Source organism: Melozone crissalis, unplaced genomic scaffold, assembly GCF_028551555.1.
Source record: "Melozone crissalis strain CALT ecotype California unplaced genomic scaffold, PUWL_Pcris_2 ptg000132l_1, whole genome shotgun sequence".
Taxonomy (NCBI): domain Eukaryota; kingdom Metazoa; phylum Chordata; class Aves; order Passeriformes; family Passerellidae; genus Melozone; species Melozone crissalis.
The window spans coordinates 5275805-5412551 of NW_026535905.1; the positions used below are offsets into that span (position 1 = coordinate 5275805).

General features: G+C 43.9%; 1 protein-coding gene across 1 annotated transcript; it reads right to left on the reverse strand.

Annotated features, from left to right (window-relative positions):
* Positions 1–3317: 3317 nt before the first annotated feature.
* Positions 3318–52282, reverse strand: DDRGK1 (DDRGK domain containing 1). Its single transcript, XM_054293316.1, has 9 exons — positions 52168–52282; positions 41599–41766; positions 28884–28990; positions 26595–26696; positions 13190–13312; positions 10422–10460; positions 7382–7438; positions 6666–6714; positions 3318–4835 (listed from the first exon to the last, which is right to left on the reverse strand). The coding sequence occupies exons 1-9, from the start codon at positions 52253–52255 to the stop codon at positions 4663–4665; spliced, it is 906 nt and encodes a 301-aa protein (XP_054149291.1). The 5' UTR covers positions 52256–52282; the 3' UTR covers positions 3318–4662.
* Between the last annotated feature and the right edge of the window lie 84465 nt (positions 52283–136747).

Here is a 136747-nt window from a genome sequence, read left to right on the forward strand (position 1 = left end):
CTCAGCCTCGTTTCTCAGGGTTACAGCCAAGAGCTGCAGCTTTGCATCCATCCCATCACCTTCCCTTCCCATTCCATCCCATGGATCCCTTCCCTTCCCTTCCCTTCCCTTCCCTTCCCTTCCCTTCCCTTCCCATCCCATCCCATGGATCCCATCCCATCCCATCCCATCCCATCCCATCCCATGGATCCCATCCCATCCCATCCCATCCCATCCCATCCCATCCCATCCCATCCCATCCCATGGATCCCATCCCATCCCATCCCATCCCATCCCATCCCATCCCATCCCACCCCATGGATCCCAGGTGTGGGGTTTTATCCCAGTTCCCCCAACACCAGGCCCAGGCAGCAGCTGATGTCACTCCTTGTTCCACCTTGTCCCCAGGGATAGAAAATGTTTGAAGGATGCAGAGAGATCATAAATGTTCTTCATAAAATGTTCCTCTGTCTCCAGGGCAGGAAGGAGATATTTCCTCCCTCCTTTGTTTTACTTTTTCTTTTGTATCAAAGAAGATGAAAGGAATTCAAGTGCCATCCCTGCAGTGCTGCAGGCACAAGACTTCCCTGGGTATCAGGTTTTTTATTTTTCAGGGATCCCTGCAGCCACAGATTGGTATTAATGATCTGGATTTGCTTTTGGGGTTAAAAAGAAAGAAATCTGTGAATGCAGAACGTGGCTGTTCCTGTGCAAAGGGGAATATTGCAGCTTTGTAATTCACTGCCATCTTGTGATATTTAACATTTTCCTCAAATGATGAACATGAATTAGAACAGAACCCCAAACAAGAAAAAAACCCCCAAATCTGTTCCTAGTATCCATAGTTACAGAGGAAACTCTGAGACCCTGAGGGTGATGAGTAGTTCTTTTCTATCACAAAGAAATAAAATGAAAAGTTGTGACATTTTGTTGCTTTTAAGTTTATTTTTTAACCTGTAAACTCTTTGCACAAACTCCATTCTTCCATCAGACAAGAAGGTGGAGTTTTCCTTGATGAGGTCTCACCTTGTGTGCTCTGTAGACAAACGTTTTCAATCTCTTTTTAAATTTTTTTTGCCCTTTGCCTTTGGGTGGAATGGCAAAATTAGGTCAAGTTTGCTCCAATGAGCTCATTGTAATAATAATAATAGTAATTATAGCAATAATAGAATGAATTTAATTACTATATTTATTAGCATATATAAAATTGTTATATAAATATAATACAACAATAATTTTATCATTGCATTTATTAGTATATATAGAATTATTATTGTTATTATTATTATTATTATTACTACTACTATGAGCTCATTGGAGCAAACTTGTCCTAATTTTGCCATTCCACTCAAAGGCAAAGGGCAGGGGAAAAAAAAGATATTGGAATAACAATAATAATAGTAATAGTAATAATAATAATAATAATTTTATTATTATCATTATTATTACAAGCTCATTGGTGCAAACTTGTCCTAATTTTGCCATTCCACTAAAAGGCAAAGGGCAGGGGGAAAGAAAAGATACAGGAAATTATTATTATTATTATTATTATTATTATTATTATTATTATCATCATCATCATCATCATTATTATTATCATTATCATTATTATTATTCCTCCTTCCATGTACAATCAGAGTACCTGGGAGTCCTGTGCTACTTCCGAGGGAAAACATGAGGAAAATGCTGCATAAAGCATGGAAAAGTTTAACAGAAAATGGGGGTTTTTTTGGAAAGTCAGATAATAGGGGGAAGTTCAGCCTTTTTAAAACTGATGAAAGTAGATTGGACAAATCAGCAAAAAGCAAAATATGACCCCATCCTGTCTCTTGCTAAGGGGGGCAGTGGGAGGAGCTGCCCTTGCCCATGGCTGATTTTGATGAGTGATTTGCACATGGATCATCCCAAAGTGGGGAGCCCAAAATGTGCTGGCCAGAATTTTGCCGTATTTACCATTTTTCCCAGTGTTTTGCTGCCCTGTATTTGGTGCTGACTGTGCCAGGCTGGCAGGGCTTGGCCCCAGCCGAGTCCCACACAAGCACAGGCTCATCCCAGGGAATGGAATAAGGAGGGAATTGGGGGTAAAGTGAGAAAAGCCATTGCTTGATAGCACTGAATGATGGAATGGTTTGGAAGAGACCTTAAATCCCATCCAGTGCCACCCCAACCATGGGCAGGGACACCTCCCACTGTCCCAGGTTGCTCCAAGCCCCATCCAACCTGGCCTTGGGCACTGCCAGGGATCCAGGGGCAGCCCCAGCTGCTCTGGGCACCCTGTGCCAGAGGGTGCACCCTCACAGGGCAGGATTTCTCCCCAGTATCCCAAACTCTGTCAGTTTAGGTCCATTCCCTGTGTTGTGTCCCTCCATCCCTTGTCCCCAGTCCCTCTCCAGCTCTCCTGGAGCCTCAGGCTCTGGAAGGCTCGAGGGAGATGAAGTTTAGCACCCAATCCTGGGGTTTATTAGGAGAGGAGAGCACCCCCAGATTGTTCCACCTCTCCCCCAGCACCCTCAGCCACCAATCCTCACCAGGGACATTGGGGACAACTCCCAAGTGAGCCAGGACACCCAGGGATGTCCCTGTTCCAGGGCCAGCAGGGAGGGAACAACTCTCTTCCCATCTGGTGTCTCTTTGGGATATATTGAACTTGTGCTTTGAATTCAGCCAGTGAAGTCATTTTGGGGACACAGCCCTGAATTTGTTCCTCCTCCACTTCCACAGACACAGACTGAAAGAGCAGTTTAGATCTGAACTGCCTCATTTATAACCCATCCAAATGGCCTGAAGCAATTGTGGTCCAGACTTTCAGCTGGGACTGCTGGGACTTTGGATATGAATTCCTAGAAAACACCAAAACTTTCCTTTACTAGAAAACAGAGCTGCAGTTTTTAGTGGTGGCTGTTCCCCAGGGTCAGAGCACCAACACCCAGCTGCCCTCACCTCCTGCAGCCACTCAGGAATCTCACAGAGGTGCAACAATTCCTTCAAGGCACACCAGAGCTTGTTCCACAGGAGTTTTCAGCAGAGATAGAAACCCCACTCGTGTTTTTTGTTATCTACATTATTTTCTCCTGGCTCATGTAAATCCTCACAATTCACATGCAGCAGAGCACCCCCAAAATAAGGGAAAAGTGAGTTTTCCTGAGTGCTGGGGGGAAAAAACAGGAATGGAAATGGTGGGAGAGGATGAGGAGGGCAGAGCAGCTGCTGGCAGAGCTCAGAGTCATGTCCTGCCCATTTCTAACAAACCTTTCAAACCTCTGCAATTCTTTCAATATTGTCAATTTTATTTCAAGAATAGTTTAAGACAGAACCAAAAAAAATGGCAAACCCAAATATTTTTAAAAATTTAATATGCAATCCTTAAGAAAGAGGCTTTACAAGCCTCAAATGTTAAATAACCTCTTTGCTGGCTGTGGTTGCAGAGCACTCAGGATGTGCTGATCTTTCACAGCACGTGATGCTGGTGGAACTCCACTCTCCTGCACTCTGACACCCAGCAGCAGTGCAGAGATGAAAAGGAAATGTTTCCTTCCATTGTTTTATTGCTGTCTCATCCCACTGATAAGGTGGCTTTTAGTCTGCTCAAGTTACCTCTAAATTTGGCAGGGACAAAACCTCTTGTCCTCCCCAGTTACTGTTCATCCACATAAATGCTGCTGATTTCAGAAAGGAGAATGAATGATTGAAGAAATAAATATTTTTATGCAGGAAATACACTGACCCATACAATTAATGCATTAATAATCATTAACTTGGAACATTAATTGCATGACTCAGAGTGTCTGAAGTTTTTATTTAAAACCCCCAGACCTGCAGCACACAGAGGCCAAGGGGTGGGGGTGTCTGAGGCCTTCTGAGCTGGCTCTGACTTCAAAGGATGAATCACCAGGATCTGGTTGGTATCAGCAGCACTGGCCTGCACAATAAATAAATAAATGAGCCCACTCAGCCCTTCCCTGGAGGGGTTTCTGTCTCTTGGCCACAGGGAAATGATGCAGCTTGTCTGCAAGCAAACTTTTCATGTTACATAAACCAAGGAAAACATATTTATATAGCAAAGGGTTCCTGAAATAGCCCCTGGAATTTTGAACAGAGCAGTCATTCTTTCCAGGGTTTCAGGATATATTTCAGCAAGAACAAAGACACACTTTTAGTATTTTTTTTTTTAATCTTTCCTTCCAATCTGGTTACAGCAGCCAATGCTGTGTCCATCACAAAGTTAAACAGCTCCACAGTGCAGAGCAAGCCTGGAGAATCCTGAATGCAAACAAACCTGTGTCCATCACAAAGTTAAACAGCTCCACAGTGCAGAGCAAGCCTGGAGAATCCTGAATGCAAACAACCCCAAATAATTTGATACAGACATCAGAATCTGCAAACAACAATAAATTTGTTTATAGCAACATGAGACTGGCTGCCAGGGGATAAATTACTGATCTTGTTGGCTACAGGTGCACCAGTGTTTGAGCTCCTGGCCAGCCTCTTGTACAATCAATTTTTTACCATTTAAAAGCAGCTCTAACAGAAGGAAAAGCAAAACTTTTTAGTTTGCAGCTGGTGCTTCAGAAGAGCATCATCCTACCTTCAGGCACCACCAACGGCCCTGGGAGCTTCTCATTTGCCTTTAATTATGTGCTTTACTCATTAAGAGCTTCAACTCCTGCAGTGTGTGTGTGTGTCTCAGGCCAGGGTGGGAGCCACAGCTCTGCTGTCAGGCTGCAGGTTGATGAGGGAGTTGCTGGCCTGGGCCAGCTCTGCAATGGACACTCGGCCTCGCTGCTTGATGTACTGCGCCACGGCTGCCATCTCCTCTGCTGTGATGTAGATGAACTTTCCCCTGTCATCAATCACACCTGCAGGGCAAACACAGCACTGAGAGGCTCCCCTCACCTCCCCAGGCATCACTCACTGCTTTGGGAAGGGAACATCCCATCCAGCCGCCTAGGCCAGGCAGGATTTATCTCCTGGCCACTGCTGGGAGCTGGAGCAGCAGCCCAGAGCCCTGGGAAAGCTCCTTTTGCTCAAAGGAAAAGTTCTGGCACTGAGAACAGCTGGCTGGGAGCTCCACAGCAGCTGCTGCAGGGATCCTGAGCTGGATGGGACCCACCAGGATCACTGATCAGCTCCTGGTCCTGCACAGACACCCAACAATCCCTGGGCATCCCTGGGAGTGGTGTCCAAACTCTCCTGGAGCTCTGGCAGATTTGGGGCAGTGCCCATTGCCTGGGGAGCCTGGGCAGTGCCAGCACCCTCTGGGGGAAGAACCTTTCCTATCTCCATAAATCCCCCTGACCCAGCTCCAGCCATTCCCTGGGTCCTGTCCCTGTCACACAGGGCAGAGATCAGAGCTGCCCCTGGGTTGGAAGCTGCAGAATTTGATGAATCTCCTCTCAAGCCAAGTGCCCTGAGCTGATCCTCACATGGATTCCTCTCCAGACCCTTCCCCATCCTAACCCTGCTTGTTTTGGTGCTCATGTTCCCAGCTCAGAGCTGGTGGAGAAAGGCAGAGCAGGAAGGTCCTTGTGGGGCCCAGCTCAGCCTTTCCAGCTTCCCCTCTGAAGGGAATGCAGCTCAGCTCCCATATTCCTGTGGCTCCACCCAGACTGAGAACAGAACTCTGGTTTGATGTATTCCACTGAGAAAGAGCCTCCCTGCCTTTGGACAGCACACATCCTTCTCCCAGCATTCCAAGCATCTTTAAGGCATTTGAAAGGGTTTCCGCATTGCTGAGAAATTTTTAGGGCATTTGAAAGGGTTTCCACAGATTGGAAACCACCCCAAATCATCCCAGTAATTCTCTCAAATTCACATTTCAGAAGGCCCCATTTGCAGCTGGTTGCTCAGCAACCCCAAAAGGCCTTCAGCAGATGGGTAAATAAATAAAATATAAATATAAATCTAGCTATCAAGTCCTACTAGATCCTTAGAACTAGATCCTTATAAATAGATTAAACTAGATAGATTAAAATAGATTAAATTTATAAAACTAGATCCTACTAGATCCTTATAAATAAAATATAAAATATAAAACCCATTTGCAGCTGGCTGCTCAGCAACCCCAAAAGGCCTTCAGCAGATGGGTAAATAAATAAAATATAAATATAAATCTAGCTATCAGGTCCTACTAGGTCCTTAGAACTAGATCCTTATAAATAGATTAAACTAGAAAAACTTAAATATATAGATTAAAATTATTACATTTAAATTATTAAAATTAAAAGTATATAGATTAAAATTATAAATTATAAAACTAGATAGATTAAAATAAATTAAATTTAGAGAACTATATCCTTATAAATAGATTAAACTAGATAGATTAAACTTATAGATTAAAGTATAAATACGTTAAATATATATTCAAATTATTAATTTTGAAGTATTAAAATTAAAATATATACATATTAAAATTATAAATATATTAAACTAGATTAAACTTTTAAAACTAGATCCTACTAGATCCTTATAAATAAAATATAAGATATAAAAACCCATCTGCAGCTGGCTGCTCAGCAACCCCAAAAGGCCTTCAACAGATGGGTAAATAAATAAAATATAAATATCTAGCTATCAAGTCCTACTAGCTCCTCAGAACAGGAATGGCACTGGAATTCTGTCTCTGCCACAGGGAAGCATTTTCTGCACCAGCAGCTACAGGAAGATCCCCTTTGTGCTTTGGCTGTCACCTGTCAGGGTGCCATCTGCCATCAGGTCCTGGATTCTGTTAACTGCATCCTGTGCAGAAGAGAAAAAGGAGCAAAAAATATTTCACACGTTCAGATCAACTCCAGAGGTTTACCTTGGAATCCCTCAGGGTTAAGGAATTCTGTACTCCCACACAGAGAGATGGAATCAGCCCTTTGGTCTTAAAGGGGTGATTCTTTATTTTTTTTTTTGGATTTTGGGATGTTCCAATTAAATTCCCTATCTCTTAAAAGAGACTTTTATTGCCATTATTTGGCTGTTTCAAGGAGCAGGGGTTACGGGAATCTTCCCATGGAAAGGCCGTGCAGTGCCATGAAGTTCCATGAAGCACTGAGGTCCTTCTCCAAGGTCCTTGCTCAAAAATTCCATGTTTTTTGTATATTTTCCTGCTCCTTTTAGGAGCAAACCTCTCCTAGCAACCCAAAGCAACAACCTGTTGAATTTATGGCTGGGTTTACTCAACAGTTACTCCAAGCATGCAGTTCCACTGCACCTTAACCAAGGTTTGTAGATGTCTACCTCTCTTTCTTGTTGTTACATGACTGCAGAAGGCAATTATAATTTAGATTTTAACTAGATAAATTCCTGTAAGTAACCCACTGCACACTCAAATGGAGTTTTGGTTTAAGAGGGAGGCAGGGGCCCAGCAAAAATTAGCACTTCCACCCCAAAAGTAATTTTTTTATCTTTTTTTTACCTGTGTCCTTAAACCCAGATGTGAAGCCATGTCCTCCAGCTGGATAACTTTTGTTTTCTGTGGAGACAAACAAGAGTTAAGCTGATGAATGAGCAAGCTGGGATTTTTTATTTTTTTCCATTCCAATAAAAAAATGCATTAACCAGACGAAGCAGAACCTGTTCCTTTGAGTAACTTTTCCTAGTAAGCACTTTCCTGTGATGAAAAACTCTGAGGTTACCTAAAGCAGGGAGCTCTGTGAAAAAACTGAGTGCTCTGACCCACTTAGGGCAAGGCTAAACCCATCTGCCAGCCTTGATTGATCCTGGACTTTTCCTCACACTGGGATGAGCACAAGGACTCTGCTCCTCCACCTCCTGAGTTTCTCAGCTGCTACCTTGAATTTCCAGAGTGTTTTATCAACATCCCTTTCTTCTTTCAGGGATGTTTCAAAGCACCTTTTAAAACACCACTGGTGTGTATCAGCACTTACATAAAACCCAGGCAAGACTGGCAGCCTGAAGTGCTTTAGTTCTGTTTTACTGATGCCATGTGTATTAATGCCATAATAATCTTCCTAAGCAAGCCAACACCTTATTAAAATTGTCAGTGCTGGAACTGCACATTGTCATTTTGCTTTCTGACAGATTCTTCCTGCAGCTTTTCTCAGTCAAGGCACAGCCACTACTGCTCCCATCTGGTTTTGTTCTTCTCTGTAGCTCCAGAGAAAACACCTGCAGGGCTTGTCTGGAGCTACCTGGTTCCTGTTTTCTTCTCTGCCAAAGTTTTAGGAACTCATCTGTTTAGCTGCAAAAGGATGCAGTGCTTGTAAGGAGCTTGGGAAAGACAAAAGTGTTGGAAAGCTCAGTTAATATTCAGGTTTACATTCCTAAAATCCATGTATGTACAGCCACAGGAGCTGCACCTCCAGGAACAAATTAAAATACTTCAAACAATAAAATCCTTTGTTTCTGGTCTTGAGAGCATACTGGGAGGCCACTGAAGAAATCAAGAGAGGCTGAAATAGATGAATCTTGTTCATTAATGAAACCAGACCCAAAAGGAAGGCACACACAGATTTAGCAGCTGTGAAGTTCGATGCAGCCAAGCTAGAGAACTGAATACCATGGACTGAACACACGGAACTGGAACCAGTCCATGGAATTCAGTTCTCAGAGCTGGGAACTGCCAACATTCGTCACATCTTCTTTTAAAGGGACTGGGGGGGTTGGTGCAAAGCCACATCAACAGGAGAAACAGCACTTAAACCTTCCCTTAAAGATATTCCCCTTCAATGATCAAGTTTAGTGGAAGCTTTCCAAGACAGATCCTGCTGGGAATGAGAGCCCAAGGGGGTGGGATGAGGGTGCGCCCCCACACTCTGGAATACAACAACATGAGGTCCCAAGGGAATAAAACACTTCTCCACATGCATCATGTTCTACAGACAGGCTTAGCAACAAAAAAAAAAAAAATCCATATTTTCCTGAATTAATTTCATTTTAGGGGTGATGCTGCTGCTGTCCTTAGCAAGAGGCTGCATTTTGCTCCAAACACCCTTAAAAATAAAGCACAGGGTAAGCTATCACCAGTCAATGATACCAGCATAAGAAATTATTCAGCAGAAGAGCTAAATTCAATTTTACTTTTAAAAAAAATGCCAATTCCTCTTAATTTATACGTTTTTTTCCTGACAGCTACGAGCAGCTCAGCACTGCTTCCTGTCAATGGTTTCTGTGAACAGAACAGAAATACATAATCTATACACTAAGCACAATCTCAAGATTAAAGAAAAATACCTAAAACTTGAGAAAGAAAGCAATGCCCCATTTCTGCAGCTCAGCTCTGCAGAGGAAATCAGGTGTCGAATATTCAGACTTGGGTTTCCAGCCCAAGTTTAATTTCTCTGACGTCAAGATGAAGTGACTGATAGAGAATTTTGTGCTGAAACACTCAGCTGGGAGTTTGTGACTAATCTGGTCCATCCACCACAACCCCAGGGGCAATGGGCAGAGCCTGTGTCATGCCCTGGAAAGCTCCCAGTGCTTGTGGAAGATCCCAAGGGACGCTGGAATTTCCTTTTTTTAGCTACAGAAGTGAAGGAGAAGCAGAGAGCAGCCCAGCAGAGCTTTGCAGGACTCAGCTCTGAGCTCCTGTCCAGAACTTCCAAAGGACTCCCCAAGGAGAATTATCCATGAGGTAAATCTCGAACTCCAGGAGATAAATCTGCTGTAAATTCAGGGTTTTGCTGGGATAATGGACGTACAAAATGTGAGATTTTGGGATATAAATTGGTCAGCAGCTCACTGAGTATCAAGTGATACTAGTAGCAAGTGATTTGTTTGCTGGAGAAGCCTTTCACACAGGTCACACATCCTGATACTTCAGATTCCAGTAAAAGAACAAAGGGATTAATTAGGAAAAAAGATTTGCATGCCAGTGTTGGAGTGAGAGGAGAAAAATGCATCCGACCTTTGATACAGCAATTTGCCCTCAGATCAAAAGCACAAATGAGCACAGGCAAGGTTTTAAACACCCAGCCATACAATGGGAGGGAAGGGAGACTGACACACCCTGGTTAAAACAAGGCAGCTGCTTCTTAAAGTGCTCTCCTGAACACAGAAAAAACATGTAGGATAGAAAAAAACTGCAGGAAGCACCAGAAAAGTTGGGATTGAGCTTTCCAGTTCCAGTGTTGAAGGCTCCAAACCACCCTCCAGGTACAGCAGCTCTCCTTCCTGTTTTTAAACTGTTTTTAAATCAGTGGCTGATGCTCACAAACAAAAAAGCCTGAATGCCCCAAAAAATCCCAATCCACAGCAAATATTGCTTCTATAAACTCTGAGGGAGATCCACCAGGCCGCATCCTGCCCCAAAAGCCAGGACCCAGCTGGAATTAAATTATTTTAGATAGTTGTGTTTGTGCTGGTTCAGTAAATAACACTTACTGAAGGGATCACTTTTGTTACTTGTTGAATATTTAAATAAATGAAAGAGGAAGTAAAGATTGTGACAGAAGGTATTTCATACCATCTAAGGAGAAAAACCAAAGGCACCTTACCTTAACATATTCCAGGAATTCCATGAGAAAGCTGCGAGACTGAAGACAGCAAGGAAAACAATTTTAATTTTGAATTCATGAGTTTTAAATGCATCAAAAACTTGCTGGGTATAAACACTGCAGAAGTGTTCAGATGGCATAATTCCTAAGTTTTAGCTACACACACCGAGATATTGAACTGGGAAGAAAAATAATCTAGATTTAATCTTCACAAGCGATTTCTGACAGGTATTTTTTGAGAAAGAATGTGGCTCAGGTACAATTTAAGTATTTCATGAGCATTAAATGCATCAAAAACATGCTGAAGATAAATACTATAAAAGTGTTTGAATTGCATAATTCCCAAGTTTTAACTACACACACTGAGATGTTGAACAGGGAAGAAAAATAATCTAGATTTAATTTTTACAAGGGGCTTAGGTACAATTTAAGTACTTCATGAGCATTAAATGCATCAAAAACTTGCTGAGGAAAAATACTATAGTAGTCTTTAGATTGCATAATTCTTTAGTTCTAACTACACACGCTGAGATATTGAACTGGGAGGTAAAATAATCTAGATTGAATCTTCACAAGGGGTATTTTTGAGACAGAATGTGGCTCAGATACAATTTAAGTATTTCATGAGCATTAAATGCATCAAAAACTTGCTGAGGATAAATACTATAACAGTGTTCAGATTGCATAATTCTTTAGTTTTAACTACATACACTGAGATATTGAACTGGGAAGAAAAATAATCTAGATTTAATTTTCACAGGGGATTTCTGACAAGTATTTTTGAGACAATATGGCTCAGGTACAATTTAAGTATTTCATGAGCATTAAATGCATCAAAAACTTCTGAGTATAAATACTACAAAAGTGTTCAAATTGCATAATTCCTAAATTTTAACTACACACACTGAGATATTGAACTGAGAAGAAAAATAATCCAGATTTAATCTTCACAAGGGATTTCTGACAGGTATTTTTTGAGAAAGAATGTAGCTCAGGTACAATTTAAATATTTCCCAAAAGGTTATCATCCAATTTTTTATTCTTCACATCATAAATACCCTGAAATAACCACATCTGGGTGAGTTTAAGCATCATTAAATCACACACCCAGGACATTCTGTGCAGAGGAAAACCCAGAGTGACTCAGGAGCTGCAGCTGGCCCAGGGCAGCACAGCTGCACAGCACCTGGGGAGGCTCAAGCATTTCAGAGCCATGCACCTGAAATGCAGTGAGCAGAGGCAATGCAAACACTGTGCACTGCAGCTAAAAGGAGATCAGGTTGCTCTGGAACCCCAGGAATCAATCAGCCTTAATTAACTGGTGAGCTCTGGAGGCAGGAGGTGATTTTCAGCAGAGCCAGCTTTGCCAACAGGACACTGAAATGCTTCAGAACCTCAGCCACCACCAGGCCAGGCTGACTGCTTCATTTCCTTCTCATTTCTGCTGCCTCCAAATAACTCTGTACTCTGTTATTATTTCTGAATGTGACTTTTAAATCACCTGCAATTCAAGTTCTAGCTCCCCTAACACCCCTACCAAAATTATCTCAGGTTAAGATGCAGGCATCTCAAACTCTTTTAGGTGAGGAACCTAAAACCTTCTCTGTTCTGACATGGAGGGAGATGAATTTCTCCTTGACAGGCAGCTGTAGGAACATGGACAATCACCACCTTCCAGTTTGAAGGGTGTTTAAAGTGGAACTCAGCAATATTTAGGGATAATCTCATCTCCTAACAGGACAGGGACAGATTTTTGAAGGAATTGTCAATAAAAGTGTGTATTTTTTGCTGTTCACTGCAATTCCCCATCAGCAGACAGAACTTTTGCTGTTAATCCTGGTGTGATGGAGGAATTTTTCTTGATGGAAGGGATCCATCAAGGGAACCTGTAATGAGTCAGTGGTGCTTGACACTGGGCACAATCTGCTGTGCTCAAAGCCACTCTCAGTCACACTAAAGCAAATCCATTTAATTCCAGAGTCTCTTCAGCAGAGCAGCAAATGCACACATGGCCCTGAAATAAATCCTTCCCCAGAAATGCATTGGACAGCTCAAATTGGCAGCTGCAACCCAAGAGCAACTGCAGGATGTGATAGCAAATAAATTGTGTCTAACAGGTTTTCAGCAGACAAAACAAGAATTCTGCCTCCCACAACAGCAAAACTTCTTCGGGTTTGCTGTGATTTTATATCAAATATCACATTTCAGCCACCATCCCCAGCAGCTCTGCAGGCAGCCACAGGAGCAGCAGTGTGGGTTTGTCCTGAATATTCCCTTATCAGAAGCCTTTAGAGACAAGAGCTTGGTTTTTAATTTGATTTCACAGCAGCTCTCTTGGTGTAGAAAATCAAGCCAAACCCAAATAATTGCCCCCAAGGTCTGTGGGCACTTTTAAACTCCAAATTCAGCTTTACTTTTAAACTCCAAATTCAGCTTCGCTGGCTCAGTCTCTATGGGTAAGGCAGAGCTGCTGACAGTGAGGGATAATCTGAATTCCAGGATGAGTTTTATTTCAGTTCTTAGACACAGGGAGGACAGAACTCATTTCCAGCAAGTTCTCTCAGAACTCAAATACCCTGTAGGAGTCTGCTATGAGGAACAGCAGCATTCCCCAGGAAATATTCCAGGGTTAACCTGTGCCACAGACACAATTTAGCTGTCACAAGCAAAAACCTTTGGCTGACTCCTACTTTTAATTTCATTTTACACAAGATAGAATGCAGCAAGTCTAACAGGAGAGGGGGAACTGCAGAACCAGCCTGACATACCTGCTCCTCTGTCATTGACTCTTCAACCCCTTCCTCTTCAACCACAAAACTCTCCTTCAGCTTCAGGTACTCTTCATATTCTCTCTTCTCCTCCTCTTCCTTTGCCTTCCTTTTTTCCTCTTCCTGGGCAGAAAAGATGACAAGTGGTCAAGTTTGCTCTTTCCCAAACCAGGTTTGAAGTGAAGCAGCATCTCCTTCCTCTGCAGCCAGCACAGAAAAAGTTTTAAAAATGAGTTTAAGATGTCCCTTGATGGCACAACCAATTTCAGAAGCCACCCTTGAGGCAGTGACCACCTCACAGCCAGGGCTGGTTCTCAGCAGAGCTGACAGAAAACCTCTTAAATAGCAACCTGCCTGCTTCATTTGCATCAATCTGCTCTGCTCACAGGAAGTCCCTGCCCCTCCCTGCACTCTGATGCCACATTCACAGTTTTGGTTGAAGCAGAACCGGCCCCAGGTCCGCTCTGCCACTGCAGGACACTGGGAGTGCTCACAAGGATTACACTGGTGGAGAGTTTCAGGGAAAATCAAGTTTTTAAGGAAAATCTTGTGAAAACTTTCTTCCTACATGGACAACATATAAAATTAAATAATATCTAAATTATCATATTAAGTGTTTTAGGCACAAGGGTGATTGTATTAACAAAAGGAGTTTTTCACTTTTACTTTTTGTTTGTTAAACAAAAGCCTTAGGTTTTCAGTTATCTGCAATAAAAAAACTTCATGGCCTGCCCTGAAATAAATAATAAAGCCTTAAAGGCCACAAGAAAGCTGAATCTCTCTGCACTTTGATGCCACATTCACATTTTTGGTTCCTGGCCCCAGGTCTGCTCTGCCACTGCAGGACACTGGGAGAGCTCACAAGGATTACACTGGTGGAGAGTTTCAGGTAAAATCAAGTTTTCAAGGAAAATCTTGTGAAAACTTTCTTCCTACATGGAAAAGATATAAAATTAAATAATATCTAAATTATTTAATATAAAGTGTTTCAGGCACAGGAGGCAAGGCATGATTGTATTAACAAAGTAAAGGTTTTACTTTTACTTTACTTTTTGTTTGTTAAACAAAAGCCTCGGGCTTTTAGTTATCTGAAATAAAAAAAAACTTCATGGCCTACCCTGAAATAAATATTAAAGCTTTAAAGCCCACAATAAAGCTGCCCTTCCCTGCACTTTGATGCCACATTCACATTTTTGGTTCCTGGTCCCAGGTCTGCCATTCCAGGACATTGGGAGTGCTCACAAGGATTACACTGGTGGAGAGAAGCTGTGAAAGTTTCAGGTAAAATCAACTTTTCAAGGAAAATCTTATGAAAACTTCCTTCCTACATGGATAATATATAAAATTAAATAATATCTAAATTATTATATTAAGTGTTTTAGGCACAAGAGGTGACTGTATTAACAAAAGGAGTTTTTTACTTTTATTTTTTGTTTGTTAAACACAAGTCTTAGGTTTTCAGTTATCTGCAATAAAAAAAACTTCACGGCCTGCCCTGAAATAAATATTAAAGCTTTAAAGCCCACAACAAAGCTGCCCCTCCCTGCATTTTGATGCCACATTCACATTTTTGGTTCCTGGCCCCAGGTCTGCTCTGCCACTGCAGGACATTGGGAGTGCTCACAAGGATTACACTGGTGGAGAGAAGCTGTGAAAGTTTCAGGTAAAATCAACTTTTCAAGGAAAATCTTATGACAACTTCCTTCCTACATGGATAATATAGAAAATGAAATAATATATAAATTATTACATAAAGGATTTTAGGCACAGGAGGTGATTGTATTAACAATCTGTATAAAGCTTTAAAGTCCACTGGGAGTGCTCACAAGGAACACTGGATTACACTGGTGGAGAGAAGCTCTAAAAGTCTCAAGTAAAATCAAGTTTTTAAGGAAAACCTCTTTCTTATGAAAACTTTCTTCCTACATGGATAATATAAAATTAAATAATATCTAAATTATTATATAAAGTGTTTTAGGCATAGGAGGTGATTGTAGTAACAAAAGGAGTTTTTTACTTTTACTTTTTGTCTGTTAAACAAAAGCCTTAGGTTTTCAGTTATCTGCAAAAAAAAAAAACTCCATGGCCTGCCCTGAAATAAATATTAAAACTTTAAAGCCCACAATAAAGGCCTCCACTTTGATGCAAGTTTACATTTTTGGTTCCTGGCCCTAGGTCTGCTCTGCCAATGCAGGACACTGGGAGTAAAAGTTTCAGGTAAAATCAAATTTTCAAGGAAAATCTCTTTCTTATGAAAAATTTCTTCCTACATGGATAATCTATAAAATTAAATAATATAAATTACTATATAAAGTGTTTTAGGCACTCCTTTTGTATTAACAAAAGGTGTTTTTTATATGCTGGTTTGGTAAACAAAAGCTTCAGGTTTTTAGGCAATAAAAAAACTTCATGGCCTACCCTGAAATAAATATTAAAACCTTCAAGCCCACAATAAAAGTTTTTTGGAGTTTTCTGGCCCAGAAAACTCCAAGCCCAGCATCAGTGCCACGGTGATGCCTGGGTCTGTGGAATTCACACCTTCACAAATCAAAATTGTGATTAATTGTGAATGTGACAGACTGCTCAGAAAATGTTCCAAATAAGAACTGGTTTTTACTGGGAGCTCCTAAATGTGCAGTTATCCATTATTTTAATTTAAAAATGGTTTTGTTCTTCGACAAGAGAAGGCTGGAGTAATGCTGGAGGTTGGATTTGATGATCTCAGAGGCCTTTTCCCATCTCAAAGGTTCCGTGGCTCCCACAGAACAGAAAGGTTTCCCTGCAGGAAATGTTGCACAGAGGAATTTCTGTTTGTGCAGCACCTGGTACAGAGAGGTTCCCAAAGGATCTGCCTCTGGCTCCATCACATTCCAGAGGCTGATTAAATAAAACAAACTCAGGAGTTCTTCAGATTTCACTGGCAATCCCAGGGCACTCCTCCAGCACCAGCAGAGAAATGGAGTTTTTAAAGAACAATGATATTGATTTCTAAATGCTTGTCATGGTACATCTTGGACATTGATACGGGAATTGCTTCCTTAAGGAGCTGGAATGTAAATATTTGTTCCATAAAAAAAAAACCAAAAAACAAATAGGAACAGGTCATTCAGTATATAGAAAATATATCCATATTAATAAAATATGTCTTTTGGTAAAAAAAACAAAGAGTATTTGGTCCTGCTTTTATTTAAATGTATAAAAAAATAAATAAATAGAATTAGTATGTGAAAACATATAAAATAGTTTTATTTTATATAAATATATATAAATATATAGATATAAAATACATATAAATATAAATAAATTTTCTAAATGCTTGCCATACTATATCTTGGACATTGATACGGGAATTGCTTCCTTAAGGAGCTGGAATGTAAATATTTGTTCCATAAAAAAAACCCCAAAAAACAAATAGGAACAGGTCATTCAGTATATAGAAAATATATCCATATTAATAAAATATGTCTTTTGGTAAAAAAACAAAGAGTATTTGGTCCTGTTTTTATTTAAATATATTAAAAATTATTATATTATATACATAGAATTACTATATAAAACATATAGTTTTATTTTTATATAAATATATAAATATAAAATATATAGATATAAAAATACATATAAATACAAATAAGTAAATTTTCTAAATGCTTGCCATGCTACATCTTGGACATTGATATGGGAATTGCTTCCTTAAGGAGCTGGAATGTAAATATTTGCTCCATTAAAAAAAAAAAAAAAAAAGAAGTAGGAACAGGTAATTCAGTATATAGAAAATATATCCATATTAAAAAAGATGTCTTTTCGTAAAAAACAAAGTATTTGGTCCTGTTTTTATTTAAATATATTAAAAATTATTATATTATATACACAGAATTAATATATAAAACATATAGATTTATTTTTATATAAATATATAAATATATAAATATAAAAATATAAAGATATAAAACTTAATATAAATATAAATAAATAAATTTTCTAAATGCTTGCCATGCTGTATCTTTGACATTCATATGGGAATTGCTTCCTTAAGGAGCTGGAATGTAAATATTTGTTCCATTAAAAAAAATAAAAAAAAAAGAGACAGGAACAGGTTGTTCAGTAGATAGAAAATATATCCATATTAAAAAGATGTCTTTTGGTAAAAAACAAAGTATTTGGTCCTGTTTTTATTTAAATATATTAAAAAAATTATTCTATTATATAAATAGAATTAATATATATAAAACATATAGAATAGTTTTATTTTTATATAAATATATAAAAATATATAGATATAAAATAGGTATAAATATAAGTAAATAAATTTTCTAAATGCTTGCCATGCTGTATCTTTGACATTGATATGGTAATTGCTTTCTTAAAGAGCTGGAATGTAAATATTTGTTCCATTAATAAAAACAACAGGGAGAGACAGGAACAGGTAATTCAGTATACAGAAAATATATCCATATTAAAAAAAAAAGTTTTTGGGTAAAAAACAAAGTATTTGGTCCTGTTTTTATTTAAATATATAAAAAATTTATTATATTACATAAATAGAATTAATGTATAAAGATATAAAATCATTTTAGTTTTATATAAATACATAAAAAGATATAAATATATAAAAATAAAACTAATATATAAAACATATAAAATAGTTTTAATACAAATATATAAAATATATAAAAATAGAATATATAAAACATAAATAGTTTTATTTCTATAAAATATAAAAATATATAGATATAAAAATTTATATAAATAGAATTACTATATAAAACATATAAAATAGTTTCATTTTTATCTAAATATATATAAATATAAAAATATATAAAATATATAAAAATAGAATATATAAAACATATAAAATAGTTTTATATTTATATAAATATATAAAAATATTAAAATTATAGCTATAAAATATATACATATATAAAAATAGAATTAATATATTATAGTTTTATTTTAATGAACAAATTAAATTTTTATATTTTAATTTTAATTTTATTATAAAATTTTAATATTTAATATAGTCTATATTTATTCTAATATAAAAACATAAATAGTTTTATTTTTATATAAATATATAAAAGTATATAAAATATATATAAAAATAGAAATAGATATAAAAATAAATATATAAATGGTAAAAAAAAATTATATCAAATTCCCAGAAAGTCAGCAGAAAGAATCCTGCCAACATCCAAGAATGCAAAAAACAGGACTGAAAGGATCTTGGTGTAAGTGCAAAGCCAAATCCATTTTTTAAAACTGCTATCTCATGAAAAATCTACAGATCTGAGGAAACTCTTGAGAAAAAACCAGATCATTTTTGGGTCATTCATCACCACAACAATTAATCCAACAGCAGATTTTTTCCCTTACATGCACTCCAGATGCCAAGAACAACAAAACCATATTTCATCTGGAAGCAACAGCAATTGTTCTTTTCTTGTAAGTGCATTAAATTTAATCGTGATCCTGGAAAGGCAAGAATAATGTTCTTCCCCTGGTTTATTAGAGAGGTTGTAATTCGGCAGGATTTGAAATGAGGAAAAAGCAAAAAAAAAAACAATCACAAAGCCTCAAAATTGCTTTGGTAAATAATTTCTAGTGGTTCTGAAAAAAAAAAAAATAAAAGAAAATATCAGAAGACACCGAGAGCAACAAAAACTAAAACACATTTTCCTGCTTCTGGAAGGTCTGAAAAATGAGCAAAGCTCCTTCCTGTGCTCCTTCCCCACCTGAAAAACAGCACCTTGCAGTGTTTGGAAATATCCCAGCAGGTTCCTATCAGCACTTCCATTCCCAACAAGGCAGAAGAGCAGAACTCAGCCACCAGCCCCTCTTTTGCCAACTTGATTTTGTTTTCCAGATGCTGAATTTTGCTCAGCAGAGCATTTCCATGTGCTCGGAGCCACTGCTCTGGCAGCCTTCAAAGCTTCCTGGTGCTTGTAGCTTTCTCCAGAACATTAAATATTTCCAGCTGCCTTTTTTTTCCATCTAAAAATTAAAAATTCATGAAGATCCTCACATGCTTTACAACCTAAATTCACCTATGATTCAATCTGTAGGAAAAAAAAAAAGGATTTATCCAAATTGCAGCTTGGATAAACTGGATAAACTCCTCAGAGCAAGAGGAGAGATGAGTTTGCACAAATGCCCAGGGAGAAGCAAGGTGGAGATTGAGCAGGGGAACCCTGGCACTGTCAGGATGGCTGGGAGTATTTATTTATATTTATTTAGAATATTTCTATTTATTTTAGAAGATTTATTTATATTTATTTAGAATATTCATATTTATTCAGAAGATTTATATATATTTATTGAGACTATTCATATTTATTGAGAATATTTATATTTATTTAGAACATTTATATTTATTTAGAATATTTTTTGTTTGATCATCTCTCTAACCCTCTTCTCTCTCACGTGCTCATGGAGCAGCTGTGTGGGAGCTGCAGGGTCAAATTTAGGTAGCAAAATTCCCACTAAATTCAAGTGTGTCCATACAAATAACCCAGAAACACGCCCAGCCCCTCAGGGTCTCCTCACAAACTGAGCTCAGAATTTCCTGCCAGGCACACAGAGGGAACTGGGCCTCAAATTCAACTTTCAAACCCCACGTTTGGGCACTCAGGTTCCTCCTGAGCTCAAATCCACCCTTCAAACCCCACATTTTGGACACTCAGGTCCCTTCTGAGCTCAAACCCCACATTTGGGCACTCAGGTTCCTCCTGAGCTCAAATCCACCCTTCAAACCCCACATTAGGGCACTCAGGTTCTTTCTGAGGTCAAACCCCACATTTTGTCACTGAGGTTCCTCCTGAGCTCAAATTCACCCTTCAAATCCCACATTTTGGGCACTCAGGTCCCTTCTAAGCTCAAATTCACCTTTCAAACCCCACATTTGAGCACTCAGGTTCCTTTTGACCTCAAACCCTACATTTTTGGCACTCAGGTCCCTTCTGAGCTCAAACCCCACATTTTTGCACTCAGGTTCCTCTTTAGCTCAAACCCCCCTTTCAAGCCCCACATTTGGAAACTCAGGTTCCTCCTGAGCTCAAATCCACCCTTCCAATCCCACATTTTGGGCACTCAGGTCCCTTCTGAGCTCAAACCCACTTTTCAAACCCCAAATTTTTGGCACTCAGGTTCCTTCTGTGCTCAAACCCCACATTTGGGCACTCAGGTCCCTTCTAAGCTCACACTCACCTTTCAAACCCCACATTTTGGGCACTCAGGTTCCTCCTGAGCTCAAATTCACCTTTCAAACCCCACATTTGAGCACTCAGGTTCCTTTTGACCTCAAACCCCACATTTTTGCACTCAGGTTCCTCTTTAGCTCAAACCCCCCTTTCAAACCTCACATTTTGGCCCTGAGGTTCCTTCTGAGCTCAACCTCCCTTTCAAACCCCACATTTTTGGCACTCAGGTCCCGTTTGAGCTCGTGGCTCAGGGCAGAGTGGCTGGGCCACCCCCCAGCCATGGGTGGGGTGCTGGGGAAATCCCAGCAGATGGAAATGTGGTAAGTGCAGATGCTCATCTTCAGCTGCTTTTATTTTTTTGTTTTTTTTTTTTGTTTTTTTTTTTTTTTTTTTGGGTCTCTCTCCTCCCCCATCTAAATGTTGACCAGACTGGGGGCTTGAACAGTGTAAAGATTTCTTTTTGATTAGTTTATTCCACTGCATGTGAAGAACAAACTAATCCCACTTTTACCACATTTTTATTGAACAAACAAATAAATAAATAAATGAGTCACTCAAAACCTTTGTTTTCTGCTCTTTTTCACACCCAGTCCCCTCAAGGACCTGGATGTGCTGTGAGGCTCCTTTCACCCTCTGTCTGCCCCTTGATAATCACAAGGATTATTTCCAACACATCTTTTACCAGGTGAAAACCAGAGCATCCCAGAAACTGTCTTAAGCTCCCAGCTGGAAGCAAACATTGATTTTTGGGATCACAGATTGCTCAAGATGATCCTTGGGTGAAGAAAACTTCACTGGTACTAAGGAAAGCAGAGCAAACACTCTTCAGGCACACCTGCTCCTTGTCATTCCTTTATTTGTGGCTGTTTTCTCAATTTTTAGGATGAGGAAGAGCATCCTGAGTGTTTAGAGGGCCATGGATCAAAGAATCCCTCCTTGTACAACTTCCAGTTTTTGCATTGTCAGGGCAGGTTCTGCAGAAATAATCCCAGGGATTATTTCCAAAAAGTGAAACCCACAGCATCCTAAAACCTCTCTTAAACTCTCAGCTGGAAGCACACATTGATTTTTTGGGATCACAGATTGCTCAGGATTCTCCTTGGGTGGAGAAAACCTCACTGGTGGTAATGAAGGCAGAGCAAACACGGGACACACTTCAAGCACCACCTGCTCCCTGTCATTCCTTTATTTGTGGCTGCTTTCTCAATTTTTAGGATGAAGAAAAGCATCCTGAGTGTTTAGAGGGCCATGGATCAAAGAATCCATCCTTGTACAGAATTCAGTTTTTGTATTGTCAGGGCAGGTTCTGCAGGGAGCCAAAAGTGACTTTTGAGAATAATTTGGCACAGAGCAGATGAATCTGTAGGATTCCTGCCCCCCTCACTGCTTAGAAACAATGAGTGTCCTAAAACCCTCAAAATCTGAGAAGAATGAGGGTTTTTTTGCAAGGTTTTCAACTTGTCCTCCCTTATGAGAAATTAATTTTGAGGGAAGTATGCACACTTGAAAACTGATGCTTAAATTGCAGTAATGGAGTGGTTCTCCATCAGCCTCCAGAAATGCACTGGTAATGTAGAAAAATGGATATAAATATCAAAGAGACAATGAATGAAGAGCTCTGCTGACACACACACACAAATCTTGCTGTTCACATAATAAAACAACTAAAATTTGGTGCCTCTTCTTCCATGATCAAAGAGTCAAAACTTTGGGGTCAAACCTTCCAGAGGATCCTTGTGATCCTGGCTGACCCTCATTTCTACAGCTCTGAAGATCCAAACCTTTTCTATTCAGGCACTTAAATGCAAATTTTACCAAAATCTAAGTGCATTTAGGCACTTAATTTCAAATTTACCAAAACCTAAGTGCATTTAGGCACTTAAATACAAATTTTACCAAAATCTAAGTGCATTTAGGCACTTAAATGCAAATTTACCAAAATCTAAGAGCATTTAGGCACTTAAATGCAGATTTACCAAAATGTAAGAGCATTTAGGCACTTAAATACACATTTTACCAAATCTAAGTGCATTTAGGCACTTTAATGCAAATTTACCAAAATCTAAGTGCATTTAGGCATTTAAAGGCAAATTTACCAAAATCTAAGAGCATTTAGGCACTTTAATGCAGATTTACCAAAATCTAAGTGCATTTAGGCACTTAAACGCAAATTTACCAAAATCTGAGAGCATTTAGGCACTTTAATGCAGATTTACCAAAATCTAAGTGCATTTAGGCGCTTAAATGCAAATTTTACCAAAATCTAAGTGCATTTAGGCACTTAATTTCAAATTTACCAGAATTTCTGTGCACAGGCAAAGGAAAAAGAGCTTTTTTTTTGTGTGAGCAATCTGCCAGTTTTTGTCTGAAGACTCTGTTTTGCAACATCAGAGGAAATTCACTCTCATTGATAAGCTGTCAGCTGGTAAACCAGCTCACCACCAAAAAACTCCAAGAGTGAGAGGGAAATCCCCAGGGTAAAGCAGAGCTGAAGCAAATGCCAATTATGAAGGAGCCTCCTCAGGCCTGCAGCCAATCAGCTCAGCAGAACACTGGAAAGGAAACTTGAATTTAAAAATACATGATCTGGTTTGCAACACTCACTCAAGCCAAGGGGCAACCACATTTTATTTAGAAGTGCACACAAATCTATTGAAATAGAAGCAGAGGGTATTTTTCTCAAGGCTAGGCAAGATTTTAGCCCCCATAACTCCCTCAAGTCACAGTTCCTACCTGTCAGCACAATTTTAGTAGCAGTTCTTAGGAAAAACACTGGAAAAAAAAAGGGTTTAAGTGGAATTTAGGTACCAAAGCTGGCTCTGCTTGTTTGGGGACTTGCCTCTGCAGAAATACTCTGGGAGAGGAAAGGGAAAAGCAGGAACCTGACAACTGCAACATTTCTCAGGCAAATTTCAGTGATAAACTGAATTTTTTGTGCTTTGTAGGACTATATAAACTACAGCAATGTCAGTGACCAAAATGCCTCTAAAAAACCAGCTCCACCCTGGTTTTTATCTCCTATCAGCCACAATTTAGGTGCCCAAGCTGGCTGTGCTTAGTTGGGGATTTTCCTCCGCAGAAATACTCTGGGAGAGGAAAGGGAATAGGAGGTACCTGACAACTGCAACATTTCTCAGGCAAATTTCAGTGATAAACTGAATTTTTTGTGCTTTGTGGGACTATATAAACTACAGCAATGTCAATGACCAAAATGTCTCCAAAAAACCCAGATCCACCCTAGTTTTTATCTCCTATCAGCCACAATTTAGGTACCAAAGCTGGCTCTGCTTGTTTGGGGACTTGCCTCTGCAGAAATACTCTGGGAGAGGAAAGGGAAAAGCAGGAACCTGACAACTGCAACATTTCTCAGGCAAATTTCAGTGATAAACTGAATTTTTTGTGCCTTGTGGGTTTATATAAACTACAGCAAGGTCAGTGACCAAAATGTCTCCAAATGTCTCCAAAAAAACCAGATCCACCCTGGTTTTTACCTGCTATCAGTCACAATTTAGGTACCTAAGTTGGCTGTGCTTGTTTGGGGATTTGCCTCTGACAGTGAACCTGCAGAAATTCTCTGGGAGAGGAAAGGGAAAAGCAGGAACCTGACAACTGCAACATTTCTCAGGCAAATTTCAGTGATAAACTGAATTTTTTGTGCCTTGTGGGATTATATAAACCACAGCAATGTCAGTGACCAAAATGCCTCTAAAAAAAACCAGCTCCACCCTGGTTTTTACCTGCTATCAGCCACAATTTAGGTACCAAAGCTGGCTGTGCTTGTTTGGGGATTTGTCTCTGCAGAAATTCTCTGGGAGAGGAAAGGGAAAAGGAGGAACCTGACAACTGCAACATTTCTCAGGCAAACTTCAGTGATAAACTGAATTTTTTGTGCCTTGTGGGACTATATAAAGGACAGCAATGTCAGTGACCAAAATGCCTCTAAAAAACCAGCTCCACCCTGGTTTTTATCTGCTATCAGTCACTGCTTGAGGTATCTCAGAATTTTGCCTTTCAGATGAGGGAATGGAATCACAACATGTGCAGTCCACAAGGCCTTCCTAGTGGCAAGCCATGACATGAAGAATTCCTCCTCTAGAGGAAAATAAATGACATTTTATCCTGTGTATTCCATAAACCCAATGATCCTCTCAGAGGCTCTGCCTTTTCCATCAGGCTGTAACAAGACTGGAAAAATGAGATGTTCTGAGCCTAAGGACAGGCTCTCTTCAATTGTTCTGTTTCCTGTTAACAGGCTCCATGAAGACAAATTTAAAATTACCAGAAAACAGCTGAGCATGGACATTAAATATTGTCAGACACATTTACTCTGATCCATGCTGCAAATGTTCAGCAGTGACTGGATTATCAACTTAGAACCAAGAAAATAAAATAAATATTGAAAGCATTTTCCTCTGAGAGGCAGAATAATGTTCCTGTTGTAAGGTGGGTGGGCTTGCTGTCCTGATAAATACTGGGAAAATAAATAATTAAACCAAACTAAAATAGTTTAAAATTACAGGATTAAAGCAGGCAGGTACTGGCTAAAGTGACCAAGCTGGATTTGAGCAATTTTCAGGCATTTGAGCAATTTTCCAAGTTCTAGGAAGTACTCTGTGGATTGTTGTGCACAACATTTAAAAGAAATAAATAAACAAACAAATAAAATTAGACTTTTAGTTTGTATTCCTCTTTTTCCCAGAGCCATGTGAAACAGAAGTGCTGTAGTGCAGTCTTCATTAGGAATACTGCAAACTAAGCCAGAAAAGTTTCCTCATTCAAGCAAAAATAAATTACACAGCCCTCAAATGAACAGAAACCAAAGTAAAAGAAGGTAAATAAATATTTCTGTGTGAAGTTGAAATTTTAATTTTGTTTTCTACTGAACTTTTCAACTGTGCCTGAGGTAACCCAGCTGAATTGCTAAAGCCCAGCAGAACAGCTCAGTCCTGTGCCACAGCTTCCCTGGAGGAGCAGGTTGGCCCAGCTCAGGTAGAATTTGCTTAAAAATTCACCTTCTGTGCTGTCACCCTGCAAGGGACTGGAAGTTCCAGTGTCACTTAATGGCACTGTCCAGCCAGGGTGTCACCATTCCCATAAAGCACTGGAGTCATCTCAGCTCATTATTCAGGGTTTCAAGAACATGAAGTTCTCAGAACATTAGGAAAATATTAAAAAAATAAATTTGTACATCTGTCTTGCAAGGGAAGCTGTGGAATTATTGGTCCTCTGGAAGTTTGGTCAAGCTGTTTTACAAAATCTCAGATTTTTCTACATATTCTGATGTTGTAGTGCTGACACTGTCCCCCCTCCAATTTCTGAAATTCAAAACTTCTGCTGATGGAAAGGAACTGAGAGTTCAGAAGGACAATTTTGAGATTTTTGGGGTATAATCCTAGAGCTAAATGGAAATTCACACAAAAATCTCATGGATATAATCTGTATGTGTAATGTATGGGTTATTTTTTAAAACTGCTTTATCCTACCTTCATGTCCTTGACAGAGAAAGGAAAAATTATCTTTTCCTTTCTAAAATATTATCAGTAACACACCCCACTTACACAACCTGCTCTTGGAGCAAATGAAAATAAATCTCCACGAAGCAGAGACACAAATTTCCAAAAAAACACCAAAAAAATTCACAGTGAGAGCTGAGGGCTGCAATTTTTCATCTCAGAACTGCGCAGAACACCTCTGTCCTTTCCACCCCACAACCTGCAGCAGCACCAGAGCACGAAGTTCTCAGACAGCACTGATGGCCTGAGTACAAAAAGCAGCTCTGAAGTCCAAGATTTCCTCCCTCTCTAATGAAAAGAATTCACCAGCAGCCTTTCAGCTGAGCTGTACCTGTTTTTCTGGGTCACTCCTGCTCACATATGCACAGCTCAGGCAGCTTTCATTGGGAAGCACATGCAAATGCATAAAATTAAAATGAAATTTCACACAACACTTGCAAAATGAATTGCTGCTGCTGCCTTTCACTTTGTGCCCTGCTGGTTCCAGCTGGCAGCTCCCAGGGAACAGGGGAAGTCGTGGATCTCCATCCTTGGGAGACACTCAGAGCTGGGCTGGGCAAAGTCCTGAGCTCCAAATCCTGGATGTGGCTGGAGCAGGACAGGCCCTGTGGTCCCTGGGCACAGAACTCCCCCAGAAACCATCCCAAAAGCAAAGCTGGCTCAGGATTTCCTGAAATAAATAAATAAAATTATTCCCACCTGTTGCTCCTCCTCCTGACGAATCCTCTCCTCTTCTTTCCTCCTCTCCTCCTCTCTTTTGGACTCGAGTTTTCTCCTTTCTTCTCTCTCTGCTTCTTCAGCCTGAAATAAACATGATGCAAGCCAAACCTTACTCATTTTGAATCTACATTTTAAACTTTCACATGATGATACCATGATCATACACATTTTAGTTAGATCCATGCTGCAAATGTTCAGCAGTGACTGGATTATCAACTTAGAACCAAGAAAAAAAATTAAATATTGAAAGCATTTTTCTCTGAGAGGCAGAATAATGTTCCTGTTGTAAGGTGGGTGGGCTTGCTGTCCTGATAAATACTGGGAAAACAAATAATTAAACCAAACTAAAATAGTTTAAAATTACAGGATTAAAGCAGGCAGGTACTGGCTAAAGTGTCCAAGCTGGATTTGAGCAATTTTCAGGCATTTGAGCAATTTTCCAAGTTCTAGGAAGTACTCTGTGGATTGTTGTGCACAACATTTAAAATAAATAAATAAACAAACACATAAAATTAGACTTTTAATTTGTATTCCTCTTTTTCCCTGAATCATGTGAAATAGAAGTGCTGTAGTGCAGTCTTTATTAGGAATACTGCAAACTAAGCCAGAAACTAGTAAGAGTTTCCTCATTCAAGCAAAAATAAATTACACAGCCCTCAAGTGAACAGAAATCAAAGTAAAAGAAGGTAAATAAATATTTCAAGAAAGAGGGGGTTTCTTCCCACCTTTTAGATGCAGAAAGAAACATCAAAAATAATAAAAAGAATAATAAAAAGCCACTATCATTTCACTTCCCCTTCCTTCAGCACACTCAACATTGTGGTAAATTTAGAAATTACTCTTCTCACTTATCTAATTTATTTTTGAATGTGTTTATGAGCTAAATACAACAGTGATGTTGAGCAATTTTGTATCATGGAATTCCAGTTCTCCTCACTTGAAGTTTAGTTAGGAAGGACCTTAAAGAAGGAAGGGAAAAAAAAGGATTTGGAACACACAATGTAAAAAAAGTGCATTTAAATGTATAATTTACCTGAGCAGAATCTCTTACTGAAAAAGCTGCAATGGTCTCTTGAAATAATTTTATTTTTGTTAAGACAAAGAAATTGTTGCAAAATGAGGGAAAAATAAAGACAGTGTTGTCTTACTGTGTTTAGATTTTTTAAAGATTTTTTTTCAGGCTCCTCAGGGTATGAAAATATATTAATACAATAAAATATAAATGTTGTATTATTACATTATTTTATTAATATAATGAAATATAATTATTGAAAATATGTTAATAAAATAAAAATATTAATATATTAATATTTTATTTGAAAATATATTAAAAGGACAAGCAGAAAATATTCCAGTGGAGGATTTGGCCTTGAGAGTTTCAGAGAAAAAGCCCCATCCAAGGAATTTATCTGTCTACATGGGAAAATAAAAATCAGCATGTTTTAAAATGAAACAGGAGATTCCTTGCTCCACCAACTGATGTTCATCCAACTTCATTTAACTTTGTTCACATTTTCCACCAAAAAAAAAGGGAAAAATTAAATTTAATGAGTATGGAAAGTAATAAAATGATGAAAGCACTCAGTGAGAAAAGGTTCATAATGGAAGTATATATATAACCAGTAATTAAGTTTATTACCAACTGCTTCATCTAATAAACTGGATTTAAACCTCAGGTGACATTAAAATTCCCAACTTGGGATTTCACAAGCTTTAAAAATGTTCATACAGAACAATACAGAGTTTGAAAAAAATTTATATATAAAAAAATAGAACAATTCCAAGGAAAATGCACAAACTGCTGCCTTCAGAAGGCTGAAATGCCTCTTGCTTCCCTGGAATTAACACCACAAAGCTTTTTATCTCCCTCAGTCTAAAAAAATAATAAATATGACTAAACACAGACCAAACCAAAGCACATTTCTGCCCTCTGAGAGCGCCTGAAGCACTCCTCACACCTGCCCAGGGTGTTGCACCAGCTCCGTGGGGACTGGAATGTATTTTTTATTTTTAAGGGGAGACAGGGGTGGCATTAAGCTGGAAAGCAGTGAAAACACCCAAAAAAGAGCATTCAAGAGTTTAACTCCTCTCCTCCCCACGAGCCTGAATGGAAAGAAAATGAGACAAGAGTTTTCCACAGCCCTGTTGGGCCAGCAAAAGCTGAATTGACATTTTTAAGATAAAAGAAGCATTTAGTGATGATGGCACTGCTGTGGTTTTCCGTGTCATTCCCAGCTCTCTGCTGGAGACGTGGCAGGAAATCCTCACCTCTCTCTGTGCTCTCCTGGCTTGTTTCTCTTCTAATTTCCTCTGCTTCTTTGCTCCAATTTTCCCAGACAGCTGAAATTCTGGCACCTCCTCAGCATCCTCTTCCTCTGCAACGTCGCAGAAATGACAAATTTGAAATCAGCTGGCAAAAGTCTCTCAGAGAAAGTTCAGTGCTGCTTAGGAAAGGGGCAGGAGATGAAAAGGAGACACACACACACTTCAGACAAGAGTTTTTAGATGGAAAAAAGGGGAAAAAAAATCACAAGAGACTGCCAAAGCCACAGAGCAGAACAAGGCAAACACACACTCAAGTGAAGGCAGAAATAAAAATTTCCCTGATCCTTTGAAGGGAGGCTTTCCATAAATATTTCTTGCTTTCCAAATTAAAAAAGATTTTTCTCTGATACAGGAATTGTACCAAAATTCCCTTGATCCTTTGAAAGGGAGGCTTTTCATAAATATTTCTTGCTTTCCACAATTAAAAAGAGAGATTTTTCTCTGATACAGAAATTGTGCTAATGGTTGTCATTGTTTACCTGCTCAACACTGGCCTGCAGAGACTTCCCAGTTATCCCCAGGCTTTGCACAACAGATATTCACTGAAAAAATGGGATTCAGAGGCACCCCACTCATACACTGGTTCTGACAGAAAAAACCTTTTAGGGATGAGGGGAAAAAATGTCCTTGAAATGCAAATCTTGGGTCTGCCTGCAAGAAAATGACATGTAAATATTTGCCCGTTGTATGACAAATGGTTGTTTACAGAGGTGATTCTGAAATGGTGAAATATGAAAGGGTTTTATGCTCAAAGGGTGTGCAAATGAGGATTTCTGCTCTCTCAAAGGCTGAGGAAGAAGTTTTAAATGCAGCCATTTCCTCCCTGCTCAAAGCTGAGGAATATTTTGGCCACTTTTATTTGCTGCTCTAAATCAGTGCTGGGGACTGAGCTCAACACTCCCAGAGAAATCCTCAGCTTACTGCAGGCTCAAAATGAAAACTCTCACATATATCTTATTTTTGGGTAAAATAATTGGTGCTTTGAGCATCCCCAGTGCTGCTCTGCTGGATGCTGAGTTCAGATCCAAACTGGAGGAGATTTGTGCCAGGATGTTTTCTGTTTTCTCTCCAGAGCACCTGGTCCCTTTTTTGGGAACCCAAAAAGCTGCTGTGAAAGGATTTGGATGAATGACACTCCCACTTCTTTTTTATGAAGAATTAGGTTGGAAACATTCATGTTTTACTAATTCCAAGACACAGAATGGGGCTATAGTTAAGCTACCAAGACATCATGAGTGCTCGAGTTTGTGAAATGAAACATGAGAAAGAAAAGTTTGTGAGTGCAACATAAATGAAATTTTAAGTTCCTCTCTTCTTTTGCATGGCAAGGTTTGGGGATCAGAATCTCACATTTTTCTTTGGAAGTATTAATCACTAAAAGTTTTTAAAATTATAATAATTGGGCATTTTTAAAAGCTTTTTATTGCTTTGTGTGGTATCTGAGCTCAGCACACAAATCCTGCAGCTAAAAAAATCATGTATGAATGTTTTCTGCTGCTTTTTTGGGAAAAATAATATAAAAATAATGCTTCACCCCCACTGAGTGATGGATCTTGTGCATAAGTTCAAGAAGAAAGTGTTTGTGCTGAAATCTCTTAAATATCCCTCCTTAAATATCCCTTCCTGCACCAGGGATACTCAGACCTGCCACAGTTGCTTCTATAATTTGAATGATCCTTAAAATAACTTTATTTGTATTTTAAATACAGCATCGAGGGGAGCTCCAGTCACAATGGGTGAGCACACCCAGCACTAGCAGTTATTACTCCAAAATTAACAGCTCAGCTCTGGTAGAATTGTTTAGAAAATGACTTCCTGCAAACATCACAAGTATAAAACAGCATCTATGACACTCTTCTATGGTTAATAAGACTAAGGTTAAACTACCAAGACATCATGAGAAATAAATATATCTGAGAGCTGTGTGGGTGGCTCTCAAATAACAGCAATTTTCAGGAGATGGAATTAATATGAGCCTGGCTGCTGAGCTGGGCTTCAGGGAATTATTGGAGTCTGAGATGATCAAAAGGGTTCCCCCTTCCTGCACCAGGGATACTCAGACCTGACACAGTTGGTTCTGTAATTTAAATAACTTTATTTCTAGTTTGAATACAGCATCGAGGGGAGCTCCAGTCACAATGGGTGAGCACACCCAGCACTAGCAGTTATTACTCCAAAATTAACAGCTCAACTCTGGTAGAATTGTTTAGAAAATGACTTCCTGCAAACATCACAAGTATAAAACAGCATCTATGACACTCCTCTATGGTTAATAAGACTAAGGTTAAACTACCAAGACATCATGAGAAATAAATATATCTGAGAGCTGTGTGGGTGGCTCTCAAATAACAGCAATTTTCAGGAGATGGAATTAATATGAGCCTGGCTGCTGAGCTGGGCTTCAGGGAATTATTGGAGTCTGAGATGATCAAAAGGGTTCCCCCTTCCTGCACCAGGGATACTCAGATGCTTCTGTAATTTTAATGACGCTTAAAATAATTTTATTTCTATTTTAAATGCAGCATTGAGGGAAGCACTAGCAGTTATTACTCCAAAATTAACAGCTCAGCTCTGGTATTATTGCTAGAAAATGATTTCTTACAAACACCACAAGTATAAAACAGCATCTATGACACTGTTCTATGGTTAAACTACCAAGACATCATGAGAAATAAATGTACCTGAGAGCTGTGTGGGTGGCTCAAATACCAGCAGTTTTCAGGAGATGGAATTAATATGAGCCTGGGTGCTGAGCTGGGCTTCAGGGAATTATTGGAGTCTGAGAGGATCAAAAGGGTTCCCCCTTCCTGCACCAGGGATACTCAGACCTGACACAGTTGGTTCTATAATTTTAATGATGCTTAAAATAACTTTATTTCTGTTTTAAGTACAGCATTGAGGGGAGCACACCCAGCACTAGTTATTACTCCAAAATTAACAGCTCTGGTATTATAGTTTAGAAAATAATTTCTTGCAAACACCACAAATACAAAACACCATCTATGACAACTGTTGCACCTGAGGCTTCTCAGATTTCATCTATATTAAGATTAATTGAACCAGAAACCTAAGGAAGGCTTGCTTTAAAGCCATTTTTCCAGTCCTGGATCAAACACACCTTTGTTATTCCTTCATTTTGAAGCATCTGATGTGTCCCTTTAGGCACCACTTCCCCCAAGCTTCCTGCAGTGTGGAGTTCCACCCTCAAAAGGCAGAGATGGGGACGCAGCCACAGCCATGACTCAGCAGAGCTGCAAAGGTCACCAGGGCACCAAACCTGGCTGCAATTAAAAATTACTGAATAAACCTGAAGGTGCTGACAGCAACATAAACACACAGCCAGAGCTGTGACAACAAATTCGTTTGTTGCCACAGCTCCACCAAAAGCAGGGAGGGTGCTGCACACAGCCAGCAATTCTTAATTTCATTTAATCAAGCAGGGATTGATTCAGAAGCTTTTAACAATCATTTTTCACACACTTGTGGCTGTGACAGCACTGGGAGACTCTGTGGGGAGTGAGTCCAGAGAAATTTGGCCTCCATCTGTCCCTGAGCTTGGGAGGGATGCAGGAGGGTTCGTGAAAAGCAGTTTAGCACCCCCCAAGAGCTGGGCTTGGGCAGCCAGTGGGAAACCCCACACTCTGACAGAAAATTTCTTTTAATTTTAAGATTGAAAGAAAGCAGGTTTAAATGGAATATCGGGAATGCATTTTTCCTCTCTGAAATTTCCCAGAGCAGCTGTGGCTGTCCCAGGACCCCTGGCAGTGCCCAAGGCCAGGCTGGACAGGGCTTGGAGCCACCTGGGATCATGGAAGGTGTCCCTGCCATGGCAGGGGTGGCACTGGGTGAGCTTTAACATGAATCCAACCCAAACCTTTCTGTGATTTCAGCAGGGTCAGGAGTTCCCATGCAGAGGCAGAAAGCAGAACCAGTGTGACAAACTCTGCTTTACACAAATGTGGGGTTCTCTGCTGCCCAGCTGAGAGGTGGATTCAGGAAAATTTTGCTTTTCATTGATATTTTGAACATTCTGAGAGGCAGCACAACAGGGAAGTTATCACTCACACAGGTGTCTGAATTGCTGGAAATTTACAGATTTCTTTTTAAAAATGCTTCCCAGTACTTTTAGAAAATGTGCTGGAGTGCTGATGTTCTCTACCAGGACAGAAATTCAGCAGAATTCTGCAGTGTGTACGGAACAGACAAAACCTTCCAAAACAAACAATCAGCATTGCGTATTTCAGTTATCCCAGAATGGTTTGGATTGGAAAGGATCTTAAGGATCTTGTTCCAAAACCCCACTGCCACTCCCACCTTCCACAAGCCCCATCCAACCTGGTCTAGCTGTCCTTGTCTTGCTTCCTTTTAAATTTTGGGTGAAGCAAATGGATGCCCATCCATAAAAAGAAAAGAAAGTTATACAGGTGAAACTCCCAGAAAGTCCTTTGGGCACAGCTCCCTTATTTACTATTTATGCAGCACCTAACGAAAGGAGTAAGGGAAAGGTGAGGGGAGAAAGATGCCAGGCAAAAGCAGAAAATGTGATTAACAGCAGGTAATTAATTAATACCCAGCAGATGTGTGACAGCAGCCACTGGAAAGGTGTGGCCATTCCCCAGTAACACAACCCTGTGGTGGGATTAATTACAGCCTAATAACTACCCTTAATTTTTCTGTTTTTTTTAACTTTTAATTTAGAAACCGAAGGAGAAACCGGTTTATTAATCAGAAGCCACAACAGCAGGCAACATTAGGGCAGGAAAGTGCAGCAGACACAAAGAGCAGAGCTCTGGAGCAGAATGTGAAGTTTATTCTCAGTTAGAATTTGGCAGAAGTGAGAAACCACAAACCCCCCCTGCCCAGGCTGTGCCTGAGCAGGACCAGACACTCACTGGGGGCAAAACTGACTTTTGATTCACTGGTTGGGATATTAGTCAAAGTTCATCTGTACTAGAAAGGTTTTCCCACTGATTAAGCATTAAAATAATTTCAAGTAACCAATTAACACAGCTCCGTTTCACGAGAACAGCGTGGGACCACATCACTGCTTCTAAATTTACACATTTTCCAGAGCTTTCAGTGCTCAGAAAAAGTGCTTATTTTAAGAGATTTCAGCACAAACACTTTCTTCTTGAACTTATGCACAATATTCATCACTCAATGGGGATGGAGCATTATTTTTATATTATTTTCCCCAAAAAAGCAGCAGAAAACACTCATACACAATTTTTTTAGCTGCAGTATTTGAAAGCTAAGCTTAGATGCCACACAAAGCAATAAAAAGCATTTTAAAATGCCCGATTATTATAATTTTAAAAACTTAAAACCTTTTTTTTTGCTTTCTTTCCCAATAGTGATTAATATTTTCAAAGAGAAATGTGAGATTCTCATCTCCAAACCTTACCATGCAAAAGAAGAGAGTAACTTCTAATTTCATTTATGTTGCACTCACAAACTTTTCTTTCTCATGTTTTATTTCACAAACTCGAGCACTCAAACTGTCAAAAGCTTTTGGATTTATCATTACTGATGCTGTGGAAGTAAAAGAATTTAACCAAATGTTCACTGTGCTGGAGATTCCAACACTTGTGCTCAGCTGCAGAATGCTAAAAGCTCAGGAAAAAGTCATGCAGATGTTGAGATATTTAACTTTTGGGAGTTTTATGTTGCTGCCAGAGCCCACAGACTGGGTTCTCTACTATTATAGCTATTATTAAATAATAAACAATAAATATAAAAAATATTAAATAATAAAAGCAAAACCTGACAAAAGCAGATTACTTCTTCAAGGGAGTCCTTACTTTCTGTTTGTTAAAAATACAAACCAAAACAAAAATCCACACAAACCTCATTTTTTGGCAACACATTTTTCAACAAGCCCATAGACTGGGTTCTTTACTATTATTGCTATTATGAAATAATAAAATGTTAAACAATAAATATTAAAAAATTAACAATAAAAGTAACCTGACAAAAGCAGATTATTTCTTCGAGGGACTCCTTACTTTCTGTTTATTAAAAATACAAACCAAAACAAAAATCCACACAAAGCCTCATTTTTTGGCAACACATTTTTCAACAAGCCCATAGACTGGGTTCTCTACTATTGTTGCTATTATGAAATAATAAAATATTAAATAATAAATATTAAAAATATTAAATAATAAAAGCAACCTGACAAAAGCAGATTTTTTCTTTGAGGGAGTCCTTACATTCTGTTTGTTAAAAATCCAAACTAAAGCAAGAATCCATACAAACCTCATTTTTGGCAACACATTTTTCAACAAATCAGAGAGGTCATTTTGAAGATGTGAAAATGAAAGTTTTTCAAATTCAAACTCTTGAAAAACACATTGTGTTTTTTTCAAACACACAATGGAAATGGACTGGGCTGCTGAGGCTCTTCTAGCACATCCTTCCCTTTTCCTTCTTTTCCACCCATACCCCCAGCAGACCCAGAGGTCCCTGTTGTGTGGGACATTTTGGAAAGTAATGTTGGCATTTCTTACACTAGTCTGGTTCTTGCTCTGCCCATGATTTAGGGCATTTATAAATCACACCATGATTTAGGGCATTTATAAATCACACCATGATTCAGGGCATTTATAGTCACCAATTTCTCTCTCCCTCACACCAACAGCAGCAAAGTTTTGGCCTGACACACCCCTCCAAGTGACAGAAAACCCTCATTATTTTTAGCACAGCTGGATCAAGACAATCCAACTGTACCTGTCATTATTTCATCCTCATGAGTTTCTTGCCACTTGAGAGAAAATTATGGTTTTGATGGAAATATCAGGTGGATGGGTCACCTTCTGCTCCAAAATGCAGTGAGTGTAGATTTGAATATTGAAAATAATAATTTACTATCTCTATATTAAATTCTTTATTAAATGATTAAATTAAATTCCTTATTTCTGTATTAAATGATTCCTTATCCAAACTTACAAGTAAAATTGAGGCTAGAGAAAGGGCAATGAAGTTTTCAAGGTTTTGATCTTAGTGCCCAGGGTTTGGGGGTGTTTTCCCTCCCCCACTCCACTTTATCCCCTTCTCCCACTGCTCAGCTTGGCTTTTCTTGCCCTAAATGATTAATGCCTGAAATCCTCACCCATTTCTGCCTTGCAGCATTTTCATCCTGGCTGCAGCCAGCCCACAAAGCCACCTCAGTCTGGGTTCAGTTTAAATTAAGACACGCAGAGTTAATTAAGTCTGCTGGCTGGGCTCTCCACCTAACCACACAAATCCACAACTCTCCTTTTCCACAGGGAGAGAGAGGAGCAGGCACCCTGCTCCAATGTGCAGAGCACAGAGGTTTCCAGTTTTTAACAACACTCCCAGATTGCAGAGGGCTGCAGGAAAGGCAGGAGTGTTGTGGCTGGGATGAAATTGGGCAATTTGAGGCAATCAAAACCATTTTTCTAAAGCCAGCTTGAAAGGCCCTAGCTCAGGGGTCCCAGTCATTTTGAGAGTCGCTTTGTCACCAAGGAGAACAAAGTGAAAGATCTCCCAGCAATCTCTGGCCATCAGAGGGTACCTGGCTGGGGCTGTCCCTTGTCACAGCCCACAGGGACCCTGGCAATCAGGAACCCAGCACCTGCTGGCTTCTCCCTCTGGGAGAAAAGTCAAAATATTTGCTGCCTCACCATTGTCTGTCTGTGAAAATCTAGAACTGATTTAGTATCTACCCCAGCAAGCTGAACAATTACAACCTGAGACAAAACCAAGTGACAGAAAAGCCTCACTCTCACTATTTTTAGCACAGCTGGATCAAGAGAACCCAAGTATACCTGTCATTTTTCATCTTCATGAGTTTCTTGTCACTTGAGAGGAAATTATGTTTTTGATGGAAATATCAGGTGGATGGGTCACTTTCTGCTCCAAAATGCAGTGGATGTAGATCTGAATATTGAAAATAACAATTTACTATCTCTGTATTAAATGATTAAATGATTTCTTATTAAATAAATTCCTTATTCCTGTATTAAATGATTCCTTATCTTTATTCCTGTATTAAATGATTCCTTATTCATCTGGATAAGGAATCATTTAATACAGGAATAAGGAATTTACAAGTAAAAGAAACCATACAAGCAAAACTGAAGCTACAGAAAGGACAATGAATTTTTCAAGGTTTTGATCTCAGTGCCCAGGGTTTGGGGGTGTTTTTCCTCCCCCATTGCTCTGTGGGAGATTTGAGTGCTGGCACAAACCCAGCAGCTCAGCACAGGCAGCAGAAACCGTGGGCTACAACTTCACCCTCAAAGCTCCTTTCTCATTCTGGAATTGAAATCTGATTGTTAGATGGAAAACAGAAAACCCTCATGCTAACCACAACTCCAAAGTCTGCAAGTGCAGCTTGGGGGACATTTCCTAGAGTCAGCAGAACTGGCTCCCAACAGGCAGAAAATTCTGAGGTGGCAACAGATTTCTACCTTTGTGCACTTTGGGACTGTCACAGGGACACAGGGATGGTCAGGGCTGAGAAATCACTTGGTGAAGAAATCACTTCTTGGCAGAAGTCAGAGTGACACACAGAAGGATCAGGAAGCTTTGCCCAAAGTTCAGCACAAGCCCAGAGTGGAAATTCCACAGACGGAACAGAAATTTACCAGTAAAAATTGCAACAAATTCAAACAAAAGAAAAAAAAAATCTGCTTTGGTTGCAGATGTTCAGAAGTTTTCAAAGGCAAGAGTGGAGAAACCAGACTGGCTTGGGTTTGGTGTTTCTGTCTAAATTGCCAAATAATTTTGCTCTTCAGCCCTGGTGCTGCACTGGGTTCTCTCTCCAAGGAGTCAATGAATTCTTTAGCACAAAACCCTGCTGTGGAGAAAACTTGCTATTCCAGCTGGTTCAAATGCAAGCAGCATTTGGGAATTAGGGAAAACTGCAATTAGGGAAAACTGCTCTATACTGCAGTGACACAGAGAAAATGCAAAAAAAAAAGGGATAAATCCCAGAGTGATTCCACATGTCCACAGAGAAAGCTTTAAAAATTCAACACATCCTTTTGTAAGGGAAAAACCTTTACAAAAGACAGGTATCTTAATGCCTTACCTAAGACAAGCAGCTCAGGACCAGGCTGAAGGATTTGCAGCACAGAGGGTGGCAAATCCCAATTAATAATGGCCACTGGGCACCTCAGTGCTGGGGAATCAGGGACAGCTGCTTCTCCTCTGCCCAAATCCCTGCTCACCTCCAAAGGCTTTGCTGCTCCTGCGGTGCACCTGTGCTCAGCCACTTGGAGAAACCATCCCCAAAATATGAACAAAACCACCCACAGAAGCAAAAAAGCAAGAAGCTGGTTTAATTTGGGTAAGAAATTAGGGAAAACAAATAAAAGAAGGCATGTCATTTCAAAGGGAACTTCATGCAAAAGCAGCAGCACTTGCATCTGATTGATGTGCAGAAAGCTGCAAAAGAATTATTTATAAAGCCCAATGACACAGATTCTTCTATTGCTAAAGTGACAAAGTAAGATAAGATAAGATGAGCTAATTGCTTTGACAGCTTCACTGTCGGCCCTCAGCATTCAAACTTTTGATGTCTGGAGTTGAAAACTGAGTATTTTTAGATTCCATTTTCTTTCCAGGATGTTATCACACGAGAAGAAATAACCAAAGTTGAAAAGTTCACACCTGTCCAATCTCCATCTGTGAAACTGCTGAACATAATTAGCTGGAAAAGGACATTCACCTGCCAACGTGAGGCTTCCTCCAAACTGCAGGGCAAGAAAAGCTGAATAAAGTGCAAACAGACTCTAATGAAGGCATGACAGAGGTGTGTGCTCAGTGCTTTCACCTCCTGCACGCCACAAATCACCCTGATCTCCACTGCAAACTGCAGAACTTGGGCACAAAGCCTGAACACTTCACCCACGATCTGAAAGTAGAAAGAATCCAGGGGGTGAATCATGGTGATCTCATCTCTCCAGCAATAAAGAGAATCATGTGTCAAGCTTCACCAGAAAAGGGAATTATACTTACAGGAGGTAGAAAGATCTTATTTATCACCATATTTTTGTCTACAGCACAGAAATGTAGCTGTGAACTGTAAATGCAGCTCAGGATTTACACAACACATTGTCAACAACCTGCTGGCAAAATGCTGCAGGCTGTGGTGATCTCCAGGTGATCTCCTCTTGATCCTGAGCACCACCTGGATGGCTCCTTGGAGAGAGAACTCCATGCTTTGCAGAGACTCCATTGGGAATTAATGCTTCCCACCAATTTAAAAGGGATCAGTAATGCACTACAGCTTGTTGTTCAATGCAAGGTGTGGATTCTCTTTTCCCAAATTTACAGAATTCCCAGAATGACCAGGTTGGAAGAGACCTTCAAGATCAAGTCCAACCCAGCCCCAACACCTCAACTAAACCCTGGCACCCAGTGCCACATCCAGGGATGGAGACTCCACCACCTCCCCAGGCAGAAAATTCCAGAACTTTATCACTCTTTCTGTGAAAAACTTTTTCCTGATATCCAACCCTTGGTGCAGCTTGAGGCTGTGTCCCCTGGTTGTGTCAGTGCTGCTGGAGAAAGAGCCCAGCCCCAGCTGAGCACAGGCACCTTTCAGGAGCTGCAGAGAGTGGTAAGGTCACCTAAATTAAAGTAATTTAATTTTAATTCCCTGCATGGCTAAGAGATAAACTTCCAAAAAAGTTTTCAGGAAGGAAGTGAATAGTCTGGCACCACAAAAAGAGACCAACCCCACCTGACTGCAGCCACCTTTCAGGGAGTTGTAGAGAATGATAAACTAAGGTAATTTAAATTAAATTAACAAATTAATTAAGGTAATTTAATTTAATTCCCTGCATGGCTAAGCAGGAATACGAAAGTTTTTAGGAAGGACGTGAAGGGTCTGGCACCACAAATATCCTCCAGGTGAATCCTGCAGGATTCACCTCAGGAAGAGGCAGAGGTTTAATGTAAGGGGTATAGAGAGAAAAGAGATGAAGTAGGGAGAGAAGATATGTTGTTATTTTATTGTAAATTTTTTATACTTTCTCAGTGATTTCTCAGGGGTAGTTCCTCACAGCACTGACTCTTCTTCACAGCACAGTTAACAAACTCTAGTTCTCTTCTTAACCAGTAAACTCACTCTTTTATAACACTCATCTTTATTGGAGACAGCTGTGGCCTGCTAATGGCAGGCTTGTTCTTAATCTTTACAGAATCAAAGAATGATGAGGTTGGAAGAGACCTCTCAGATCATCCAGTCCAACCCATGCCCTCACACCTCACCCAGACTACAGCACCAAGTGCCATGGCCAGGCCTTTTTAAACACACCCAGAGATGGTGATCCCACCACCTTCCTGGGAAGAGCATCCCAGTACTTTATTATTCTTTTGGTGAAAAATTTGTTCCTAATATCCAACCTATACCTTCCTTGATGCAGCTTCAGACTGTGTCCTCTGGTTCTGAGGACAATTAATTCGTAATTGATACAACTCCAACTCCTCAAAAATAAAATTACTTTCTACACTACCTATATTTTTTTACATTTTATCCCCCAACACAGATCATGGTGAAACTGTAAATAACCCATCAGCAACTTCCTCCAGGAGGCAGCTGCACCCCTTGCCCAGCTTTAACACCTGCAGTGAAGCTTTGTTTCAATGCCTGCAAGATGAGCTTGTTATAGATAGATAATGAGATCATTGGCTCTCACAATTAAGGGATGACTATTGTGTGAACATTAAGAAAAGCTTTAGTGATGTACGGTGTTGGAGAATTTTGCTCAGAAATGGCTTATAGAGTTTTGTTCAGACATGCCATAATCATATACAGCTGATGGAAAAGTAAAAGGCAGCTGTGAGGAGCAAATTCTCAAAGCCTGTTTCTGTAAACAACAAAAGTTCTCAGGCACATTTATGTAAACAGCAGAAGTTCTCAGGTTGTTTTTTAATAACAAGTAAATATCTTGGATAAGTTGGGAAAGCAAAAGTGACAAACATGGAAGTTTTGAGAAGCATTCATATCAGGGTGAGAAAACAAATCTTGGTTTCAATAACAAACCACAGGTATTGAAAACAAAAGGAGGGGTTAATGTGTAATCTGCAGCCTATGATGAGCTCGGGTTTTGCAATACGTATGAGCTTAATTAACACGGTTATAAAATGTGCCTGGTGGATCAATAAATCGGAGTTCGATGCTGATCAAAGGATGGGTCGTCTCCCTTCACTTCTACAGTATGGTTATGTTATTGTGGTTTAGATGCCCTCTGTTCTCCCCACAGTTCCCTTTCCCCCTGTATTGATGCCATCACACACCCTGGGCTGTCCAGGACAGGTACAAAGAAGCTGCACAGGTGTCCCTGGCATGGGGCAGTGGGAATGGAAAAGCTTGGGGGTGCTGAGGGGGGTGAGGCAGGGCCAACACCTGACCCCCAATCCAGTGACAAGAAAGCAGTTTGCACTGATAAATGGCACAGAAGAGCTGAATGACAAACTTTGGGAGGGGCCAGGGCTGGCTGATGCAACCCCAGGGGTATAAAAGACTGAGCATCCACCCTGAAGGTGAACGGGTATCCATGAGGGGCACTTCCCAGCGCTGTGAATTTTTCCTTATGTACTCCTTTTGTTGTACTTTTGTTAATAAACCTTTTTAACTTTTCAAAGTGGGTGGTTGTCGCTGCCAAGCTGCAAGCACGGTTACCTTCCAGCCCCTGCTCTGCCTGCTGGGCCCTCCTCTGTGCCATCAGCCTGGTGCCCATGTTCCTGCGGCGCCGGGGCATCCCCTCTGCCCGCTGCTCCTCCTGGGCCCGCGGCCTGGCCCCTGCTGCTGCTGCTGCTGCCACATGCTGCTGCTGCTCACCCTCATCAGCTGCAAGGAAAAGAGAAAATATTCATGTTAAAGCTGACTCTCCCTTCTGCCTCTGTTTCTGAGTTAGCAAACAGCACGCACACAAAAGCGTGGTTTTCTTTCTTGTGAAAAATGGCGTTTTGCAAATAAGAAAGTGAGTATTATATGTGTTATGTTAGAAAGTTATGCTTTATTTATTATTTATTTATTTAGTTAACTTTATTATTTATTTTTAAAATAATAATAAAAAAATTAATTTTATTATTTTAAATAATAAATAATAAAAACTTTAAATAATAAAATTTTTAAAATAATTTTTAAAGTATTCATTTGCTTAATTAGTGTGTTAAATATAGCCTTAGGTTCTAACATAATGTTATAATAGAAACTATGCTATGTAAGATACTTTTTTTAAAGAGAGGACTCACACCAAGATAGCAGCCACAGGACACCTGAATCTTTTAGAGAAAAAGAATTTATTGCTCCATTATCAGAAGAAACAAACTCTTTGTTCTTATTGTCTCGTATTGTCCTAAATCCTAATTGTCCAAATTTTTTATTACTCTAATTATATTACTACTTTTATAACCATTTCATTACTATTAAACTTTAAAAATTCTAAAAGCATGCAAGTATGCATCATGTATGAGGTGTATGAATATGCAACAGGCTGTTGCTTTTAAGGGTTAATCCTCTGTTAATGTGGGCCCTTTTTTGGGATTATTTTGCATAGAAAGAGGTACCCAGACTGTCTGAAACTCTCTGTTTTTATTTTATTTTTATTATATCTCACATTATCCTAACCCTAAATGTCCAAATTTTTTTATTACTCTAATTGTATTACTATTTTTATAACTATTTTATTACTATTAAGAATTTAAAAATTTAAAAATAAGTGATTGGCGTTTTTCACATTTCTGAAGTATTTTGATTTTTTTATTTGAATTTATACTTGTGTAACGTAGATTCATCTGACCGAAACCTCAGAGGCTGAATGTTTCAGAGAGGAATATGTAAAGCATTCCACATGAAACAAACCCTGAAGAGCAAAAAGGGATGACAAATTACAGCTGAAATAAACACTTCATTCTGCCCTGCTGGTTTCAACTCCCCAAATCACAAACAAGACATGAAGGGCCACTGCAGCTCTCACTGCCATTTCTCTGCATATGCTGCAGTTACTAATTAAGATCTGGCAAATTAAGAATATCCTAATAAGAACAGCTGGGAGGATGGAACTGACCAGTGGGTTCCTTTCAGAAGTTTTCCATAGAAAACTCTCACATTTTTTTTTAGGCTTCCTGTTGCTTTTATCTATGGCAGTAATGCAAAGAAAAAACCCCAAAACCACATAATGGTAAAATGCCATCATCCTTGATACCTGCTTTGCATATTCTGTTGATAAGCCTAACTGATATTGTTACCTGCAAAGTAATAACTTTTAAGCTTTAATTCAAGCAAATATTCAAATGGTCTCATGGAAAACTGCAGAACAGCTCACTCACTCCAACTCAGGACACATTTATTTTGTGATCTGACAGATTATGGTGTGCAAGCTCTGTGCCGAGTCTCCAGCACCCCTGAGCCAAACAATGCCCTCCTAAAAAACTCCTATTAGCATATCTGCCATCAGAAAATGGGATTTGTTGTGAGTGAATCTATGCAGCACTAAAGGTGAGCCTGCAGCTCTCACTGCCATTTCTTTGCATATGCTGCAGTTACTAATTAAGATCTGGAAAATGAAGAATATCCTGACAGGAGCAGCAGGGAGGATGGAACTGACCAGTGGGTTCCTTTCAGAAGTTTTCCATAGAAAACTCTCACATTTTTTTTTAGGCTTCCTGTTGCTTTTATCTATGGCAATAATGCAAAGAAAAAACCCCAAAACCACATAATGGTAAAATGCCATCATCCTTGATACCTGCTTTGCATATTCTGTTGATAAGCCTAACTGATATTGTTACCTGCAAAGTAATAACTTTTAAGCTTTAATTCAAGCAAATATTCAAATGGTCTCATGGAAAACTGCAGAACAGCTCACTCACTCCAACTCAGGACACATTTATTTTGTGATCTGACAGATTATGGTGTGCAAGCTCTGTGCCAAGTCTCCAGCACCCCCAGAACCAAACAATGCCCCCCTAAAAAAACTCCTATTAGCATATCTGCCATCCGAAAATGGGATTTGTTGTGAGTGAATCTATGCAGCACCAAGGGTGTGCCTGCAGCTCACCTCAGCTATTTCAGCCCTCCAAGGGCTGATTTTGGGGCTGGTAAGGACAGGCTGCAGCCCCCAGCTCAGCAGGGCCACCTGGGGCAGGCTGTGGCCAGCAGAGATGTCACAGGGATGTCAGCAGGTCCCCACAGGCTATGACATTGGAACTGAGCGACTGCCCTGTCACACTGCTGTCACCCACTGCTGCCATCCACCTGTGCACACAGAACAGGGCTGGGAGAAATCACTGAGTTCAGAGATGCCAAAATGCTGTTCCAATTTGGAATTCTACAGGAAACCTTTCCCAGAAGAAGCAGAGCACATCACTTCTTGGACACTGATAAATGCCAAAAACACTCTGCAAAAAGCTTTTTATACAAATGAAGTATTTCACTTCCTAACTTCTTGAGATATGGTGCAATTCAAACCTCAGTACCCTTTCACCTGCAAGCTTCAGTAATTCCCAACATGGTGCAGACAGAACAGGGCTGGGAGAAATCACTGAGTGCAGAGATGCCAAAATGCTGCTCCAAGGCTTGGCCTGTCCTACTCACAGCTTATTTGGAATGCTACAGGAAACCTTTTCCTGAAGAAGCAGAGCACATCACTTCTTGGACACTGATAAATGCCAAAAAAAGCTTTTTATACAAATATTTCACTTCCTAACTTCTTGAGATATGGTGCAACTCAAACCTCAGCATCCTTTCACCTGCAAGCTTCAGTAATTCCCAAGATGGTCCTGCCCAGCAGCTCAGCTGTGCAGCTCCAGCACTCATTCACTCTGCTTTTGGTTCCTGTTGTCCTGTGAAACAGAGACTGCTTTGCATTTTATGAAAGAGGAATCTATTTATAAGCCATGTATTTATTTCAAACCAAAGAGCTCAACGCTCACAGAGAAAAACATGTGAACCAAGCTCTCAGCTTTTCTCCAGTGAACTCTCTACAGGAGACTCAGCAATTCCTCTCAAAGTGACCAGAGTGGAGTGGGCTCAGGATGCACCAAACCCCACCACACCTGACCCACAGCACAGCCAAACACACAGAGCAGCTGCTGGACAGTATTTGTCACATTAACAGAAGACACCAAGCCACTGTGGATTGTCATTTCGTAGGAAATTAAATGTTTTAATAAAGATTTTTTTCTTCTTTCCAGTTTTTAAAATATTTCTCCTGAGTGCAGATTCTTTTTCAGCAGCACACAGCTGGCTGAACATGAGGCAGTGGCACCTGGCTTGTGGCAGCAGGGCCAGGGCAGTGCCTGTCCCCTGTGCTGGCACTGCTGGGGCACCTCCAGTGCTGGGGGTGGTTTTTGAGCCCCTCACAACAGGACCTGGAGGGGCTGGAGAGAGTTCAGGGAAGGGAACAGAGCTGGGGAACGAGCTGGAGCACCAGGAGGGGCTGAGGGAGCTGGGAAGGGGCTCAGCCTGGAGAAAAGGAGGCTCAGGGGGACCTTGTGGCTCTGAGGGGACAGCGGGGGGGTCGGGCTCTGCGCCCAGGGACAGGGACAGGAGGAGAGGGAATGGCCTCAGGCTGGGCCAGGGGAGGGTCAGGTTGGATATTTAGGAAATTTTCTTCATGGAAAAGGCTGTCCAGCCCTGGCACAGCTGCCCAGGGCAGTGTTGGAGTCCCCATCTCTGGAAGGATTTAAAAGCCGTGTGGATGTGGCACTTGGGGATATGTCAGTGGTGGCCTTGGCAGCGCTGCGGGAATGGTTGCACTGCCTGACCTCAGAGGGCTTTTCCAACCTTTCTGACATGAGCATTCTCGAGCTTCTGTTTGCCAGGCACTCAGCTGGGCAGAGATTTGGAAAACATGAATGTTCCTCACTGCATTTCTCCCTGTCCTTCACAGGAGCAGCAGAAAATCCTCATTTCCTCTGCCGTGCTGTGCCACACCTGGACCTGCTCCCTCAGGGGTCAGGGCTGTGTCTACGTGACTCCAGACACAGCTTTTGTTCAGAATGCTGAAAGTTCAGCCGTGCTTCCCTCCCCCTGAGCTGCGGCACACAGAGGGGAGGCTTCACACAACAGAGGACACACTTAAAAATCCCTTTTCCTTCTCCTTGGGGCTGGACTGACCATCAGATCTGAGCTAAACAATGATTTGCTCTGAGTTTGTTTTTTTTTTTTTTTTTCACCTCCTCCTGCAGCAGACAGGGTGGGGTTTGGCTGCTGCACTTATCTGAGCACATCTCTTCATTTTCCTGGAGCTGCAGAGAGGTCTCAGCAGTGGCACCCCAGGCTAGTCAGATCATGCAGAGATTAGTCACACAAGCACTAATTAGCCTTGATCCAGAGCCATCTGAGTGAAAATTAATGGCCAGCATTAAAGAGGTGAGACAAGCCATCCAGAAGCTTTGCAGAATGACAGGCCAGGCTGAATTAATGAGATAAACCCCTCTAATTAACAGGTAATACAAACAAAACACTCAACAGCTGTCTGGGAAAGTGACCCGGGCTCAGTTTGTATTTGTGGTGCCCAGGGTCTGACTCAGCCCTGAAAACCCCCGAAGATTTTTGTGCTGGGCACAGCAGCTCTGCCTGGCTGCTCAGGAAGCATCAGCGCAGATTATTTCAGCTGATTTGTCAGCCAGGGCACAGCAGCAGCTCTGAGACTCTGCTTGTGTCTCCTTCCTGAAGGGAGAGAGAACACAACTGTGCTCTGCCAGCAGAAATCCCTCCTGAACTGGATGTGAAACTGCAAAAACCACCATGGAACCATTCAGAGAACAGATCAGAACCTCATTTTGCGCTCTCCAGGTAGAAATCTGCCCCTTCACAAAATTGTGCAGACTTTTGCTTACAGCAGAGATGTTTTTCTAGAGAACAGCCCCTTGTCTATCACAGCACCTTCCTGTCAGCTCCACCAGGTGACACTGGGCTGGCAGGAATGGAGGCTGCAGGGACAGGGACACAGCTCCACCTGCTGCACCCTCACACGTGGTGGCACCACCCAGCACCTTCTGCCTCCGTGCAGAACCTCTGAAATTCACACAGGGGTCAAAATTCAGCAGGTGGAGGCTTCCTGAGGAGGAGCTTTGGCCCAGCAGAGCTTATCAGAAACAGCCACGTGGAAAATCAAGAAATGGCATTTTTTTTTTGTTTTCGTTTTCAGTAGAACAAGTCCAGGCATGATCCTGCTGCAAACAACGTGACTTCTGCTCCAAGTGACCCTTCAAAGAAACCCAAGGGTACAGGATTTACCTCTCCTGACCCTCACTCCCTAAATATTTGAACATTTTTAAAAGCCAATTTCCATGAGATAACACAAAAGGAAGCTGCTGCCCCAATCCCTGCACATTAACAATTAAAGGTGAGAGCTCCCACCATTTCTTTAGGCCCATTGTCTCTGGTTTCAAGTAATTTCCAGGTGGCAACACAGATTTATTGGCACAATTGTGGCAGCTTCCATTTTCCACCTAAGAAAATGGAATAGAAAAGGAAATTCCTGCTTAAAACTAAATTTTGTAATAAATACACCACAATCCCAGTGGTTCTGAAAAATAAATTCTGTTGTATACAGAGAACAGTCATCCACAGCAGCTGAAATTCTGTGATTTATCATGACAGAAACCAAGACATTAAATTATAAATTATAGATATTAAATTATATATTGTATTAAACAACTTATTAAAGTAAAAAAGATCTTAAAACCACAGTAAAAAAATAAAAGCATGGCCAACTTGGAAGTGTCAAAAAGTTACCACTAAAAACAACTGCAACATGATTAAAGTGTCCTGGACATAAATTAACTTCAACCAATTTGCTCAAAATCAGTATTAAAGGGGTTTTTTTAAATAATTCACACTATCTAAAACAAATGCTTGGGCTAAAATTTAGAACTTTGAATGGTTAAAGAGAAAAGAAATCTTCCCAAACCCCACAGCCCCGGATTTATCCAAATCATGACAGGATTCAAGCTCAGAACTCAGAAATTATCTATTTCTCCAGGACACACATCCCTAATTTTTACCAAATGTTCATCTCTTCATTCATAGGAATCCAATGAAATTACATCAGTTTCCAAATCCTTCCAAGAGAAAGATTTAGACCAGGTCTGTGGAAGCAGAGGTGTGTGAGAAATATGTTGGAAAATTTAATTATTACCAGCAAAATCTGGTTTTACCACAGACCCCTTACCAGCACAGTACTGCACTGAGTGACTGTGTTTGTATTAAATGTATGGTGCTTTCCCCTCTTAATTAAAAATTATCAAAGCAACTCCCCCAGAAAAAAAATAATAGTTTCTATTAAAAATAATACAAAATACAAAATTCCAACCCCAAATCACCCCATATCCCCAAAATCTGTGGAGTATTGACCAGGAGTTCAGAGTCTGTCCTGACTAAATATCTTAATTTGACACCTGGCAGCCAAAAAATCTGTTTTTAGCACAGACCCCTTACTAGCACAGTATTGCACTGTGTTTGTATTAAATGTCTGCTGGTTTTCCCTCTTAATTAAAAATAATCAAAGCAACTGCCCCAGGAGAAAAATAATAGTTTCTATTAAAAAATAATACTAAATACAAAATAATACAGAATTCCAACCCCAAAACACACCATATCCCCAAAGTCTGTGGAGTATTGATCAGGAATTCAGAGTCTGTCCTGATTAAACATCTTAATTTGAAACCTGGCAGCCAAAAAATCTGCTTTTAGCACAGATCCCTTACCAGCACAGTATTGCACTGATTGTGTTTGTATTAAATATGTGCTGGTTTTCCCTTTTAATTATCAAAACAATTCCCCCAAAATAAAAATAATACAAATTCCGACCCCAAAACACCCCATATCTCCAAAATCTATGAAGTATTGACCAGGAGTTCAGAGTTTGTCCTGACTAAACATCTTAATTTAACACCTGGCAGCCAAAAATCTGCTTTTAGCACAGATCCCTTACCAGCACAGTATTGCACTGAGTGACTGTGTATTAAATGTGTGCTGGTTTTCCCTCTTAATTAAAAATTATCGAAGCAACTTCCACAAAAGAAAAATAATACAAATTCTGACCCCAAACACCCCATATCCCCAAAATCTCTGAAGTATTGACCAGGAATTCAGAGTCTGTCCTGATTAAACATCTTAATTTGAAACCTGGCAGCCAAAAAATCTGCTTTTAGCACAGATCCCTTACCAGCACAGTATTGCACTGACTGTGTTTGTATTAAATGTGTGCTGGTTTTCCCTCTAAATTATCAAAACAATTCCCCCAAAATAAAAATAATACAAATTCCGACCCCAAAACACCCCATATCGCCAAAATCTGTGAAGTATTGACCAGGAATTCAGAGTTTGTGCTGACTAAACATCTTAATTTGACACCTGGCAGCCAAAAACCTCTTTCAGAGTGAGAGCCCAGCAAGGACAGGGAGTTCTCAGCACACCTGACTCCTTCCCACAGCACCAATTCCCACCCACACAAGGTCACAGTGGGATGGCAGTGCTGGTTATGGTTGGACTCAGTGATTTTAAAGGGTTTTTTTTTCCAGCCCAGATGATTTTCTGATCTAACAGTGCTCTAGATTTAGACCAGGTCTGTGGAAGCAGAGGTGTGTGAGAAATATGTTGGAAAATTTAATTATTACCAGCAAAATCTGGTTTTACCACAGACCCCTTACCAGCACAGTACTGCACTGAGTGACTGTGTTTGTATTAAATGCGTGCTGGTTTTCCCTCTTAATTAAAAATTATCAAAGCAACTGCCACAGAAGAAAAATAATAGTTTCTATTAAAAAATCTAGCATCTAGGATCTAGCAGTGACACAGAAGTGCTGCATCATCCACTGCTCCCCACAGTGAGGTGGGAAAGGAGCAGAGGTGGGACATGGCACAGGATTGATCCCAGATGGCTCTGGAATATCTCCAGTGAGGAAAACTCTGCAGCCTCCCTCCCTGGGCAATCTTTTCCAGAAATTCTCCCTCATGTTCAGGTGGAGCTTCAGTTCCTGCCTGTTCCTGCTGTGGCATTGCTGGCTGTGAAAAACGTGTATTTTATGATTGGCTTTTTGCAAATATTAAAATGAATATTATATGTGTTATGTTAGAAAATGATGCTGGATTAATTTGCTTAAGTAGTGTGTTAAATATAGTTTTAGGTTATAACATAATGTTAAAATAGAAACTGTGCTATGTAACATACTTTTTTTAAAGAGAGGAATGAGGTATTCCCACCAAGATAGCAGCCACAGGACACCTGAATCTTTCAGAGAAAGAGAATTTATTGCTCCATTATCAGAAGAAATGAACTTCTTCCTGCCTCGCTCAGCCATGAAGAGCCGTCAGGATTAATAAGAAGAAGTTGACACTGACCAGACAGAATCCTGTGTTTGAATGGAATTTATGCATCACTAATGAGGTGTATGAATATGCAACAGGCTGTTGCTTTTAAGGGTTAATCATCTGTTAACCGGTGTCCTTATTTTGGCCAGAAAGAGGTACCTGGACCATCCATAACTCTTTGTTTTTATTGTCTCATACTGTGCTAACCCTAATTGTCCAATTTTTTTTATTACTCTCATTTTATTACTATTTTTATAACCATTTTATTACTATTAAACTTTTAAAATTCTAGAAACAAGTAATTGGCATTTTTTACAAGAGGAAGAAGTTGATGATGACCAGACAGAATCCTGTGTTTGAATGGAATTTGTGCATCATGTATGAGGTGTATGAATATGCAACAGGCTGTTGCTTTTAAGGGTTAATCCTCTGTTAATGTGGGTCCTTTCTTGGGCTTATTTTGCCCAGAAAGAGGTACCTGGACTGTCCATAACTCTTTGTTTTTATTGTCTCATATTGTCCTAACCCTAACTGTCCAAATTTTTATTACTCTAATTATATTACTATTTTTAGAACAATTTTATTACTATTAAACTTTTAAAATTCTAAAAACAAGTGACTGGCATTGTTTTTCACACTACGTAAGATACTTTTTTTTAAAGAGAGGAATGAGGAACTTGCAATGAGATAGCAGCCACAGGACACCTGAATCTTTCAGAGAAAAAGAATTTATTGCTCCATTATCAGAAGAAACGAACTTCTTCCTGCCTCACTCATTAAGAGGAAGAAGCTGACACTGACCAGCCAGAATCCTGTGTTTGAACGGAATTTATGCATCATGTATGAGGTGTGTGAATATGTAACAGGCTGTTGTTTTTAAGGGTTAATCCTCTGCTAACATGTGTCTTTATTTTGCCCAGAAAGAGGTACCTGGACCATCCATAACTCTTTGTTTTTACCGTCTCATATTGTCCTAATTCAAATTCTCAAAATTATTATTGCTCTAATTGTATTACTGTTTTTACAACCATTTTATTACTATCAAACTTTTAAAATTAAAAAAAAAAAAAAAAGTGATTGGCGTTTTTCACACCAGTGTCTGGCGGTGCTCAGGGTTCTTCTTCCCATGTGCAGGACCTGAACTGCACTGTGCTGAAATTTGGAAGGGTTTTCTCTGCCTGTCAAAGTCTCTGAAAGGGCACAACCCTCTGAGGCATCGGCCATTCCTTGTTTTGTATCATCAGCACTGTATTGAATTTCGGAAGGGTTTTCCCTGCTCTTCTCCCCTGCCTGTCAAAGTCCCTCCGAAAGGGCACAACCCTCTGAGACATCGGCCATTCCTTGTTTTGTATCATCAGCGAACTTGCTGAGGGAGCACCGACCCCATTGTCCAAACAAGCCACAAACACCAAGGACAGAACCCCGGGGGCACCACTCGTGACAGACCCCCCTACACCCTGTGCCTCATTCCCGAGCCTCCGGGACCTGTTCTCCATTCTCCCCTCATTTACAGGAACCTCAGGGCCACCTTCCCAGTCCCAGAGCCCCTGACTGAACCCTGACAGAGAACTCAGACTTCCAACCCGGCACCCCTCACCCTGGGGCCGCCTCAGACCGGGAACCGGGAACCCCCAGCAGCAGCGGCGCCCGCACCCCACAACCTCCGGGCAGCCCGGGGTTAAGACACCGGGACAGCCCCGGAATCCTCCCCAGAACCCTCCAAAATCCCCGCAGCCCCCAACATGGCGGGTCCCCCTGAGGAGCCGCCCGACGCGTGGCGCCCCCTGGTGGCTCCCAAGTAACGCGCCCCCCGCGCGCGCGTGCGGACCCGCTTGAGAGCAGGGCCGCGCCCACCGGAACGGCCCCGCGGGGGGAGGGGGGGGGGAGGGAGGCCCCGGCCAGTCCGCTCGGCGCTGTGCGACCCACCTGCCCTAGCTTGGCCGCGGAGGCGGGTGGTGAAGAAAAGAAGGACGGCGAGCAGCACGGCAACGGCGGCGAGCAGAACCGCGTCCATCCCGCAGCGCCGGCCCCGCCCACATCACCCTTGGTACGCCCCGTCTCCTTCCCCTGCAGCAAGGCCCCCCGCGCGCGGGCTGCCCCGCGGGGTGCCTGTGGCGGCGCGGCGCGGAGGGCGCGCTGCGATGGGGCAGGCGCGGCTCGGACAGCCCGCGGGAGGGGTCCTGGCTGGTCCCTGAGGCGGGCGCTGAGGGAGGGCGCGGAAAAAGGAATTAAAGGCGGGATTAAAGCAGAAGTTAAAGGGGAAATTAAAATTTATGAGGCAAAACCGGCCGTGAGCCGGTGTGGCCGCCCGGCACGGCTGCTATGAGCGGCTGGTGATGCGTCCATCCTCCGCACTGGGTGGGTGGGGCCAGCCTGGGACATCTCAGCCGTGACCCCGCTCCGGGTGCACCCCAGACAGGCCTGAGAGCTGTCAGGGTGACCCAGGCAATGATGAAACTTAAATTACATCTCTGAGTAATTTCTGTTTTCTTCTTTTAGGTCTGTGGAATTTGGGAATGGGATGAAGCTGGAGCTGCCGTGTCAGGAGTGATGTCCTGACCTGGCCTGAACTAAAAGTGCACAAAAATATGCAGAAACTTGCACTGGAGATGGAGAAGAAATTTCCTCCCTTTGCATGGTCACCCACTGTTAGATCTGAAACTTTGTCAGACTCTGCCCCAGTCCTATGAGTGAGGAGAGAAATTTTTTAAGCTTTACCCATTTTCACTTTGCGGTTGTGAAGTTCTGGCTGATCAAGCCCTTTCTTGCTTCAGAAATGCTTTCAGTGTGACTGTTTAAAGCACTTTTCGGGGAAAGTGTTTTAATAAATTGAGAATACAAATTCGAGGCTATGGGACATCTAAAGGTGATCAAAAGCACTGTTTAGCTAATTAATCATTGCTGTGAGCTCCACAGCTGCCTGTGTCCCTGTCACCAGCTCGAGATGAGTTCAGATCTGTCAGCAGATGAAAAGCAGCTTCTGTTGAGGGATCTGCTGAATTTTAGCCATGTAGAACCAACAACACAGTGGGAAGCTCTCAAAAAAGAGCTGAACTACAGACTGAGTGTTTTATGGCAAAGTTTTATTTTAGTAATAGCCTTTCAAAAGTCTTATTTTGGGAATCATTCCTAGAATCCTGGAATGGTTTCGGTTGGAAGGAACCTTAAGGATGATCTTGTTCCATTCCTTGCCATGGGCAGGGATACCTTTCACTATCCCAGGCTGCTCCAAGCCCCATCCAGCCTGACCTTGGACACTTCCAGGGATCCAGAAGCAGTCACTGCTTCTCTGGGCACCCTGTGCCAGGGCTCCTCACCCTCCCAGGAGAAAATTCCTGCCCAATATCCCATCCATCCCTGCCCTCTGGCAGTGGGAAGCCATTCCCTGTGTCCTGTCCCTCCATCCCTTATCCCCAGTACCTCTCCAGCTCTTCTGGAGCTCATTCAGGCCCTGCAAGGGGCTCTGAGATCCTTCCTGGATCCTTCCCCTCTCCAGGTGAGCACCCCCAAGCTCTCTCCAGCCCTTGGAGCAGCTCCATGGCCTCCTCTGGGCTCTCTCCAGCAGCTGCAGCTCCTCCTGCTGTTGGCCCCAGGGCTGGAGCAGCTCTGCTGGAGGGGTCTCACCTGCAGAATCCCCCCGCCCTGCTGGGGATGAGCACACAGAGGGCTCTGGCTGGGCCATGTGGAGCTTCTCCCTCACCCCAGCTCCCCCTCAGGTTCAGCTTCTCCCTCACCCCAGCTCCCCTCAGGTTCAGCTCCTCACCCACCCCCCATCTCCCCCTCAGGTTCAGCCTCTCACCCACCCCAAAACCCCTCAGGGTCAGCTCCTCACCCACCCCAACTCCCCTCAGGCTCAGCTTGTCCCTCACCCCAGCTCCCCCTCAGGTTCAGCCTCTCACCCACCCCAGCTCCCCCTCAGGTTCAGCTTCTCCCTCACCCCAACACCCCTCAGGCTCAGCTTTGGCCAAAGCACCCGTGGGCAAGCTGGAGGTTCCCAAAACCCCTTTGTTGTTTGTCACCCAGCCCTGCAGGCAGCCAGCACACACTCGTGTCAGTGCTGAGGGGTTTATCGTGTCGGTGCTGAGTTGTTCATTTCCCTGCATGGTCCCTACTGCCTTTAATAAGGAGGTGGTGGTAATGGTGGGATGTCACCTGCTCCTCCTCTCCGGGCTGCAGAGGGAGCAGAGGAGTTTTTCCTGTAGGTGTCACCAATATCCCGCGAAGAAACTGAGCTTAAACTGCCGGAGAAGGAGCGAGCGTGGGATGCTCGGGTCGGTTTGATACAACACCAGAGTCTTCTGAAATATTTGAGATCCCTCGGGTTGCGTTTCACAGAAGCCCTTCTGGATTTTCCTAATTTAAGTCTGGAAAAATCCCTCTGGTTTCCTCAATAACCGTGTAAATTCCAGAGGATTTTGAGGCTGGCTTTCTACCAGGACACTGGGAGAATGTGTGAAGGCTGTGATGAGCGGTGGGTGGTGATTGAATTTGGTGGCTGCTGCTGGAGCGTGACTGGTTCCACTCAGTCATGCAAACACTGCAAGAATATCACGGAATCATGGAATGATTTGGGTTGGGAGGGACCTTAGATACCATCTCATTCCATGAGCAGGGACACCTTCAATATCCCAGGGTGCTCCAAACCTCTCCCAATACTTCCAGGGATCCAGGGGCAGTCACAGCTTCTCTGGGCACCTGTGCCAGGGCTCACCACCCTCACATGGAACAATTCCCTCCTTAGTATTTATTCTAAATCTGCCTTCTCTTAGCTTAAAAATGTTTCTGCTTGTCCCAGCAGTTGTAAATCCTTAATCACAATAATACAGTATTTGCAGACCTAGGGAATTTTCTCACCCAGCACTGCCTGATCCCAGTACAGGCTTTTAAGGGAAAATTGGTCTTTTTTCAATTTATTGTGACAAAAGGTAAAATAGCACATTCCCCCTCAAACACCTCATTGTATAAGGAATTACATCGAATCACAGAATCATTAAGGTTAGAAAAGCCCTTTTGCATCATCAGGCCCAACTATTCTCTTACTGCCAAAACCACCACTAAACCACCCCGAAGTTCCACCTCTACACCTAAAATCCCTTGAAATGTAAATCCTTGTGGGGCTGGAGGCACATCCACGTGTGTCACTTTTTGGGGCAGACTGGAGAGCTCACCCAGCTGGCAGAGCAGCCCCGAGGCTTCCATCCAGAGATGCACCAGGTACCGGTGCCCGGTAATGAGGCTCTAATTCCCTGCGAATAAACCAAAGTGCATCCAGGAACTCGCTGTATCCCGGGGCCAACTGGCACAAAACGCCCTCTTCCACACTTGTCAGCTTGCCTCGCCTTCCAGGAGAGGGTGGCTGGATGCACACTGCCTGCTGGGAGCTGTTCCTGGACTGCTTTGAGCCGGGAATCATCTCAGAAAGTTTGTGCAGAAGGACTTTCTAAACATTTTCTCCCATGGATGTAAGTAAGAGCCGAAATAAGGGATGCAGGACTCCAGGTAGCTCTGCAAAATGCAGTTTATTGTATCCAAGGTGTTACAGCAGTCCAGGGTCGTGGATGAGAGGAATAGCAGATTTGTCTTTACAAATGGTCTGCTGGTAGATAAAACCAGCACTGGGAGATAAAAGAAACAATGGGAAGGATTCCACTGATTGATGAATGGAAAAAGATATTTGCTTTTACAAATAAACTTCGGGTTTGCTGATAAATGAAATTAGACATTTAAAGATGAAATAAACAATGAGGAAGAAAAACCCCAAAATTCCATAAAAATTAAAAGGAAGGGTTATACATTAGAGGGAAAATCTCTGGTATCAGGTGTATCAGGAAGTCTGAACCTCTCAAGTACCTCAGCCAATGGGGAAAGAGAGAAGGGAAATGCAGCCAGGAAATTGGGATAAAAAGGAGGCTACGTCCCCCAAAAATTTGAGAGACCCCAGGGCAATGCCCCATGGCCTTTCCATTTATTCAAATAAAGTTACAGGACTCCTCTGTCTCCTTTTTGGACATAAACCTCTGATGTTTGTGGATTATTTTCCTAACAGGGGTGACAGAGCTGTGCCTACAGCTGTCAGCTCCAGCTGCAGGCAGGCCTGGAGACCCTGAGTTTAGGTTATAAATGCATTCTATACTTTTCTTTTGCTTGCAATGCATTCTATACTTTGCTGAGCATCTTCATACAGTAGAACCAATCTATCCCTTAACTTTTATCTCTAGCCTATCATAACTACTGTAATTACCATATTCATGTTACTGTTCTCCAGTCACTAAAAGTCAGTACATTACAGTTTAAGCTCAAAGATGTTTTTCAGTTTCCTTGCAGTGTAAAATTCTGAAACCTTTTTTCTACTTGCAACATTTGCTGACTTGTTTGCCTGTGCTCTCTTTCTGCTTGGTAAAAACATCTTCTTGTTTGGGGTGGGTTTATCTTTTGCTCTAAGCCATAAAAACCCTTCTAACTAACACAGCCTTTGCCTTCTTGGTTACCCAGTAAGACTGACTCAGCAATTCTTTTCTTCTATATCAAAACTTGCTCACAGCTCTATTCCTTCATCAGATTCTACATTCAAAAACCTTCCTGCTAAGCACACATATCTGTGAGACTTTCTTGTCAAACTTTCATCCTTCCCAACAGATATACCTTTCAGTGCCTGGGCACACCGTATTTCCCAGCAGGGATGCAACCTTTGTGCAGCAGGATTTATTTACAGGGAGAAATGCTGCAAGGGCTGCCTTCCAGCTCCCACCCACTTGGAGATGGACCTCGGGTGTTCTTCCAAATGCTCTGGAAATGTGCTGATGAAGGGAGAGGTTCTGCATCCTCCTTTGTGCCAGTGGGACACAGCACCTTCCAGGGAGTGCTCTGGATTGCAGGATCACACTCTGGGAAGGATCTGGATCAGAGTGCCAGAGAGCTGCAGATTATTTTATAATTGCAGGGCAGTGAGCTGGTGATCCTAAATGTGGGATGAGCAGGGCCCCCCAGCACCATCCTGGAGCTCAGCACCTCCCCAAAGCCCCTGAAGAAGCATCCAAGACCTGTCTTGGTCTTTTCTGGCCCTGCTGCTTCCTTCTCACTGCTCTACTTTAGTCACTTGTTTTAGGAGAAATAAAATGGTTGCTTGTTGCTTGAGATAGCTTCCAAATCTCCCTTAAATTTAAACACAAGTAGTGGTCATAATCAAAACAGAATCTTAGTTCTTGAAAACAACGTTACAAAATCAAGAAATGCATAAAAACTTGAAGGCTTGAAATCATTGTGAGGTGATTCCCTCTGTGTTGTGTTTTATAACAGCTCATTTCTGCCCCGAAGGTTTCACTGACTGGTCTAGTTCAGCCACAGCTGCTTCTGGGCCAGGATGTCTGAGTGATGCAGGGAGTGGGACTTGATCAGATAAATGCCTTTTTTTCCTTAAAAGCTGGGGGAAAATTTGAAGCAAATAATGCCAGTAAAGATATAAATCTAAAAGAAATCCAGCCAGGCTAAGGATTTCTTTGAGCAAGTCTTCAAAAATAGTTGGAGATCAAGACTGTTGTGCTGACAGGAGATTAAAGAAAAAAATAGTGGTGAAGAGAAATCCCTACAAGTGAAATTCAGATGCTTTCCCTCCTGTGGCCACCAAACCAAAACCTTTCAAAGGCTCTTTGGGGAACAATGAAGCCACAGAGATGGGATGGATTTGGATGTCCCTGGTTAATGCCCTGAGCACAGGGTTCAGCCTTGTGGCTGTTAGGAAAATTAATTCACAAACACCAGAGGTTTATGCCCAAAAAGGAGACAGAGGAGTCCTGTAACTTTATTTGAATAAATGGAGAAGCCATGGGGCTTTCCCCTGGGATCTCTCCAATTTTTGGACGACGCAGCCTCCTTTTTATCCCAATTTCTTGGCTGCATTTCCCTTCTCTCTTTCCCCATTTCTGAGGTACTTGAGAGGTACAGACTTCCCAATACGCCTGATACCAAAGATTCCCCCCTAATGTATAACCCTCCCTTTTAATTTTTATTTGATATGGAATTCAGGGCTTTTTCTTTCTAATTGTTTTTCATCTTTCAATGTCTAATTTCATTTATCAGCAAACCCGAAGTTTATTTGTAAAAGCAAATATCTTTTTCCATTCATCAATCAGTGGAATCCTTCTCATTGTTTCTTTTATCTCCTAGTGCTGGTTTTATCTACCAGCAGACCCACAGCTTGTTTGTAAAGACAAATCTGCTGTTCCTCTCATGGCTGTGACTGTATCTGTGGCTGTCTTTTCAGCAATTCATCTGCAATCTTTTCTTCATCTCTTTTGGTTATAAACTATTCCAGTGTTTTTTGGGCATGGACACATTCCTAGAGAAGACCTGTTGTAGTTCCCATCCCTGGAGGTGTCCAAGGAATGACTCAAGTGACATTGAGTGCTCTGGGCTGGTTGACAATGCTGTGATGATCAAAAGTTGGGCTGATCTTGGAGGTGTTTTTCAAGACTTAGCTCTAGCTGCATTATCTGAGCATGGTCAAGCTTCTCCTCTGGAATTTGCTAGCTGAAAACCAAAGATAAAAATACTGGTTTTCTTCCCAAAGTCAGTCCTGGGGAGGGCAAGCACCACAGAAACAGCTGAGGTGGAAATGTTCAGAGGAAACCTTCAGAGGTTGCTGCTGTTCTGGGTGTCTCTGTCATTCAGAGCTGCTCCCCCTGCAGAGCTCTGGCATGGACACATTCCTAGAGAAGACCTGTTGTAGTTCCCATCCCTGGAGGTGTCCAAGCAATGACTGGAGGTGACCCTGAGAGCTCTGGGCTGGTTGACAAAGCTGTGATGATTAAAAGTTAGGTTGATCTTGGAGGTGTTTTCCAAGATTTAGCTCCAGCTGCCTTATCTGAGCAGGGTCCCAGCATCAGGCAAGCTTCTCCTCTGGAATATGCTAGCTGAAAATCAAAGATAAAAATACTGATTTTCTTCCCAAAACCAGTCCTGGGGAGGGCAAGCATCACAGAAACGGCTGAGGTGGAAATGTTCAGAGGTTGCTGCTGTTCTGGGTGTCTTTGTCATTCAGAGCTGCTCTCCCTGCAGAGCTCTGCTCTCCTCTCATGCCCATCGAGCTGTTTGTCTAAAGCCCTAATGAGTTTCCTGTATCTTTTCAAAATGTAAATTGTAACCAATTTACAAGTCGTTAGTTATAAAGTCAGTCACTGCAGCCCCTCTTTAATTTCACCTGTCCCTTCCCCGTGTTTCCATTAAGCCCCATTTAATTACAAATTAATCTCATTCTCGGGGCATCAGCTGCATTTGTAATAAATGTCCCTCAAAAGCTGTGACTCAGCCGACAGCGCACCAGCGGTGACCAAGACCTGGATGAACAGGATTTCCAGTCCAAATTAACAAATAACTTTTCTCCTGTCTCAAAAAAATCCACCAGCACAAGGGGGAAAGAAAACTAGAGATGCCAAAATGGAATTTGGTTTCTTTGCTGCAGGCGAAGAAAAGGGGAGCAGTTGTGACCCAGCAGTTCCCCCCTCAGGTTATCCCCAGGGGACTCACAGCTGTAATGGCTTTGCTGCCTTGAGGAGAGGCTTTAAGCTGCAAAAATCCACTTTTCCAGCCAACTCCCATAAATCCAGAGCATTTTGTTGGATTGCAGACTTCCATTGCTTAATGGGAACATTGCTCACCATTTCACATCCTGGTTTTGGCAATGGCTGCTTTTCTCTTCCTGGGTGCAGGACAGAAAAAAATCCTTTTTAATTTTGGCTTGGCTGGAGACTGAACTGTGGGGTGCCTGTTTGTGAAATTCACATTCCCTGAACAAATTCCTTCACCCAGGGTTTTTGCCTGGGAAGCTGACAGGCAGTGAGAGAGGCCTCAGAGAAAATGAAAACAATTCTTATCTCATTTGCTTCTCCTGTGTTGTGCTCATGTGCAATGTGTTTGGAGATTGTTCACCCACAGGTGATCGTTCCATTGGATTCTGCTGTGAGTTGTTTTCACTCTTTGGGCAATCAGGGCCAAGCTGTGTCGGGACTCTGGAAAGAGTCACAAATTTTCATTATTATCTTTTTAGCCTTCTGTAAGTATCCTTTCTGTATTCTTTAGTATAGTATAGTATTCTTTAATATAATATAGTATTATAAAGTAATAAATTAGCTTTCTGAGATAGAGTCAGATGCATCATTCCTTCCCTCATTGGGGCGGCCATGTGTTGTCATCTTATTGCAGGGGTTCCATGCTGCGATCTCCTTACATAAAAGTTTCATACCTTCTTGGTGTTTCTCATGGGCATTTCCTCAGAGCATTAACTCTTTCTTCTTCACAAAACAGCCACTGACCCCAGTTTCCCTCTCAACCAGCCACTCCACTCTTTTATAGCACTCTTCTTCTCACTGGTTACAGCTGTGGCTTGTTAAAGCCAGGCCTGTTCCTAATCTTTGATAATTGGCCCAGCTGCAACTCCTTAGGAGTGAGATTACTTCCTACACTATCTTGATTTTCTTATATTATATCCCTCTACAGCCGTGCATTTACAAAACCTGTTGTGTTTGGGGCAAAGCCTCCTCTCCTCTAAAGGCTTTCCCCCACTGTTCTCAGCATCCCTCTACCTCTGCCTTCCCTCTGTGCTCATGGTGGAACAGGCCAGGGAATGGATCCTGGCTTCTGACGGCCTTTTTATCAGCAGGAGATGTGTCTGTGGCAGAACAGCTTTACTGGTATAAGCCAAGGGTGGGTGTTCATCTGCCTGTGTTCATCTTCCTTCCAGACTTCTTCAGGGAGGCTGGTTTTTTAGAATGGGGTTCAGGAGGCAAGATGGAGGAATCTGAGTGTGTCCAGCCTTTCTCCTTCTTCTTGGTCTCCATCTTCTGCTGTGATGGTGGCACTTTTGGATTGGTTTAGAGTAGAAGCTCACTGTCTAACATAGGTGATAGGTATTGGGACGTTATGGTAAATAATGTGCTCGTAGTTTTTAGTATAAAAAGATAACACCGCCCCAGGGGCAGGCAGAGTGCCTCTGTCTATCCTGCTGAGCAGACCTTGGAAGGCCAGAGAAAGAATTTTATAGATAAGAAACAATAAACAACCTTGAGAATGAGAACTGAAGAGTTCTGACTCCTTCTTCAACCACCAGGCTGGGAAAAGAGACTTTCCAACACATCTCGGGTGTTGCGGTGTGATTTCATGGTTTGCCTCTTACCCCGGGTTTCTCCCTGTAGATTCCTTCCCCAGGTGTGTCAGTCACCTCTCCTTTCCACACCCCGACCCCTGCCCAGCACTGTCTGTTAATCCTGGCATTCCAGAAGGGCATTGAGTGATTGGCAGAATTCAAAAGATGCCTCCACCCCTGGGGGGACACTGGGCCACCCAGGTGTCCTTTGTCCCTTGAGACCTCCTTCTGTGTACCTGGTTGGTGGCTCCCTACCCCTTCCTTCCTCCCCCTTTCCCTGGGGTTCAAAGGAACAGCAACCACATCGTCAGGGAGTTCTGCTGGAGTTGTTGGATTCAGAGGCCTGTGGGCCAGAATAAAGCTCTGGATCCAAACCCTCCATCAGAACCGACTCCTTTCCTTCACCATCGCCTTAAAGCTTCTCCACCAAGGTAAAACTGAGCTCCCTGGACTTGTCCCAAGTGCCCAGCTGTGACATCCAGCTAGCCAAAGGTGTCTCTGAGGTGAAATCACCACAGTTGTTGCCTTTTGGTCAAGCAGCAAAGGCCAGACAAGCCCAGGCACATTCCATCCGGTTATATTAGTAATTATTCCAATACTTGGGGTCACTCTGAGCAGCAGAAACCCCGAGAGTGTCCCACACTCAGCTGGACAAGCCTGAATTTTGATGCAATTCTGCAAATTCCCATGAACCAGAACAGAAAGAATTGCATGTACAAGCAGAGATGAGTGTGGATGCAGCCTGCAGAGTCTCCTTATCTGTCTTTGGAATGCCACTGCTCCACGCTGCCAGCAGCCATCAGGAAAATTCGCTTTTCTCCTTGGACTGCGTGGAGCACACAGATAATTCTGGGAGCAGCAAGGCTGCTTTCATCTTCCTGCAGCTAATCCAAACAGATCACGTTGTTAGGGGGAGTCAGGGGAGAGCAGGAGAAGACAGAGTATCTTTATTTAAAAATAAATTAAAGAAATCCTTAAAATCAAAGCTCTTAGCAGGAGTTCAGCGGGATCAGGAGGCAGCAGTCCTTGCTGGTGCTGGATTTATTTCCTGTGTTAAATGTCTGGACTGTATTGCCTCATCTTCCCACAAATGGAGCTGCTCCTGCCTCGTGTTGGTTGGGCAGTGGGGAAAAGGCAGCAGAGCTGTCTGTGCTGTCCCTGCTCTGTGGATAACAGAAGGAACACGGAATTGTGAGGACTGTCAGGCTGGATTAGGCTCGAGGCATACGGAATCCAGTTCCTTGCTTGCTTTGCTGATCAGCACAGCAGGTTTCCAGGAATCATTTTAAAAACATTTCAGAGGAAAAAAATTGTTCATTTTGTTCCCCTTTTCCCCAAAATATTACCGTGACTGCTATCCTTCCAAAAAAATTCAGGGAGATTTCCAAGGCTGTGGGCTGCTGATGGTGGTGTAGACCCACAGTAAGTTGTAGGGACAAGTAACTGAGATTGTCACAGCAGCCTGGGCTGTGGGAACAATCTGGGGAAGAGAGCTGGGATCCCCCAGGGAAGTGGGAAAAGGTCAGAACTGGCACATGGGCTTTGCCAGAGGTACCAGGAGTCTTTTGCTGCCTCTGTGTACTTTACATCATGAAAGCCTTGGAACCTTTAGGTGTTGGACTTGGATGATCCTTGTGGGTCTCTTCCAAATCAGGATTTTCCATGGTATTCTAAAGGGAAACCAAATGTCCCTCAAAAACAGCCAGGAAAACACTTATGCAGGGATCTGTGTCCAACAGAGGTGATGCTGCTCAGAAATTACCTTTGCTCTGTGTTGCACATCCTAAAGTAGCTGAACTGGATCCCCAGGAGAGAGATACGGAACCAGTCACCCCATGAACAAGATTCACTGGATTTCATCTCCCATTGGCAACCAAATCATAGAATCACAGACTGGTTTGGCTTGGAAAGGACCTTAAAGATCATCCCAATGCACCCCCTGCCATGGAGGGACACCTTCCACCATCCCAGGGTGCTCCAAACCCCAATGTCCAACCTGGCCTTGGACATTTCCAGGGATCCAGGGGCAGCCACAGCTTCTCTGTGCCAGCAGGGCCTCACCCCTTTTACAGTCAGCAATTAAATAATTTTAATCAATCTAAATCCTTTCTCCACTGAGCCTGTGTTTGTGCTCAGGATTGCCTCCACCCCAGGGATTTAAAGGAATGCCTCCTGTAAGTGAGGAGGAGGGTGTGGATACCTTGTGAATATCTGTGGGATTTAGGAAAGTGGATTCCCAGGGCTCCCACAGGCACTTCCCATCCCACTGCTGGGCATTATCCCAACCCTAAGCCAGGGGAAGAGTGGGGAGATGAGCTCAGTGTGGCTGCTGGAGGATTTCCTGGATTATTGATGAATACATCAGGGGGATGGGGACAGGAACTGTCTTTAGTGCCATTAGTGCAGGGCTGGAGGATGAATCCATGGCCAGAGATGACTGCCCAGGTTACTTTGTCTTCTCTTTGATTTAAGCACTGTACAATTAGTCCAGAGCTTGAAAATTATGCTATTAAACATTGTGCTGTCCTTTTTAATGGATAGCTACTGGGAGAACCTACTGGAAGATTTCCAAAACTCCTGTTTCCATAGGAAGTGTGCAAAAGGAGAAGGGCTGCCTAAAATCCCACCCATTCACCCCAAATCAGCATCACCTCTCCTGCTGCATCCCTAATAATTGTCTGTGTGCTTGAAAGCCACGCGCCCTGTCCCACCTCCAAACCCTTCCAGTTCATCATTGTCCCTGTCACAGCAAGAGTTTTCTTTATTCCTGACCTAAATCTTCCTGCAGACAATATAAGCCCAAGATCATCCCCATCCCATGATGAATATTCATCATTTTCTCTCCCATAACGAAGGTCAGTGTTCTTTAATAAGAGAGAAGAAAGGCACACAGGAGGTCCATTTAATAAAAGAGGTGACTGGTGCATAAAGCAGGGAGATATTATAATTAATATCACCAGGGTGGGAATGTGCTCAGGAAAATGCTGGCAACCAGGAGGAAGGGATGCCATGAAGTTTTAGCTTTGAGAAGTTAAAAAAAGCTTTGAGTGAAGTTAATGGAAATTCTGCCTGCATAAGAAACACAGGTGGAAGGGAAAATCGGCTTATTTTAATCAAAGCAAGAGGGGAAAAAAACACCAACCCTAATTTAAATCAGTCCAAGTGATTGCAGACTTAATTCTCTCCCCTTATTAGACTCTTCAATCCTAACCCTATAGGCCTAAGAGCTCTCTTTGCACTGGAGGCACAGGAATTGGATTTGTATGCACGCTGACCTCTGAGGGATGGCGTGAATCCATCCTCTGTCTGTGGGGAGGATTCCCAATTAAATCTGCTGGGAAAGGTGATTACGTGGCCCCAGCCTTGTCTGGAAGGGGGATGGCTGGGGAGGTTCCTCTCTGGCAGTGCTCTCAGGTGCTGGATAATTGCTGTGGATGGAAAAAGGAGGAGGAGGAAGAGGAGGAGGAGGTGGTGGTGGAGGCTCTTTGCTCCTGTTCCCTCCTTTGCTTCTGTTCCTGGAGGGAAAGGAGGGATGGAGCATCCAGAAGGAAAGGCTGAGAGAATTGGGATTGCTCAGCCTGGAGAAGAGGAAGCTTTGGGGTGAGCGAATTGCAGCCTTCCAGGACCTGAAGAGGCCCCAAGAGAGGTGGAGAGGGACTTTGGACACGGGATGGAGGCACAGGACAAGGGAGAATGGCTTCAAATGGAAAGAGAATGGGTTTAGAATGGATATTAAGAAGAAATTCTTCCATGTGAAGGTGGTGGACCCAGGCACCGGGTGCCCAGAGAAGCTGTGGCTGCTCCTGAATCCATGGAAGTGTCCAAGGCCAGTTTGGATGGACTTGGAGCACCCTGGGACAGTGGAAGGTGTCCGTCCATGGCAGAGGTTGGAACAAGATGGTCTTTAAGGTCCCTTCCAACCCAAACTATCCCATGATTCTGTGATGAAATTTCAAAAGGAAGGCAGGGAAATTCAATCAGGACATGTTTACTTTATTAAAAAAACCCTAAAATTAATTCCCAAAACATCATTATGAGAAAAAAAAAGGCAAAAAAAGCACTCAAAGCTCACAGCTTTAGTTTCCTTTTCTTCCCTCCTGCAATTTTTATCTGCTCTGCAAAAAGACAGAAGCAAGGAAAGGATGCCAGGTAGGTGTTACTTTAGAAAGCCCTGATAAAAAGCCCTGATTTACCTCAATTTTAATGGGGTTCAGCCAAAATTCCTAGCAGGACATAAATGTGAACTCATTCCTTTCCTTCCCATTTCACTTTTTTTTTTTTTTTTCCATCCCAGAAATGACACAGGCAGAGAGGTTGGAAGCAGCCAATTGCCATGAATAAGTGGAGGAGAGACCCCATTTCATCCTGGCAGCCATTCCTGAGCTGGGGCCAATTCATTAGGCAGAGATCTCCTCATCCCTGAGCAGAACAGCCTGTTCTGCCTGCCCCGAGTGCCTTCTGCTCTCCCAGCATTGCAGAGGTTGCTGCTTGCAGAGGGACAGCCGTGCTGAGATATTTATATGGATTTGTGTGTGGAAAATTAAAAAAAAAATCTCATTTTGTTGCAAAATTTTTAATTTTTCACTGCTCCCATCCACCCTCTTCCCCGTCCACAGAGTGCATCTGACCCGGGAGGATTCATCCACAAAGAATTGTGGGTTTTCAGTTATATTATTTTTTCTTCTTTGGTTTGTATTTGGGGTGTTTTTAGGGATTGTTTTTCAACAGAAAAGCAAAACTGTCCCTGATAAAATAGATGGTTTGACCTGTGCTCATCCCTGTGCCTTTGCAGCCTCGGGCTGAGCAACCTCTCCAAGGTTGCTGCTTGGAGAGGGACAGCCTTGCTGAGATATTTATATGGATTTGTGTGTGGAAAAGAAAAAAAAACCCATACTTTTCACTGCTCCCATCCATCTTCTTCCCTACATGTGGAAAAGAAAAAAAAAAGGCTCATTTTGTTGCAAAATGTTATTTTTTTTACTGCTCTTATCCACCTTCTTCCCCATCCACAGAAATCATCCGACCCAGGAAGATTTATCCACAAAGAATGGTGTGTTATGCAGTTGTATTATTTTTTCTTCCTTGTTTTTTTTTTGTGTTTTTTTTAGGGATTGCTTTTCAACAGAAAAGCAAAACTGTCCCTGATAAAAAAGATGATTTGACCTGTGCTCATCCCTGTGCCTTTGCAGCCTGGGGCTGGGCAACCTCTCCAAATGTTGCTGCTTGGAGAGGGACAGCCTTGCTGAGATATTTATATGGATTCTGGTGTGTAAAATGAAAAAAAAAACCAAAAACTTTTCACTGCTCCCATCCACCTTCTTCCCTACATGTGGGAAAGAAAAAAAAAAAGGCTCATTTTGTTGCAAAATTTTTAATTTTTCACTGCTCCCATCCACCCTCTTCCCCATCCACAGAGGGCATCTGACCCGGGAGGATTCATCCACAAAGAATTGTGTGTTTGCAGTTATATTATTTTTTCTTCTTTGGTTTGTATTTGGGGTGTTTTTAGGGATTGTTTTTCAACAGAAAAGCAAAACTGTCCCTGATCAAAAAGATGATTTGACCTGTGCTCATCCCTGTGCCTTTGCAGCCTCGGGCTGAGCAACCTCTCCAAGGTTGCTGCTTGGAGAGGGACAGCCTTGCTGAGATATTTATATGGATTTGTGTGTGTAAAATTAAAAAAACCCCAATCTTTTCACTGCTCCCACCCACCCTCTTCCCCATCCACAGAGAGCATCTGACCCAAGAGGATTCATCCACAAAAAATGGTGTGTTTTGCAGTTATATTAATTTTTCTTCCTTGGTTTTTTTTTGTGTTTTTTAGGGATTGTTTTTCAACAGAAAAGCAAAACTATCCCTGAGAAAAAAGGTCATTTGACCTATCCTCATCCCTGTCCCTTTGTAGCCTGGAGAGGGACAGCTTTGGTGAGATATTTATATGGATTTGTGTGTGGGGGAAAAAAAAAAAGGCTCATTTTGTTGCAAAATTTTTAATTTTTCACTGCTCCCATGCACCTTCTTCCCCACGTGTAGAAAAGGAAAGGAAAAGGCTCATTTTGTTGCAAAAATTTTAATTTTTCAGTGCTCTTATCCACCTTCTTCCCCATCCACAGAAGTCATCCGACCTGGGAGAATTTATCCACAAAGAATGCTGGGTTTGCAGTTATATTATCTTTTCTTCTTTGGTTTGTTTTTGGGGTTTTTTTAGAGATTGCTTTTCAAAACGATCCCTGAGAAAAAAGATGGTTTGACCTGTGCTCATCCCTGTCCCTTCGCAGCCTTGGGTGGGCTCTGCAGTGCCAGCCCCAGCCCTGCCGTGTGCCCCCGGTGCCTGCAGCCAAGAGGGACCGGGAGAACCGGGCTCGGGGACATCCCCAGGGACGGATTTTGCTGCCATCCCGTGGACACTGCCCTTTGGAGCCTCTGGACCGGTCTCAAGGCGGGGACTTGATGGTCTGGCAGTGAGCTCCCCCCAAAATATGAACTGGAAACTCCAACCGAGGCAGCAGAAAAAGGGACAGGGATGACAGGGATTTCTCCCATTGCGCTGAAACACAAGGACAGCTCATGAAGGGACAGGCGCTGAAACAAAGAACTCACCAAAGGTGCTCAATCACCTTTCAGCACAAGGATGGCATTGGGATCCGGTTTCCATCTGTATTTATCCCCAGTTTCTTACAGAATTACAGACCCATGGAATCTCCTGAGATGGAAGGGACCCACAAACATCATCGAGTCAAACTCCTGGCCCTGTGTTGTCCTTTCAGGGTCCTGTCAGTGATGGAGTTGGGCTCATCCTTTCTCCCATGGCACTCCTGAATCACTCAGCCTTTCCTGACTTTTCGTTTGCCTGCAGAGAGAGGAAAAACATCCTGGGTTTAGTTTTAGTCCTTCCCAACAAGAAAGACTGAGGGGCTGGAGAGTGTCCAGGGAAAGGAACAGAGCTGGGGAAGGGTCTGGAGCACCAGGAGCAGCTGAGGGAGCTGGGAAGGGGCTCAGCCTGGAGAAAAGGGGGATCAGGAGGGACCTTGTGGCTCTGCACAACTCCCTGACAGGAGGGGACAGCCGGGGGGTTGGGCTCTGCTCCCAGGGAACAGAGTGAGAAGAAATGGCCTCAGGCTGGGCCAGGGGAAGTTTAGATTGGATATTTGGGAAAATTCTTCATGGAAAGGGTTGTCCGTCCCTGGCACAGCTGCCCAGGGAGGTGGCAGAGTCACCATCCCTGAAAGGGCTCAAAAACCCTTGAATGTGACACTTGGGGGTGGTTTAGGGGTGGCCTTGGTAGTGCTGGGGGAACTGGTTGGATTCACTGATCTTAGAGGGCTTTTCCAACCTGAGCAATTCTGGGATTTTGTGGTTCTGGGATTCCATGGTTTAGGGGTTCTCTCTATCTGCCACTAATTGCTTTCATGCATCAGGTCTTTGGTGTGAACCAGGCTGAACAGTCTGCATCAAAAGCAAACAACGCAACAGGGGAAGCAAAAAATGCAACAGGAGCTGGAGGAGAGCAGCCACTGCCACCTCCTGGTTCATGAGGTGACCCAAACAGCTCCATGATTTTGGTCCAGGTCCCTTGAATGAGCTCTTGGCTGGATCCCAGCATGGACCAGGAGCTCTCCCACCCTTGTGAGGATTTCTGGGTTCTGACTATCAGTGATCTATCCAAGGCTTGTTCTTTCCATCGAGTCCAGGTGACCCTTCCTGATACATTTCACCACCCTGAACCCCAAAATCAGCCTCAAACGTCCCGGAGGATCTGATTCCACTGCCACTGCAAGTGTCTGGGCCATCATTTTCCAGTCAGTGCTTGAGTGGCTGGTGTGGATTTAGTGTGTCAGAGCAGAGACTCCACAAAAAGCAACATTTCCTGCATGCAGCACCACATTTCAGCATCGAGGATAATTCTGTATTCCCATCTGCTTTATTTTAAGCAGCCCCAGGGATGGAAAGAGCCACCTTAAGAAAATACAGCCAGCACTCTCCTGCTCCAGCCACCCACGGGCTGACAGATTAAATCTCGTTTGCTTGTGCCAGAGTCTTGCTCACTTGTTTGTCATTATCTGGAGTTTTGTTAGGCTGTGTTAAAAAACAAAATCAGCAAAACAAAACTTTTTTTTTTACCTTTTTTTCCTTCTTCTTCTTTTTTTTTTTCCTTTTAATAAAAATAGAAGCTGTGTCAGGGATGGAGAAAAGTGCAGGCACACTCTTGGAGAGCAGCAGTGATCTGGTCCTGCCAAGGATGTGGGGATGGGAAGATCTGGGAGGCTGACAGGAGGAACTTCTGGCCATGCCTCACCTTGGGTACTCACCCATCCCCACAGCCTGGCTACAGGGCTTCCATGGCCACCTCTAATGGCATTTTTAAAAAATTCCTTCCAAAATTTGCTGTTATCTTTGGAGTTCTCTTATCATGCACATCTTCTTCCACCCACGCTGGACACCAGAACGATCTCACAGTGAATTACATCCTTCTCCATTCAAATTCAAGTGGAAGAAATCCAGTGAAGAGCTGAGCAGACACATTTTTCCACCCTACATCAGCTTTCCATGCTGGATTCACATCTCCCTTTCTTCCCCCTTTTTGTTTTTTTTTTTTTTTTTTTTTCTCCTTGCTACATATCCTGATCCAGAGAATAAATCAGATGGGCTGAACTTCATGACTTGGGAAGCCACCACTTCCCAGACCATGGAATCACAGAATCCTGGAATGGTTTGGGATGGAAGGGACCTTAAAGATCATCCAATTCCACCCCCTGTCATGGGCAGGGACACCTCCCACTATCCCAGTTTGCTCCAAGTCCTGTCCAACCTGGCCTTGGGCACTTCCAGGGATCCAGGGGCAGCCACAGCTTCTCTGGGCACCCTGTGCCAGGGTCTCACCACCCTCACAGGGAAGAATTTCTTCCCAAAATCCAAACTAAATCGACCTTCTTTCAGTGTGAAATACCAGCTTTTCATAACCTCACCATTTGCTGCAATATTTTTGACAGTTCCAAAAATATTCAGGCCAGAAGAGCCCAAATGTTCCTGCAGCTCATGCAGATCAGCCTGGACTCAGTCCTCTGGGATCTCTGAGGTCATCTGAGTGCCCATGGGAAGTGTCCCAAAGCACAGACAGTGTCCCCTCTGGGACTGCAGGAGAGGTGACAAACTGGTAGAGGAAAAGTGAAGGTCTAAGATGGATCCAAATTGTGTCTACAACCCCTAAAGGAGGGTTCCAGAGAAGATGGACTCTGGGAAGTGCACAGGGAAGGACAGGAGGTGTCAAATCCAGTGGGAGGCAAGGGAGAAATTTCCACTGTGAGAGTGGTCAGACACAGGAAAAGGGGGATCAGAGAGGCTTTGGATTCTCCATCCTTGGAGATACTCAAAATTCTGCTGGACACAACCAAGGGCAATAAATTGGTGTTAGAACAGGACTCATCTTTGGTCCAAAAGTTGAACTGGAGGCCTCAAAACCCCTCCTCCCACCTCAATTATTCTGTGGTATTTTCACACGGAACAGATGGAAGAACGTGAAATTATTCACATCCAATTTCTTGCAAAGCAAGACAGGGAAAGGGTTGTCCAGGCTGCCCAAGGCAGTGGTGGAGTCACAATAATCCCTGGAAGTGTTCCAAAAACACCTGGATATGGCACTGGAGGACGTGGATTAGTGGTGAATGTGGTGGTGGTGCTGGTGTGGCTTGGTGATCTCAGAGATCTTAACCAGATTCTGTCATTCTGTGCCTCCATGGTGAGTTCTCCCACCCAAACCTAAGCCTGGGTGACTTCTCAGGGGCATGGGGTGAGTTTCTGGCAGGGCTGGCCACATAATCCATTATCTGAATTCCAAAGGGCTGAAATTCCACCTGGATGTGCTGTAGGAAAGACAATTTCAAACAAGAGCAAGACCAGTTGTAGGACCACATAACTGCCTGTGGTACTTAAACCTCTGCAGCACAATTTTCAAGTCATCCTTTTTTACTTAAGGGAAGCAAAATTCCACAAGTAAAATCAAGTTTCCCTTTTTTACCCCTCCCAAATAAAGTGAATGAAAATGAACAGTGAACAACCTGCACAGAATTTAAGAGTTGGAGCTGTACTCATCTCTGGTTTTGTGGGAAGACCTGCAGAGTTACACTTCTATCACCAGGGAAAAGGGACAAATGCAGCCTCTGAATAGGCTCAAGTACAGAGCATCCTGTTTTTTCTCCACAGCCCATTGCAGTGTCATTACATCCACTCAAATAAATTGCCCAACAATCAGGACCTGCCTCCTATTGACCTCTGGGGACTGAAGACAATGGAAGCTCCAGTGCTTGGATCAGGCTGTAATGAGAAGATTGATGGTTTTGGGAAGACTTGCTGACTGCAGCTTGGACCAATCCACCAGGGTTTGAGGGCTGGGATTTGCTGGAGCTGCTCCTCTCCAAACGGTTTTCCCATGGAGAGGCTTTGTTGGGAGCAAACATCTTCCAGCATCCTGCTGCTCTTGGCTGGAGCAATTCCACTTGAAATAACCTCCCTGGCTGTGCTGCTGTGTGAAGAGAGATTTATTTTCATGCATAAGAATGCTGGAGGAAACTGCCAGAAAACAACTTTGATTTTTTTTTTTTAAATTTTTAATTTGTTTCCTTTTTACAATTATTTTAATAAATTTTATGAACACAGACTTATGGTTCCAGTTATACCAACAGTAAATCCTTGACTTTATGTACAGAATGGAATCATTTAGGTTGGAAAAGCCTTCCAAGATTATTGAGTCCAGCCATTAACCCAGCACTGCCAAGGCCACCACTTAAATGCATCTCTAGATGTAAAAATAAGGGGTGGTTCCACTTTGCCCATACAAAGTGGTTTTAGTGCAATTCCATTAAATCTGTGTCTGCAGTGATTTCACCTGATTTGCACCTTTCTCCATTGTCAGAAATGTCATTTTCTCACCCTGTGCCAGATGTGTGACCATGGCTCCCACACCAAGGGTGGGCGCATCCCAGCTGCAGCCAAACTTGGATGTCCCAAACCTCCCACTACTGCTGAAAATGTTCATCCCACCTGGAAAAGGCTCTGGTGAACAGCTCTGACCTTCAAGTTGACCTAAAGGGTTGGACTGAAGACCTCAGAGGTCCCTCCCAACTTCAGTCCTTCAATATTTTGTGAAGGTAATCTTGAAAATGGCAGAACACCACCGAGTTAAGAATTTAAAGAAAAAAAAAACCCATACAGACTTGCCTTTAAATCCCTTTGAACTTCTCCAAGATCAGCCAGAAACTCTGATTTGATTTGATTTTATTTCTTTTTTTCTCACTTTACAGCCTTGACTTGAACTGAACTAAAACCCATGGAACTGTTAATTGAAAACTGAGTGTCAACAGCAGTTCAGTGCAGAAAGAGTTTCAATTAAAAGCAATCTCTTCTTGCCATCCAAAGTAATATTTTCCCTCCTGGCTAAATTTTAAGTGAAGCACAAAGTGGTTGCTTGTCAATGCTTTAATGGGATCTGAGCTATTGTGTGGGAAAACTTCCTTTCACTTAGAGGCCAAGCAGCTTTTCATTTTTCAGAGCTGAAAGCAGAGGAATGAGGAGTTTTTTTTTGGTGTGATGTGGCTGATCTGCTTTTCTCTTCTGGGCTGTGTGGGTGAGGAGTGAGGTGTGATGAAGAACACTATCCAAAACTCAGGACTGGGTGGAAATCGGTGTTTCTCACTCCCTACCACCATGGATGGACCTCCATCCATCCTCTGCCACCATGGATGGAGCTCCATTCACTCCCTACCCATGGATGGACCTCCATCCACTCCCTGCCACCATGGATGAACCTCCATCCACTGTCTACCACCATGGATGGACCTCCATCCACTCCCTGCCACCATGGATGGACCTCTCTCCACTCCCTGACACCATGGATGGACTTCCATCCACTCCCTACCACCGTGGATGGACCTCCATCCACTCCCTGCCACCATGGATGGACCTCCATCCACTCCCTGCCACCACGGATGGACCTCTCTCCACTCCCTACCAACATGGATGGACCTCCATCCACTCCCTGCCATCATGGATGGATCTCCATCCACTCCTCTCCAGCTTGGTGCTCTGGTATTTATCCAGGATGGTTGAGCTGAGTGGGGACAACGTGGCCAGAAGGTCCCCAGGTGCCCTCAGGAAGCTTCAGCTGGGTTTTTTGGCCAATTGATGCTGGGTGGGACACCCAGGGACATGAATTCTGGAGGGTTCCCAGAAGAGGGGAGCAGAGGAGAAAGAGATATGGAGAGGATGATGAGGTACAAGAGAGGAGCTGGCTCTGGGGATGCCGTCAAACCTGGTCACATTTCCTGGGAAAGGGGGGCTCCTTGCAGCAGGAGGATTTTGGGTCACTTTCCCTGATGCAATCCAGGATGGAGATCATGTGAGAGTGAATTGGGTTTGGGAGGAGAAGAAACAGCCTCAAATTGTGCCAGGGCAGGTTTAAGTTGGATATTAGGGAAAAATTCTTTACAGAAATGGTTGTCCAGCCCTGGCACAGGGCAGTGATGGGGCAGTCTGTAATTAAATCATCCTCACAGCTTCCAAAGATGTGGCCTTGCACCCTGCTCTCTCCAGAGCCAGCCTGGGGGTCCTTGCATCAATCCCTTCTCCTCTTGGTCCCCAGACACTGTGAGGATGTAGCAGGGTGTCACCTTCCCAGCTGAGTGTAAAAACCTCTGATGAAGTCTGCTGGTAGTTAAAAGCATTCCCAGATTTCTTTTCTCTTTAGGGTGTCTAAAACACCCTAAAAGGAAGTGGTGAAAAGCGACAGCTGATGAATAAACTGCTCCTCATCACTGGCAAAGGGAGAAAATGCTCTGCCTGCTGTTTTAGGGCTTCCACGTAAAAAGCATTTGGGAGAAAGTTGTGGGGGCTGTGAGGTGTTCAAAAACAGGAGATCATTTTAGGAACAAACCCACTGAATGCTGCTTTGTGCACCAGCTCCCCTCCCTGCTTTGTTTTCTGATCAGCACTAAAATGCTCCTTAGCATGAAATTAAGGAGGTGAGGTTCACATCAGAGCTGCTCCCAGGCGAGCAAAAGGGATTTGAAGGTTGTGTTAGCACCTCCTTTTTCATGTTTTAACTAATTCTATTTAACCATTAACTGTGTGCACGCTCTGCTCTGTATTTCCTGGCCAGATGTGCTCAGCATGCTCAGATCTGCTGTGGCTCTGGGCTTGCACACTCGTGTTTGTGTGGGGACAGCCCCAAACACTGGGGATAATCAGGACAAATGAGGCTACACCAGTCCTGGGAGCACCAATATTGGCCAAAAGAGCTGCTTTTATCACTGTGGGAGCATTTCTGGTGTGCACAGGGCAGCCAGTGCTGGGGAAAGTCAGAATTGCTGTGCTATAAATGTGTAATCTGCTATTGTTTTCCCCCTTTTAAGTGAAAGGAAATCACTTGGGATTGGAAAGATGTGGGAGCTTGGGCTGAAACTTGCACCCAGTGCACATCTTGTTGCTTTTTGTTTTGCAAACAACAAAGTGTGAAGGAAGAGTGAAAGAATTTCTGATACTGGGGAAATGTGACAGCAAGCATTATTATCTGGAACTTCTTACTATTTATTTATTTATTTATTTATATCCATTTTTCAATGGATTTTATTCAAATCCATTATTCAAATCCATCCAGGCAAGTGGGAACAGCATTTCCTATCTCTCTCTATTTGCTCATCTCTAAAATGGGGAGGTGGCACCTACAGGTTCCCTCACAGATCCTGAGATCCTGCAGAGGATGGGCTACCCCAAGAATCCCCTCCCTTTTTCTGAGCTGATGTCTGTTCTAGTTTTGTGTTTGGATTCTTTTTGTCCTTCTTTACTTCAGAGGTGCTCAGGAGATGAGCCAGGCGTAACCGACTGAGATTTATCTCTGTGTGCATTCAGCAACACCCATAAATCACTGCTGAGGTAGGTAAAGCATTGAGAACAGGATCATTTCCATTTTGTTTTGCTACAAAGCCTCCTGGAAGAGTCGTGGCAGGTTGCCTTTGTGCTGAAAGACACGGTGAAGTTGATAAAGAAATTCCACCAAGAGCTGATGTCAAGAGAAAATCTTTGTGAGACAGATGGGACCGGGAGCACTGAATGCAGATAAATGATGCAGCAGAGTTTAAAAACAGCCTCAACAGTTGCTGCCTGTCCTGTGGCTCGTAAAGAGGATGGTGACTGCTCTGGATGGTACCCCTGAGCCGTGTTTGTCATGGCAGAGCTCAGGCTGGTGTTTGGCACATTGCTGTGGGTGGGAAATGATGGGGAATTGGGCAGCTGTCCCCTGGTCCTTGGTGTTGATCTAACCTGGGCCCCTCTGTGGGCAGGATTTGCCTGTAAATCACAGGAGATATCTCTGCCTGTTGTTCTGGGCAAGATTCAGCAGGTTGATGTCCATCTGTCCAGTATTACCCTGGCATGATCCATCCAGCATGTTCAGACACTGGCCTAGGAGCAGCAGGGCACAAGAGGAGAACAAATCTCGTGCAGGAGGCTTGGGATTTCCAGACCTTTGAGTTTGCACAGAGCCAAGGATCCTCCCTGCCAAACCAGGCAGGCAATTCCCTCCACTCCCAGTAAATTCCCATCACCTTGCAGCACCCTCTGTGGTTTGGTTTGCAGACAGGTTTGTTAACCAAAGGATATGGGAGACCTTCCCCTGTGGAATCCTTGCTAAATGTCCCTGGAAGTGTCCAAAGCCAGGCTGGACAGGGCTTGGAACAGTCTGGGACAGTGGGAGGTGTGATTTTTAATGTCCCTTTTAATGTCACCCCTGGGTGATTTTTAATGTCCCTTCCAACCCAAACCATTCCACGATTCTACACATGTAAAATTAAGGTTAAATAGTACAACACTTGTTCAGGAAAAACAAGCCAACAACCAGCCCAAACCTTCTCATTTTTTATGTTTTTCAGGATTCTCACTTCCTTACAACCTTGGCAGGACTGCAAGATATGATCCAGCTGATGAGTCACAGCTCTCTGGTGCTCCCAGCACATCAGTTCTGTCACAGGACCAGGGTCACAGAGGTGTCACAAAATCAGTGACTCCTTTCACTGAGCTGCTCCTCCAATGCCTAAAGAAGCTCCAAGACAGCTGGAGAGGGACTTTGGGCAAGGACATGGAATGACAGGATGAGGGGGAATGGCTTCACACTGACAGAGGGAAGATTCAGATTAGATATTGGGAAGAAGAAAAAACCTTGGTGTCTAAGTGCAATTCATCTTCTGGAGTCACCCTGGGACCTGCTATGAACAAAGCTCCTCACCAGCCTTCCTTGGGGACATTCAGGAGCCCAAGGACAGGACAAGAAATGGGCTGAGAGAGCTCTGCCAGTGAGTGACCACAGAGGTGTGTGCTGGGAAAAGCTGCTTGTCACTGTCCCAAACTTTGCAGCTCTCATGTGGCCCTGAAGCCACCCACTGTGGGCTTTAGACAGACCTTGGTTTGCACTGGGGAGGTTTAGGTTGGAAATCAGGAAGAATTTCTTCACTGGAAAGGTGCAGGCTGTTCAGAGCAGTGGTGGAGTCCCCATCCCTTTGAGGGATTTAAAAGATGCAGGTCTCCTGAAGCCTCCACCTCTCCTGGATGTGGCCCTTGGGGACATGGTTTTATGGTGGCCTTGGCAGTGCTGATCGCACTGGATGATCTTAGAGGGCCTTTCCAGCCTAAAAAATTCTCTGGTTCTGTTGTCTGGACTCACCTGTGGTGGATCAGCTCTTGCCAGAGGTGTGAGGAGCTCACAGCAGCTCTGCACATCTCCTGGCTCTGAGAATGCACACGAGGGACACCAAACATGGAAACTCTCCCAGGAAACTCCCCAGGCAACTTTCAGCCCTGTTTTCTTTAAAGCATTCATGAGCCTCTCAGTCATAGTGATATGCCATCAAATTTTGATGTCTAACGAAGGAGCAATCATCTCCTCACTTCCCTTTTAGAGCAGCTGAGGCTTTCAGTAACATTATCCTGCTGTGTTTTGACATCTGGCTTGTCAGCAAGAACATTATCTACCCCAATATGGTTTTTTTTTCCCAGGAGCAAAACTTTGACATCAATTCCCTGGCAGGCTGGAGAGATCCTGCAGTGTGCAACACCTCCTGCTCCCGGATAGTAAACACTCCCAGACACAGCGCTTGGAGCTTCTGTGCTGTCCCCAGACCAACTGAGATGGGAGATCTTGCATAAGTGACTGCCCTTGGACTGTGCCATAAATCCCAGGAATCTTGTTTGGGGACAGGGGGATTTTTTTCAGTGTCACCAACATCACCATCATCACCAGTGTGGGGTTTTGCCAAAGCTGAGACACCCACACCAGTGTCCACGGTGCAGGGGTGTGGTTTGGTGGCCTGACCCTTGTGCCAGAAGCCACCTGAGGTGTCCTCAGGAATGTGGGAGGCTCTCAGGTGTGACACAGGTGGGAAAGGTGGGGTTTCAGCTCTGATTGCACGGCCAGGCCCATCTCCAAGCCTCGCTGTTGGCCAGTTTTTAATGAGTGATTTTCAGCCTCTGTGGATGCAGGTGTGTCCCTGGGATATTTCCCACCCCGGGATGGACCATCAGAAGAAGACCACCTTGCTGATCACTTATTCCACCTTCGTTTCCACAAAATTGTTCAGGAACAGTTTGTAGCACCTCAGCATCTTCCCGCATCATCATCTTCCTGCCACAGTGGCATTTCTGGGACTCGCAGCCATCCACCTCCTGCCATCAGTGCTGCTGCCAGGAGGGATTTAACATCTCCAGTGGCTTCCATGGACTCCCAGGGCACTCCTGGCCCCCTTCCACCCCTCTCTGCACCTTGGGCCAAGTGCAGCTGAGTTGGCATCTTTGCTCTGTCACCACTTTATCCTGGAAGGCCTTGGCAGTGCTGGGATTTGCCAAGAACAGGGATCTCAGGAGCGTCTCTGCCAAGCCCAGATGGCATTCTGCTTCCCTTCTCCTCCAGGCTCCTCTCCCTGCCCTGGCCAGCACACAGGATGGGTGTCTGCAAATCCCAGTTTGAAGATTACTGTGGATTCAGGATAGACCTCCACATCCTCCTGCCTTGTCATGGTTGGAAAAGACAGGTGGCTGCTAAGGAAGGCAGGAGCCATCCTTGAAATGGAAAATGTAAAACATTTCCCTCCAAATTATTATAATTTTGAAATTAAGCGGCTCTCAGGCAAAGATATGGGAAGAGGAATAACAGTTCTTTATTAGAAAAACTAAAAATATAAATACAATAGTGCATCAAAAAACCAAAAAAAACAAAACAAAACAAAAAACCAAAGAAAACAAACCACTGCCAGAGTCAGACCATGCCCTGTCCCCCTGTGTGCCAGGGTGGTGTCCCAGCCCCATCCCATGGGGGCTCAGCCCTCCTGCAGTGCCAGCTGTGGCTCTGCTGCAGCAGGGATCCTGCACAAGGGGGGAGTTTTCCTCTGCAGCTCCAGGGCTGCTGCAGATGGGCCTGGGCTCCCTCTGGCAATGCAGGGCAGCAGAAAGCTGCTCCTCTGGCAATGCAGGGGGCAAAGGCTGCTGGGGTGTCCCAAAGCTCAGATTGGATCCAGGTAGGAAAGCTTGGCTCCTCCCCTGGGCGGAGCATCTCCCCATGGGATGATGGAATTGGATCAGCCCTGCAGGGACGCTCACTGGTGATGAACAGAAGATAATTAATAATTAATGGCCCATGAACAGCAGAGATCTCCTGGAGGGAGGATTGGGTGTGTAAGAGATAAAGAAAACTGCCCAATGAACAGACGATAACTGCTCCACCTCTGACAGATGGTGATAGAACACACAACCCCAGCCACATCTTTCAACCTAAGATGTGCCCAAAGGCCCTCAGGGGTTAGAGCTGTGCTCAGTCCTGTCCCATGGCAATCCTGTCCCCTTTCCCATCAGTCTGGACATTTGCCCCTTGTCTGATTGCTGGGGGAAGCCCTCTCCTACCTGGGAGAGTCGATACTTGGGGGAGAATTTCAGAACCATCTCAGAATCCCAGAGTGGTTTGGGATGGAAGGCATATTAAAGATCATCCAGTGACCTGAATTTAAGGATGATGAGGTCCTGGCACAGGGTGCCCAGAGAATCTGTGGCTGCCCCTGGATCCCTGGAACTGTCCAAGGCCCAGTTGGATGGAGCTTGGACCCACCTGGGCCAGTAGAAGGTGTCCCTGCCATGGCAGGGGTGGCACTGGATGATCTCTAAGGTCCCTTCCAACCCAAACCATTCCATGATTCCAAGACACCCTTTGGGAAGGAGGACACTGCGGGGGCCAGCTGTGTGTTCCACCCCTGTGCCTCATTGCCCTCCAGCATTCCCAACCAGGGATATTTTCTTCTGTCTGAAGCTTCTCCCACTCAGCAGCCCGGAGTGTTTTCTCCTCCTAACGAGATGTGAAGGCAGGCAGGCCCTTTGCTGGTGCACACAGCTATTTTTGGCTGCAGGAGGACTGACTGTAGCTCCTTCTAATTGCATAAGCATTTGTATAATTCATTGGCACTGGATTTCCTCTCTGGGAGCCTGGGCACACGGAATGCAGAAGGACTTGAGCGTTTCCTCTCCGTCCTTTCTTTCCTCTCCAGCGACTGTTCTGCAGGCAGTGGGTTTAGTGCCAGGTCAAATCCCTCTGCTGGCAGGAAACGCTCTGTTTCATCCCTTTCCCAGTTTCTTGAGGAGTTCAGGGCTAACCCAGGAGGATCTGAGAAAGCCTTTCCTCCCACAGATTGCAGAGCACATGCCTGGGAGCGGCGGATGGGGAGCTGGAAGCCGAGCAGCCCAACAAACTCCTGGGGAAGAGCTCCTGAAATGGCATGGGTGGGTTTGGTGCTGGAAGTGACTCACGCATCCGGAGCTTTGGCATTTCCAAACAGCTCTGAAAAACAAACCTGGGGCCACCCCTCCCTCCTTGGTGGCATAGGCTGGGCTACATGTGGTACCCAGAGACCTTTTTGTGGCCTTTCCACGCTTAAAGGGAGCTCCCAGGAGCTCCCATTGTCCAATTCCATTGTCCCATTCCATCTTTAGCCCATGCAGTCCCATCCTGCTTGTTCTTCTCTCCTCAGCCCACGTTGTGCTCTTGGGCTGAGATTTGGATCCTTTGTCCTTGGTGCCCAGCTAGAGCAGGAATTGTTCTGTCTCCCTGCTCTGTGAAGAGAACTCACCATCCCCTCATATGCAGTCCAGGAGAGATGGGGACAGACTTTTAGTTGGGTCTGTAGGAACAGGATGAGGGTTGATGGTTTTAAACTAAAAAGAGGAGCAATTTAGATATGAGGATGAAATTTCTTCAATGAGGATGCTAAAACATTGGTGCAAGTTGCCCAGAGAAGTTTCCATCTCTGGGAACCTCCAAGGCTGGGTTGGATGAGGCTTGGAGTAACCTGGGATAGTGGAAGGTGCCCCTGCCCATGGTTGGGGGGTGGAACAAGATGAGCTTTAAAGTCTTCCAACCCAAACCATTCCATGGCTCCGTGATTGTATGATTCTGTGACTCTGTGACTGCTGGGGAGGCTTTTGAGGAGGAAAATGTAAATCTTTGCCTGGGGAACATGAAAGCTGGAGTCTGGCTGATGATCATCATCCCCTGTGAGTGGTGATGCCTGGAAGGGCTCTTATCCCCTTAAGATCATCCCTTTGCTGGATATTTTCACTCCAAACATTGCAAACTCGTCAACAGGTGGCAAAGATCAAAGCTGAGGAGTGGGGTGAGCGGGAGGGGAGTGACACACACAACTCTCCTTCCCTTGGCAGCCTGGAAAAAAAAAAGGTTAAATGATAATAAAGCAGAGATTAGTGATCATCAGCCCTGCTGTCAGCACCCAGCAGGAGAGCACCCAGTGTGGGCTGGAGGCATGCCTGGAGCTAAAATGAGCTCTGCAGCTGCTGCCACTGGGATATTTTGGGGATATTTTGGGTGACAAGAGGAGTCTGTCGGTGAGCGCGCCGAGATGTGTTCCATTAACGCTCTGCCTCCCCTTCCCTCATCACACGTTAACCCAGCATGCCAAGGGCAACAAAAACTCGGATTTAACACCTCCAAAGTGATGGGATTGCCTAAAACAATCCACAGCAGGCTTGAGACTGAAACAGGGCTTTGGGTAGGCTGTGGGATGGGGCTGAGACAAAATCCACCCAAGTGCTGACTTGGTGCACGACAAAAGAGTTCAAAGCGCTCGCTTTGTTTTAAAAAAACAAAAGTTTTGCAAATCCCAGAGCATTGTATTTTTAGGCATCTGAGGCAAATAATTGCTGTGGAAGAGGAGACTTGCTGGCTTCGTGACAGGAAGAAAAAGTACCTGACTGTCTTGCCAGCTGCCTCCTTCTAACAAGGCTCCATGTCGTGCTGGGGGACCTGAGCCTTCCTCCACCCCAAAAGATACTCATCAGTGGCTTAATTACACCTGGATCGTGGTCATTTGTGCCCCTGTTTTTTCAGACTTGAAACTTTAATGTCTACTTTAATTTTTTAAAATGTTAATTTTAAGTTAATGTTAATTTTTGAAATGCCATTTGAAATTTTTTATATTTTATCTTTTAAATTGCAGAGATCTCTGCTGCTTGTTCTCCCATGCCTACAGGCTGGATGAAGGGGCTCAGTCCCTTCCCTTTGGCAGCTTCATCCTTTGACTCTGGCTACCCCAAATTCCATTGGGATTCCCTTGGGATGAATAAAGCATTGTGCTTTCAGAATAGTTTTCAGGCAGCAAAAGTGTTAAAAGTCAGATTTACCTGCCCAGAGGTGTCAGGGGGATGCTGAGACACAAAGTCAGCTCAGCTGATGGGGGCTGAAACTCCAGCTGAATTTTTGGATGTCCCAGTGGATATAAACAGGCTGTCCTGGAATCTGAGGAAGGCGTAGACAAACCTATAGGATTGTACAGGAAATTCCTGTATACAGGAAAGGACAGGAAATCCCAGAGCAAGGACAAAACAACTCATGGGAGGAGCAAATGAGGAGGGAAAACGAGCAGCCACTTTCTCCCTAGGCTGAGGCTTTATCCTCAATTCTTTTATTTGCAGCCTTGCGCTATTTCAAGGCCACTTGGTGAAATTTGTGAAGAGGATGAGAAAATCCTGGAAAGCACAGGAGCTGTTCTGCCATGGCTCAGCTTCTCTCTTGCTTCAGTGAGTGCCACGTGTTTTGGGAATACCCACTCTGGTGGATGTGCTGGGAGCCTCAAATTGAGTGGAAGGTGATGCAAATTGACACTCTCCTACCCATGGAGAACTTCTAAAAGCAGTGAAACCTCTGAGGGGAGAAGGGAGGGCAGAGATGCAGCTGCTGTGAAGATGTTTTGACCTGCAGCAGTGCTCAGAGTCACAGAGGTGATGCCAGGGAGCAAACAGAGAGCACAGGAGGGGCAGCACAGAGTCCTCTGCTCACTGAGGGGCAGCTTCACCTGGAATTGATGCCTTGTCAAGGCTGACCTAGAACAGAGGTTAGACAGAGTTAAAGAATAAAGCAGGGATTTATTAGGAGGCCTCAATGGATGCACCTTGGGCAGCGCAAGAGCCCAGCTAGGGCTGCACCCAAGATGAACCAAAATGGACACAAAATGGTCACAAAATGAACCCAAGATAAACCAAAATGGTCACAAAATGAACCCAAGATGAACCTAAAATGGTCCCAAAATGCACGGCTTGTCACGGGGTCTCTCACTTTGATCAGTTCTGCTCCATTTGCATATTGGAGTTAATTGTCCAGTTCCAGCTTCAGCCCATGAAATCCCACCCTGCTTGTTTTTCTCTCTCCAGCCCACGGTGTTTGTGCTCTTGGGCTAAGATTTGGATCATTTGTCCTTGGTGCCCAGCTAAAGCAGGAATTGTTTTGTCTCCCTGCTCTGAAGAGAGCTCACCATCCCCTCATATGAAACCCAGACCCACACACTAAAGTGGCACAGAATCTGAAAAATAGAAAAGCCAAAACTTGAGGCATCAGAATAATGCCACTTCCCATGGAAATGAGCTTTAAAGGGACTGGAAAGGGCCTGTTCCTGAGTGGGTGTTACAGGAAGAAAGGCTGGAAATGGAATTTACTGTGCACCAGGAGAGTGTAAAGTCTCTGTGATTTGATCCAGCTCTTCAGGGGATATCTTGCAGTGACAGCCCTGTCCTGTGTGTTTATATCAATCCTTGGCTTTTTTAAGGATGATGAGATGACTTTGAGGGTCTTTCACTGTAAAGGGCATTGTCTGCTAAAAAGTGGTGGCCTCTCTCCCTGTGGCCCATCTCTTCCCACTGTAGAATCAGAGAATCCCTTGATTTGGAAAAGAGCTCCAAAATCATTCAGTCCAACCATTCCCCCAGCACTGCCATGCCACCACTGACCATGTCCCCAAGTGCCACATCCATATGGGTTTTAAATCCCTCCAGGAATGGGGATTCAGCCTGGGCAGCTGTGCCAGGGCTGGACACACTTTCCATGATGAAATTTCCCAGATATCCAATCTAAACCTCCCCTGGCCCAGCCTGAGGCCGTTCCCTCTCCTCCTGTCCCTGTTCCTTGGGAGCACAGCCCGACCCCCCTGGCTGTCCCCTCCTGTCAGGGACAGCAAGAAGATCCTTCCAGAGCTTTGAACACCTCCCATGCCCTACCCAAAATTATGGAGGCATGGAAACACTCCAGCCTGTCCAGCAGCCAGGCCCTGAGGGCTCTGCAAGCACAGGCAGGGTGTCAGCAGGACGTGGCCAGAATTCCCTTGTGTGGCATTTGCTGGGTCCCCAGGATGAAGGAGGAATTGATGAATCTGACTCCAGGTTCTTAGAAGGCTAATATATTATATTATATTATATTATATTATATTATATTATATTATATTATATTATATTATATTATATTATATTGTATTGTATTATATTATATTATAATATATTATATCATATCATATCATATCATATCATATCATATCATATCATGCTATACTAAAACCATACTAAAGAACAGAGAAAGGATACAGACAGAAGGTTACAAAAGAATGAGAAGAAACTTGTGACTGCTTCCAGAATCCTGACACAGCTGGCTGTGATTGGTCATTAAATAAAAACAATTCACGTCGAACCAATCAAACAACCACCTGTTGGATAAACAATCTCCAGACCGCATTCCAAAACAGGAAGAAGCAATCAGATAATTATTGTTTTCATTTTTCTCTGAGGCTTCTCAGCTTCCCAGAAGAAGAAATCCTGGCAAAGGGATTTTTCAGAAAATATGACAGTGACACTCTTGTCTGTTTGATGTCCCTGCAGGAGAATGAACAAATATGTGGAGACCCAGAGTCAAGAGGAGAAAATAAAAGAGATGTTCAAAGCCACTCTCAGTCAGAAATTATCCATCCAGGCATGTTCTGATCTGGTTGTTTAATTAATAATACCTTTGCTAATTAGCTGTGGTTCATTCCCCTGCCTTGTCTGTGGACAGATCTAACAGTGCATTAACAAACTCTCCAGCTTAATTAATCCTCCTGTTTAAAGACAGCAGAGCAAGCAAGGCTTGGCTGGCTCAGCAGCCACAGGGGAGATGTGGTCAGAGCATCATCCAAGAGGATGGGAGGGAAAAACTTCCATGGAAAGTGCCTCCATCCACCAGGTGCAAAGCTGACAGGGAGAGGTGTTCTTGCATTCAAAAAACACAGCATGATCCATGTCCAAACAGAGCCTTTATGCATATTTCACACAGCAGGATGTACCTTCCAGAGAGGACAAGGTTTTATTAAGTGCTGGAGGCTCTTTTTTTGTTTCTGGGAAGCCAAGTGCTCCCAGTTGTCAGCACAAAAGCAGCGATCCCATCTCCGTGTCCCTTCTCCCTCCTCCTGTCCCTGCTCCCGCTTCCCCTGCCCTGTGAATTGCCATCTGCAGCCCAGCCTGGGACAGCCTGGCCTCAGATGAACGCCAGGGAAAGGCTCTTACATAAAACCTCTTCATCCATAATGGATGAAACAGCATCAAAATTCAACGGCAGCCTCCGGAGCCTTTCCGGTGCCTCGCCTACAAATTTCTCCAAGAGGCTGGAAAAACTCAATTTAGCACTGCACAGTGATTAGAGAGGAATCTGGGAATTCTGCCTCCCTCCTGCCTAGGGAGTCTCCATCCTCAAAGGGTCTTTTAATGTAATCAAGTCCTTTATCAACAGGAAAATGATGTTTTGGCCTGGGCTTGCTGAAGTCCAGCCCTGGAGAGTTGGGATGTGGGTTGGCAGCTGGGAATGGTGGTGCAAATAAAAACCACCAGTGGCAGGAGATCCTGGCACTTTCCCATGGTTTTTCAGCTGCTGTCTGGTCAAAAAAAGGCACTTCCAGGCCTCAAATGTCCCTTTAAGCTTTATGGTGAAGTGTGGGAGTGGAGGAGGATGGGAATTTCAGTGCTTTCATCTCGAATTGCTCAGCTTTGACAGCAGCGTGGAGAATCCCTGATTTTTCCATCTTTAGATGTCTCTCTGCTGGTCAAGGTTTGGAGGTAGAGGCAGACTTTCTGTTAAACCACCTGGGAAAGAAATCAAACTGGTTTTAGGGTAAATGTTGGGGTTTGAAATAGACAGGAGATCTCCAAATTGAGACTGTTCCTCTGGGGACAGGTTTGTGCCTCTGGAGGAGTAATGGGGATCAAGGGTGGAGAGCATGGAGGGTAAAAGGGAAAAAATGGTTAACAGAGAAAAGAAAAAGGACAATATATAAAAAGGATAATAGAAGGGAGATTAAAATGCAGGATAAACAGAAGAGTTTGTAGCTTTTGGTTTCCAGAAGTTAGGAATTGTAGTTGCTGAGCTCCTTTGCACCAAGCAGGGGGTAGGGCAAATATTTCCCCATCAAGGGAAGACAGAGGTGGGATTATAAAAAAAGGGTTAACAGAGAAAAGAAAAAGGACAATATATAAAAAGGATAATAGAAGGGAGATTATAATGCAGGATAAACAGAAGGGTTTGTAGCTTTTGGTTTCAGAAGTTACGAATTGTAGTTGCTGAGTTCCTTTGCACCAAGGAGGGGGTGGAGCAAATATTTCCGATTAAAACCCATCAAGAGAAGATAGAAAACCATGGAATGGTTTGGGTTGGAAGGGATCCTTAAAGATCATCCAGTCCCACCCCCTGCCATGGGCAGAAACAGCTTCCATGATTCCAGGTTGCTCCAAGCCCTGTCCAACGTGGCCTTGGGCACTGCCAGGGATCCAGGGGCACCCACAGCTGCTCTGGGCACCCTGTGCCAGGGCCTGCCCACCATCACAGGGAACAATTCCTGCCCAATATCCCATCCATCACTACCCTCTGGCAGTGGGAACCATTCCCTGTGTCCTGTCCCTCCATGCCTTGTCCCCAGTCCCTCTCCAGCTCTCCTGGAGCCCCTTCAGGCCCTGGAAAGTGCTGGAATTTCTCCCCAGGGCCTTCCCTTCTGCAGGCTGAGCTTTAGGGGTCAGAGCACAGGCCCTGAGGAGCTCCAGCACCTCTGGCTGAGCAGGCAGAGCTCAGGCCCTGGTTCTGCTCAGAGCCCACCCTGCTGGTTTGGGTATTTTCCATATTTTCCATCCTTTCCACCCCTCCCTCACTCACAGCCCCTTGGGGATGCCACATCCCTGCCCTGAGCTCTGCTGGCTGCAGACTCACTCCCAGCACTGACAAATAAATGCAGAAAAGGGCGCAAGTCCCACTCTGGGATGGTGGGAGCCACGTTTTTTGTCTCATCTCAGCCAAAAAGGAGCTGCATTTGTCAGAGCAGCAGCTCAGATCTGTGCTGGAGCAGAACCTGAGCCCCTGGCAATGGGAGATGCAACCAAAAGAGCTCCTCTGGTTGTCAGAAACATTCCCTGAATTCCTGTTAATACAGCCATCAATTCAGCTGGAAAGATGCAGAAGCTGAAACATTTTGACAACTGAAACATTTTAGCAGTCTTGCATGAAAACGCTTCAATTTTCTCATTTAGAAGTTCCATTTAATTTTTTTTCAGCTTACTTTGTTGTAAAAGATTCTCCAAAACACCCTCTAGGATAAAATTAAAAAAAAAAAAAAAGTAAGATGAAATTAAATAGAATAGAGAAATAGAGTAGAAAGAGTAGAATAGAATAGAATAGAATAGAATAAAAATCAAAAATGAAATGACATGACATGAAATGAAATAAGATAAAATAAAATACAATAAAATAAAAATGTAAAATGAAATTAAATAGAATAGAGGAATAGAACAGAACAGAATAGAATAGAATAGAATAGAATAGAATAATAATCTAAAATGGCATGACATGACATGACATGACATGAAACAGAATAGAATAAAATAAAATAAAATAAAATAAAATAATAATCTAAAATGAAATGAAATTACATGACATGAAATGAAATAAAAAATAAAATAAAATAAAATAAAATAAAATAAAATAAAATAAAATAATATAATAACATCATTAGATCCCAGGAACTTCTTATGGACTTGATTCTCTCAGTGTCACAAATGATCAATTTAATTTTTTTTTTCCAAGTGTGATTATAGGGACAACTCTGATAAACACATTTAGACCAGAAGAAGCAGCACATTTGGGCATCAGGAAGAATTTCTTCATGGAAAGGATTGGTCAGGCATTGGAACTGCCCAGGGATTCCCCATTCCTGGAGGTGTCAGTGCTCTGGGCTGGTGACAAGGTGGGGATCAGTCACAGGTTGGACTTGTTGCTCTTGGAGGCCTTTTCCAACCTAAAAAATTCCATGATTCCATGATTGTGTGCAGAGGTTTCTGTTGTTAAAAGCAGAGTTGGATTTTGGCAGGTATCAGCCATGGATGGAGCCACCCCAGTTTATCCCTGGAGTTCCCCAGGCACACAACAAAGGGACACAACACAAAAAATTCACAGCCTCCCTCATTTCCTTCCATCCCTAAACCTCCTGGAAGCCCTTGCAGGTACTTGGTTGCACTCACAAAAATCTTTGTTTTTAACAGAGACACCAGAGGAGCTCATTCACCACCTCAGCTTGGGGACATGTGAATAATTTTTATTTTTCTGTTAAGACATTTGCTCTGCAACACCCCTGCACTGAACGTGGGCACAGGACTAGTGCTGGATATTAAAAATTCAGCTTGCTGCACAGAGCCTGGGGCTTTCAGAGCCACTCAGAGCTTCCTGTGACCCTTCCTCTTGCTTTTCTGGGAGTGTGCAGCTCCCCAAGGAGCGCTGGCAGCTTGCAGTGCAGCACTGAGGAGGTTTTGGTGATGCACAGATGGAGCACTGCTGTCTTCCCTGCAATGATGGGTTTCCCATGGGACCTCTGCTAAGTTTTGCCTCCTGTGGCTGCAGGAATCTTCTCCAAGGGCAAATCCTTTCTGCAGCTTCAGCTTCCAGCTTTTATTGTTATCTAATAGCTGTTCCAAACCAGTTTGGGATGGAGAAAAGTGTGGTGTTTGTGAGGGTCCCCAGGACGAGGTGAGAGATGAAGAATTTGGCTCCATGTTCTCAGAAGGCTGATATATAATATAATATAATATAATATAATATAATATAATATAATATAATATAAATTATAATACAGATTTACAAAATATAAATATATTATTATATACAATATATAATATATATAATATATTCTAGTTATAATATATATTATAATACAATATAATATAATAATAAATTCTATTCTATTCTATTCTATTCTATTCTATTCTATTCTATTCTATATTAAAGAATACTATACTAAAACTATACTAAAGAGGAGGCTACAAACAGAAGGCTTAACAAAAATGAATAATAAAAACTCATTTTATTGAGTTTTGGACTCTGACTCCTCAGAGTCCAACACAGCTGATGGTGATTGGTCTTAATAAAAAACAATTCACATGGAACCAATCAACCATGCACCTGTTGGTAAACAATCTCCAAACCACATTCCAAAGCCGCAAAAAAAAAGGGAGAAGCAATCAAATAATTATTGTTTTCATTTTTCTCTGAGGCATCTCAACTTCCCAGGAGAAGAAATCCTGGTGAAGGGATTTTTCAGAAAATATCACGGTGACAGCAAAGCTTGAAGGGCTGAAGGCTGGGGTTCAAAAAGGGAGATCAAACAACACAAAATGCACTCAGCAGCTGATGGGGAGTAAGGAAGAGGGGTCCAGCATTTCCCCAGAGAGAAATATGGATATTGGACTGGGAGGAGGCTAAAATACTAAAATACAGAAGGTGGTAGGATGAAGATGCAAAGATAAAAAAGCTCATGAGATGGTGTTGAATGTGATAATGAGGTTAAAATGGTGTTAGTGTGGGCACAGTCCTCTTTGCTGCCATGGGCCACCAAGTCCAGGTGACAGAAAGACACTTTGGGGCTTGGGTGGGCAGAACACCTCAGGAGATCTGGGACAGAGTCCCTGCAGCTCAGCTCTTCACCAGCAACAGATGAAAATCTTGTGCCACCTAGGAAAAGCCCAGGAGATGAATCCCAAACACACCAAAGGCTCAAAAAGCAAAGATTTGGGCTGCTAGGGAAAAACAAACCAAAAACAAACCCAAGCAGCAAAACCCATTATGCCCAAACCCCAGCCGAAGGTGACAGTTCGTAGATGAAATCCACTGAGGTGCTGGGAAGGGAAAATAAAGCAAAAAAAACCCCTCAGTGCTCTGGGGCTTTTAAGATGTATTTTTGCACAATAGCTGCCTTTTGAAATGTAAAAAGGAATAAGGGGATTCACAGGATGAGCTGGAGGGTTCTCCCTCTCCAGTTGTGAGGAGATGAAAGCAGAAGCTCTGAAATCTTTTATTCAGGGAGGCAGGAGCAGTTAAGGTGATTAACTGTTCCTCATGAAATACTGTCCAAAGCACAGTATTTCATGAGGAACATGAGTACTGGGGGTTTGGCCAGCCCAAAAAGGAGCTGCTGAGTTGTTTTCACAGACCTGGTGAGATAAGGGTGGCCAGGCCAGGGAGGGAAAACCTAAAATGTGTATTTTGTCAAGAATACTCATGAAACAATGAAGACCCACAGGAGGGAAGGTTCACAGTTAAAATCACACATTGCTTGTAATGAATTTGTTCTGTGGTGCCATGGACCATTGATTTGTACAAACACAGCATCCATCACAACCCAGCAAAGGCTACTGAGGGCCATGCTTTGCTCTTTGGTTTTATTTCCCCTCCTCCCTGGCAGCTTTCACCATTTAAAATCACACAAAACAGGCCAATTTCAAACCTGCTGTCCCCACATGTCACAGATGTGTTTTCTGAAAAATCCTTTCCTTACGATTTTTTTTCTCCTGAGAAGCTGAAAAGCCTCAGGAGCAAAATGTAAACAATTATTATCTGCTGCTGTAAAATGCAACAGATGCATCTGTGATTGGTCTCATGTGGTTGTTTCTAATTAATGGCCAATCAAAGTCCAGCTGTCCAGATTGTCTCAGTCAGTCACAAAACTTTGTTATCATTCCTTTTCTATTCTTAGCTGGCCTTCTGATGAAATCCTTTCTTCTATTCTTTTAGTACAATTTTAATATAATATATATAAAAAAATAATAAATCAAGCCTTCTGAAACATAAAGTCAACATTCTCATCTCTTCTCTCATCCTGAGACCCCTGTGAATACCATCACACCCACAGGTCTGTGGGGGTGAAATCTGAGTGGTGGGAATCACTGAGGTGAACTCACAAAGTGTCTGTGAGTGTTGGGAGATCAGGGCATCCCAAATCCTTTGTGGGGGCAGCAATAATTGAGAATTTGATCCAAACTTTTGCCCTGAGACCACTGCAAGGTGTGAAAAAGGCCAGGAATGAAACAGTGAAGTCATTAAGGCTGAAAAAGGCACTGAGAAACATCCATGGGTATCACTTCAGGTTCCTCTGGGCAGGTCTGGGTGTTCGGAGGATTCATTTTCCTCAACAAGAAATGCCTGGCTGGAAAACGCAGCTCTGAGCTCCTGACCCTGAGCTCCTGCTGTGGCCCATGGGGTGAAAAAGTCACTGAAAGGACAATTTGTGGGACTTTGGATGTGTGTCTTACTGTGCCCAGGGAATGTGGGTTTGGTTTGGTTGGCAGTGGGGACACCCATGGTAAAATGCTCGAGACGGGGCAGAGAAATCTTGCCCCAAAACAACAGCAGCTTCTCTGCCTGTGCTCCCAGACAGCTCCTGAGCCCCACATTTCATGGAAAGGGAGTTCCTCTATTTCAAAGAGGAATCCAGAGGAAAAGAGGCTTTGTTTTTTTCTTTTGTGCACAAAATGATGTATTTTCAACCTAAAACCAAGTTTGCTGTCGTTGTTGCATCATTGCTGAAGAGCCTTCCTGGTGTGATCTTATCATGGAATCATGGAATGGTTTGGGTTGGAAGGAACCTTAAGGATGGTCTTGTTCCACCCCCTGCCATGGGCAGGGACACCTTCCACTGTCCCAGGGTGCTCCAAGCCCTGTCCAACCAGGCCTTGGGCACTGCCAGGGATCCAGGGGCAGCCACAGCTGCTCTGGGCACCCTGTGCCAGGGCCTCACCCTCCCAGGGAACAATTCCTGCCCAATATCCCATCCATCCCTGCCCTCTGGCAGTGGCAGCCATTCCCTGTGTCCTGTCTCTCCATCCCTTGTCCCCAGTCCCTCTCCAGCTCTCCTGGAGCCCCTTCAGGCCCTGCAAGGGGCTCTGAGCTCTCCCTGGAGCCCTTTCCTCTCCAGGTGAGCACCCCCAGCTCTCCCAGCCTGGCTCCAGCCCTGGAGCAGCTCCATGGCCTCCTCTGGAGTCATCCCAAGTCTGTGTCTGAGAGGTGAAACCACAGCCACAGTGGGATTTATTTCTCTGGGATTTGTGGGATTTGTGGGATTTATTTCTCTGAAGAGAAACTGTGATGGTGTTTACAGGGGTCTGAGGATGAGGGAAGAGACGAGGATCTGACTCCATGTTTCAGAAGGCTGATTTATTATTTTATTATATATATTACATTAAAACTATACTAAAAGAATAGAAGAGAGGATTTCATCAGAAGGCTGTCTAAGAATAGAATGGCAGAGAATGATAACAAAGGTTTGTGGCTCGGACTCTCTGTCTGAGCAGCTGAGCTGTGATTGGCCATTAATTACAAACGTCCAACATGGGACAATCACAGATCCACCTGTTGCATTCCACAGCAGCAGATAATCAATGTTTACATTTTGTTCCTGAGGCTTTTCAGCTTCTCAGGAGAAAAAATCCTAAGGAAAGGATTTTTCATAAAAGATGTCTGTGACAAGAAACTTCCCCTGATGCCATTGGAGAAGACCTGGTGCCCCTGAGCCATCTCCAAGCAGAGGCTTTGTGTGAAGCTCTGCCTTTGATGGATACAGTGCTGGGAGAGCCCAGAGCCTTTCCCAGGGCAGTGTTTGGGGAGCTGAACCCACTGTCAGTGACTGCTCACTCCTGGAGTTAACTTTGGTGCTTATTTTTGTGAGCAGGGAGTGGAAGGCTCTGTAGGAACTGGAGACAGCACGGTGAGATTGGCAGGGCGTGGGAGACGTGGATCCAGAAATCTGTGCTTAGACATAATTGCTCAAAAGGTTGTTTTTTTTTTTTCCCCTTAATTCCATCCCAATAAATGTTACATATCCCAGCATCTCTGGGTGAGCCCTTTGAGGACTGGGGAAAATCACTTGCTGCATGCTGTGGGAAAACAGCACACAGGGAGAAGGAATGATGATTGAAATGCGGATTCTTAGCTGGGGAAACAAGGTCCAGTGGCAGAGGGAGCCAAACTGGGCTGCATCTTTTGAAAGGAGATTGAAAAGGGGAATGGACTAAGTTGGGGGAATGGCCTTAGGCTGAAGTTATGTGGGATATTGAGAAGGAATTGTTCCCTGTGAGGGTGCTGAGGTCCTGGCACAGGTGCCCAGAGCAGCTGTGGCTGTCCCTGGATCCCTGGCAATGTCCAAGGCCAGGCTGGACAGGGCTGGGAGCAACCTGGGACAGTGGAAGGTGTCCCTGAACATGGCAGGGGGTACAACTGGATGATCTTTAACGTCCCTTCCATCCCAAACCATTCTCTGAGTCTGTGATTCCATAAAAGTGGGTGTTTGTGGTGAAGAACACTCAGGTCAGAGGAGAGAAGCCCCTCTGGAGAGTGGCTCTGCTTTTCTCCTCAGGATTTGTGCCCACTTGCTGTGAACAGCCCCTGGCAGTGCCCGCTCCTGTCCCTGGGCACTGCCAGACCCAAGAAGTGGACTCCAGATGCATCAACACAGGGCACTCCAGAGGCTGCTCCATGAGTGGGAAGCTGTCCCAAAGATTCCTCTCCTTGTTGGATTGCAGGCTGATGTTCAGTGCCCAGGTGCCTTAGTTTGAACAGACAGGTGTGTGCTAAGGAAAGCAGGAGCCTCGATTGAAATGGAAAATGTAAACCCCTCCCTCTAAATTATTATAAATTTGAAATTAGGGGCTCTCAGGCAAAGATGTGGCAAGAGGAATAACAGTTCTTTATTAGAAAAACTAAAAATATAAATACAATAGTGCATCAAAAAACAAAAAAAAACAAAAGAAAAGAAAAAACCAAAGAAAACAAATCCCTGCCAGAGTCAGAGCAGTCCCTGTCCCCCTGTGTGCCAGGGTGGTGTCCCAGCCCCATCCCATGGGGGCTCAGCCCTCCTGCAGTGCCAGCTGTGGCTCTGCTGCAGCAGGGATCCTGCACAAGGGGGGAGTTTTCCTCTGCAGCTCCAGGGCTGCTGCAGATGGGCCTGGGCTCCCTCTGGCCATGCAGGGCAGCAGAAAGCTGCTCCTCTGGCAATGCAGGGGGCAAAGGCTGCTGGGGTGTCCCAAAGCTCAGATTGGATCCAGGTAGGAATGCTTGGCTCCTCCCCTGGGCGGAGCATCTCCCCATGGGATGGTGGGATTGGATCAGCCCTGCAGGGGCACTCACTGGCCCATGGACAGAAGATAATTAATAATTAATGGCCCATGAACAGCAGAGATCTCCTGGAGGGAGGATTGGTTGTGGAAGAGATAAAGAAAACTGCCCAATGAACAGAAGATAACTGCTCCACTCTGACAGATGGTGATAAAATCCACACCCCCAGCTAAATCTTTCAACCTAAGACACCCTGGAAGTACCTGAACACTGGGGGTGAACACGAGGAGCAAGGCACTGTCCTTGAGCCCTTAACATTGTAAAGACCCTTTGCAAATCTAGATTTTAAATAATATTGCAATAATTGTAATAAACCATATAATTGTTACATTACAAAAAATTGTAATAAAACAAATAATATTGTAAAGATCCTTTGCAAAGCTGATGTTGTTAACCCAAAAATGGAAGGAACATCTGGTTTTAACCTCTTTGGCTGGCTGGAGCCAAAGCCCTCCCCCTGCACAGCCGTGGCAGAGCTATAAATAAATCTTTCCAGACAAGCAAAAAGAGGTTCCCAACCCTGCTTTCATCTTTCTCCCTGTAGCATTACTTGTCTGAGACATGGCTTGCTCTGTTGTTTGTTGTTGCCTTTGTTGTATTCTTGTTGGAATACTCAAACCCTCAGAGGCCAACCTTGCACTGTAACAAGCAAAATCCAGCTGACAGGTACAGACAGGCCTGGGGAGGAGAGCTGGGTCATCCTGACTCATCTGACTCATCATTTGGGAGGCAAAAATTCTTCCTGCCACTTTATAGACAAGCCAAAGAAAAATGTCCCCCCTTATTTCTGTCTCCCTCCTTGTGGCTGTCTGAGAGGTGGGCTCTTTCCCATCTCTAATTCCTGGAAAAATCTGATGGGGTGGGAAGTGTCTGGCACTGAAGGTTTTTCTGGGAGTAGTGATGGATGATGGGATGGGAGGGGACAAATCTGGGAAATGTCATCGGGCTTCAGAAGTACAGAGAGGGGCATGGCTTGGTAAAAGTCAGTTTCGTCAGCAGGGGAGTGCTTTGTGTTCAGGCTTTGTGTCTAGAAATCCAGCAACCTGGATTTCTGTTGGTTTTTCCGGTTAAGAATTAAGCTGGATGCCCAATTTCATCCCCCTCCCTCTTCTCTGATTGCAGATAATTTAAAACATTTGGGATCCAGGGTGAGATATCATTGCTGAGTTGGTACAATAATCATTTAGCCAACTGCATTGTCCCTGATGAAGATTTCTGTCCACCCCTATCAGACACCATCACAAACCCATTTTCCAGCCTAAACTTCACCTCTCTTCCCACAAACTCTGAGTTTACAGACTCCCACCCAGCAGTTTCAATGCAAATCTCACCTGTTCTTGATCTCCACGAGCAGCAGGGACATTTCTTGGGCACTGGTTTAAGTTTTTGAGGAACTTCAAGCATTGTCAGAGAAAAGCAGGAGTGGGGCAGAAATAAGGCTGGGATGGCTGTGGTGTGGAAACTCATCTCTCAGAGGAAAGAGGTGCCCTTTGGGTCAGGAAATCTGAAGGAATAAGGAGCAAGGAGCAGAGAACAGGGGCGTGGTGGAGGTGGCTGTGAGGTGGAAACCAGAGCTCAGGAGGAGAGGCAGCCTCAGTAGGGAGGGGAGAAAACAGAGGTTGGGGCACTGATAGAAAAATCTGACTTTGTTGCAGCTCTTCCACAACCAGGGAATATATTCATCCCTATTTTGGTTGTGTGCATGTTTCTGGAAGAGCTTTTTTAACAGAGGATTTATCCCACTCCAGAAGAGAGACCAAGTGCTGGATCAAGAGGGGTTCCAGCCATGGCCAAGCTCTCTGGGAAGCTTCCAAGACTTTAATTTGCAGAAATCTGCTTTGAGATCCCTGGCTGGAGCAGGCCAGGCTGAAGCAGGTGCCATTTGTCCCTGGCAGGCTGGTGACATGGAGCATGACCTCAGCTCTTGCTGCTGTGGCTGCATTAGCTGAGATTTCTGTCCCAAAACTTGGCTCTTTGTACTCCAGTCAAGAGCCAAACTCACTTCTAGTCACAGCTTGAGGCCATGCTCTGTAAAGCAGCAAAACCTTAAAGTTTAGGGCTTAAAAATGTCATAAATAGCTGTTCTCAACCACACACGAGCAGCTGATACCTTGCTGCAGCAGCTCCAAAATTACCTGGGGCTCCTTGCTCCTTCAGCTCCCAGGAAAACCAGCAGTTTGTGAGGGTGAGTAAATTCCCTTTCACCTCTCCCCTGTGATGGATGGGTGGTGACACAGACAAGCAGCAGCAGTGGCAGGATGGAGGGGGGCTCTCCCCAGGCTTTTGGCCAGGCTTCCCGTGCTGCTGCTGCTGCTGCTTTCCTTGGCATTTCTGCCAGAGTGAAACTGCTCCAGGGAAAGACTTGGCTGGCAGCTTTCCCAAAGCAGGGAAGAGTATCCTGCAATCAGAGATTCATTCAGGGTGGGAAAGGTCTGAGACCATGGAGTGCAACCCTTGAGCCAGCCCCAGCCTGTCCCCACGTGCCACATCCACGTTCAAACCTGTGAAAAACGCCAATCACTTGTTTTTAAAATGTTCAAAGTTTAATAGTAATAAAATGGATTTTAAAATAGCAATATAATTAGAGTAATAAAAATTTGAACAATTAGGATTAAGACAATATGAGACAATAAAAACAAAGAGTTATGGATGGTCCAGGTATTTTTCCTGGGAAAAATAAGCCTGAAAAAGGACCCACGTTAACAGAGGATTAACCCTTAAAAACAATAACCTGTTGCATATTCATACATCTCATACATGATGCATAAATTCCATTCAAACACAGGATTCTGTCTGGTCAGTGTCAACTTTTTCTTCTTAATCCTGATGGCTCTTCAGGGCTGAGTGAGGCAGGAAGAAATTCATTTCTTCTGATAATGGAGCAATAAATTCTTTTTCTCTGAAAGATTCAGGTGTCCTGTGGCTGCTATCTGGTGCAAGCCCTCTCTTTTAAAAAAAGTACCTTACATAGCATAGTTTCTACTTTAGCATTATGTTACAACCTAAAACTGTATTTAACACACTACTTAAGCAAATTAATAGAACATAACTTTCTAACATAACACATATAATATTCATTTTAAGATTTGTGAAAAGCCAATCATAAAATACGCATTTTTCACAAATCCTTCCAGGGATGAGGTTTCCAGCACTTCCCTGGTGCTGCTCCCTCATTCTCTTGCCCTCACTGCCATGTGCAGTGACTTTCTGAGTCAGGGTGATGCTTAGGTCCCCTTTTCCTTGTTCTGGTCCATGGCTGAGCCCTGGAGTCACCAGAGCTCCTCAGCAAAAAGGATTAAATCAGCCTGAATCCTGCCCAGAGCTGGCCCCTGGCTCTGCCTGAAGCTGCTGGAGCCTGAGCTGTGGCTCATCCCAAGCAGATCCTGCTGATCTCTCCCTAATCCTCCTCTCCCAGCCCTTGCCCGCACTCTGCTCTTTCAAAAAGGGAGGGAAGCAAGGAAATGCAGGAATTTCAGAGCTTTGGGAGCACCAGCTGGGTGTGGGCTCTCAGGGCTCTGCTGCATGCTCAGAGCAACAACTCTGGTGTCATCAGGACCATCCCTTTCTCCAAGCACTGAATTACACCCTGGTGCCATCAACAGCTCTGAAGGAAGCATAATTCCCCTTTTCTGACCAGGTTTCCAAAGTGCTGAGCACTTCCCAAGGTTTTGAGCATCATCAAGAGCTGCTGTTTCCCTAATCCTTCTCTCCCAGCGCTTGCCAGCACTCTCCTCTTTCAAAAAGGGAGGGAAACAAAGAAATGCAGGAAGTTCAGAGCTTTGGGAGCACCAAGCCAGCTGGGTGTGGGCTCCCAGGGCTCTGCTCCCTGCTCAGAGCCACAACAACCCTCATGTCCCTCTGTCATCAGGACCATCCCTTTCTCCAAGCACTGAATTACACCCTGGTGCCATCAACAGCTCTGAAGGAAGCAATAATTTTCCCTTTCTGACCAGGTTTCCAAAGTGCTGAGCACTTCCCAAGGTTTTGAGCATCAGCAGGAGCTGCTGTCGTAAATGGAGCCCCTTTAACGTGACTCGACTGAAATACAAAATCGGCCTGAAGAGACGGGATGAGTTGGAGGATTTGGGCTGTTCTGCCTTGGTATTAATTCTTGCCTTGATATTAATACTTGCCTGGATATTAATACTTGCCTGGATATTAATTCTTGCCTCAGTATCAATTCTGGCCGTGCATCTCCTTGCAAGGTTGCAGATGCCGTTTTACAGCTTGTGCCAGACACAGACACACACACACACATCTAATTTTCACAGTAGTACAACTGACAAAGGGAAAAGCTGGGTCATCCTGTCCCCCAAAAGCAAAGGTTGGCTCCCAGATGACTCAGGATTGTCCCAGAGATCAGCTTTATCTATTTATATATATTTATTCCGGCTGGCATCCGTGAATCACTGCTAATAGCAAAGGGTTGCATAATTTTAAGGAGGATGCTTTTGTGATGCCTCTGAGCAGAGAAAATACATCTATTTTGGCTTGTGTCTATGAATAGATCCCCTGCTCTGACTCTGTGCATTTGCAAACCACAGATACTACTGAAAATAAGGCATGATTGGCAGGTACAACCTGATTAGCATATACAAATTGCTGTGGCCTTTCTCCCAGCAATCATTGGTACAAATTGTTTCCTCTGTCTCTGAGATGAAAAGAAACTGAGCTAGGAGGTGACTTGAGACTATAAAAGAGTCAGAACACAGCTAATGCTCACGACAGCTCATTTCACACCCTTTGGAATGTTCAGCTTTTACTGAGCTGTGTCTTTTTACCCCCTTTTCTCAAGAAAAAGGGTAAACATCGGCTTTGGGTGAAGAGACATTTTTTCCCCAAAAGAAAATCCTTGCTTTTTCTTTTTTATCCCCCACAGCTTTTTTTTTTTTTTTTTTTTTTTTTTTTTTTGTTCCCCTTAGAGCAACTGTTCCTAAAATATTTGCTCATTGTGGTTTTCAAACACATGAAGAATTGCTGTAACAGTTTAGATTATATGTTGTTTTTATTTTAAAATCACATCAAAACGGAAACAGAGAGAAAGAAAACCTGGCCTGATGAAAAGTGCTTCAGAGTGGGCTGGGATTAAATTCCTCCCTCCATATTCCAGCCAGGAATAGGTTTTATGAGATTTTTTTGAACTGAGGATATTATTGCACACTCCTCCTGTGATGTTTGATAGCACCAATTATGGAGATTCAAACCATGAGGCAAATTCACCAAGCGGCTCAGACTGGCCCCAAAGGTGTGGAATAATTTGGTTTTTTCCTCTTTTTTCTTTGTGCACATTGAACCTGGAGATAGCATTAAACCCTTCCCTGTGATCAAGAGCACTCAGCTGTTGTTATTTTTGTGGAGCTGAAATTTCTAGGATTCCAGAGGTTAAGACCTCCAAGACTTTCCTGCTCTCTGTAGGAAATACAGGGCTCAGTGGGTCACTGAGTCCTTTTGAGCCAGGACATCTCTCCAGAAATTTAATCCTACCCAATTCAATTACAATAAAGAGCATCACTTTGCTGAACAGCCCATCCAAATTTCAGAGCCTTTTGAATCCACAAAGAGGCATCTCAGTGTTGGTTACGAACACCAGGCAGAGAGTTCTGGCTGCTGCCTTAATTAAAAACATCTCTCAGCAGGGTAAATAAATAATTCCCTTTTAAGTCTGAGGCCGTTTTGTGTTTCAGACCCTGCTGGGCTGGTGTGTGGGAGAGTTGTGGTAGCTCTGCCTGGGTGAGATAAGTGGAGGAGAAGCTGTTTGCACCTCCTGGTGTGGTCCAAAACAGATCCTGAACAACCCCTTGCCCTGATGCCTTGTGCAGGCTGACCCAGAACAGAGACAAGAGAGAATTAAAGAATAAAGCAGGGATTTATTAAAAGGCCTCAATGGATGCACCTTGGACAGCACAAGAGCCCAGCCAGGGCTGCACCCAAGATGAACCAAAATTGTCACAAAATGCACGACCACTCACTGGTCTCTCACTTTTCTCAGTTCTGCCCCATTTGCATATTGGAATTAATTGTCCAATTACAGCTTTAGGTTATCAAGTCCCATCCTTCTTGTTTTTTTCTCTTCAGCCCACATTGTACTCTTGGGCCTGAGATTTGGATCATTTGTCCTTGGTGCCCAGCTGGAGCAGGAATTGTTTTGTCTCCCTGCTCTGTGCAGAGCTCACCATCCCCTCATATGAAACCCAGACCCACACACTAAAGCAGCTCAGAATCTGAAAAACAGAAAAGCCAAAACCTGAGGCATCAGCCCCTCACTGGGCACTGTCTGGCCACAACCACTTGGCTTTTTTCCAGTTTATCTCTCAGAGACCATTTTTTGTTTTTCTCCCTCTCCTTGTTCGTTCTCTGGGGGCTTAAATAAACCAAGTGTGAGTGGGTGTGTGGGTGGGAGGAGGAGGGATGTCAGGAAGAGAAGCTGAGCACTTCACTTAGAGCAGGAATCTCGTGTGGTGCTGCCTGCCCAAAATTCATGGGTCACTCTCCAAGCCCAGCATGGAAAGTGATGGATCAAGGCTTTGCTCCTGGGCCTCCTGGCCAAAATCAGTGCAGAGCTGGTGCTGAAGGAACACAGGGAGCTTGTGGCCTCTCTCTGGCATCACATTTCTGCCAATGACCCAGCTGATGATGCAAAATCATTGACAGTGGTGTTTGCAGCTGAGAAAAATACTGCTGGTGTAATGTGCAGTGAGGCAGGACACACAGTGTCACCATCATATTTTCTGAAAAATCTCTTCACCAGGATTTCTTCTCTTGGGAAGCTAAGAAGCCTCAGAGAAAAAAAAAAAAAAAAAAAGAATATTCTCTCATTTGCTTCTCCCTGTTTTGCTGCTTTGGAATGTGGTTTGGAGATTGTTTATCCAACAGGTGTTTGTTCAATTCGTTTCATGTGAATTGTTTTCACTTAATGACCAATCACCATCCAGCTGTGTCAGACTCTGAGGAGTCAGTCACAAATTTTTATTAGTATCTTGTTAAGCCTTCTGTAAGGATCCTTTCTCTATTCTTTAGTATAGTTTTAGTATAGCAGTCTTTAACATAATATAATATAATATAATATAATATAATATAATATAATATAATATAAATTAGCCTTCTAAGAACATGGAATCATATTCTGAACTTCTCCTTTATCCTGGGGACCCCAAAAATACCACAACACAGCATCTCAGGGAGCCACAGAGGTAAAGGGATTTCAGATATATTTCATATTTATTTTGGAATAATAATAATAAATATTTCATATTTATTTTTGAAAGAAAATGTTTTAGAGGCTGCAGTCCAAAACGAGCCTGGAACCAACGTGTTTATGTCAATTCAGATCAAGATGGGTGATGGGGGCAAAGCAAGAACCCAAATGGAGAATTTCCCTAAAGAGCAGCGCTGAGAAATTCAAGTCAGTGAAGGTTTTCAAAATGCTTTAGTGAATGTTGGAAAATCTCTGAAAATGGCTGGCAGGTGACCTTTAAAGGCCATCTATCCCAGTCCCCCTGCCACGGGCAGGGACATCTTCACCTGCACCAGAGCCCCATCCAAACTGACCTTCAGTGTGTCCAGGGATGGGGCAGCTTCTCTGGCAACCTGTGCCACTGCTTATCAGCCTCATAATACAAACCTTCTTTCTTAATTTTGATCGAAATTGACTCTGTTTTGGTTTAAAACCATCACCCCTTAGCCTGTTGCAACAGGCCCTGCTGGAAGGTTTGTCCCCATCTTTCTCAAAGGCCGGAAGCACTGAAAGGTCACAATAATGAATAAATAAAAGCAGTTTTTCCTGCAGCCAAGTGGTTTGGGGAAGAATTAGTGCAGCTCCTGTGGAACAAACACAACCCAAAAGCTGAGATCAGGCTCCCTTTTAAACTTTGCTGGTGGAACCCACAAATTAAACACAAAATCTCCAGGTCTGAGCTCCTGATTCCATCAGTGTGGGACTCCAGAACAAGGATGGTTGAGAAGTGCTGGGGGAAGAATTTCCCAGTGTCCTGGGAGGATGAGGAAAGGATGATCCCTTTCTCCCCAGCTCATCCCTCTGACACCTATGTGCTGGCCATCCATCTATAAAGCCCTGAAAAAACCCTAAATATAAATATATAATTAGAAAAATATATAAAAATAGAAAAAAAAATTATATAACACAATATATATTTATATATAATAAAATATATTTTGTATATAAATATATAAAAATATAATATATTTACATATACTAAAATTACATATAAAATACATATCATTATATATATTATATACATTTTTAAAAATATTTAACACATAAAACCAGTATATATATAATATAAATATATATCTAGATAGATAGATAGATATAATATATATATTTAAAAAATATATTAAAATCTCTAAATATGTATGTGTATATATATATATATATATATATATATATATATACGTATACACCCACCTTTGGATGTATATACATATATATATATATATATATATATATATATATATATTCCCACCTTTGGCATGCTAATTAATCATTCAGCAGAATATCTATATTTTATTCATGAAGCATAATGTGTTTGGTCAGCCATGGGATCACTGGGAGCTGAACATCTCCTTCCCAGCATCCACAAGGACTGATAAAATTTGGGAACATCCACAAGGATGCTTTGTGCCAGGTCCTAAAGGAACCAGCATCATCCTAAACCTTTCTTGTGGACTGAATTGCACAAATTACTCCCCTGTAATATTCAATACCTTGCCGTGGATCCTGAGGAATATCAGCCTGCTGGATCATTATAATTAATAGCAGGGAAAATGCTAAATGCTCTCAATTGTTAATGAGTCACACCTCGAGGTTTAATTCATGCTGTTCCCTCCTTGTTAATTAAAGGCACTGGTGGTGTCAGCTGGACTGGGAGCAGAGCAGCTCCCAATCTTCTCAACAGGGAAATCTCTCAATTTTCCCAACAGGGAAATTGCAGCCAAGTCATCCCAGCCTGGGACAGCCTGGAATGGAAAATGGCTTGGCTTTATCTGACAGCAAAGATGGAAAATGTGCAGCATGGTGATAAACTCCCTTCCCAAATCCCTGAAATCCTTTCCTTTCCAAGGAGATTGTGGCTGGGGCTGATTTCTGCTCTGATTCCTTGAGAGTCAGGAATTATTCATTTTGCAGCTGTCAGGCCGCGTTTGCCACACGCGGCGGGCGCTTCTCTCTCGGATGTCCTGGGGTTTTATAACTGAATTTATGTCCTTTGTGGCTCTCCTAGAAATACAATGAAGCCAGAAATAATTGTGTTTATTGCAGCTCAGATGGAAGGGTTTTCTGCCAGGAGGTGGCAGAGTTCAGGACCTGGTGGGATGATTTCCAGGCAGAAAAGAGGGTCAAGTGATGGAAAAAAAATCAATAGATTTTAGAACCACAAGTCATTTATTTGCAGCAGTGCTGGATCGAGCCATAACTTCCCAGATTTAGGAAGAAACATTCCTGAGATCCACTCGAAATTGCAAAATTAATCAATTTATTTAGCAAGATTAGGATGGAAAACAAAGTCACCTTCAGTTCCACAGCAATTTCTCTACTCACCCCTTCAGTATAACTTTATATATTTTTAGTCCTCCAAGCCTTGTAGTGGTTTTGTGCAGGAGCCAAGATGCTGTGGAGTAATGGAAAGCTTAGTCAATCCCCTCCTGGGAATACATGTAAATAAGGAAGGTTTGGCACAGGGACGAGCTGACGACACATTTCTTGGGCAGTGCACAGAAAAAGGGGTGGAAAAAAAAAAATCTCAAATACTTTTTCTTCACTTGAAAAAATGGTGCTTTCATGTTAGGCTGAAAATATCCTCCTGGTACCTTCCTATCTCCAAAGTAGCTTGGAAATGAAAGCAGCTTTGCAGGAAGGGCTTCTGAGGAGAATTCAGAATTTGTCTGAATTATCTCCCGTGGTCCTGCCTGGATTCAGGGAAAACTTGGAATTATTTTGCCAAAGGAGTTGAATTCTCCTCAGGGATTTGACCTTGCCTCCCTCTCCTCAGACCCCTCCTGCCATGGGACAACCACACACCCTTTCCCCCTTAAAAGCAAAAAAAACTCCCAAAAACCTACACAAATTAATTCAGCTTTTGCTCCTCAGAGGATGCAGAAGAATTTTAAATCTCTGCACATTCCACAAGATGCCACTTCCCCAGTGTTGTTTCCCTTCCTGCAGCAATTGCTGCTTAGAACTAACTCCAAACAGCCAGAACCAAGTTTTATCAGTGGTTAATCCTGTTAGAGGGACACAAACTGTGGGATTAAGTGAGTTCTCTCCTCCACCAGTGCCCACCAAAATCCAGAACTTGAGGGTTCTTCATTTTCCCTGGCATGGGGATATTTTGTGGAAAAATTGGTGGCCCACCACACTCCAAAGCCCCAGGATTGAGAAATAGACAGAGATTTCACCCAAACATCAGGTTGTCATTTCTTTCTGAGAGAGGAAGCATGAAATGGGTGATGATGGTGCAGTTTTGGGGTGGTTTGAGCACACACAGCTGCAGTATTGTGCCCAGCAAGTGCCCACCAAGATCCAGAACTTGAGGGCTCCTCACCTTCCCTGGGATATTTTGTGGAAAACTTGGTGGCCCAAAGTCTCAGGATTGACAAATAGACAGAGATTTCACCCAAACATCAGGCTGCCATTTCTTTCTTAGCGAGGAAACACAAAATGGGGGGTGTTTGTGTAGTTTTGGGGTGGTTTGAGCACACACAGCTGGAGAATTCTGATCCTAGAACCAGGCAGGGCCTACGAGCCCACAGCTGGCTTTGCTTTGGGTTCATAATTCCTCATAAATGGCTTTGGCTTGGAGAAAGCCTTTCTTACCAAGAGCTCAGCCATAATTTGGTGTTATACCACATTTTGAGTCCAAGCCAGCTTTTGAAATAAACATTTTGAGTGGAATCTCGTGAGTCCTCCTCAAGGTGTCTTTCTGTCCAGCCTTTTGCAAATCATGGGCAAGGCAAATATGGAAATCCTTGAATCAAACAAGTGTTGAACATTCCCTGGGGACACCTGGAGAGGCCAAGAAGTCCTGTTGTGGTGGAGCTATAGGTGACTGGGACAGTCCTGGTCTTGTTGGAGAGCTTTTTTAATTGACCACATGTCACAACACAACCCTTCCTCTGGAGGCTTGGAATCTGGGAAGGAAATCAGAAGGATTTGGTTTTTTTTCAAACTGGATGATGACCTACTTAACCTCATATAACCCATATTATTCCATCTAATGGAATATTCTGAGTTGGAGGGGACGCCCCAGCATCATCCAGTCCAACTCTTGGCCCTGCACAGACACCCCAAAATTCCCACCCTGTCCCTGGGAGCATTTTCCAAACCTTCCTGGAGCTCTGGGAGCCTTGGGGCCATGACCATTCCCTGGGGAGTCTGTCCAAGAGGGAATGTCCCAAAAGAGAGGGAAAAAAAATTTAGAAAACCCCCCTGGAATAAATCTCACCAGAATTAAGTGTTATTGGCTTTTTAAAATGAAGACAGGGTGAGTTATCCTGTACTGAAATTTTTTAGATGCTTAAATGTGGGAAGTGAATTTGTAGAGAATTCTCAGAGCTTGATAGAAGGTTCACATAGTGTGCATCTGTATACAGACTTTGAGATAAGAAATGTTAACTTAGAAATACCATGGAATAGGAAAGACATTGAACTAGAAGCAAGTTTTAAAGGATGATTTTGTAAATAAGACTAGATGCTTTGGAGAAATAGAACTATGAAAGATGTAATAAGACCTACAAAGGGTAATTTTAGATTATTGGGTTTAAGGCATTTACAGCATGGTGTGGCAAAAGCTGATAGGCCAAGAAACACTAATAATGTATTGTAATTAGGAAATTGTTGGCTTCTGATTGTGATAATGCGAATTATAACACCTGTATTGTCTAACCCTTCACATGAGACTGAAAATAGAATAAAAGTTTTTAAAACACCTCTCAGTGGCCCCATTGTAAGAGCCTGAATGAGAGATGCAGGACTCCAGGCTGCTCTCCAAAATGCAGTTTATTCCATCCAAGGTGTCACAGCAGCCCAGGGTGGTGGGTGACAGAGCTGTGCCTACAGCTGTCAGCTCCAGCTGCAGGCAGGCCTGGAGACCCTGAGTTTAGGTTACAATGCATTCTATACTTTTCTTTTGGTCACAATGCATTCTATACTTTGCTGAGCATCTTCATACAGTAGAACCAATCTATGCCTTAACTTTTATCTCTAGCCTATCATAACTACTGTAATTACCATATTCATGTTACTGTTCTCCAATCACTAAAAGTCAGTACATTACAGTTTAAGCCAGAAGATGTTTTTCAGTACTCTTGCAGTGGAAAATCCTGAGACCTTTTTTCTACTTGCAACATTTGCTGACTTGTTTGCCTGTGCTCCTTTCTGCTTGGTAAAAACATCTTCTTGTTTGGGGTGGGTTTATCCTTTGTTCTAAGCCATAAAAACCCCTTCTAACCAACACACCCTTTGCCTCCTTGGTTATCCAGTGAGACTGGCTCAGCAATTCTTTTCTTCTATATCAAAACTTGCTTCCATCTCTATTCCTTCATCAGATTCTACATTCAAAAATCTTTCTGCCAAGCATCTGTGAGACTTTCTTGTCAAACTTTCATCCTTCCCAACACCCCATCTCTAGGTCAGGTTGAGGGGAAAGGAGGATTTACTGAAGGGGGTGTGGGTGCGAAGGAAAAGCAGGATTGGAGAGGTGAGCAAGGCAGTGCCTGGGTGTGAGGAGGAGCTGCAGCCACCACAGTGGGGTGGGGATTGATCCCAGCAGCTCCTGGATGGACAGAAGGCACCACTCCTGCCCTCAGGCACTGCAGCCTCTCCCTCCGTCTGCTGGGAATGCCTCAGGAATACTTCAGGATGGACACCAGGAGGAATCTCTTCATGGAAAAGGTGGTCAGGCATTGGAAAGGGCTGTTCTGGGAGGTGGAGGAGTCCCTGTCCCTGGAGGTGTCCAAGGATGTGGCACTCAGCGCTCTGGGCTGGGTGACAAGGAGGTGACTGGTCACAGTTTGGACTGGATGAGCTTGAGGCCTTTTCCAACCTCAATGATTCCATGATTCTGTGACTCAGGTTGGTGAGAAGAGGAATTTGGGCATGACAATTTGGTTGGTGGTTCGTGAGTTCGTGGATGGAGACTTGGAAGAGATTCAGGCCCAGTGTGATGGTGTTCACAGGGGTCTTAGGATGAGGGAAGAGACAAGGATCTGACTCCATGTTTCAGAAGGCTTGATTTATTATTTTATGATATATATTATATTAAAACTGTACTAAAAGAATAGAAGAAAGGATTTCATCAGAAGGCTGGCTAATAATAGAAAAAGAAAGAATGATAACAAAGGTTTGTGGCTCAGACAGAGAGTCTGAGCTAGCTGACTGTGATTGGCCATTAATTAGAAACAACCACATGAGCCAATCACAGATCCACCTGTTGCATTCCACAGCAGCAGATAATCATTGTTTACATTTTGTTCCTGAGGCTTTTCAGCTTCTCAGGAGAAAAAATCCTGAGGAAAGGATTTTTCAGAAAATATCATGGCTACAGCCCAACATATCTATATATATATAAGTATATATGTAGGATGTAGGGATGCTAAAGGCACAGAGTTCAGATCCTGCCTAAGGCTGCCAGAGGAGAGAGAAAAGATTCAATTTGTTAAATGAGCTCTCTAATCTCTGCTTTGCTTTGCCACTGTGGCCCCAGGCTCGCAGTGATCCCCCAGGTCAGGAGAAGTCTCACCACCATTACTGAGCTCTCCCCAGGCCTCTGCTGCATCCAGCTCATTCTCCCCACTGTAAATATTCCCAGAGAAAGGAAAAATGTCCTTCTTTAGGGCAAACTCTCCCCTTGCAAGGCACTGCAGGGCAGGGAATCCATGGGTGCTGCTGTCCTGCAGGGAGCTCAGAGGAGAGGAGGCTCCACATCATTTTTGGGAATCACTGAGCATCCCTTCCCCTTCTTCTGAGGGTCAGCAGCAGCACAGGGTGGAGATTGAAATTTTTCCTGGGAAGTTCAGGCAAGGTTTTGCCGTGGAATGGTGAAAAGTAAGAATTTCCCCGTGGAGGGAACATCCAGCTTGGAAATGCCTTTGAGCTGTTTTATTCTGATAGTGTCCAACTGCCACTAACAAATAGACTCTAATCTGATAACACTGGTGTCAAATGAGTGTGATAAGCCCCAGAAACAAGTAACTTCCAAGCAGGGGTTGTCCCTAGATTTGTTTTACAGGGACAGGCATTTCCAGGGAAAGCTGTCCTTTCCAATTTCCCTCCTCACAACAAATATCTCCCCTGAAAGTGATGAGCACAACCCATTCCCAAAGGGAAGGAGCCACTGCAGGAAATACACTTTCCAGCAGGAAAAATGGCCCAACTCAGCTCCATCTCATGCAGCCCCTGGCACTGGATCCATCCTGGGAGAGGTCCCAGCTCTGGGTGATTAAGAGAACACACGCTGGAGCTGAGCCCAGAGGAAGCAAACATGTGCTCCTTAAGTGCACTGACATTTATTATGGTAAAATTCCCTTTTCATGTTGTTTTTTCCACGTTTCTGCTTCCCAGCATCATGGCCTGGAGGCAGGAAGGGGTTGCTGAAGCAGTTGGAGTGAAGATGAGCTGTTATTTTATACATGAAGCTGCACCTACTTGCTCCAAGTCCAGGAAAAGAAAAAAAATTGAAATAAACCCTGCCAGCAACTCATCCACAGGAGAAGGTTGTCTGAAGCATTCAAAAGGAAAAAACAAAGGGAAGGCCAAGGGAAAATTCGATTGTTGGGTGTTTCATCAATTCCAGCCCTTCTGTAGGGTCATCCTGTGGTCCTCTCTGAAGTGTCCAGCAGTGCTGATGTGCACTGGGGGTTATCTGGACATCAGTAAAACAAGCCAGGAGGACTGAGACAGAATCCTCCTTCCCAATCTCCAGGCCAGATGGTGGAGGATTGGACTGGTTGGTTTCTTCTCCCATGGGTGAAATTGAGGGACTGGAAGATCCACACGGGCTCCACGCTGGTCTTGGATGTGGTTCGGTGTCCACACTCAGGTCCTTTCCATCCAAAAGGATCTTGAGAAGGTGGGCAGTGCATCCAAGGGGGAAGAAAACTTAACATTCAGAGAGCACAAAGCATGAGGAATGGTGAAACTGGAATAAAGGAGGAAAGGAACAGATCAGCTTGCCATAATTAAAGCATTGTGACCTGTAGGACTGACTGGATGTACTCACTGCCCACTAAGGATTAAGAATTTAGTTTGGTGTTCAGGAACCAATAAAGGCTGGGAAAATGTTTGGAACTTGCTGTGAGCATTTCAGGCCCTCTCTGGGAGCAGGGGTCAGAAATAGGTTTGGATTAAACCTCCAGAAGAAGGTCTGAGGTTGGACCCTGCTTCTGAGGAGGTGCTGCAGACCTTTCTTGCAGCTCTCATGGTGGGCACAAGTTCTTTGGAGGTTTTCACCTGCTGTCACTACATTGGTACCTTTCCTCATCCTGCCCCACTTCATTTCCAGCTGCATGCAGCTCATTAAGGCCCATGGGATCATCTCAGAATCATGGAATGGTTTGGGTGGGAAGGGACCTTAAAGATCATCTCTTTCCAACCCCCTGCACTGGGCAGGGACACTTTCCACTGGGCCAGGTTGCTCCAAGGCCTGTCCAACCTTGTCCCTTTTAGACCTGTGACAGTGGTGGTGCCCTCAGGATGGTGCTGCTCTCCTCAGTCCTCCATGGAAGCATTTAGGTTGGAAAAGAGCTGTGAGATCATCGATTCACTGAGATCTCTGCCTCTGCCCATGTTCCACACACATCCTGCTTGTGACCAGAGCAGTTCTGGGTGATTCCATGGGATCAGAACTGCAGGATAAACTCCACTGGCCCCTGCCTCCATCCCAGCAAGGAAACAGAGTGAACAGATGCCTCTCCTGAGCTGTCCAGATGGTTCAGAGGCTGAGAAAGGCATAAGAAGGATCTTAGCCCGCGGCGGCTTTCAAGTGGCCAAATGGATCTGGAGTGAGCAATGACCTTCATCAACCTCCCTAATGGAAATGTGTCCTTGCAGCAGGAGGAGGAGAAGGAGAGGATGAGGATGAGAAGGAGCCTCTCTGCATCTCTCACACCACAGATATTTCGGCTGTGCAAACATTTTGAAGTGAGAGCAGCGTGCAGTTTGCTCTCACCACTGGAAAATCCACTTTTCCACCCCAATTTTTTGCTTTCTAGGCAGCTTGCCAGTGAGTACCTAATCACATTAGAGGAAAAGCACTTCCTTGGGATGGAGGCAGGCATTGGAAATAAAGGAGAATGTGGGCTGGTCTCTGTGAGGGAGGTGAGGCAAAAGCTCCACCAGAGGATAGATTTGTGAAGCTCATCACTGCAGGAATGGCATCTTCGGTGTCCAAAAGATCATTAAATTGAGTAAAAGTGGATCTGGAGGCATTGAAAGAGAGGATGGATGGATGGATGGATGAATGGATGGATGGATGGATGGATGGATGGATGGATGGATGGGATGTCTGGGATGAATGGATGGATGAAGTCTTGATTCTAAGCTGCTCAAAGCAGCACTTCAAGATCTCCAAAGATGTATGTTGGAATGTCTTCCCCACAAAATATTTCTCATTCCAAAGTATTTTCAAGTTTAGTGGAAGGTGTCCCTGCCCAGGACAGGTAGTTTGAGACCAGAGGATCTTTAAGGTCCTTTCCAACCCAAACCAATCCATCATTCTGTGATTTTCCATGGGAAATTCCAGCCCTTTCAGTGGAAGGTGTCCAGCCATCTTCTGTGTCAAATCTCCTCTGAATGGTTGATGTGCTCAACTCCAGATACCTGAATTCACTTTTGCAGGTCAGAAAGGACTGGTTAGTACACTGAAATTAAACTGGTTTTTTTAAGGGCTCTTGGCTACCAGAGTGAGGGTGCAGATAAAGTTGCTTCTGGGGCAACACCAGATGTTGGGGTTTTTTCTGTGTTCCTAACCCAGATGACAACATGACAATTTAGGATTCTTGCTCCCAAGAGGTTCTTGGAATGGTTAGAAACAAAAAGTTTTAATAAAAGGCAAAATAACAAACTCTTTACAGAGAAGAACTGATCCAGGTGCAAGAGGCCTTCCTGCCCCTGGTAAAACATCTCACAAAAGCCATTATTTTATTTGTTCTCTTCTTTTTCTACTAAATTGCCCAGGCAGGACTTTTTGGCTCCTGTCCAATTAGCTATCCTTAATTTTGAGGTGAAGTCCCCCAAGTCTTATAAGATGCCTTTTCACCTAATCAAAGAGAGAAACTTCTGAGCTTATTTGCTTTTTAAAAAACCAAAAAAATGTTTTGTCGCTCCATCAACAGAAGGCACATTCCTACAGCCAGGAGAGGGTTGTCCTCCATCAGAGAGGAGGGAAGCACCTGTGAAGGTTTGGGTTTGTAGATCTTGTCCATTGGAAATGAAACTCCTCAGGGAGCCCCATGGCAGTGAGAGGATTTGTCCAACTGCTTGGAGAGCAGATGGAAGAGCCTTCCTTTGGTCACTCCTTTTTTAAATTATGCATCTTCCATCTGCTGCCTGGAGCACAGACGTGCTCACAGAGCTGCTGCCTTCCCAAAATAACCCAGGACTTGGGGAGAGGCTTTGCACACTGCAAGAGCCTAAATGAGAGATGCAGGACCCCAGGCAGCTCTCCAAAAAGCAGTTTATTCCATCCAAGGTGTCACAGCAGCCCAGGATCATGGGTGACAGAGCTGTGCCTACAGCTGTCAGCTCCAGCTGCAGGCAGGCCTGGAGACCCTGAGTTTAGGTTACAATGCATTCTATACTTTTCTTTTGGTCACAATATTTTATATACTTTTATTTTGGTTACAATGCATTCTATACTTTTCTTTGCTGAGCATCTTCATACAGTAGAACCAATCTATACCTTAACTTTTATCTCTAGCCTATCATAACTACTGTAATTACCATATTCATGTTACTGTTCTCCAATCACTAAAAGTCAGTACATTACAGTTTAAGCTAGAAGTTGTTTTTCAGTTTTCTTGCAGTGGAAAATTCTGAGACCTTTTTTCTACTTGCAACATTTGCTGCCTTGTTTGCCTGTGCTCTCTTTCTGCTTGGCAAAAACACCTTGTTTGGGGTGGGTTTATCCTTTGTTCTAAGCCATAAAACCCCTTCTAACTAACAGACCCTTTGCCTCCTTGGTTATCCAGTGAGACTGGCTCAGCAATTCTTTTCTTCTATATCAAAACTTGCTTCCATCTCTATTCCTTCTTCAGATTCTTCATTCAAAAATCTTTCTGCCAAGCATCTGTGAGATTTCCTTGTCAAACTTTCATCCTTCCCAACAGCACACCCCTGCCTTGCCTGGCCCAGGCTCTCTCAGCTTCTCTCCTGTGCTGGTGGCCCTGCAGGTGAAGGTTGGGTGTCACCTGGAGGGAATGGAGTGCTGCAGGTTTGGACAGCCCAAAATGCCACCATGCCAAGGGAAACGTGTTCCCTCCTTCAGCCCTCTGTTGGGAATTTTACATCCTTTGCTTTGGCTGCTCCACCTGCATGGAGAGGGTCTCAGTGTGGCACCTGCAAGGATGGGCTTTAAATTTGGAAAGCTCTGGGTCAGAGAGCTGGGTGTTGGCACCCTCAGGAGGCTGTTCCTGCCTTTCCACCATTTCAGAGCATCCCTGGATGAAGGTGGAAATGTGTTGGCCCAGCACATCCCTGGAGCAGAACCAAGGTCCCTTCCCTCAGCTCCCCTCCATCCCTGCCAGCCCTGCTCCACCACACTGCACGTGTTTCATTCTTTGCCTCTTTCCCCGACTCTAAATCAGTTCTGTCAGCTCCTTAATTATTTTAATTTTTCTCCATTCTCCAAATCCCTCAAATATATTTTATATATAGGGTACAGGCTTAAAAAAGAAAGCTACCGCTGTGCCCTTGCCTCTGAAATATTACCAGAAAAAATGTGTGTATTTCATCTCTGTCTTTCATTTTTCCAGACATTTTCTGCTTTGAAGAAGCTTGAAACAGTAATAGACTGATGGCTACACTCCAACTCTATTGATTAACAGTGAGTGGTCAAGCTCTTCAGTGCCTGAAAATACATCCAGAAACGGGGACAGGTGAATTATTGCATTTTCCCGCAGATGGAAGGAGTGGGGGGAGGATAAAACCTGCAAGGGGGACTTCAAAAGAGACCTGCCCTCCCCATGCCCAAATCCCCACTGGTGTGAAGTCCTGGTGTGGGGGAGAACCAATGATTCTTTTCAGCACAGCACAGCACAGGGCTAAATCATTTATAAATATTGCAGCTCCAAATTGCCTCCGTTTAACAAGGGGAGAGCGGGGAAGGGAAGCAAGTGGGAACACTCTCACACAGTTTTGAACAAGAGCTCAGTGCTGACAGCAGAAATCTCTTCCCAGCCATTCCAGTCCTCACCCAAGGTCACATTTTCAGTGCATTTTAGGACAAAAAAGCAAAACCAAAAATAATAAGGAGACATTGCAGGCTGCAGGATGTGCAGAAGCCCAAGGGCTGTGAAGTTGTGCTGATGGACAGTGGGACAGAGGGACAGGGGGACAGAGGGACAGGGGGACAGATCCTCCTTCCAGAAGGATCCTCTTTGGAACCGTGGGAGCTCCTGGAGCTGCTGGGCTGCAGGGATAACAGCCTGGGGATTCCTGTGGAGGCAAGGAAGAGGAGCAAACCTTGGAAGCAGAGTGGAGACCTCACTTTGAGGTTCCACATCCCCCTCCCCATTCCTCCACCTCCTGCATCCTCTGGGAGAGGTGTGAGCTTGCACCAAACATCAGAGAATCCATTCTGCCTTCAGAAATATGGGGAATATTTTGATTTTTTTTTTTTTAATCTGACTGCTGCTGGGATAGGAAAGCATTTTCCTCCTCTTATTTGAATTCCAGTTCTGTGCCCAGGCTGGGGGGCAGCTGAGGGCAGGTGCCAGGGGGGATGATGGGCAATGGGTCAGCTTGCAGGGTGAGTCAGGGACAAGCCAGGAGAATTTGCAGCTCCTCTCCTGCACCTGCTGCAATATTTGGTGTATCTGAGAGTGTTTCAAATCTGTCTTTCAACTGAGCAGCCAAGCAAATCTCTCCATTTGCATTTTAGGTGCTGCAGCAACCCCCAAGGCCCCTCAGGACGTTCCAAAACTGCCATTTCCAATCTCTCTGCAGTTAACTGTGAGTGATGCTTGCCTGGCTGGAATAGATCACCAAACTCAGGTCCTGACAGGATTAATGCACTGGAAAAAGGCTCAAAAATGGAAAAAGGCCTTCAGTGAGGCCAGGTGCTCTTTGAACACAGCAACTTTGTGAGCCCCACATGTGGCTGGTGAGTTTTGGAAGGACCAGAAGTGCTCCAGTGGGAAGATATTGAGGGAAGAAAAATAGAGGCAGCTACAGAATGAACAAACAATTTGTGGGAAGGAGAGATAGAAAGGAAATGTTTTCATCTGCAAAAATGCCTCAGAGAATAGCTGGATGAGAGTCACTGATATTAACACACAGCTGAAAGCTGGAGAGTTCAAAGGAGAATGGATCTTTGGGCACAATAAACTACAGGAAATTCAAAAAGGAAAATGGATCTTTGGGCACAATAAAGTAAAGGAAATTCAAAAAGGAGAATGGATCTTTGGGCACAATAAACTAAAGCTCAAAGGAGAATGGACCTTTGGGCACAATAAACTAAAGAAAGTTCAAAGGAGAATGGATCTTTGGGCACAAATAAACTACAGGAAATTCAAAGGAGAATGGACCTTTGGGCACAATAAAGTAAAGAAAGTTCAAAGGAGAATAGATCTTTAGGCACAATAAAGGAAATTCAAAGGATAATGGATCTTTGGGCACAATAAAATACAGGAAATTCAAAGGATCTTTTAGTACAATAAAGTAAAGGAAATTCAAAAAGGAGAATTTATCTTTGGGCACAATAAACTAAAGGAAGTTCAAAGGAGAATGGATCTCTGGGCACAATAAAGTAAAGAAAGTTCAAAGGAGAATGGATCTTTGGGCACCATAAACTAAAGGAGGTGATGATACAGAAGTCCAGGCAGCTGAAACACTACAAGAAAATAAAGGAGTTAAGGCTCATTCTCTGTCCTTTTACTTATCTTTTAACAGAATGGGATTTAAATTGTGTTATTCCCATTACATGCAAGAGACTTTGCCAAAGGGGTTTCATCTGTTGTGCAGAGCTCTCGGCCCCCATTTCAAGGTAAAATATTTCCCAAAGCCTTTTTGCAGGAGGAACTTGGAGAGTGGGGTTGATTCAGCCTTGCCAACTGCTCTGACCCCAATCTCACCTTGTTCCTCCCCAGGCCTGTATTTCACATCTCTTTTCCTTTCTGCATGTTTGAATTCAATAGCTTTTATTTTTTTAGGTTGGTTGGTTTTTTAAGGACTGGTAAGGGAGTGTTTACTGGATGGTGACAAATCTGTTGTCTGAGCAGCTCTCCTAATAAACCAGATTATTTTTGTTGATGCTGATAGCTACAGGAACCAGTATCTGCCATGGATCTGCATCATCTGTTTTGACTCCACACTCCTCAGGAGAGCATCTGCTTGTTTCCCACATTATGGTCAGGAACTTCAATACTCACACAGGGTAACTCCCCCCACTCCACTCCCATCCATTGATTTCCACATGGGTTGCTCCAAACCCCTGGGGATTCCCCCTGATGGATCTGGGACTGGGATAATATGAAAACAGATTCAGGGTAAGCAATAAGTAGCAATAAAACCACATCCATGCAGCTTTAATATCAGCAGTGCAGAAGCATCCCCGAGCACAATTTCATTGATTTTAGTGGAATTATGTCATGCATTCATTTGAGCCAGAACCACAATATATATTCCAGTGCTCCTGGAAACCCTTTTGGAATTTATCCTCCGCTGGAGGAGGTTCCATTAGAATAAAGTGATGCCACTTTTAACCATTGATCAGAAAATATTGTAGCAGAGGAATTGCAGAGGACCTCACAGCAGACTGACCTTTTGCTGTGTGGCAGGGAGATTGCTGGAAAGAAGGGAACAATTAAAGAATTATTTGCTGAGGGCACCCAGGGGCACTAAAACTCCTGCATTACAGCAGGCCTGGGTTCCGGCTGTGCCCTTTATGCTCAGCTTGCAAAGGAAGCTCCTCTGAGAAACAGATATAATATTTTTGCAGCCTTGTGACAAGAGAGCCTTGAGAAATTTCAGATCAGCTCACTTGGAGGGAACAAAGGCTGCCCAAGTGAGTCAAGTTCACTCCTCAGTAGCCATGACAACACTTTCAAGAACTCACAGTTTAGGGAAGAAGGGAAATAAATTCTGATTGGCGACACAAAGTGGTCCATTGCTGCTCCTCTGTTGTCTGCAAGTGCCTGGACAGCTCCAAAGTTGTGAGACTTTGGTGCTTGGTGACATCCTGGGGAGGAGGGAGGATGTGTTTTATCCCAAATGATGCCAGACTCAGGGAAGGGCAGGATGGGACGCTGCAGACCCTTTGTGTGTTTGTCTGGGGTGGTGTTCACAGGGGTCCCAGGATGAGGGAAGAGATGAGAATCTTGACTCTGTTTTAGAAGGCTGATTTATTATTTTATGATATATGTTATATTAAAAGAAAATTATATATAAAATCTATAGTAAAAGAACAGAAGAAAGGATTTCATCAGAAGGCTTGAAAGGAATAGAAAGGAATGGGATGATAATAAAATCTTGACCAGAGAGTCTGAGCCAGCTGACTGTGATTGGCCATTAATTGAAAACAACACATGAGACCAATCACAGATGCACCTGTTGCATTCCACAGCAGCAGATAATTATTGTTTGCATTTTGTTTCTGAGGCCTCTCAGCTTCTCAGGAGAAAAAATCCTAGCAAAAGGATTTTTCATAAAACATGTCTGTGACACGTGTCCTTGGAAAGCAGGGGAAGGAGGTGGGAGCAGCTCCCTCCAGCTCCAATCTTGGGTGCTTCTGGAGGACATTCTGCCTCCCAGGACTGCATCAGAGACACAAAACAGGAACAGAATGCTCATCCTGAGGTGCCTCAGTGTAAACCCAGGAGGAAGGCTCAGATGCTGCAGGGGTGCTTCAAGCAGAACAGTCAGACCTGAAGGGGACCCTGGGATGTCCTTCATGCTCGACACTAGCATGCTGACCCCTTGTCCAGGGTCACAAACAGCTGCAGGTCAGGGATAATAATGATAATAATGATAATAATGATAATCCTTGCTCAGTGGAAGTGTATCCTTGCAAGTGCTTGCCTTCCAAGTCACTTCTGCTCTTTGAAACTCTATTTGCCTTCTTTCCATTCCCTCAGGAAGTTTGCTACAATTTTATTAGAGGTTTTTCCTTCTTTTGTTTTTTTTTTTTTTTCCTTCATCTTTTTGGCTGTAATAGCTGCCCTCCAGCTGTATCTCTTTTTTGCTTCTCATCCAGCCAGCCTCTGCCAATGTCAGTACCCACCTGGATTATTGGAAAACAGAACCTTCACTGGTCAGTAAAGGGTCAGTGGGAGCTTCAGAGTGTTCACAGCAGAGGAAAAAGGGATTAAGATCAATGGTTGCTTGCTTTGCCAGTCCCAAATGGGGTCAGCAGGGCAGCAGACAGGGTAATGTCCCCTCTGCTCTCATGGAAATGTGTCTGCTCCCAGCCAGAGGGTCAGGAACAGTAAATCCATTATTCTGTCCTGTCCAGCTTTGTTAAAGAAGAGAAAAAGAGAGTGACAAGTGTGGGATTGATGAGGACCACAGTGCTGCAATGCTCTGTTCCTCAGGAGTGGAGCTGAAGCTTCCATGTCTATTCCAGGGCCTCCTAAAAGCCTCCTCAGATGGCTCCAGGATGGTTCCTGTAGACAGCCCTGTTCCACAGAGGAAAAGACTGCAGCCCTGGCAGATGGAAATATGGATTGAGCACGTCCTGAGAGAGCTGGAGCTCTTTGCCCACCAGGGCAATGGTCATTGGCCATTAATTAGAAACACCACATGAGACCAATCACAGATGCACCTGTTGCATTCCACAGCAGCAGATAATCATTGTTTACATTTTGTTCCTGAGGTCTCTCAGCTTCTCAGGAGAAAAAATCCTAAGGAAAGGATTTTTCATAAAAGATGTCCATGACATGTGTCCTTGGAAAGCAGGGGAAGGAGGGCACCTCTGCACCTCCAAAGTCTGGAATAGGTCATGAGCAAAACACCACCTCCAAAAATTCTCCTCTTCTCTGTCCCGCCTCAGTGCAGCTCCAAAATCTCCTTTCCTTGCACTGAAAGCTGTCCGGACACGACTGCAATCCATCTAAAATGGGAAATTTTCATTAATTCTAGAATGTTAGTGAACAAATCCCACCTCTCCTGAGGAAACAAAGCTGTTCCATGGCCTCCTAAAAGCCTCCTCAGATGGCTCCAGGATGGTTCCTGGGGACAGCCCTGTTCCACAGAGGAAGAGACTGCAGCCCTGGCAGATGAAAATATGAATTAAGCACATCCTGAGAGAGCTGGAGCTGTTTGCACACCAAGTGTCCAAGGCCAGGCTGGACAGGGCTTGGAGCACCTAGGGTTAGTGGAAGATGTGGAATGAGATGATCTTTAAGGTTCCTATGTTGGGCACCTCTGCACCTCCAAAGTCTGAAATAGGTCACGAGCACAACACCACCCCCCAAAATTCTCATCTCCTCTGCCCTGCCTCAGTGCAGCTCCAAAATCTTCTTTCCTTGCACTGAAAGTTGTCTGGACATGACTGCAATCCATCTAAAATGTGACATTTGCACTAATTCTAGAATGTTGTTGAACAAACCTCACCTCTCCTGAGGAAACAAAGCTGTTCCATGGCCTCCTAAAAGCCTCCTCAGATGGCTCCAGGAGGATCCTGGACACAGTCCTGCTCCCCAGGGGGAAGAGACTGCAGCCCTGGCAGATGAAAATATGAATTAAGCACATCCTGAGAAAGCTGGAGCTGTTTGCACACCAGGGTGTGTTGGGCACCTCTGCACCTCCAAAGTCTGAAATAGGTCATGAACACAACGTCACCCCCAAAAATTCTCCTCTCCTCTGCCCTGCCTCAGTGCAGCTCCAAAATCTCCTTTCCTTGCACTGAAAGCTGTCTGGACACGACTGCAATCCATCTAAAATGTGACATTTGCACTAATTCTACAATGTTAGTGAACAAACCCCACCTCTCCTGGCTGTGCATGGAGGTAACTCCCAGCACCACATCTAGAGCTAAGTGGAGGATTTTTGCCTTCAGCTCTGCAGGAATCTGTGATCTCACCAAGGGGTTTTGTTCCAGGGGGGATCAGCTTTCCAAACTCACCCGTGCACAAAAATATTTTTCCATCAGACCAAAGAAAAATGCTTCCACTTCATTCAAATGAAAAAAGTTCATTCAATTTCAGGCTTTTATTATAATTTGGTTTTTATCACACTGAAAGAAAACCTGGGGAGTGTTTGCAGTTCTGTGGGGTTTGACATAATGAAATACAGCAATAAGAAAAGAATCTTTTAAAGGGAAGGAATCCTATTAAAGGACAGGCTTCAGAAGAGTCAAGCACCTCCAGAACCACTGTGTTTTCCATGAAATGGGGATAAATAGGGAATAATGGCCATTAGGAGCCCCACTGGAAACATAGTGAGGGAGAGGAGGGGTGGCTGGGGCAGTCACCAGCATTCTTGGTGTGACCTTCATGTTCTGATCCACCCACCAGCTTTTGGGAGGTCTCCTCATCAGCCAGACTTCCAGCAGCTCATCCTGAGGTGCTGGAGCTGCAGACGCTTCAGGTGGAATCACTTTGTTGTGGGGAAAATCTTCCCTCTGTGCCCCTGGATGGGCTGAGCTGCTCTCCAGCCCCACTGGAGGCACAGCCACGACCCCCAGGGACCATCAGGGACCCCTCAGCAGGTGGGTGACAAGCAGGTGACAATGTGGAGACCCCCCTAAATGAAGGGGTATCAACCTGAGGTATCTCCCACTCATCCAAGCCTTGGCAAACCTGAGGATTGTGGAACAGTTTAGTTTGGAAGAGGCCTTTAAAGGTCATTTAGTTCAACCCCTCTGCAGTGAGCAGGGACCTCTTTGGCAGGGTCAGGCTGTTCAAAGCCCTGCCCATCCTGGCCTGGAATGTTTCAGGGATCCTGGTTTCCAGATAATCATTAAGGTTGGAGAAACTCTCTAAGATTTTTCAGTCTAATCATTGGCCCAGCACTGAGATGTCCCCAAGTGCCACATCCACACAGGTTTTAAATCCCCCCAGGGCAGGGGACTCCAACACTGCCCTGGGCAGCTGTGCCAGTGGTTCATAACCCTTTCCATGAAGAAATTATCCCAAATATCCACTTAAACCTCCCAGCAGCTCTGGCTTCCAACCTCAGCTGTCGCCAACACTTTTGGATACTTTTTTCCCTAGAAAAATAACATTACAGCAAGTCTGTAGGAACTCAGCTGCTTCAGAAACCAGATCCCTTCAGAACTCACAGCCTGCAGATTGAAAACCAACTCTTTAAAGAAAATACTCCTTGAAATCCCTCCCTGTGCCCGGGGCTTTGCAAACCTCCACTAACTCTTGGCATCCATCTCCACATTGTGTCACTCTCCAGCTCAGTGAAGAAGTTGATTTGAATATTGTTTTATCACACTGTGCCTTGCAGACAGCATTGAGTCAGCTTAAAACCAGCTCAGTGTGTACTGGCTCCCAGTTAATTATAGGCATAAAACATCATTTACTCTGCTGAAAGGAAATGCTTGGAATCCAGAGGGCTCTGTGCTGCAGACGCTGGGTTTTGTTTCCTCTCTGTTACTTATGGGACAGTTTTGTGGCTGGGGGATTACAAATCTTTGGGGGCTACATCCAGATTTCCCTCAGTGCAGGGGTGAGGGTGTTTTGCTGACATTTTTTTTCACCAAAGAGCTTTAATCCAACCCTCAAGAAGGAAAGGAGAAAATTGCACCTTTAGTCAATAATTGCCTGTCTCTCGTTTGGGGTTTTTTAGGTACCTGGGTCTGGCTTGGTTCCTAAAGAATTCCTTCACTGTGTTGGTGTTTCCTCCTGTTCCAGCTCTCCAGGCAGCAGACAGTCATGGTGTTGATGCCAAAATTGAGGATTTATTTTCCCAAAAGCTGTATATTTGCACTGTGCCCTCCTCTCAAACCATTCACAGGAGCTGCATCCTGGCCATTATTGCCTGAACATTGCAGGAAAACTTATTTCCATCACAGGGGTTGGATCACTTCTTAAACCTGTGGCATAAATCCATCTCATGGAATAAATCCATCTCATGAAATAAATTCATTTCATTAAATAAATCCATCTCATTAAATAATCACCTGAGAGCTGAAGGGAGCCAAGGGCTGACCAGCCCAGGTACAAACTCAGGGTTACTCTAGGAGCATGTGGGAGTTTCTGGAGAAATTCTGGAGAGGGTTTGTGGCCACAGAGCAGCCCTGAGATTTGCCCAGGAGGTTCAGGGATGCCCAGGAGGTTTGGGGTTGCCTTGGCCAGGTGCCTGGGCACGGGGAGGCAGCTGAGGAGGGAGCATGGCTGGGGACATACGGCGGAGCTGCAGCAACAGCATCCCACCCTCTCCCTCAAGCTGTCAGGAGCGCTTCAAATCGGTGGGAGAGGAGCAGGCACAAGCTGGAATATCTCAGGAAGCTCTGGTGGGAGCAGAAATTGCTGGTAAGGGCTTTTCTTGGAGGGGGACACTTTGTTCCCAGCAGTGTTTGAGGTTTATGGGAAGGGCAGGAGTGGGAAATGCTTTGCTCGTGGAAGGGCACGTCAGCAAATTCTCTGTCCCCACCTCCTGCTCCTTGCTGCTGAATGAAAAAGCAGCTTGTCTGATGCCTCAAGTTTTGCCTTTTGTATTTTTCAGATTCTATGCTGCTTTAATGTGTGGGTCTGGGCATTATATGAGGGGATGGTGAGCTCTGTGCACAGAGCAGGGAGACAAAATAATTCCTGCTCCAGCTGGGGACCAAGGACAAATGATCCAAATCTCAGCCCAAGAGCACAAACAACGTGGCTTGAAGAGAGAAAAACAAGAAGGATGGGACTCCATAACTTAAAGCTGTAATTGAACAATTAACTCCAAGATGCAAATGGAGCAGAACTGATCGAAGTGAGAGACCCCGTGAGTGGTCGTGCATTTTGTGATAATTTTGGGTTCATCTTGGGTTCATTTTGTGATAATTTTGGTTCATCTTGGGTGCAGCCCTTGGCTGGACTCTTGTGCTGCCCAAGGTGCATCCATTGAGGCCTCATAATAAATCCCTGCTTTATTCTTTAACTCTGTCCAGTCTCTGTTCTAGGTCAGCCTTCACAAGGCAGCACGTCCACCTGGTTTTGTAGCAGATCTGGTGTGGAATTTAAGCATTCTCAGGTTTCTCTCAGCCAGAGCATCCACAGGGAGGGGGGCAAGGGAAGGATGTTTTAATTTGTCCCACCAGGTGCTCTCCTTGAGAGAGGCATCCCTTTATGATGGTGAACTTGATCCTGCCCCAACATTTCCCTGGATTTTTGTTCCAGCACTGATGCAGAGGGAGAACCAAGCTGGTCAGAGGGATGGAGCAGCTCTGCTGGGAGGAAAAGCTGAGAGAATTGGGATTGTTCAGCCTGGAGAAGAACAGACTTTGGGGTGGCCTCATTGTGGCCTTCCAGGACCTGAAGGGAGCTGCAAGAAAAATGGAGAGATACTGGAGAGACAGGACCAGGAGGAATGGCTTCACTCTGAAAGAGAGCAGGGTTAGATGAAATATTAGGAAAAAAAATCTTTACTGTGAGGGTGATGAAGCACTGGAAGAAGTTGTCCAGAGAAGCTGTGCCTCTGGATCCCTGGAAGTGTCCAAGGCCAGGCTGGACAGAGCTTGGAGCACCCTGGGCTAGTGGAAGATGTAGTGGAAGATGTGGAATGAGATGATCTTTAAGGTTCCTCCCAAGCCAGACCATTCCATCATTCTGTGATTCTATCAATAGAACTGCCTAAATCTGATAAAGGTCAAACTTCCTGGGGAAACTGAGGCACTGGGTGCACTTGGGACACGACCCCAAATCCCAGCACACTTTTAAGCATTTCCAAAGACAATGGATTGTCAATGCTCCAGCAAGCACTGCCACACAGCAACCACAAACCCTCTTTAGGATTTATTTAAGTGATGAGCAACGAGAAATAGGGTCCTCTTCTTCGTCACCAGCACATCCTGAACCCCACAGCATCTCCCAGAGGAATTATCCTGTTCCAGCACTGCTGGAATGTTTTCTGGTGGGGACACAAGCAGCAGGACCAGCAGGGAAATAAAAGCTCTTAAAAGAGCCCATCACATTCTGTATTTTGTCATGATCCCACTTCTCTTTTTTAATGTGCTCTGAGGAGATGGGAAGCATTGCTCCAGGTCTGGGAGAAAGAAAGGACCCCAAAGGGAAAGAGAAGTTGCCCATAAGCCTTGTAAACCAGGGAAAAAAACAAAGGCAGAAATAAATAACCAAACAGGGAAAAAAGAATCAAAAACACCCTTGAAATGTTGTTTTGTTGCTCTTGTTTTGTTGCAGAGGAGTTTGAAGTTCTCCATTTCCTGGGTGTGCTACAGGAGCAGCAGAGTTGAGACTCAGGCTTTTAATGAAGTTTATGTAAATTTGGTGATGTTTATACTTAGCAGAACAGATTTAGGAGTACTAATAAAGCAGCAGATGAGGCGTAGAAAAGAGCTGGTGAAGTTTTCCACCACTGTTATTTTTTACCTTCCTCCCACCATTCCCAACAAAAAAGAGTCTGTTTCTGTTGCCAGTTTCTCTTCACAACAAGAGCTTCTGAAATGCTGTTTATCCTTCAGTGCTGCTGAAGCATCTCCCAGTTCAGTTTTGTCCCATTGCCTTCCCTCCAGGAGCAACAACCCAGCCCATGTTTGTTTTCCCTTCAAGTAAATTAATTTTTCCCAGCTCCACTTTGGGATCTTTGTTCACTGCCAGGATTTTTGTTGGGCTGGAGTTGAAGCAGCCTTTTCCTTTGGGAGGAGGTGAGGGTTTACCTGGGTTTGGAGTCAGGGATGTTGAGGATGAGCAGGATGAGCTTCATCCCTGGGGAGGAGGAGGAGGCAGAGCTGGCCATGCCCAGTGATGGGTGGTGATTGCTGGTGCTTGTGGCTCCAAGGAGAAGAGCTTTGCTTTCCATTATGAAAAGGGACAAGGCCTAAATTTTAGGACTGGCATGGTCAAGGCTTAGCTTTGAGATGAAATTTCACCACACCTTTTCCTACAGCAGAAGGAGAGTCCTGGAAATCACAACCCCCCCATATATTAGCAAGCAATCTTGATATTTATTTTTATGGGAACTGATAATCTCTTTTTTTTAACATCAACTGGTGCTTTGATGCCCACCAGGGACAACCTTGCAGAGGTTTCATGGCAGTAAACCAACATCCCCCAGCTAAGCTGAATCATGTCCAGATTTTCATGGAATCACCGAATTCCAGGTTGTAAGGGACCTCAAGGATCATCTGGTCCAGCACCATGTCCAGCTGAATCTTTTAAGTGGGAAAATCCCCCACTTCCCTGGGAAGATTATTCCAAGGGATGATTATTCTCCTTGTGAAAATTTCTCCTCTTGTATCCAATCAGAACCTCCCCAGCTGTGACTTTTCCATTATTTGTCATTGTTTCCATGTGAGTCCTCATAAAAGGAGTCTCCATCTCCTTTGCAGCCACTCTTTAAGCACTGGACCATGGGGATGAGGCTCCTCAAACCCAGTTCTCAGCCCTTCCTCATGTGGCAGCTTCCCAGTCCTTGGATTGTCCTTCTCCAGCCTGTCCACATCTATTTGTAACTGCATGGACCAAACCTGGACACACCTGGAGTACTCCAGCTGTGGCCTGCCAAGTGCTGGTAGGGTGGAATAATGAATTATCCATCTCTGCTGGGTCTGATTTGGCACAAGGGGCAAGATCCCTTAATTAGACAGAGCTGCTAAGCAGGGAGTTTCTTTCCTGGCAGGGTTTTTGTAGCTGTTGGGGACATCTGAGACCATTCCCTGCAAGGGAAAACTCCAAAGTCCCAGTTCAAAGCTGCAGCAGTGGCCCATGTTTTTTTTTGTTTGTTTGTTTGTCGGTTTGGGTTGGGGTTTTGGTTGTTTTTTTTTTGGTTTGTTATCAGAGTTTTTTGGGGGTTTTTTTTGTTTTTTTTTTTTTGTTGTTGTTGTTGTTTTTAGGGGTTTTTTTTTAGTTTTTGGGGTTTTTTGTGGTTTTCGTTTGTTTGGATTGGTTTTTATTTGTTTTTGTGGTTTGGGGTTTGTTTGGTTTTGTTTTTGTTGTTGGTTTTGTTGTTGTTTTTGTTTTGTTGTTTTTGTTTTGGTGGGTTTTTGTTCTTTTGATGAGGTTCTTTTGTTTGTTGGTTTGGGGTTTAGTTGTTGGTTTTTTGTTTTTATTTTGGTTTTCTTGGGTTTTATTTTGATTGTTTTTTTCCTCCAGCTCATCCAGGAGAAACCAATAATCCACTGCATCAGTCACTGACATCCAGAAACCTCCATGAGCATCTTCAGGCCCTTTTCCTTGCCATGGGCATGAACTCGTGGAATTTTCAGTCATTCCAGCATTTCCCTGGGGAAAAAGGGGCAGCATGAAGGAGCTGGTGGGGAAATCCTTGAACTGGGGATGCTTCTGACATAATCAAAGATATATTTGGAAAAGATGAGCTTTGCCAGACTAAAATGTGCCTGAGTGATCCTGTTCCATGTAGTGACACAGGGATGGGAAAGCAGAAGCCACTGAGGAGTGATGGATTCACAGAATTTTCACTGAATGCTTCAATTTTCAGCTGCAGCTTTTTTTTCTCTGCAACCTGTTATGAATCTGAATATCCCTGACTTAAGGTGCTGAAGGAGGATGAGGAGGACACTTCTAGAAAAAAAGTGTTCAGACCAGGAACCAGCTGTGATTGCTAAATCAGGAGATTTAGACACATAGAGGAAAAAAAAAAAAAGGCAAAATGATTGAAAAGTTAAAAATACAGCCTGAAACGTGGAGCCTGCCTGGGAGCTGCATTTCACCATGCTTTGCTTGTAGATCCTATAAACCAGCGAAAAAGGGGACAGAGCAGACCCAGAGGGTTAAAACCTACAGGAAACACAGGACAGGAGGAGCTAAATCAGTCCAAAATTCTCCCCTTAATTATCACACAAAAGATTTTGCTGAATTACAATTAATCACCTCTGGGACAGAAGGTGCTTCCCAGAAAGGAGATGTTTTCCTACTCTATTGATCATCAATTTCAGGACAAGTTGATGATCCCATTAATTACTGACGAGCTACCAGTGTGATACTGAGCTACTGCTGAAGATTGCAATGCAAGATGTTTTCCATTACCATCTGTATAGCAGGTTATCTTTGTCAAGTGGGCAGTTTGCCTTATCTCTCTCTTTGAGTGACCACATTCACACCTCCCTCGGGAGGGGACATTGCTGATAACAGCTATTGAATGTCACTGCATGGCTGATAAGAACTACAGCATCCCATTGGGAGATGTGAGCCCAGGAGGAGGAGCCAAGCATTCCTACCCAGATATAATCCAGAGGTTTTTGAGACACCAGCACGGCTTTCTCAACGGGATTGCCCAGAGCAACAGCAGCTGTCTCTCCTTCCACTGGATCTTCAGAGGAAGAATACATCCTTCTCTACAGGATCCCTGCTCCAACAGAACCACCCCTGACACTGCAGGAGGGCTGCAGCCACAATTCCAATGGGACTGCTACCAACACCCTGACCCACAGGGTGTCAGGTTGGGTTCTGACTCTGTCAGTGTTGTTTTAGTGTACTGCATTGTTTATTTTATCCTTTTAATTTTTTTTCTTCCCTATTAAAGAACTGTTATTCCTGCTCCCATATTTTTTGCCTGAGAGCCCCTTAATTTAAAATTTATAGCAATTCGGAGGGGTGGGGGAGTTTACATTCTCCATTTCAGGGGAACCTCCTGCCTTCCTTAGCAGACTCCCTGGCTTTCCAAACCAAGACAGCTACCAAAATTCGTGAGGGTTTTTTCCTAAAGAAATCCCACCTGGAGTCCTTTTCCAGCCACTTGTGGTGGTCCAGGAAGCAACTGGGGGAACTGGTGAGCAGGGGATGTGCAGATCACAGCAGCCAGCTCCTGACATGTGGGTGAGCCTCTTTAATCCAAGTTTCCATTTTAAAAAGAGAATAGGAACTTCCAGACAGGAGGATTTATAGGCAAGGACTTAACAGTTAAATTTATTCATGGCTAAACTGAGGAGCCCAGAGTCATTAAAGCATGAAATTGTGCCAGTCAATTAAAGCGTCAATCACAGCCAGCCTCATTTGGGAGAACTGCTTTAATCCCAAGAAAAGAACAAATTTTTTTGGCCTAGTGAGAGAACACAGTGGCTTGAAGTTGGTCTTAGAGAAAACAGACATTTGCCAGTGGTTGTTTTTTTTTAATATATAGATTATTTTCTGCTGTGCTCCTTCCAAGGTGACTTCTGTTTCTGCTCAAGTGGAAACACAGATGCAATTTGAGCTGGAGATGAATTTTCACAGCAAACTCGAGTGGGCTACACAGCAAACAAACAAGAGAACTCATCAAAGAAACATTTAAACCAGAAAATAGCAGAGTTGTGAGACATCTCTTGCTTTTCAGCAAGATTCAGACAGATTTTCCTTTTGTTTTTAAAACTCAGCAATTAGATTATTCTGCCTGTCACTTCATGCAACATGTGTTTATTTTATTGGCTTTTAAAGCATTTTTTTCCCTCTCTGGGTTGAATTCCTGGAATTGGTGATATTTAACAAATGATGATTGTCATTTGGGCCTGGTCACACAGAACAGGTCACACACCTGATGGTAATGGAGGAGAAACATCTCCAGAGGGGATTTACTGGGAGCTGACTGGAAGTTTTGGTGTTGGACATGATCTTTTCTTCCTTAGTCACCAAAAATCAAAAAAGGAGATAAAAGAGACTTTGGGTGATTTTTGGGTGAAGCTCAGGCTGCAGAGCAGCTCCAGACCCTTCTCTGGCTGCAGTGGGGCACACAAGTTTTGCTCCCTGGTGAAATCCCTTCTTGTGGCTTAGGGCCTCTCTCTGAACTAAAACCCTCCTTAAAAAACCCTCATTTCCTGAATTTCTTGGAGTCTGCAGCTGCGCTCTGTGCAGGAAGGAAGGGAGATTTTTTGGGACCTGTTGTGGACCCTGGGAAGTTTTCCTTTTGGGATCTCCCCTGTCCTGGAAGTGGGCACAGCCCAGCTGGTGAAGCAGCACCTACAGCAGTAGGATCTAGGACTAAATACACAGTAAATTTAGGTAGCTTGTCTCGAACTTGGAATTCTTGAGCCCAAGGAGGTTGAGGACATTTTTTTTGTTTTGTTTTTTGTCAAGGAATTTGCTTTGACACCTTTTGGAGGAGCAGGGCCTGTGGGTGCACCAGTCCCAGCCACCCCCCTTTCCAGTTTGTCCCGGTGCTATGGACACCAGTTGCCCACATTAATGTATCTCACAGGATGGTTTGGGTTTAAAGTGACCTCAAAAATCATCCAGTTCCACCCCTGGAGCAGGGAGACACCTTCCACTAGCCCAGGTTTGCCCTGTCCAGCCAGGCCTTGGGCATCTCAAGGGATCCAGGGGCAGCCACAGCTTCTCTGGGCACCCTGTGCCAGGGCCTCACCACCCTCACAGGGAACAATTCCTTCCCAAAATCCCATCCAACTCTGCCCTCTGGCACTTTAAAGCCATTTCCCACAATTCCATCCCTACATATCCTTGTAACAACTCCCTCTGAGCTCCCAGGAAGAGCACATTCCCTTGTGTCCATGCTTTCCTGGCCACCCAATGGATCCAAACTGGAGCAGCTGAAGGGCAGAGGAACAAAGAGTTTTTCTTGTAAGAGGAGAAAAAAAAAGATTTTTGCCTCATTCTGCCTTGACAGTGAAATCTAAGACATCATTTGATTGCTCTCTATAAATATCCTGCGCAGGGAGTGAAGGAAATCAGTGCTAAAAAACAAAAAAGCCACCTCATGGAAAGGTCTTGCTGCCAAGCTGGAATCTGCCCAGACCTTCACCAGGCTGGGATGGAGAGGGGGCTGAAAACTCATGGAAGGGGGAAAAAAGGGGAAAAACAAAGAGGGAGCTTGTTCTTGGGATGCCCAGACAGGTGTTGTGTAACAAGGTGTCTGTGGGGTGCCCAGGAGGTCCCTCCAGTCCTCCCCCTCCTTTTCCTTCCTCTGGAATGAAGATGATGGCATTTTACGGTCAGAACCTAGGACATTTCTCTGACTGCCCTGGAGGACTGCAGACCTTGGCAGGGGGCTCAGAGACCTTGGCATGGAGACAAAACCACCTGTGCCTTTGATTTTAGCCCATGGAAAAACAATTACCAACTTTGTGTGAAGATTTACAACTTACAAGGGTTTGAGTAGAATGATAGTCAATTTGTCACAGGGTGAAAAAGTAGAATTTTGGGTGTTTTAGAATGGGGGTTCAAGAGGCAAGATGGAGGAGTCTGGGTGTGTCCTGTCCTCCTTCTTCTTGGCTCCATCTTCTGCTGTGATGGTGACACTTTTGGATTGGTTTAGAGTAGAGACAAACTGACTAACTTAGGGGGTAGGTATTGGAAAATTATTGTAAATAAAGTACACAAAATTTTTAGTATAAAAAGATAACACCACCCTGAGGGTGGTCAGTGTGCCTCAACCTGACCTGCTGGACAGATCTCAGCAGGTCAGAAAGACAATGTGTTAGATAAGAGAAAATAAACAACCTTGAAAAGCAGAACTGATGAATCTCAACTTCTTCGAGCACAGGGATGGGAAAAATAGACTTTCTAATACCTTGGGTGTAAGAGCCTAAGTGAGAGATGTGGGACTCCAGGCAGCTCTCCAAAATGCAGTTTATTACATCCAAGATGTCACAGCAGTCCAGGGTCATGGGTGACAGAGCTGTGCCTACAGCTGTCAGCTCCAGCTGCAGGCAGGCCTGCAGACCCTGAGTTTAGGTTATAAATGCATTATATACTTTTCTTTTGGTCACAATATATTATATACTTTTCTTTTGGTTACAATGCATTCTATACTTTTCTTTGCTGAGCATCTTCATACAGTAGAACCAATCTCTACCTTAACTTTTATCTCTAGCCTATCATAACTACTGTAATTACCATATTCATGTTACTGTTCTCCAATCACTAAAAGTCAGTACATTACAGTTTAAGCAAGAAGGTGTTTTTCAGTACTCTTGCAATGGAAAATTCTGAAATTTCTACTTGCAACATTTGCTGCCTTGTTTGCCTGTGCTCTCTTTCTGCTTGGCAAAAACACCTTGTTTGGGGTGGGTTCATCCTTTGCTCTAAGCCATAAAAACCCCTTCTAACTAACACGCCCTTTGCCTCCTTGGTTATCCAGTGAGACTGGCTCAGCAATTATTTTCTTCTATATTAAAATGTACTTTTATTTCTATTCCTTCTTCAGATTCGACATTGAATAATCTTTTTGCTCAGCATCTGTGAGACTTGTCAAACTTTCATCCTTCCCAACACTCAGGGTCATCGCTACACCAGAGACTCATCACTGCACAAGGAGGGACTGAGCACATCAGCCAGGGAAGAGCACCCAGGTGTGACAGTGATTGGAGCATTAGAAATACCTGAGCCAGTCACATCTCTCTGTAATTTGCAGCCTTAAAACCAAACCTAGTTAATTACCAGGCTGCAGACTATTTTTTCCCCTTCCCACCTGCTGTGAGATATTGTGAGGTGGGAAAAAATAGCACAAGTGCAAAGAAAAGCCTTAATAAAAGCTTTGGAGGGATTAAGTGGGTCTCATCTCTGTAGGTATCACGGTAACTTTTCTCAGTGCTCAGAAGAAGTTTTCCAAGGCTGGCTGTTTGATTTATTGTCCAGATCCTAAACTGGAACATTTCTGCCTTGGTTCTGGCAGTAAAGAACAAAAGTGCTAAGTGTGAGGTGTCCACATTGTGTTTCATTTCACTGATGGATGTTTTGACAGCCAAGAGATTTCTCACTCTGCTCTCTTCTTTTTTTTTTTCTTTCTTTTTTTTTCCTGCATCACTTATTTTTATAGGACATTGGGGGGTGAGGAGAGAACTGAACTTCCCATCAGCTGGTGGCATCGTGTTAGTCAGAGAGATGTTTTTTGGTTAAATCCCAAATAATGTCTTCTTAGCTTTCCAAAAGCTGTGATAGTTTTGAAGTGTCACTGACTTAGTCCTGGTGGCATATGTGTATTTTATTTTAATCCCTGAATTAAAACAAAGATTTCTCCTGATGGCCTCGTTTGAGGCTGCTCGGACCCTCCCAGGTCAGCCTTGGCCCTGATTTGTCACATTAGTGAGGCTGAGCAGGCTAAATTTGGCAGTAATGAGCTTGAAAAGCTGAGGAAATATTTCTTTTGGGTCAGTTGCAGGAAGGCTCCCCCAGCCCCTATGGGGACTTTTCCATGTCCAGATGAGCATTTGTGCTCTTGTCACACTCAAATTAAAACCACGAGACTGCTCTAAATTCACTTTGGCCCAAGGTGTGGAGGGGGCAGAGGAGTGGAAAACCAAGTGCTGGGCCAAGGACATCTCCTGACACATCCCCAGGAGACCCAGCTGGGGCAGGATAGACACTGGGATCTCCTTCATTGGCTTTATGACCCTTGGAGAGCTTCCAGCAGACACTGAAAAACTCAAAGTTTTTCCCTCAAATTGAGGACCCATGGAATCACAGCAGCTCAGACTGGTTTGGGTGGAAGGGACCTTAAATCCCATCTCATTCTACCCCCTTGCCATGGGCAGAGACATTTTCCACCAGCCCAGGGTGCTCCAAGCTCTGTCCAACCTGGCCTTGGACACTTGCAGGGATCCAGGGGCAGCCACAGCTGCTCTGGGCACCCTGTGCCAAGGCTAAGCACCCTCACAGGGAACAATTCCTAATTCCCGATATCCCATTTAACCCTGCCCAGAGAGGGAATTGGGGTAAAAGTGAGAAAAGTCATGGCTTGAGACCTCAGAATGATGGAATGGGTTGGAAAGGACCTTAAATCCCATCCAGTCCCACATCCTGCCCTGTTCAGGGACACCTTCCACTGTCCCAGGTTGCTCCAAGCCCTGTCCAACCTGGTCTTGGGCACTTCCAGGGATCCAGGGGCAGCCACAGCTTCTCTGGAAATTCCATCCCAGCCCCTCCTCAGCCTCACAAGGAACAATTCCTTCCCAATATCCCATCCATCCCTGCCCTCTGGCAGTGGGAGCCATTCCCTGTGTCCTGTCCCTCCATCCCTTGTCCCCAGTCCCTCTCCAGCTCTCCTGGATCCCCTTTAGGCCCTGCAAGGGGCCCTGACCCCTCCCTGGAACCTTCCTTCTCCAGGCTGAAGTCTCTCAACCTGTCTCCACAACACCCTCAGAGCCTCCTCCTGATCACTATTTCCCCCTGCTTTTCTGTGCCAGGAATTGAAAGGTTTCCAACCCATTTTGGGGTCTGATTTTAATGGTGTCATTCACACAGACCCCAGCAATCCTTATCACTGTGTGATTTCTGGGTCAAAGCCCAGAAATCACACAGTGATAAGGATTGCTGGGGTCTGTGTGAATGTGGGGCATTTGCAAATCATGCCAAATGTTTGGATTCAGCTTTCCAAACCACACTTCCAGCTCCAGCAGTGGCAGGGTTTTACACAGGGAAGGATTCAGATCAAATTCAGGTGCCTTCAGCACTGCAAAATACCTCAGGCCTCTCTTTATTGTGCCTGGAAAGAAATAGCCTTTTTAGAGTGAAATTAATCTCATCCCTACCAGACATCTCTGTTTGGCCAAGGAAAGAATTTCCCAATTTTATTTCTCCCCAGCAACTGCAATGGGAGCATTGTGCCATTACCCTCAGCATCAGCAGAAACCTAAAATTAAACATTTCTACCTGTGGAACATTTAAACATAAAATTAAACATCTCCTGTGGTCCATGGAGAATTGTGAATCCTGAAGAAGTGTTTTGGTGACTCTGGAAATGAGATAAGTGAGGCCAGATAAGCTTTGTGTCCAAACACTGCCAGCATTTGGGAATGCATCACTGGCAGGGGTTGTGAAAGGCAAAAGAAGCTCATTTTTCTACCCAGTCAGGTCCAAATCCTTTTCAGGTGTTCTCTGAAAGAAATTCAAGGAAACATCTGGCCTTTTATGTCTAGACACCATCCCTTGCAGAGTTTAGATCCTGAATCTCTCCTGGCATTGAGCTGAGGGAGGAAATGGCTCTGTCGTGCTGAGATGTGACCCAGGAGAGAAAAGGGAGTGTGGCCACTTCCCAGGACATCAGATCAGGCCTTTCAGCTCCTTTTCACTCCCCAGATCCCTGTTGCTGTGCTGCCAAAGCCCATTGGGATGTTCTGAACCCCATTCCCAAATTCCTCAATCCAGGAGCAGAAGAGCTTGGGCTGATCTCCATGTGAGTTGTGGCAGGAGAAAAGTTAATTTTCACCAATTAATGCCAATTCTTGCACGGGAGGCTGCCAGGAGAATATTTCCCCAGGTCTAACATGCCTGAAATATCCCCTGCTTTGGGAATATTTATTCCCAAATATATAAATATTCCCTGTTCTGGGTAGCAACCACGTCCACACAGCCAGCAGTGGCCGTGCCCAAGACTGCTCATCTCTAGGTCTGACCTTTTCACTCATTGCAAAATATTGTTGGAGTTTCTGCTCCAATTTCAGCTCTTTTTGAGGATTTAGAACACTGGATAATAGAATTTAAACCTAAAAATGGGATGGTGTTGATGTATTGGCTTGCTGATGGTTGAACTGCTTTATTCTTTTCTAGTTTTCAGTGTTACCAGTAGCTTATCTTTGTTGATGTATTTTCCTTAAAGCTTCTTTTAAAAAATATATCAGTGATTTTGATAAGAAGGATCTGTACTAAAAAAGATTTTTACTGTATTAACAAAAGGAAAAAAAACCCCAAAAAACCAGAGGTGGAAAGGCTCTACATCACTGTGATTTCAAAAAATGACCTGGAATTGCTGGATTTTTCTTCCCCTGATCTTTGGTTCTGGCAGCTTTTTCTCACAGGGATATTTTTGCTTTCTCTGTTACATCTCCATTACTCCTGCCATCATTTTTCTAACCACAGACACAGCCCTAGATCCTTTCTCAGAAATGTGTTGTGGGGTGTTTGCCTGTTAGAAAACAACCTTGCATTGTGAACTAGTGGGAAATAACTGTTAAAGGGGTTTGGGGCTAAAATCTGATGGCGTCAGAGATTTTCTGATTGGGAAACAGAAAAGATTAAGAAAATATTCTGATTAGGAACAATTTTCATATAAAGAGACCAAGAGAAAAATGCTTTTTTATTATTAAATTACATATTTTATTTCTATTGTCACCATGCAGTTTTACAGCCCTGGCTTGCTGCTGACGAGGTATTGAAGTCCCAAAGGGTCTTTTCACCTTTCTCCCACCACTTTTCCACCACACCAGGAGGACATTGTGTCCTGAGCTGGCTCTGAGAGCCAAGACAGCTCCAAATCTCACCCCAAGAGCTCTTTGAGGTGTTTCCCCATGGACTGTTTTCCAGCAAGGCCATGCCCAGATCAAGAGGCAGGGCTGGGTGAACCTGGGTGCTCCCCAGGGTGCTGAGCCTTCAAAACAAGCCCTCAGAAAGAAGATTTTTGAGAAACATCCCTCTGCTTCCACGCAGGATCTGTTCTTGCTCGAGGCTGTTGGCATTTTGATGTCTCTTGAAGATGCAGCAGAGAAATGGCTCTTGAGGAGTGACAGCACCAAACTCTGATTAATGTCTCCAAGGAGAGTCAACCAGAATGATTTCCTTTGAGCTGCCTCCATTTCCATATGTAGCCCAGACTTTGCTTGACAATGCTGTAGAAATGTGATGCTTGGAAAAAAAGCACTGCTTGTTATCAGGAATATTTCCCCTTCAGCCTTTAAGGAGAGATGAAAAAAACCCTCCCAAAGCTCTCCATAAAAGATCCTGGAATGTTAATTCTTAAATTAACAGGTTGAACACTCTCCCACGCCACCCCTACCTGAGGGTTTTAATCTCATTTAGGAGACCTGCACACGGCCTGGGGATGGGAAGGAGCATGGAAATGTGAAGTTAAAAGACTGGTGGAAACCACAGGTTTCACACTCTTCACCTCTAATTGCTTCTAATTTACCACAGAACCACATAATATCCTGAGCTGGAAGAAACCCATCAGGATCATTGATCCAGCTCCTGTCCCTGCACAGAGCCCCAACAATCCCACACTGGGCACCCCTGGGAGTGGTGTCCAAACTCTCCTGGAGCTCTGGCAGATTTGGGGCTGTGCCCATTCCCTGGGGAGCCTGGGGGCACCCTCTGGATGAGGAACCTTTCCCTGAAATCCAACCTAAACCTGTCCTGGGACAGCTCCAGATGTTTCCTGGGGTTCTGTCATGGTCACAGAGAGCAGAGATCAGAGCTGTCCCTACTCAGGAGGAGCTCCAGACCCCTCAGTCTCCTCTTCTCCAGGCTAAACCAACCAAGAGGCCTCAACCACTCGCCATTTTCACCTTGGGACATTCTCTGACAGTCTCGTATCCTCTTTTTTTGTGACACTGTTCTGGATTGTCAAGCAAATTGTATTCTGTTTGCCATCTGCATGGCAGTTGTCTTCTGTTCATTGGGCAGTTTTCCTTATCTCTTCCACACCCAGTCTTCCCTCTGAGGAGGGGCACATCTGCTGATAACAGCTATTGAATATCACTGCATGGCTGATAAGAACTACAGCATCCCACTGGGAGATGTGAGCCCAGAGGGAAGAGCCAAGCATTCCTACCTGGATACAATCTGGAGATTCTGGAACACCAGCACAGCTTCTCCACTGGATTCCCAGAGGAACAGCAGCTGCCTCTTCTTCCACTGGATCTTCAGAGGAAGAATACACCTTTCTACAGGATCCCTGCTCCAACAGAACCACCCCTGACACGGCAGGAGGGCTGCAGCCACAATTCCAATGGGACTGCCGCCAACACCCTGACCCACAGGGTGTCAGGTTGAGTTCTGACTCTGTCAGTGTTGTTCTAGTGTACTGCACTCTTCATTTTATCTTTTTATTTTCTTCCCTAGTAAAGAACTGTTATTTCATGCTCCCATATTTTTGCCTGAGAGCCCCTTAATTTAAAATTTATAGCAATTTTTTGGGGGGGGGGGGGGGAAGTTTACATTTTCCGTTTCAGGGGAGGCTCCTGCCATCCTTAGCAGACCCCTGTCTTTCCAAACCAAGACAGGCACCAATTCCCGAGGGATGGCTGCAGCTCTTCTGGACACCCCAGCACACAGCAGCAGCTGCTGCACAAAGCTTTGTCCTGGGAGTGGAATGACCGAGGCATTCCCAGTCTGGAAGTGCACAGAGACATTGAGATTGTCTGCACTGAGCAGAAAAATCCCAGCTCTGAGCAGAGCCCTCCGGAGCTGCACTCAGGATTTATGACTTCACGTCTGCGTTGTCACACACTGTCACCAAGTGTCTGGCACTTGGCCACTCTCTGCCTCCCTCTTCCCCTAATTGCTGAGTTAACAGACCACTGATCATGCTCAAAAGGTCAGAAGTGTGAGGCTGAGAGTGGGAAAGAATCTGG

What these genes read in the sequence shown, in the direction of transcription:
- DDRGK1 (XM_054293316.1), bottom strand. Translation starts at nt 52,255, where the DNA reads ATGGACGCGGTTCTGCTCGCCGCCGTTGCCGTGCTGCTCGCCGTCCTT. An exon ending in CCGCGGCCAAGCTAGGGCAG is followed by an intron (nt 41,767 to 52,167) that starts GTGGGTCGCACA and finishes TTTTCCTTGCAG; the next exon opens with CTGATGAGGGTGAGCAGCAG. An exon ending in GGCAGAGCAGGGGCTGGAAG is followed by an intron (nt 28,991 to 41,598) that starts GTAACCGTGCTT and finishes GCGACGTTGCAG; the next exon opens with AGGAAGAGGATGCTGAGGAG.